We start from the raw sequence: 144,179 nt of genomic DNA, 5'->3' as shown, positions 1-144,179 counted from the left end.
TGGATGAAAAGTGTATTTGCAGCTCAGAAAAGCTTTCTCGACATCGATAACACAAACCAAAATCTTCCAGTCTCAGGCAGCTACAACTACAGTGTTTGAGTGTCAAAGTAGACATTGTTTACGGCAGCCAATGAATACCATAGCCAGGCTTTATGCAAATTTGTTACATTGTGACATAGATATGTAACAGGAAGTGAGACTAGAATTGCTGATGACTCTTTCAGCAGTTCAGAACAAATTCTTTCTTTCGGGAGACAATAATTTATTTGTCGTGCACTTTGATCTTTAAAACTTTGCAGACTTTATGCAACCAACGTAAGTCAGTTGGTCTCAACTGGTTTTGTTTCAGGTATCCAGAATTTACATTGGACATCAAGTGTTTATCATACCAAAGTAAACAAAAATGTCTTCAGAACTGAACACTGAAAAGTAATATTGGTATCACCATGAGAAATGTGTACTATTGGACTTGCCATATGATCTCAACATGGTGGACACCATAAGAGGAAGCACTTTATGTAAAATAACAAAAGCTTATCCTGAGTCATGCATACAGGGTGGATCTCTCGCATTCAATGCTGACGTTTGTGCTGGCATTTCCAGTTCATCTGGTTTCCAGAAAGCAATTTGACCAAAACACAAGATCATAAAAGACGACACCCCTGGCTGTCATTGACCAAACAAAAATGTAATTTTATAAATTAATCTTATATGAAACATTCAAAGTAACCACAGCATGATTTCAGTACAGGTGTTCACATTCAGCATCACCATTGTCTGCTCTTATTGGTTATAATGAAAAGATTAATAATAGTTGATTTGTTAGCCTGTAAACGGAAGCCAAATCTTTGGAAAAGTCAAGACATGGATAGTAAATCAATAATTAGCTTTCAGTAGAGTAATCAGTGCCTATATGGGCTCAGCATTTCACCTGAGGTTTTCCAACGTTTTCCATAAAGTGCATGACAGGATCTCTCCAAGAGAGTCAAGAACTATGTATGTGATACTCAGCAATAAGTCTTTCATAATCAGGAAAAATGGAACAATAATTCAAGATCGAATTGAAGAATCTTCCTCTCTTTTTTGTCCAAGTCTCTGCCATTAAAATTCATTGTCAGGATATCACTCCACTTTTCTCATTCTGGAAGCATCTTGAGATGGATAAAACTGTTAAAAGTTTTAAATTCCCAAGGTTTTAACTCCCATACAAGTGGTCACAATGATGGTTCAACAGTTGACTCCGGCAGTGACACATCATTCTTTCTGTTGGTCGTTTCACGGAGTCCCTTCGACTTCCAAGAGTTCATATTTTCAAATTCTCCAGTCCATATTCCTCCTCTTATCCATGTTCACTTGGGCAGCATTTCATGGTACGGTACTGTGAGGTTCCCCATGTACCAAAAGATCCAAAATACCAGACTAAGGAAGATGATGATCGGTCCAGAAAGGACAAAAAAGTCCCAATAACTGAGAGGTGCAAAAATGCCAATGAGCAAGAGAGCCAATCCAACTACGTCGAACAGAATGGCCAAGAAGAAAAATATAATGCAACGTCCCACTCTTTCCTTGCAGTCCATCTTGGAGAAGCTCAGGTAAGGAGAGCCAACAGACGTACAGCAGGCTGATAACCCTGAAGAATGAATGAATGAATGACAGGAACCCTTTCTTTGTAAGGCTTTTATGAAGCAGCTCACCCACATTCTTATGTAGTCCATTCCTTTGACGGCATGCTTTGCAACAACCCAAACAAGTCCAACCGCCTGTCAAATGCTTACCGAAGAGGTCAAGATATTTTTATGCATAATATCCTACAGACTGTTTTCCTCACAATGAAAGTGGAACAACTGTGAATTGAACTGATTCAGATCCTTCTAAAAGCCTTAGTCAAAGAACCACTGCGGACGCGGCATTAAGAGTTGTTTTCTGAGTTATGTAATACTCAAACAACTTCTATTAGTCACAGATTAGTCACATTGCACATTTCAGCAATGTCGGTAACCAGACAGTTGATGGACCCCATTGACTTCTATAGTAGGAAAAAAATAATACTATGGAAGTCAATGGGGTCCATCAACTGTTATGGTTACCAACATACCTTCTTTTGTGTTGAACAGAAGAAAGGAATACATACAGGTTTGAAACAACTTGAGGGTGAGTAAACAATGACAGAATTTTCATTTTGAAGTGAACTAATCCTTCAATACTCAAGATTATGGGTTCAATAACCCTGAGATTGTGTCAAGTGATTCTTGACTGACAAAAAACACCAATAAGCGAAAAAACAAATACAGTCATTAAGGGTGAAATGTGGTTTAATTTGATAGCATGGACGGTTTATACAAACTTGAGCTAAAGACAAATTTAACTCTACATGCATTTCATATTACATTGGTACAGTGAAAGCAGGATTTGTCAAGATTACATGTTTTATATTTACATACACTACATCATGCAATTCTTCATGTACACACAAGCATGCCTCACTTATTACTGAAAATATAATTATATTAAAATATAGTTATGTTTCACATCTTGAAATTTCATAATCTGGCATTATATAATCCTTCATATACTGTAGTTTTATGCCACAATATTTAGCAATAAAATAAAATGCACATTTGACCTATCCACTAAAGCACTAACATATTGCAATTTCAGGCTGAAGCAGCATTTGCTGTCGGACTGGTTTGGTCGCTGATGACAGCACCGACTGTTGATTGGCTAACAAGTGAAATGACTTGACTCTGTGGAGGAGTTTGCATGAACGCCCCAGCTGCCACTTTGAAAGGGAAATGGATTCCTACAATGCATGAGGCGATGCATGAATTCACAAATGAGGATGTGCAAAAACAAGGGCTGAACCTGAGCATCACTTCAAAACAACACAGAATATCAACTGAAACACGACACAAGTGGACACAACATCACGCAATAAAATAGCGATAGACTGATATATTGAACCGCATTGGTCACTTTGAAATGATCAACATTTGTTGGTGTTACTTCCACTTTTTGGAGGTAATTTGCCAACAGCTTTGCCAAAGTGTATAAAAGTGAGTAAATAATGTGCAAAGTAAGAGTTCACTGCATTTGACCAGTTTGGTGACACCACTAAATTCAATTACATAAGCCACAGATAGCAGTAAAGGTTATCAGTAAAGAGTGGTTATATGAATCTCTCCATATAAACACAACAGACAGTTGTGTTTTAGTATATTAAAGCCATAATTCTATACTTCAGACCCTGTTTGAAATGTGTGCAGTATCTAAGCGTAGTGCTGATGGCAAATAGTTGAAGACTTCTCGGCTAATTCAGTCATTGTTTCAGGACCTGGAAAATAAGAACAGTTTTCTTAAACTTCCGTGTGAAAAGATATCAGGCCTGATTCACGAGTAGAACAATTTCCCATGTAAATCATGCGTAAAACTATGCATGCTTACATAAATTCATGAACTAATTAGTGAGTTTGCTTCAATGAATGTGTCTTGATAATGGTCTAAATATATAATCAAAATACTAACAATAAACAATAATTGGTAACACTTTACAATAAGGTTCATTAGTTAACATTAGTAAATGTGTTAACTAACATGAATTAACAATGAGTGATACATTTGTTAAAGTATTTATTAATCTTTGTTAATGTTAATAAAAATACAGCTGTTCATTGCATGTTAGTTCACAGTGCATTAACTAATGTTAACAAATACAACGTTTGATTTTAATAATGTATTAGTAAATGTTGAAGTTAATATTAACTATGATTAATAAATGCTGTAGAAGTATTGTTCATTGTTAGATCATGTTAACTAATGAACCGTATAGTAAAGTGTTTCCCAATAATTGAATAAAGAAGCATGCAAGTGTGTACATATAAATAACATATCTAAATACAACATTATGATCCTATGTAAATAACTTGTAGGTTTAGATTTGCAGATTATCCTTGGTAAACAATTACACACCAACTAAAATAAGACAAGGATGTATATTTATGAAAATGTCATGGGCACAGCATGAAACTTTGTAGATTTTGTGTCACATGGGAGTTTGTTTGGTTGAACTGAACTTCACTGAAGTGCCTTTATTATGCAGGAAATTGAGGGTTCATATTTACTCGCCTCTTTTCACAGCAGATCATCGAAACTCTGTGGCTCTGTCTGATCATCTGGCTTCTCCTCCTGAGGTTTCCCGTCCGATTCTGAATCCTCATACCCTTCATTCTGGTAACAGGTGAACTGATCTTCTTTTGGCTTTTTCTCCTCATTGCATTCGCTCACATCTGATTCAGAACCCTCGACTGGGATTGCTTTGCCCGACTCCTCGTCCTCGTACCCTTGATTCTGGTAGTACATGAACTGATCATCACCTGGCTTTTCTTTGGATAGTTCATCACATTTGATAATATCAAGATCCTGGTGTCCTGGGAAATACGTGGATTTGCCCCACGTCACGTTTCGAATGGTGGAAGATTTGCTTCCTGTTTTCTCACCTGTGCAAAACAAAGACAGATGGCTAGCTTCAATATAAAGATCAATACACACACACACACAAATACATGAGGATATACAGACTGGAGTTGCACACACTCTTAAAAATAAAGGTTCAATATGAGGGATTTCACAGTGATGTCATAGAAGAACCATATGGGTTCCGGAAAGAACTTTTCAGTCAACAGTTCTTAAAAGAACCTTTTTTTTTCTTAGTGTGTAGAACATTTTATATTCTAAAGAATCTTTTTCCACTATAAAGAACCTTTTGTGGAATGGAAAGATTCCATGAATGTGTTAAAGGTTCTTCACGGAACCTTCGATGCCAATAAAGAAATATTTTTATGAATGTATCATTTAATTTTTAATTTAACCTTAAATTGATGCATTGCACTTTAAGGTATTTTCTTCAATCATTCTTTATAAGGAGATGGTAACAGAAAAAATAAATAAATGATGAGACAAGAGGAAAGAAATAGCTTAATTTCAAGTAGCTTGAATTAGTTGTATTCCCACAGCCTATTATTTTCATCTTAAGAATCATATTATGCAGCATTTAAATAGCCTATATTTTTCTTCCCATCATCATGTCCTTAGGCTCCATTACTTTAGCCTTTTTTTTATTTGATTTTTTTATGAAGATAGAACCTTTTTTGGTAACACTTTACAATAAGATTCATTAGTTAACATTAGTTAATGTATTAACTAACATGAACTAACAATGAGCAATACATTTGTTACAGTAGGCCTATTTATGAATCTTTGTTAATGTTAGTTAATAAAAATCCAGCTTATCATTGTTTGTTCATGTTAAAGTTAACAAATACAACCTTTGATTTTAATAATGTATTAGTAAATGTTGAAATTAATATGAATTCATATGCCTAAATGCTGTAGAAGTATTGTTCATTCTTATGTTAACTAAGGTAGGCTACTAATGTTTACTAATGCACCTTATTGTAAAGTGTTACCGCCATGGTTCTTAGGAGATTACAAAAGTTCTCAATGATTCACGTAAATGTTGTTTTGGTTTGTGAGTTTGTGAGCTTCTCACCGCTGTTGTGTGGTTTGGAGAGTCTCTCCGTGAGTTTCCTCGCGAGCTCTTTGACGCTGCGCGCGGCGCTCGATCTGCGCTCCACACTTTCATCCTCCACCCTGATGTTCCCCACGTACCACATGAGCCACCAGGCCAGGCTGGCGAACAGCAGCACCCCGCCGGTGTGAATGAGGAAATCCCCGTAAAACACGCCGTTCCGCCGCACGTCCCCGAACACGCCGACGAACAGCAGGATCACACCGATGATGTCGAAGACGATCGCCATGACGAATACCGGCAAACAGGTGCCGATGCACCGCAGCTCCTTCATCTTCAGGAGCAGGAGGAGGATGCTGTCGCTCCTGTGAGTATCGCGGAAGATCTGCCGAGTTCAGGTGAGACTCACCTGGCGCACGAGGGGAACGCCCTTGTAACGTCACTATGGCGGCAAGACATTGCAGTCAAATGGCCATCCTACATCGCATGTTTAATTCAGCGATATTACTACTATTTATGCAGTAGCCTATATAATAGTAGGCTACACCTCCATTTTGGCCTCTTTATTGACTATATGCTATTTAGAGTCAATGATAGCCTATTGCTAAGCAAAATTGAATAATTAAAAAAAAACCCCGAATACCTCAGTTGGCCTATGTTGGATCCTAAATATTTGCCTGTCAAATGCGGGCTCAAGTAATTCAAATGAGAGATCTGGCATTTTTTGTGTGTTTTTTTACCAAAGCCACACACATCTTTCTGGTCCAGTTATGTTTTAGTTTCTTATCTCAGACACTTTCTGATTGGATGATATGATGAGAAAAGAAAAGGTTTTATGCCAGCTTGACTTCCTAAGACTTTAACAAGATGTTGTTAAAGGAGTAGGCTAGTTGAAAATTAGCCCATGATTTACTCACCCTCAAGCCATCCTATGTGTATATGACTTTCTTCTTTCAGACAAATACAATCAGAGTTATATTAAAAAATGTCCTGGCTCTTCCAAGTTTTATAATGCCAGTGGATGCAACCAACAGATTGAAGCTCAAAAACATGCGTCCATCCATCATAAACGAACTCCAAATGTCTCCAGGGGGGTAATAAAGGCCTTCTGAAGCAAGACAATGAGTGTGTAAAAAAAAAATATATATATTTAAAACTTTATAAAGTAAAATAACTAGCTTCCGGCCAAACAAACATATTTGGCATAAGGCAGTTTATATGCAATTTAAGTTGAAATTACTTAAACATCTGAGCTGATTACTTAAAAATGTAAGGCAGCAACTTTTTTACAATAAAAACTTAAACTAAAATTACAATATTAATAATTACTATAATAGTATAAAAATGCTTTACAAATGTATAGATTTTAAAAAGACAACAAATACATCTCACACATTAAATATGAATCTGTGTCAATAATCAAACGGAATTTTAAAGGAGCCGTATGTAAGATTGTGGCCAAAACTGGTACTGCAATCACTTTCAAATTACTGTAGAGCGGTGTATCAGCGTCGAGACGTCTGAGGCTGAGACTAATGTTTCAATAACACCAGGACACTCTAAAAAAAATATCATCAAACAAACCAGGCCCGAAACCACATTGGATTAGCTAATGCACATGTACACAAAGTTTCAGGCGTGGAGGAATAAAAGGTCTTATTCACCACAGAGCGGGCATTTATTAATGCCATCTTAGGCAGAGGAATGTAATGTTTCGCAATGTATCCTCCGTGGATTCCTTGTTTCCTCCTTCGCTTTCTCCGCGAGATGTTGAGCGGCCACCTGCGGATAACGTGCGGGATGATCGTTCTGAGCGACTCGTACGATTTGTAGAAGGGGCAGTCCACGTCCAAGGTGTGAGAGTTTGTGAATGAGTCTACAACAGAGACGCCGATGAGAGCTTGATGGTCGTATACTAGAAGCGTACAGCAGGTTAAAGACACAGCAGACAACCAGTGAAGAAAACACGAGAGCAACAGACGGCAAGCCAAATCTGACAATCAAAAACAACAACAAAAAAAGACAAATTTGTAGAAAGGCTGAACACAAATGGAAATGGGACAGGCTACTTGTCTCATTTCAAATGTTCAAAGACACTCTAACATCATACCACAATTCTGCTAAGTCTGCTAAAGCTGCTTATTTTTCTAGCTTAATTGAATCCAATTACTCTAACCCAAAGGTTCTGTTTTCTGTCTGTTGTAAATCCATCTGTTAACACATTGTCTGTTGCCTCAGATGCTCTATGTGAAGACTTTCCAAAGATTTTTTATTAACAAAATCACTAACTTAAGACTTAGTGTCTGCCCTAATTTAACTGTCCCCCCAATCTTGACACCTGCTTCTGCTTTTTGATCATATCAACCTCCAGACACTGAAAGACGTGACTGTCAAGCTCAAACCTTCATTTTGTCCTAATGATATCATTCACCCGAGATATTTGAAATGAATCATTGATTCGGTTGGTCCAGGTATGGTATCTCTTATCAACAAGTGTCTCAAAACGGGCTCTGTTCCTGCCAACCTTAAAGTGGCTACGCCACTCCTCTGCTCAAGAAGCCTTCACTAGATCCTTCTGTTTTAATACATTTTCGGCCTATCTCTGTCTTCCCTTTCATTTCTAAGCTATTGGAGAAAATTGTGCTGGATCTACTCCAACACTTTGTCAAATAATTGTATCTATGAGGTTTTTCAGTCTGGTTTTAGTTCTGCTCACATCACTGAGTCCACCCTCCTGAGAGTGTTAAATGATATTGATCTCTCCACTGATTCCGGAGATACTGTGGTTCTTGTTCTCTTAGATCTTTCGGCAGCTTTTGATACCATTGACCACCCTACTCTTCTATCTAGACCTGAGTCTTGGGTGGGTCTAAAAGCTTCTGTTCTGACATGGTTTCAGTCATACCTGTCTGACAGAAAGTTTTCAGTAAAGATGGGTACTTTCTCCAGCTCTATGGCACCTCTGACCTGTGGTTTTCCACAGGGCTCTATTTTGGCTCCTTCTCTATTTTCTTTCTACATGCTACTTCTAGGCGCTATTCTTAGGAAACATGGTGTATCATTTCATTTTTACGTGGATGACACCCAAATTTATATTCCAATCAAGAGAAACAACCCTGCAGCGATGAATTCTCTTCTGCGATGCTTAGAGGAGGTTAAAGCATGGCTAGCCCAAAATTTCCTCTTTCTAAATGAAGACAAGACCGAGGTCATTGTTTTCGGCCAATTTAAAATTCTCAGTGTATGAGTCTAGAGTTAGAGAGTCTTTCGGCTTTTAAATCCCCAGGGGTGTGGAACTTAGGTGTTCTTGTTGACCAGCCTTTAAAATTTGACAAACACATTTCATCCGTAATCAGTTCCAGTTTCTACCAACTTCGTCTACTGTCTAAAATCAAAGGCTTTCTCACTCCGAAAACTCTGGAAATGGCTGTTCATGCATTTATAACGTCTCGGCTATTCCTTATATTGCGGTATATCAAGTTCTCAAATTGCTCGTCTTCAGTTAGTCCAAAATGCTGTGGCCAGACTTCTACATAAGTGTCACAAATATGACCACATCTCTCCGATTCTCAAATCCTTACACTGACTGCCAGTTCCTCAGAGAATAGATTTTAAAATTCTACTCTTTGTTTTTAAATCTCAACATAACTTAGCTCTTGCCTATCTGAACTTGTCCATCCCTACACTCCTTCCAGAAGCCTAAAATCCTACGACCAGGCTCTGCTGGTAGTCCCTCGCATTAGACTCAAGCGTAGAGGGGAGTGTGCATTTGTGGTGGCAGGGCCACGACTCTGGGACGCCCTGCCTCTAGAGATTAGAACGGCCCCTACTCTTAGGTTGGCTTGACTATTTTATATTTGAGTCTGATACTGCTTTGCCACTTCTGTTTTACTATTTTATATTTGAGTCTGATACTGTTTTGCTACTCTGATTTTAAGGTTGCTCTTAGCTTTGCTGCTTTCATTTGTGTTTTATGTGTTGTTATGCATGTATTATTTTCTTATTATTTATCTGGTTGTTCTGTAAAGCACTTTGGTCAGCCTAATGGCTGTTGTAAATGTGCTATATAAATAAAGTGAACTTCAGTATCTTTGCCAAGGAAGTGGCTCTCTTTACAGCCACAAAGCGATTTTTCCATTAAGACAAGATACTATGTGAATAGATAAAAATTAAATAGATATCACCACACTCTCTCCAATTGATTAATCACTGTACATCAAGACAATGTTTCACATTACACGTTTTCTGAAATTGTATGTTTAAAAATGCAAATGTTTAATTATATTTGCACTCATTTGCAGAACAGAACAGTTTCATTTTGACAACATATTTTCTGTAAAGCTGCTTTGAAACAATATGCATTGTGAAATGTGCTATAAACTTTTCAATTGAACATATTATAGAATATAATATTTTAGAAATTATAAAAAAAAAAAAATTTTTAGAGTTTGAATAAATCTTTTCCATAGATCCGAAAATACTGTTTTTCATCTGACATTTTATTTTATTTTAGTCCAGCTTTATTTCAATTAACAAAAAATGTTATATTTTATGCATTTGGCATATATATATATATATATATATATATATATATATATATATATATATATATATATATATATATAAAGAAAAAAAGAAGAAAGAAGAAATGTAATGGAAGCGGAATCAAACAGTGCCAAAAAACCCCCCCCACAATGGTCTTGCCCAGGGGTGTCCAATCACACTCCTGGAGGGCCACTGTCCTTCAGAGTTCAGCTTCAACCCCAATTTAACACACCTGAACCAGTTAATTAAGGTTGTCAGAATTACTTGGCTGTGTTCAAAATCGCCCCCTATACCCTTAGATAGGGCACTATTTGAGGGGATAGCCATTTGTAATGGTGTTTCAATCCCATTCAATCCCACAATGTATCGCAATAACGAGTTTACAACCAATGTACACTCAACGGCTAGAGAATACCCATAATGCACTGTGAGTCGCGCATCGAATTAATACCCATGTCTGACCAGAAGATGGCGCCTGCAGCTGAACCATCCATCCATCCGTTTTCCAGATCGCTGGTCCAATGTGGGAACAGCGTAATATCATACAGGTATAACTTCTTTTTTAATTGATTATTAAATTGTTAAATTAGAGTTTATACATGGATTACATGACAAAGTGAAATATTTTCATTACTACTGGAGCTGCCAGTTTGCTAAGTTTCAAATGATTATTAAACAGCACAAACTATACAAAAGCAGCAGCCCTTGTGGCACTCAGTGTCTGAATTCACTCACTCGTTTTCATTAATTCCCTCAAGTGAACGATATTAGCAGAGTAATGTAGGGAATAGTGAATGAGGATATAGGGGGCGATTTCGAAAACAAACTTCTAGGCTGGTGTGTTGAGGCAAATTGGAGCTAAACTCTCCAGGACAGTGGCCCTCCAGGACAGGGTTTGGACGCATTATGTTCTTCTCATAGGTTTATCTGAGGCTTGTATAAACTGCAGAGATGATTCGCTGCACTCTGATGCCTCATTTCCTGTGTGATGGGCATCAAAACCAAACCCACCACCAGCACCATCAGACCAATAGACAGAAGGGCGGGGCCTAAAATATTGGTGGCCATGGTGGAAACCCCAGTGAAGTAAAGTCCACTCAGCACCATCCCGGAGAGGAGCACGCTGCCCCCGGAGGTCATGAGGAGGATGGCCTGCCAGTAGTACTCGCAGTTGCCTGGAGGGGGCAGAGGGGTCCAGTGGATCTCTTTGCCGGTCAGGCTGAGGACCGTGGTCTCGGAGCGAGGCGTCAGCTGTTCGCGGGAACATGAGCGGGAACAGTCCCTGAGGGGCAGGTGCTCCGGGACAGACGGCATGCCTTTAGATGTCCCACAGCCGCCCGTGGACTCGGCCGAGTCTGGGGAAATAATTCAACCAATGAATTGAAGCGTTAAAAAAAAAATTATAATTTAAGAATGCATTATTATTAATGTCGCAGTGCCTACGACATTTGAAAATGTACATGCGTGCACTTGCAAATATTGCCGCTATGATGTTACGCTGCTGTCAGTGGTTTTTAGTGCATTGTTAAGCAGTTGCTAAAGTATTCTGTGTCATTGCTTTGCAGTTGCTAGGATGTTTTGTATGGTTGCTAGGGAGTTTCTATGGTGATCTTTGTCGTTGCTAGGTGGTTTCTCTTTGGAGTAAAAGGAGACCTGTACTTCACGTCTCTGTGATCTTTAGTCTGTAGATATGCTCAGGTTTCTCCTACAGTGGACTTTTTTTCACCTGTTTTCTGGTCCAGCAGGTGAAAATCGTGCATCTGATCAGTTAGTAAATTATCAGCACAAACTCTCATCAACAACACACATGATTGGAGGAATCGTTCATATCTGTAGCACCAATCTTTAGTTTAACACTTAGTGTGGACAGTAAAATAGCGATGCTTTCATTGGCAAGCATTACTAATAAGTCCAAAAAGAAGACTATGAACAATGTCATAAGCTATATGACATTAAACAGACACCATATGCACTGTTGTTGTTGTTGGTGATCTCAGTATTACTGTAGTGAAATAACCGTTTTATATGGCGTACAGGACCACACCCTGATGAGCTACTGTACATAAACACAAACAGCCCGTAATAACAGAATATTATGCTATAGTATAAGTGAAGAGTGTTGAATAAGATGTTAAATGCATCACTTCTGTCCAATACAAAGATTTGCAAATAAACTGAAGTTATAAATATCAGTTCTGATCATTAATATACTCATAATCTTTCATTGTGAATAAATATGGCCAAAAAGACACATAATTATAGGTCTTACCTGACAGAGCAATCTGTGTACTCGTGAGTATCCTCTTATCTTGAGTCTGATATCTGTCTGATCTGTCAGATGAGCATCATTCCTGTCAACGCCTCTGCTGTGAGATGATCCAAGACCTCAGAGGCATGTGTGTGTGTGTGTCTCTGTGTGTGCACGCTAAAGTGCTTTGTATGGACACTAAGTGGAATTTTCACCCCAACCCCCCCACCTCTCCTCTGATTTCCACACTCTCTCATCCTCTCTTTACCAGCACAGTCCTGATAGTTTTTTCATGGATGGATGGATGAAGAGTTAAATTGGCTGGATCCCAAAATTAGATGGAAGGCAAGGAGAGAGGGCTTTAATGGTGGGAAGCAGGTATAGCGATTGAGCTGTAATCTCATTTGCAAGAAAGAGATGACTTTTCTCCACAACAATGGAAGGACGGATAGAATGAATGAATGAATGAATGAATGAATGAACGAAAATAGTCAAGTCAAGTCACCTTTATTTATATAGCGCTTTATACAATACATATTGTTTCAACGCAGCTTTACAGTGATAACAGGAAAATTATGCATTTCAGCTTCAGTCAGTTCAGTGTTTATTCAGTTCTGTTGTAAAGATGATCAATTATTGAATTAGTTAATTTGGTGTCTATATTGTTGAATATTAAGCATCCCCAACAACGCAAGCCAGAGGTGAAAGCGGCAAGGAACCCAAACTCCATCAGGTGACAGATTGGAGGGAAAAAAACTTGGTAGAAACCAAGCTCAGTCAGGGCCAGCGAACAATCACGGTGTGATTATGATTCAGGCAGTATTACAGGTCAGATTGGATCGGAACATTAAAAATATTTAATCTAGTTCCATCTGGTTGAAGATCAGTTTCATCACACCGGTACGGAGCCGAAGCTGGCCATATGGGCCTGTGCAGAGGACCTGTCTGGTTCTTGTGGTCTCTGCTGAGGATCTGTGCTGATGGCTGTCATGTCGATAAGACCTTCATAGGGGATTGTCTAGTAGACAGGATCTCTGCTGACATTCAGGGCCGTGCTTTGGTCATGTCTAGGTGCAGGTCCACCATCTGATCTGGATATGGAACGGATCCGGCTGACTTCAGTAACCCCAGGATAAGGATGAGACAGACAGACTAATACTAGCAAAGATGCCATTCTTCTTACGATGCAACAAGTACATCGGGTGTTATAAGAAGTGTTTCCGGTTCGGGATTACCTAATTTATGCAGCCTAACAGTAATTTAACTGATTTGTGTTATGTGTATGTCAGGTTAAAGAGATGTGTTTTAAGTCTAGATTCCTTTCTGTATGCAATAACACTTTCCTTCCATGAAATGCGAAATACCTCTGGTTTTGTTTTCTTCTTGCTGTGCTCCATTTTTCTGGCTTCTTTCTTGAGTGTGTACGTTGTACCACGGCGTCAAAATGTTTTCCTTAATCTTCTTTAAGCCCAAAGGAGCAACCATGCAGTGCTGGAAAAGAGAGAGTCAATCGTTTCTGTTGCAACATCGAGTTATTCTAAGCTATCTGGGATGCCGAGGAGATGAAACTGATCAGGAAGATTATTTATAAAGCAATCTTTAGTGGTAGAAGTCACATTTATACTATATTTGTAACAGCTTTGCAGCCTTGGCTAAATGAAGTGTACATGAGACTAGATAATGATCTGAGATGTCATCGCTCTGATGCAGAATTTAAATGCCATCAACATAGATAGATAGATAGATAGATAGATAGATAGATAGATAGATAGATAGATAGATAGATAGATAGATAGATAGATAGATAGATAGATAGATAGATAGATAGATAGATGTCTACTAAACCAGGTGTTCTCCCACAATGCATTAGTGTGCACAATTTGTCAGTAATGATACTGTGGTTTTCCCAGCTGGCACAGAACCACATATTCTGGTCCATGAGGACTTGATGGTATCATGATCTCATCTTCTATCTGTCAGGAATCCATTAATCACTGTGTAATTAAGTTTGAAACATGATGGTCAGATATTCCCAATAGAGCCTTTCCATCGTATTCTGAATCTGATGTTCAGAGGAAGAGGAAATTATGCGTTCCATAAGCTGTGTTCAGATACAAGAAATGAATCACACACTAAAACCTGAGAAGACAGGCTGGTAAGAGTACTGAGCTTTAAAATTAATGTGGAGCAGCTCACATTTTCATATTAAGATCTTTGACTTTTGATTGCACATTGCAGACTAAATTGGTATCTTGGTGAATCTGAACACAGTTTGAGATATTTTTGAGATCTCTTCTAAAACTCTAGCATCTGAGAAGCAGGAGATGTCAGTAAAAGTCTCTATTTGCCCTCCATTTTATCTCATTGTTGTAAGCGAATACGTGACGTGAACTAAATAGTCAAATGCAACATTATTTAATAAAACTGGATGTAACTCACAGACAGGAGGACAGCATTCATTCTCAGTTCACTCTCAATGCCCAGTGCATTCTGGGAGAGAGGTGTCTGAAGAAAAGCAGAGAGAAAAGTGTTTGGCTCATTTGATTTCAAACAGATGTGACTCTGTGTGGGTTGCAGCGGTGTTACTCCAACAAACCTATTTATCTAAGCTGACAAGAAGTATTTAATTTAATATTTGAGTAAAAAAAGAATTTGTTAAATGACTTCTAAAACTTTAGTGATGACTCAAATGAATCAAAGCGTTTGACCGAAGCGTTCATTCAAATTAATCAGACTTACCAGATCTCAACACTAGAGGGCAGTAGAGCTTTATTATTGACCATCTGAATCCAAACAGCAGGGTGTTTCAGAGAAAGCCATAGCCTAACTAAAATCTATACTGCCCGTGTTCTTTCTGAAAGACAATATTCAGAACACACTTGCTTACACGAGGACATGGGCAGACTCACACACATACACACGCACTTCAAAACTTGTGAGCTGTTTATCGACAGCCTTAGAAATATCAACCGAACTCCTGTAGAGCAGAACCACAGCAATAAAGTGATGCAAACCAGAACTTTAATGTTCCATCTCACCCAAAAACGGATCCATCTGGTCAAAACACTGGTGAAAATATACTTAAAATGTATACTTACAATATATGATATAAATTAATATTAACCTAGATTAATAATAAATGCTGTAAAACTATTATTCATTCTTAGTTCGTGATTTACATTTATGCATTTGGCAGACACTTTATCCAAAAATGACATACTGCATTCAAGGTATACATTACCAGTTATTAATAGGCCTATTAAACCAGATCATAAAGAGTAGCAAGAAATCCGCTGCATTTTCCAAAACACATCCACCAGTTGAGGCTGGATTTTACAGCAGGGAATCCATCAGGTGAACCGACGATGAAATAATGATGTGGTGTGAAAAATATTTGTTCCCCCTTTTTTACACCAAATCATTAATTCATCGTTATAATATAACAAGTTTTCTAATATAACGGCAGAGAGGAGGTGTCTGAATGTGAAGCTGTGTTTTTACAGCTGAAGTTGGCTTTAGATTGTAGTTAGTCTTGCAGCAGTGCAGTTCTGTGATGATAAAAGCATTATGAAACCCCGAGAGCTTATGAAACCTCCAGCACTGCACTGGCGGTTCATTCAGGACCGAATTTTACCGTCATTCTTTATGGGCCAGCTCGTTTTTATGAGCCCTGTAAAATAAGCTGCGGTCACACTGATCACATCAGCACACAGCCATCGCTTATTATGATTAACGGGGTGATTTAAAGCTGCTGGGTGTCATTTTTTGTTTGGCTATGAGCATGGCACCCTGAAGAGTGATGCTTGTGTGCAGAGCTGTAGACGTTGTTAACTTAGTTAAAGGAAAACACAGAGATCCACAGATACAAACTCAAATAAATGAATTTTCAAAGAGAAAGAGTGTGAGAGAGAGAGATTTGGAAGCCCTTTCATGTTCCTCTTCACCATAACATGAAAAGCCCTGCAGCCAGACATCTAACTCGATAAACCTGCTGCAAATCAGACAAATCACCCTGTATTCCAGTGCTAGCAGTTCACGCCAGGCTTCGAACAAAAGCCACACAGGCTGCGGAGAACTCATCGGTCATGAAACACGGAAAACGGGATCTGAAGTTGGAGAATCTGGAACAGATAAACATTTATTTTGCTAGTATAGGCCTACCTTTACACTGTGTTAAAAAACACTGCAACACCTTTGGTGTTCGCCCTACAAAAATGACCGGCCTACAAAAAAAAGCTATTATTATCACCAAATGGTGAATTCAATATTCACTTTTTTTTGTCAAATTGTTTTCTTTCAATTAAAATATAGGTTTAGTATTTATTTTTGAAACGGATTGATCGTAGGCCTCATTGATCTGAGGATATGAAGTTAATCTCTGTGAAAAAGAAAGCCTATAATGCTCAAAATAGTTTGTTTGTGTACATGAATGTGTGTGTTTGTTTGTTCACGCATGCAGAGGTCCAAGGCCTTTATCTTTGCAAGAGCACATGTAAATATGTGAACATGATGAACATGCTTCTAATGTTTCTCTTATTTTAAATCTCCCCCATTTATTTTCTATGAATGGTGATTTTTGACCAATATAAGCTCAAATCAATGAGGCCTTCAATATGTCAATGTGAATCCAATATTTGGTGATAATACGTTATAGCATAACGAGAGATTTATAAGCTATTTTTGAAGGCCAGTCATTTGAACACCACAAGTGTAACAAGGTGTGTGGGGGGGAAATCCCCCAAAAAGTACAAAAATTATTCCAAAAATGTTGGGTAGTAAAACCCTGTTCGGGCAAAGTCGGTACATTTTAGTCCAATGCTTTAAGATTAACATTTTAAGGAAAAATAAAATCATCTTTGGGTCAAAATGGATCGAACACAACAAGTTTTAATGAACGTTTAATAGGGACGTCCACACCATAGGACACTGGGAAAAGACGTTGCTAAAATCTCTATCAGAATGATTTTTTTTTCTCCAGCTGATATGATAAAAACATTGCCAGCCAATCAGAATCCACCCAACTTTAATGAGCGCGAGCATTTAAACTGACAGAAGACCTAACGGCAGCACACGCTCATAATAATAAACTAATGTTATCGTGTGTTGGTGTGTGGCCCATAAGTTATCGTTATAGTCATCCTAATAGTAATCGTTTTTGGACACAGAAAAACTATATAATTGTACGGAAGAGGATTAGGGCCAAGCAATAATAAAAAAAATAAAACCATCTCGAGATTAAAGTCATTATAATGCGAGATTAAACTCGTTAAATTTCGAGAAAAAAAAGTCAAAATACAATCTTGTGAGTAAACTCATTAAATATCGAGAATAATGTCGTTGCGTTTCGTGAAAAAACTTGTTACATTTCGAGAATAAAGTCATTGTGTTTCGAGAAAAAACTCGTTAAATTTCGAGAAAAAAGTCGAAATACAATCTTGAGAATAAACTCATTAAATTTCAAGAATAAAGTCGTTGTGTTTCGAGAAAAAACTCGTTAAATTTCAGGGAAAAAAGTCGAAATACAATCTTGAGAATAAACTCATTACATTTCAAGAATAAAGTCGTGTTTCGAGAAAAAAGTCGAAATACAATCTTGAGAGTAAACTCATTAAATATCGAGAATAAAGTCATTGTGTTTCGTGAAAAAACTCGTTACATTTCGAGAATAAAGTCATTGTGTTTCGTGAAAAAACTCGTTACATTTCGAGAATAAAGTCGTTGTGTTTCGAGAAAAAACTGGTTAAATTTCGAGAAAAAAGTCGAAATACGAACTTGAGAATAAACTCATTAAATTTCGAGAATGAACGCGTTACATTTTTAGATCGATTTGAGGCCACATTCATCCTAATGTGAATCTAATGTAATCATAGCTGTCCATATGCCAGAGTGCATTTGGGCCAGCGCAAGTGTAGCCTACTGGCGTCTTCTCAAGCGTCTCCCTCGTCGAAATTCCACACCTTGAGGATCAACAAGTTTAATAATGCGTCTTATGGTATCCTGGGAAACCACGAAACCTCGATGAATCACGCGTAGGTGAAGCCAGCGATAACCTTGCATTTGTCCACTGGTTGTTATTTCATGTTGGACAAAAGCGAGTACATCGCGCAAATTGGACTGATTTGAAAAGACCTAGCCGCTTTGCAAATTCTCTTTAAAGTTCGTATGCTAATTATTATTCTGTCATAATTAGCTAAAGTTGATAGTATTTCTTTGTTACTGAAAGAAAGTCTAAAATATAGCTTGACCAACTCTGCCGTGTCCTCTATCAGTAGGCTATGCAATGATCGGATGCGTTATTCTCTACATTTCATTTAGACTTTTTTTCTCGAAACACAACAACTATATTCTCGATATTTAATGAGTTTATTCTCAAGACTGTATTTCGACTTTTTTTTCTCGAAATTTTACGAGTTTAATTTCACATTGTAATGACTTTAATTATTTTTTTATTATTGCTTGGCCCTAATCCTCTTCCGTACAATTGGAATCACCATCAGAATGATTTTTTGTTTTTCAAGCTGAAGCTGATTAACGATAAATACATTAACAGCCTACAGCCAATCAGAATCCACTCAAGTTTAAATAGCTTGTGATTTTAAAGCTGCAGAAGACATACCGTCACAAAAAAAACATTATCCCAAAATCATACTAAAATACTAGTTGGCGACTTATAGTGAGCTGCCTAGACAGTAGCTATGGCAATATTCTCCAAATTATGCTTCTTTATTTAATTTCTCCAAATTAAAGCAGCATTGTGTGCATCCTTCATGGAGAAGACAATCTCAGAATGCATTGCAATGAATTCTGTGAAAAAAGCTGCCTATGTAGATGTCACAGTGGACAGCAAGACCGCAGGAACTGACTATTTAGCATTAATGCAGCATATGAGACACACATTAATGTGGCTGTCAGGATGGGTGATCACATTAGTTAGGCTACTTATGCAAGTACTCACTGGCAGACCAGCCCATTTCTCTTGGTCTCTTTGTTTACTGGTGTTGATTTATCATGTTCCCTTCCTTTGACAGGAGCTCCTTATTTATTTAACACAGTGTGGGTAGGATAGTGTGTGTGGTAAAGATTGTTACCAAGCCCTCTCTGGTCCCAAAAGTTCTTTCTCTTGACGTATGTTTGACTGAACGGCCACCCTTTTCACACATGAGCATTTATGACAGATGCTTTCTATGAAAGCAATTACAATCAGCTCCTTTTTCTTCTTGAAGGTAGATTTATTTTTAAAGAAATCTTTACTTAGAAAAAGCACTCGAACATGTGACAGTAACATATCACAGTAAACATTAAAGAACAAGACATTAACACTCCATTGCACTGTAGTCAACAACCAAAATAAGAAACCTAATTATTTAAAGGAAATATAATCAAACTTAAAGGTACAGTGTGTAAGTTTCGCCACTAGAGGTCGCTTATTCTAAACATTAACAAAGGCATAGCTTGATGAAGCTGCGAATGAGTGTGGTGTCGAGTTGCTTAATGTCGAGTTACGTTTGATGCTTGCCGGTTTCCGCCTCCTTCCCTAAACTTCCATTTTGTCAGTTACGTTTGATCACTTAAATTCACATTATTTTATTTCATTCTAATGAAACGGCGGCAAGTTCTGAATTATTACTCATACAGGTCACTTTATTTGACCAGCTAAAATTGTGAGGTAACGCAGCCCTATTTTACTCGGTCAAAACAATCTGTGAAAGTTATAATGTTACTCTACTTGTTGCACATTGCAGTAAGCTAGATCGATATAAGCTTGTAAACAAAAGGTTTTGTTTTGATAAAGATGTTTTAGCTGGTTTGTATGGAAGCTTGTTTCCACCACAGAATAAAAAATAAAAAAGGTTATTGCAACTTTTTTATTTTGTGACTTTTTTCCTCAGAATTGCGAGTTTATACCTCACAATTCTAACTTTATAACACGCATGAGATATAAAGTCGCAATTGCGTGTTATAAAATCAGAATTGCGTGATATAAAGTTGCAATTGCGAGATATAAACTCTCAATTCTGATTTTTTTCCTCAGAATTGCTTGTATATGTTTTGCAATTCTGACTTTATATCATACAATTCTGACTTTATATCTCACAATTGCATGTTATAAAGTTAAAATTGTGAGATATAAACCCGCAATTCTGAGGAAAAATTTCTTTTTTTTTTTCCCTTTAGAATTGGACTTTATAACTCACAATTGCAAGTTTACATCTCACAATTCTGAGAAAAGATTTCAGAATTGCGAGATATAAACTTGCAATTGCGAGAAAAAAAGTCAGAATTGGTATATATGGTATGGTAGTTTATGTCTTGCAATTCAGACTTTATAACACGCAATTTTGACATTATATCTCGAAATTCTGAGAATTAAATTTGCAATTTCTTTTGAAATGTTTTATTCTGTGGTGGAAACAAGCTAGGTTTGCCTTCATCAAGACCTTAAACATGCAAAATGATTGAAAGTCAGAGAGCATCTCTGAAAAACTGCATACAACACAATTTCACCATAAACAATAAGTTAATCCATCCATTCTCTGCAGATTCATTAATATTTGAATGGTATTTCAGATGTTTTCTCCGACAGATTGCTCTCATCTCGGGTTTCAGAAACAACAGACATCAAAAACTGAATCGATGGCGCATCTTGCAGGATATTAGGATGTTTATTTCATAATTATTGTGTGCTGTGAGGATGTCGTGAGTAAACAGCTCATCATCTCTGATCAAACAGAAAACTTTTGAGTCTGTTTAGGTAATAGTTAACATGCACATTTGAAAACCTACGTTAGAGAAACACAGTGAGTCAGAGACATTTGACTTTACAGAGAGAGAGAGAGAGAGAGAGAGAGAGAGAGCAAACACTGGGTGTTCAACACACTGATTTCATTAGGGAAGATCATTTCAAAACTGACATGTTTGTACTCAATAATATTTCCAGTGAAAGCAAGTTTTCAAGAGATGAGAATGATGAACAGGGCTTGATAAACGAACACTGAATCAAAGCACAGACTGTTCCTTCTCTGTCTGTGACGTCAGAAAACATGAGCCATTACTTTTTTCCTCAGAGGTTTATTGATAATGTTTGGTCCATTTATTTGCACCAATATTGTAATAATATTACAATAAATTATTTATTTTTACGTCTTTTATGCAAACACTGTAACTGCAAATGTTTAACACCAATATTTTTTTAAATACAAATTAATAAAACCATTGCAAATGAAATATGCTGCTCAAACGGTTACTATCATAGTACAATAAACTTTTATTTCATAAGGTGAAGCAACATTTGATTTCTCATTACACAGCCCCTTTAAGTTCTACATTTCAGTGCTGTTTTCTGAAATGTAAATACATGTCCATTGATCCTTTGAGTTTTGCTGCCTTGGAGGCTCATATTTCATCAGCTATGATTCCATTCAAAGTTGTGAATTTAACTTGCGCACAAAATTTGAATATCGCATAAAACGATTTTGAATAAAGCAGTGTTTTCATCTCATGTGTTCAAAAGAACAAAATCGTCACTTACATGGGAAATTGGTGCAAAATATCTGTAATAAAAATGCAAGTTGCTGCAGTCGGGGAAGGAACTGTGGTTCTTGTTTCCTCTGTCAAAAATGACTTGTGCTTCAGAACGCACAGATGAAACGCAATAAACGTTGTCATATTTATCTTGCATTCAGACGCTGATGTTTGACTCAGATTTAGATATTTCAGACCGACCAATCTGCTGTGATGCGATTGATCCGCTGGTTAGTCCAGTTATCCAATCACATCCTCTGTTGAGGCAAAGTCACGTTAGTTTTTTCTTGCACATTGAGGGATTTATTCGGTAAATGTGTTTCCATACTAGTTTATGCGCATGTCTTCGTATTGGATAAAAAATGTATCCACATCAATTGATCACAATTATGCGAATGTATTCGTATCTTTCCATTTCCGTTTCCATCCAGCATGTTTTTATGTGATATATCAAAATGCACATAAAAATAGGCAAATGGAAACAGCTATTCAGGAATTGCATATCGAGTTTGTGTGAAGTTCTGTGCAGCATTAAACTAAACTGCACAAATATTGATGTTTTTTTATCGATATTTTGACGAAAAACATAAAAAAATATTGATGGCTATTAAACAGATAGTCCCGCCCCCAAACTCACATCATTGGTTGAGTCAGAAGTTTAATGTTCAAATGTTTAAACTTTCAATGTTCTGAAAGCATCAGGCCCTGTTTACACCTGGTATTAAGATGCATTTTGGTGGATCGGATCACAAGTGGACGACACTAAACACACCTGTAAATGGGGTTTAAAACGCTTTGAGCTTGACCACTTTCCACCACTTCCAGAGGAAGTTGAAAACACATTTGACCGGATAGCTTTCGTAGTGTAAACGCTCATGTGGTCGAATGTGTTTGAAAGACTGTCTACTCCGTCTACTGACTGAAAGCGTAAACATTATGGGAAGTGCACGAACCAGACGGGATTTAAACTGTCGGCTGAAGACCCAAGTTTGGTTTGAAGATGAAAAATGTACCAATCACAATGTTCTCTCTCCATTCCTGATTTCTAAAACACACTCACAGTGTTCGGCTGATCTTACGACGGTCAGAGCAGAAACTAAAGCTGATGTTCTCCGTATGTTTTTCCGTCGTCTCCAGTTGAATTCATATGTAAATTGTGTGAGCTTATTTTGTCCATTAGATTGAAAAATCTGAAAAAACGTTTACCCGCACATAGACCCTCCCCTCGAAGAAATCAGGACAGAAGTGGTTGAAAGTGGACAAAAGAGACGCATTAAAACACCAGGTGTAAACGGGAATGTCTCCCTCGTCTACTTGTGATCCGATCGACCAAAACACATCTAACCAGGTGTAAACAGAGCCTCAGAGTCACAGAGTTTCATTCTTCAGGAGTTAAAACTACCGGTGACTGACTCAACTCAACACAAACTATCTGAACATCCTAAAAGCTTCACCTGTAAAGACATGAAAACTGTGAAGCTCTTGAATCCTCTGCACTGCGTCTGCCCTCCGCATCCAGAATCTCAAGCCGGATCTGAACCCATTGACTCCTGTAATACACGTCGTTCCTCTAAGAGCACAAAGGCCCCTGTCAGCGCTTACCGCGGTAAAGTCAGCCAAAGCAATAAGGAAGAGTTATGAGGCCAAAGATCCTGAACAAGGCTCCCTTTCTGTGGAGGAGAGAAAATTACAGCAGCGCTGTTGACATTCAGAGCGACAGGAAAACAAGAAATCATCAACATTACACTCCTTTACATTGATTTTACCATGGTGAAAAAGAGTGTATTCTAAGGCATGACACAAGTGGAGCTTTCCTTTACTGTGGTAAAATCACTGTATTGCACAACATTTAGAGGCTAATTGTGCTGCTTGCAACAGAAGTATAATAATATATTTTAAAAAAAAGTTCCTCTGTAAAATAGCAATTGCATGCAATTGCAAATGCAAAGCGATTAAAATCGAATTAAACATGCAGGGCATTTTAAACCACAGATAACAACAAATTATGACTATGAATCTATATTACACAAACACATTAGATCAACTTTATTCCCCCAAATATCATCTCAACTAGCCTTACAGAGTCTAAATAAACAATTTCATTAGAAAAAGTTGCTTTATGTCTTAAAGCTACAATATGTAAGATTTTTGTAATAAAATATCCAAAAACCACTTGCACAGTGTGATATATTTCCTGCAGTTGTGTACTTACAATATCCCAAAAGTTCCCAAAGATTTTTAATTTCAGAGAAATTCCAGTTTTAAATAATGGCTCGTCCCTGTCCCACTTGTCTCCTGTCAATGACGTAATATCCATGTTATCCCTGGTTTCCGCTCGTACTGCCATAGTAACCATGGTGACAGATGTGGAGATGCGTCTAGCGGCACGATCACGCTGTTGTTGTTTCATTCAAACATTATGGACCATGGCAAGCAGACATTGGGACAAAAGGAGAACTAAAACGAGGATCAATAATAGCGTGGCGTTTTTGAGATGCCGAGAGCTCTGCGTCCACGGCTAACTTGGACTTGACAGAGACGCCGCTCTTGCATGTGCTTTATTAGACAGGTGAGCAAATGTACATAAAACAAATTAATGTTATGTATAGCTCAACATGATGAAATGTTAGAATTATGATCAGTTTGTTATTCTAATGTTGATCTAGCTTACTGCTAGTCTCATACAGCCAACAGACTAACACATAGAATAACATTATAACTTTCAACACACTCAAGTGCAGTTTAGTGTGATAGTGTAACGCTAGACCAAGTGAAACAGCGCTGCGTTACCTAACTAGTTTCATTTGTCTAATAAACTGACCTGTGTGAGTAGTAATTCAGCACTTGTGGGTAAGTTAGTTCGGTAGAATGAAATGTCCTCATTCCTTTATCTCCGCGGGACTCGCGTGTGGTGCTGATATCTGTCTCTCATTAGCAATCGCGCCCTGCTTCACACCACAGTCATGTTAAAAACATCAATGTATTCACTCATCCATAAACATTATTAGATCCATCGGCATGATGACAAGTTCCATCATTCCGCTTACCACTGCGTCATCAACCTACGCCTTTGTTATTGTAAGAAGTTAGCGACCCCTAGCGGCGAAAAAAATACATATTGTTGCTTTAAAGGCTTTGCAAACTCCCAGCATGTTTTCTAGCATGAATAAATAATTGCTGTTTTGAGATTATGGTCTTTATGATGTTATTTTTTTGCTGTTGTTAACTACAACACTAATATCTTTGTTTTGCAAGCTGTTTCTTTCATCAGAGGCAAAGAGTTCACATTACATACTAAACAAGAATGAAGACAAATTATATTTACATTTACGGTCAATCATTTAGCAGATGCTTTTATCCAAAGTGACTTATAGATAAGAGTTGCTAGTTGATATTTTTCAGCAAATTGATATTTTTAAGTTGCTAATTGATAATTTGCACAGAATCTACAGTTTCTTTGACAATAAAGGAGATATTTGCCTTTAGTGAATAAACAAATTCAGACTTATTTACTGCAAAAGGAAGGAGTTGGGTGAACTTATTGTGAATGCATGAAATGCACTTATAATCAAAAATGTCCTTTTATGAAAGCATGAGGTTTGGTCTCAATACAGTTCTAACAAATGTGAATTAACTCATCTTTCACCCAAAGCACTTTCTCTGTCTGATTCTGAATGTGAACGACTCACTGTTGACATTCCAGCAGGGCTTTTTACGGGACAACAATAACTTTTTATGGGAAGCCCAAATGTCTCAATATTCTCATAAGATGCAATGTTGAAAGGTGAGTTTTATTGGGAGTTTATTCTTATAGGAGCACTTTAGTTTTATTCCTACATTTCATTTTTGAAACGTAATTGTCGCAGAAGCTAAATGTTTTTTGTGTAAGCCACTTTTATATGAATGCATCTGTGGAGAAATATAAAACAACAGTGAACACCAAGCTGAAATAACCTAACACAAATGTACCATGGTAAACATAGTTTCTGTAACACAGCAATTTTGTTCCAGCAGTAAAATCATAATAAAACACTGATGTAACTATTTAAGCATTCATCATTTTTCTGTCATTTATTTAAAATTTTAAATGACAATTTTTTCCTGTTTTCTTGTGGCATTTACAAAACCAACAGTTTTTGTATAGTAACAATACAGTTTATACTGAATAACATTTTTTACCATGGTAATTGTTCTGTCTTTTCCTCACACATTTTTTTTTTTTTTTTTGTGTGGCATTAAATACAATTATCAATTACAATTAAATACAAATATCAATTCAAAAAGTAACAACAGTTGTGCTATTTTGTGCATTTTTACCATGGTAAATTTATTCAGAATAAATTATTCTTGTTTTTACGGCATTAACCAACTGAATACAGTTTTTCCAATAGTAATAGTAAGTGTGGTATTCTGCACTGAATATTTTTGTCATTTTTCATTTTTATTAAATAATTTTTTTATGGCATTAACCAAATTAATACAGTTGATCTATACTATTAATAATTGTGGTATTTTGAACCAAATATTATTTTTCAATGGTTGTCTTTTTTCTGTTTTTATTAAGCTATTTACTTATTTTTTATGGCATTAACCAAATCAATTGAAGTATTTTGTGCATTTTTACCATGGTAATGTTTGTTATTTCCCTCATTTATTTATTTATTTATTTATTTATTTATTTTTACAGAATTTTCTTCTTTTTTTATGGTATTAACCAAATTAATACAGTTTTTCCAATAGTAATAATAAGTGTGGTATTTTGTGCTAAATATTTTTTTTTACCATGTCCATTCCAATCATAAATTTTGTCTATTTTTAGCATTATTTTTATTTTTATTTTAGTGGCATTAACCAAATCAACAGCATTTCTAAAGTCACACTAGCCTAAGTGTTTTTAAAAACATTTTTACCAAGTTAAATTTGGGTAAGTTTAGGCTAGATTAAGAGCACTCAATCAACCGAATAAACATGCAAGTCTTTGTAAAATGACAGTCATGCTCCTCTTCCTCGGTTTCACAGGCTCAAACACTTCAATGACATGCAACAGGTGAAGCACAGATCATCGTTTCAATACTCTGACCTGAGATCTCCTCCAGCGGCGAAGGGTAAAGGTGAATCCCTCAGACTCTCACAGGACTGTCGATTGCATTTTCAATTCTTCTGAGGTGAAGAATCGATTCCTCCTTAAGCCCCTAAGAAGTTCCCAGCTGCACATTTCGTTTCTCATCTCGATTTCCACTCCCACAGGAGCCACAATGCCCTGGGAACCAATGGAAAATCACCTCAAATGTAAATTCTGTCATCATTTACACACCTGCATGTCGCTCCAAACACAACTTGCTTTCTTGCATGCAAAGCTAAAAAGAAAGCGGAAAATGAAAACAGTTTACAATAGACACAAAAGCACCATAAAAGCATCAACAGTCTATATGATTCATGCACTATTGCCCGGTTTCACAGACAATGCTTAAGCTAGCAGACTAAAATGCATGTTTGAGCTGTTTTAAATTAAGCGTAGCGTCAGTTCTGGCAGGTCATGCTAGTCAAGCTCGCATCAGCTGACTCTCAGCTGATCCACGTCTACCTATAGGAATACGACGCCTATCACTGTATACATATATAAGCTCCTTCAGTATTATCAGCAGCTATTGCGTTTCTCAGGAGCTAATTACCCTCCTCCCTCCTCCCTCCCCAGCTCCTCCTGTCGTCAGTCAGGGTTTGGCATTCTGATTCCCCTTGAATCAGAATAAATTCTCGAATTATGCTGTACTTTAAAATCTTGAATTAATGATATCTGCAATACATTCATGTTGGTTTGGTTCTGTTCACCCTGAGGGGGGTTATTGCTGCTCTCCCTGCTCTTATCCATGGTAGGCTGCATCGCAGGGAGTTCTTGCCCAGAACTGAACCATGCCGCCAATCCAAACTTTATGCTAATTGTCAATTGTATTTGATGATAATGGGCCTGACAGATTTGAAAGTAACTTGCACTGATATATCTTAAAGGTGACATATTATGTCCCTTTTCACAAGATGTAATATAAATCTTTGGTGTTCCCAGAATGTGTCTGTGAAATTTCAGCTCAAAATGCCCCCGGAACATTTATCATAGCTTGTCAAATCTTCCCCTTTTAGTGAGAGCAAAAACACACAGTTTTTGTGTGTGTCCCTTTAAATGCAAATGAGCTGCTGCTCCCGCATCTGTTCAGAAGAAAGCCGATCCTTTACACAAGCTTCGAATACCCCAGCAATAACATAGCAGCAAATAATCTCACTCATCCAACATCCCAGAAGTAACCACAGAGAGACTCAGGAAGAGGTTGCAACTTTTAGAAGCACCTGGATGTTTCTGAATGGTTAGCGGATACATTTATTATGTAGTTGTTGTGGAGTTACATTGATTCATTTCATAGACTTGCATGTACAGTCGTGTTTAACTTTTACACAAGTTGACTCAGTTCCCTGAGGTCTTTATAAGACAGCTGTGACATTTTTTGGTCAAATAGTGTTCAGTGCTCGTCTGTGCAGCAACGACAGAACAGTTTACATGCTTTGCTCGAACTTTTGCCATTGCGTTAGAACTGGTTACACTGTTGTTGCTTGCTTCCTACGTCAGAAGTGGAGCGTAATCTGATCAGTTTATTTTTTGACATGTTTGCAGAGAAAGGCTTACCAAAATAAAATTACTGGGTTGTCACTTTTCACATTTTCTGGGTTGATAGATGCACCGGGGACCCGATTATAGCACTTAAACACGGAAAAAGTCAGATTTTCATGATATGTCCCCTTTAAAATATGTCAGTGCCATTGTCTGGTCTCAAGATGCTCTGCTATAGGTCTTAAATCTCATTTGTGCACACACTCAAAACATAACTTTGCATTTGAGTACATTAATGTAAATTGTTAGCCTAGAAATCTAGACGCACCCTAGCGGCAGCAAAATGTATTTTGCAGCCAGGGTAGTCTAGCAACTCTCCGTTGCCTTTCGGAGCTGTAAAAACCTAAATTGGGTCAGGCCAATCACATCGTGTATAGAGTCGGTGGGTGGGCTTAACATAATGACGACAGAGTTGCAACGGTTCCCTGCAACTTGAAAACAAAGAATGGCAAAACGGCTGCTACTGGAGAACAGTCTTTCGAATCGGCTTTGGCCGCGACTCTGGAGGACTCGGAGTTAAGTTTTTCTTTGAGAAAAGAGCAAAGAACGGCACTAAAGTCATTCTTAAAAAAAGGAAGATGTGTTTGTAGTTTTGCCGGCCAGATTTAAAAGTTGAATCTATCAACTAACGTTATCTCTGCTGTTGGGAAAACGCTCTGGGCCCGGTTCCCCGATAACGCTCACTCTTAGCGCGCTAAGAAGACTCGAAAGATATATCTTACCAAAGTTGTTTATGTTCCTAAGTGTGTTCCCCGAACCGTACCTTAGGAAGCTGCTTAAGATATACCTTCTTACGTGCGACGTTACCGGGTGCTGTCCGTGGCGATGGTGCTGAATTGGCTATATATCGATGGCTCGAGAATCAATTATTCTCTCGTGCAGGGGCTGTTTATGTGAGAAAGCGGTGTTCTTTAAAAAAGAAGCACTTCAGAAATAGTTGAAATTGCATTTATTAGGACTCATGGGATATTATAAAAAATAATCCAAACTATAATAGCCTATAATAGCCTAGCCTACATATTTTTAAATTGTATCATATATTGCTGCCATAATAACCATTTCAAATTTGTACGTGCTTTCTTCTCTTTCCCATTTTTGTTCGCTGAGGTGGAGCTGCGATGAAATATTGTTCTTGGAAATACTTTCCAGCATTTCAGTAATAAAAGTGTAGGCCTACATCTCGGTGCTCGGCAGTGATCAAAAAGGGTTTAAACAGTGGATTTTGAATCTCTTCTTGTAAACTCAGAGATGTGGATTCAGACGGCAATTAAATTACCACACAACCTGTTTGTCAAAAAACAGTAGGTACTAATTTGGCCAGGGATTTTTACACGGGTTGGGTGAGAAAAAACACTGATATTATGGATTCGGACGGCACTAAAATCACCGACTCACCCCTATAAATGTTTAAAATACAATACAAGCCAATGAGAAACAATATTAGCGTCCGAATAGGACTTAACTGACAGTAGCCTATGCTTTCACTGGCCTTTAAAAGCGCTTTTTAATTAAATTAACAATATTGTATAATAATATAATTAAAAATCTAACAACAATCAGTGTAATGAAAATGTTATTCTTTGCATGAAAACACTTGAATTAGCCTAATTGAACACTGTCTGGGTGTATTAAAACTTCAGAATTATATTCGTATAGACCTGCAACAGTGATAAGGTAAAGCTAAGAGTGGTCCAGACCAACCTTACGAAAGTGTGACTTACAGAAGATATACTTAGCATACGAACGTGTCGGGAATCGTGCCATAACGTTAAGAGAGAGGTTAAGGAATAGGTTAAGAACTACTTAGCGATAAGAACGTTTTGGGGAACCGGGCCCTGGTTGGTTGAAGCGCTGTCCAAGGGAATTTGAAAGACAGCCGTTTATCCCGCCCCTCTGATTGAGCCGTGTCTATGGTGAGTTGCCAGACCTAACATCTTGATGTAGGTCTGGCTTGCCAGGCTAGCAAATTGTTGTATCCACACCAGCTTGTTTTTTCACAAACCACTGTTCAAACAAAGCGAGTACTGCATTCTCAGCATTGCCACACGAGGCGCTAGAGCAGTTAGTTCAGTTAAACTGTTGACATGTTTGCAGCAGATACCTGAATAATAACTCAAAGTTTGAAGGTACAGGCATTTACATCTAATTTCTCTAGGGATTTATTTGTATATTCATACATTAAAGGTATTAATACCGTATAATTCTCTTTCTTACAATAACAGAAAGCAAATAAGTCATTACATGCAAATTCCAGACAGCCGCTCTGATTCATTTTCCCAAACCGACAGAGAAGCTGCATTTAGATTTGTTGTTGTTGTTGTTGTTGTCGGTCTCTTGGAGGATTTGTGCAGTGCAAGCAGTCTAAGCCGGGTTAAAATAATTACCCTCAGCTCTCTCGCTGTCATATTCCTGCAGCCGCAACATTTCAGATATCACAGTTTATTATAAAGTAGCATTTACACCGAGCGACATGCTGCATTATTCATGAAGGTTTTTTTTTTTTGCTCTCCAGTTTACTTCCCTGAACTCTGATCGAGATTCACTGGAGAAAATCACTGTGCAAAGACATCTGTTTTTCAGCGCGCTCATGTTTAACACCGTTTAAATGCATTTCTACGGGGACAAAAAGAAACCATATGAATGTGAAGTATGATTCAGATTTGGGGGCTGAAAATATTAAACATTGTCAGCAGCAACTCTAAATTTTGGTATTCATTTTAAAGAAATTAATACTTATATTAATCAAGGAAGCATTAAATTGATCAATACATTTATAATGTAACTGAAGATTTCTATTTTAAATACACGGGTTTCTTGTATACAAACAATACCAGATGCACGAGGCAAACAAACGCCATCTGTTATGCCGAGTTCTGTAAAAGAACATTGTAATTAACGTAGATTTCGCATTGTTTGTAATTTCTTGTTGACTCAATAATAAACTGCAATTCCAGAGTTCAAAACCATGCTTCCCCCTAGGAATGTTGAACATCAGAAACCCAGCACTGGCTACAACTCCTTGGCATTTTGACTTAGCGACAACACCACCACTATGCTACTAGCCTAAAACCTTTACTCCGGTACGAAGACCGCGGGTCTTTTGCCTCTTGGTTGCGTGCGCAAGCAGTGATGACGTCGCCGATAAATCCATGTATAAGCACTGTTCTTTTGAACTTTATTCATTAAAGAATCCTGGGAAAAAATGTATCACAGTTTCCACAAAAATATTATTCAGCACAACTGTTTTCAGCGTCGATGATAATAATAAATGTTTCTTGAGCACACTAAAGTTAAACCCTATGCCCAAAATAATTATTTGGATTGAGTAGGATCAACTTAAATTCAACAAATTACTTCAATCAAATGAACTTTTATGAGTATTTAGAACTTAGAACAAAACTGACACATTTTAAGTAATCTGAATTGTTTCATGGTTTTGAGTTTTATGAACTTGTTTCTTCTTGTTGTTTAGACAAACTTAGCTGAAACTGGGCTGGGATTTCTATTTCCCAGCATGATTTGCCATGACACTCGAAAGGGAGAGTAAATATTAAAATTAAGTTTATATAATGTTTTTGGTGCAAGATTAATGTTAAAGGTATAGCGGAGGATTTTCTTTTTCCGGGTGGATCATCAAGACTATTGGTCCTCCTAATTGTCAATCATTCTGGTGATATGTTTACGTAAGGCCGTCGTACGTGCTCGTCCTTCTGCGCATGCGCACTTTCAGGTGTATTATGTGTGGTGAGCTGTCTATGGGTAAGCTATGGTTTCAGCCATTCATTGAAGCTCGCCGTTTTCACCGGGTTTTTTCAAAATGTCTGAGGGTCGCAAGAGAAAAAGTGTCTACAAATTGTATGACAAGAAGAGAAAGGCCTCTGAAGAAAGAAACAAGACCAGAGTGTTTTTGGGAGAATATTTCACATGCTGGCGTGCGCTAAAAGCACAGGTTGCACTCAAAAAAAAAATTGTGTCTAAAAATAAGATTTATGTATTTGAATTGCATAACAAATTTCCATGCATTTGGATTACATAGTTTTAACATAAACCAATCAATAATCTGAATGTGATTCATATTTTTAAGTCATATCTAAATGAAACAGATAAGATTTATGTAATTGTATTAATAAACTGAATGTGATTTATATTTGTCAGTCGTATGTAAATGAAACAGGTAAGATTTATGTAATAGTACACAGAAAAACGCCCATGTTAAATTAACACTGCTCAGTGTTCATATGTGTGCACACTACAGAGTTAAAGCGGTGTTGACGTTAATGAGATAATTAACTGATGATTGAGCATTAATTATGAACACCTGCTGTTAACAAGCAGAATCACTGAAGGAAAGAGAAACACAAGAACTACAACTAAAGACACAGCTAAAGGAAGACATTAAATCTGTGAAGATCTCAGCAGAGGAGGATTAAACAACTCCACAAACAGCATTACCAGCTTCACTTATTACTAACCAGACTGACTTTATTTCATTCCCGTTTGAATGAAATCAATAGTTGTATTTTAAAGTCACCATGATGGTGGTTAGCGTTTGCTTTAGTTGGGCTCTTGACCATTGACTTTTTAATATAACATTTTCTCTGGCTGCTATAATTATGTGTTTATAAAACACATTTGTTGCAGCGAAAAAGCCAAGCGAAAATGAGATCAAGTGATATTGGCTGTTTATTGATGAAGGTGTAATCATCATATTGTGGCCTGAATCACTTATCTTTTTCAGTGTCTAATGCTTTGATTATTGGGGTTATGTGATTTTGTTTTATTTATTATAGTAGCTGTGTGACCTGACAGCATTAGATCCAACAGTTAATCAAATAATATAAAGAATTTTAAAAACATTTAGTGCATTAAACTTTCTCTTATTACTTAGACATCAAGAATCAGTGTATGACTCTCAACAATGGTGACAATCAATGAAATGCTTCATACTGCAGTGCATGCTGGGTACCACCAATCAAAACTCACCCATATCTCCCAGCATGCATTGCGGCATTAATAAATTATGCATCAGGATTTTTTGTATCTTTTGTCACCATTGTTGAGATTCATATGCTGTTTCTTGATGTCTGTGTGAGTCTAAGTAATGCCATAGATGAAAGGTTTTTGTGCACTAACTATTAAAAAAAAAAGTATATTGTTTGATAAACAACACTGTTAGATTTCATGCTGTAAAATCAAATGGCTTCTGTTATGAATAAAACAATATTAAAAAGCATTAGACACTGAACAAGATCAGCGAATGAGGCAATTACATGATGATGACTTTGTCGTCATCATCATCAATAAACAGCCAACATCACTTGATCTCTTATTCTCTTGGCTTTTTTGCTGCAACAAACGTGTTTTATAAACACATAATTATAGCAGCCAGAGAAAATGTTATATTAAAGAGTCAATGGTCAAGAGCCCAACTAAAGCAAACGCTAACCACCATCATGGTGACTTTAAAATACACCTATTGATTTCATTCAAACGGAAATGAAATAAAGTCAGTCTGGTTAGTAATAAGTGAAGCTGGTAATGCTGTTTGTGGAGTTGTTTAATCCTCCTCTGCTGAGATCTTCACAGATTTAATGTCTTCCTTTAGCTGTGTCTTTAGTTGTAGTTCTTGTGTTTCTCTTTCCTTCAGTGATTCTGCTTGTTAACAGCAGGTGTTCATAATTAATGCTCAATCATCAGTTAATTATCTCATTAACGTCAACACCGCTTTAACTCTGTAGTGTGCACACATATGAACACTGAGCAGTGTTAATTTAACATGGGCGTTTTTCTGTGTACTATTACATAAATCTTACCTGTTTCATTTACATACGACTGACAAATATAAATCACATTCAGTTTATTAATACAATTACATAAATCTTATCTGTTTCATTTAGATATGACTTAAAAATATGAATCACATTCAGATTATTGATTGGTTTATGTTAAAACTATGTAATCCAAATGCATGGGAATTTGTTATGCAATTCAAATACATAAATCTTATTTTTAGACACAATTTTTTTTTTGAGTGTGGGCTTCCCACTGATGCCTCAGTCGCGAAGTTTCTACTCGACAGGTAAAGTTTGGCATGCTATTTGGAGAAATCCATTTAAAATCACTGCTAGTAAAAGTTAATGTAAGCTATGATTAGCGATCTTGCAACTTGTAAACAGAGCTTGCACGAGGAGACTGACAACTAGGCTCGTGCATGCTCTCTCGTGTCGTGCACACATTTAATAGGTGTTCCCTCTCGGGAGCAGGTAGAGTGTTGCGCATGTGTATTTTTTCAAAAAGTGGAGAGGGCGGTTCTTTTCTAAAATTCGGGAAAATCCTCCGCTATACCTTTAAGTGGGAGATGGCGTAGCGTTAAATGTTTTATATGCTAATTTAGAAGAGTTTCTGTTATGTTGGTTTTTTTGGAGAGTCATCATGGTGATGAGTGGAGCATGAACTTGGTTTGAGAACAGGTATATGTTTATTGTTCTAAATTCCTGTACTCATTCATGAATTGCTATGCTATACTAATGCTATCAAAGCATTGAGTTACCAAGTTAAATATAGCCAAGTTTCCACTACTAAAAATATTTAAGTTGAGATTACATGATCATTTTAAGTTAAATGTTTTTAAAATTTATTAGCTTACTGAAATATTTCAAGTTAAGAGCAATTATGTATAAAATGTATGAGTAAAAAAAAAAAAAAAAAAAAAAAAAAAAATCGCTTAAACTTTTAATTTCTTAACTTCTCTCAAAAACATTAAAAATGTAAATTAAAATCCTTCCGACCCCAAACTTCATCAAGAATATATATAGTTTAGGTAGTTTCTTGATTGACCATTTGACATCTGTTTGTTCCTAACCTCATTTCTTTTTTTTTCCATCTAAATGCAAATGGTTGCTCTCATAACAGCAGCCATATCTGTGGCCCATTTACAGTGCTGTCATGAAGAATTAGAGCTCGCAGGCATTGTTCTCGTGTCCGGAAAGATGTATCACCCCACGGTCCCGGAGTGTAAAGGGACGGGGGCGTTTGTGTTCTGTTGGAACGGGACCATCCGTCCTGCTGCGCTAACATCCATCTAAAACTTGTGCTCTTAAAGGGGTCAGAAAAAAACTACAGTATACTATGGAAACATACTTTAAGTTTTAGTCTTACTGTAAGAGCATGTATTGAAACCAATGATGATTACTTTAAAGGCCCCCTTTAGTCAATAATTATATCCCTTAAAACTCATCTTTAATCACCAAAATTACATATTTAAACTTTTTTCCTTAAAAAAAAAAAAACTCTTCATGCCTTAAAATAGTTTGAATGTAACTCTACACCCTTGTCTCATTTAGCATACGCGGTTCTATGAATATGCAAATGAGCCCCGCCTCCATTCACTCACAGCAGTTCAGAGATCCACTCGTTGAAGATCACACGTTGATCTGATTGGTTACAAGGTAGTTTGTGACGTCAGAAACACCAGCAATTTCAAACCGTGTTTTTGAGACTGTCTTTGGTTCACTGCAGTTTTAAGGAGAAAATACTCAGCAATGGTGTCGACTTATGAATTTACACATGTTTTGTCTTAAAGCATATTAAAAACACCACATAGACATATAAACAACATTAAAAACTTGATTTTCACCACACAGGGACTTTAAGACAAAATGCACAAAAAGATTTCCCCTAAAATCTCATCAAATACACAAAACATCGCTGTTGGTGCATTTCAGCATTCTAGCAAATTCATGTAGAAAAATATAAAGGATCATTGAAGATTTATTTCTATTTTTAAATGACATTATACAATATTTTTGTAGCATCAAATTAACAGTTTTTTGTATAGTAACACTAAATGTGGTATTTTTTACTGAATAACAATTCATTTCCATGGTAAATTGGGTATACAATGTAAACATACTGAAAGTTTTATTCTTACTTTAAGTCTTACTGTATTGAAACCAATGGCGATTGCATAAAAAAAAAAATCCTGGCTTACACTAAAATTCAATACAATTTGATATGGCAAAGTTAATGTATTTGGTCTTAGATCTGTTACGCTACTGCTGTTGCGGAGCAAGTATAGATTTGCTACTGCTAATACACACAGCGACGCTGCTGTGAGCATGTAAGATCTGCTGCTGCTGCATAAAGACATACATAAATCCTGTAGCAGATTTAGGCAGGTGGAACTGGGGAGGTGGAGGGGTTCAGAGGAACTAGCTTACAGCAAACACTGAACCAGACTATTTAAATGTTGAGCAAGCAATATCATTGGCTGCAGGATCAGCAGAGGCCAATCAGCTTGTGCCATGCGGTAATGATGTGATTGGTTGCAGAATGCATGTAAAGGACCGATCAGCCTGCGCCCTCTAGAGTTTCAGGACTGAACTAGATATTCAACATCACTGTTGTTGGATTTTAATTAAAATTAGTGCTGGGCAATGATTAATTGCATCCAAAATAAAAGTTTGTGTTTACATAATATATGTGTGTGTAGTGTGTATAATTATGTTGTATATATAAATATACACACATGCATGCATATATTTAAGAAAAATGTGTTATTTATATATTAAATATTTAGATATAAATTATGTATAAATATATATACATATACATTCAAATAGTTCTTAAATATATACATGTATATGAGTGTATTTATATATACAAAATAATTATACACAGTAAACACACATATATTATGTAAACACAAACTTTTATTTTGTATGCGATTAATCGCTGCCCAGCACTAATTAAAATACAGTAATATAGCGCCTCATTGAAGCATTGGTGATCACAGCTATCATTATGTAAACATAATTAAAAACTAAAACACTTGCACCAAACATCTGGTCCTCATCTGCCAACAGATGCATTCTTCAGTTGATGATGTTTCAGTTATGCGCGCTCTAAATAATTTGCATTATACGACCCACCTTCTCTCTGAAGACGGACCTGAAAAACAACAACAAAACAGCCTTAAAAGAAAGATCAAACTATTGCATCAAAGGGAAGTCAGTGTTTACCATTTTGTCATTTACTTATTTTTTTTACAAAGCACCTTCGGCTCCAGAGGATTTTCAAAGTCTGTTTTGATGTCCGTGTATGTTACTGCAATAATAATGTTCCCTTTCGTTCAGTCACTCCGAGTTACGTCAGTGACTGACGAATGGGGGTTTCGCTTAGAAGCCTAAAATCTTCGAGTTCTTACAAAACGAGCCAATAGCAAAACAATGCCATAGGTCTGCGGAATTTGCATAGTGCAACTCCGCCCCAACCGCGTGGATATAAAGGAAGCAGCGCGGCGATCTCACATTATGTTTTTGCTTCAGAGCCGAGTGTTCTCTTCACTCCTCTCCACTGCAAGCTGTCTACGAGTTCTAGATACGAGACGAGCGACTCTTCAGCTGTGCTGGAGTATTGGCGTGTTCCAGCGAGATCTCATTCCTGCTGCTGGTCTGTGCAGTGATCTGCTCTTCGTCACCTGGTGCTCTTCTCGCCGAGAAGACCCCAGAAAATGCCCGATCAGTGTCGTGCTTTCCTTCCTGCAAGATGGGTTGGAGCGAAGGCTGATGATACCCTCAAAGTGTATGTTGCCGCTATCGCTGCACATCACGATGCAGTTGAAGGTAAGTCCTTGAGGAAGCATGACCTGGTCATCAGGTTCCTTAGAGGAGCGAGGAGACTAAATCCTCCTCGCTCTCCTCTTGAACCCTCTTGGGACCTCGCAGTGGTCTTGTCTGCCCTGCAGAGTGCTCCCTTTGAGCCTTTGCAATCAGTTGAGCTTAAGTTCCTGTCTATGAAGACAGCGCTCCTGGTTGCATTGGCCTCCATCAAGAGGGTAGGGGACCTGCAGGCATTTTCGCTTGACGAAGCGTGCCTAGAATTCGGGCCGGCTAATTCTCAAGTGATCCTGAGACCCCGGCCTGGATACGTGCCCAAGGTTCCCACCACTCCCTTTCGAGATCAGGTGGTGAACCTGCAAGCATTGCCCTCGGAGTTGAAAGATTCCACTGGATACCCCAGTGTTCTCCATATGCAGCCCGCTCGTGTTTCATATGTGTATTCTGCAAGTCCTCCCTTCGGGCAGGCATTGTTTTGCATATTTCCACTGAGATATGCTTCCCAGTGTACCTTGGTATTCCTGTGTTAAGTTGGAGTCCTTTGTCCGTGCTAGTCTCACGACAGGGAGCTCAGGGCACTGGAAGACAGCCGCTGTGGCGTGATTGAATTGGGACCCCCATTCGTCAGGTACTGACGTAACTCGGAGTGACTGAACGAAAGGGAACGTCTCGGTTACGTCTGTAACCCTCGTTCCCTGAGGAGGGAATGGAGACGTTACGTCCCCCTGCCACAACCGCTGTACCACTGGACCAGCCGGGAGTTCAGTCTCGGCTCCTCAGCATAACACAATGCGAGATCGCCGCGCTGCTTCCTTTATACCCACGCGGTGGGGCAGAGTTGCGCTATACAAATTCCGCAGACCCATGGCATTGTTTTGCCATTGGCTCGTTTTGTAAGAACTCGAAGGTGATAGGCTTCTAAGCGAAACCCCCATTCGTCAGTCACTGACGTAACGTCTCGGTTCCCTCCTTGAGATGTTTGAGCTAACAAACTTCCCAGATATCTCCAAATATCTTGCAGATTTCTCTGTAGTAATTTTACAAAGTGAACTCCATTGTAGTTCTAGAGGCCGTTGAGAATAATGACTGATCTTGTATGCATGAGAGGAGGCGAGACTACAAAGCATCCAATCAAAGACACACAAAACATCTGTAAAACACGACACAATATCATAGAGGAGAATCATTAATGACACAGAGATGAATAATAATCTGCTAATGTGTGAACGTGTTCGGCTGAAAACCATTTAAGAGATTGATTGTATCCTGCAAGATCCGAGATTTCATTTACGATGGAGAGCTACTCTTTGAAAGGTTTTGTTTTTTGTTCTCCTCCCGACATTAAAGGCAATAATATTGTCCATCTGGTCATTACAGTGATCATTTAACAGCTCAGACTGAGGCCTTTATGATAGTGAGGTGTCTGTCTGTCTGTCTGTCTGTCTGTCTGTCTATCTATCTCACAGTAAAAAAACTAAATTAGTTAATGCAACTGTCTCAAATCTGTTTAGTTATTTGTAGTCTGAAGAGCGAAAAAATCACATTACAAACCCCATCCAAACAACATCCACATGTGTTTTAAAATGCAATTTACACTGGGTTTTTAGAAACGTGTTTCAGTCTGAAAGGCCGGATCAGATTCTGTGTGGGTTTTCAGTGTTTGGGACGTGGTGTGACTGTAACCTGTAGTACAGTTAGTGTTTACAGCCATCTGAATTCATTCATTAACACTCATGAATGATAAATGAGTGAACGAGTGAGTGGTTTTGGACAAAATATGCATTAATGTGTAAACAAAATTAATACTTGTCAAGCACCAAACGCAAGTAAAATGGCTTAGTCAAAATTAAATGTGTTGTGCAATATTACATGGTTTAAGTCAAACTTTAAGAACAACAGTAAAACCTATCTATCTATCTATCTATCTATCTATCTATCTATCTATCTATCTATCTATCTATCTATCTATCTATCTATCTATCTATCTATCTATCTATCTATCTATCTATTTATCTTACTGTCTGTCTGTCTGTCTCCATCCATCCATCCATCCATCCATCCATAGCTACAGTTCTGGTTGTTTGTGGAATAATTAAGGCCAGTAAATTTTTGGACTGTGTGTGTGTGTGTGTAATGTTTATGCTGTCAGAACGTGTCATGATGGACACATGATCACATGATACAGTAACTGGTGTTGATATCCCATATATTGATCACACTGAACAGTGTCCGATTTCATCAATGGTACACTGATAATGTGGACAGTCAGAACTAAAGATCGGACTCACAAAACAAATCACAATGATTGAACAAAACTTTTGAAAAAAAACCCCTGCAAATCTTACAAACAGTCGGACAGCACAATGTGCTCATAGTAAAGGAGTGATAAGCAAAGCCCTTCAAGTGAACAGCCAATCAAACAGGGACATTCGCAGCCGCTGGGAATCATTTGCTTCCTTCAATGTTCTGCACACTGAAAAAAAATGTCAGGTAAGAATCCTGCTGTTGAAGATTAAAAGTCAAGAAGCTGTCAGAGTGTCTCTTACTAGCATCACAGTTGCGCTGAAAACACAGCAGGCTCATCAATAAATCACAAACATAGGAAGAAAAACACCAACTACATGCACGAATATGACAGAAAATACAGATACTGTACATGAAGTGATTTCACTGACAGCTTTTGTAAAACTGCAGTGAAGATGAGGAGTATTTACCTGAAATAAAACAAAAACAGAAGACATTTATTATTAGTCTAATTCAGATTGGAATTTAAAAAATAATAATTGTGAAATAGTGTTTAGAGCAATATATTTACAATGGATGTCTATATAGGGCTATTCAATGAATGTTAAAATACACACGGTTTCAAAAGCATTCTCTACTAAACTTAAACATCGTGTTAACATGAGATCAGTGCAATTAAATCACTTACCAAAGTTTTCAGCGATGCGATAGCAATTATTTCCACTCGTCATGATCATTTAGAGTCAGTAAACAGCCACTCTTCTGCTAAAATGACCATTTAGACACTTCACGACTCAAACAATGCACATTTTAAAGGAAGAATTCATGCAAATGCATTTAACTTTCAAATATAGTTAAGAATTTTCTGTGGTTTTATGCTATTTTAACAAACAAACAATTAATTGTTCGGTTGTAATTATTTTCTGCAAATTATTATAATAGAACTGTAATTATTATGCTACAAATTCTGTCAATAGAGCTTGACTTAAGTTTAAGTTTTTTAACAAACAAAAAAGTTAAGACAATTGTCTGTGGTTGTAAGCTTTTTAAATAAATAATTAAAATAAATGTTACTTTTATTTTTGTTATTTAAAAAAAAAAAAAAAAAACTTTAATAAATAAACAAATCAATAACAATTTGAAATTATTTTCTGTGGTTTTAAGTTTTTTAATAAATAAATAAACAAATATATATATATATATATATATATATATATATTATTATTATTATTATTTTTTTTTAAATCAATTAATAATCATTTGGAATTATTTTCTATGGTAATCAATATCATTTCCACAAATGCTACTGATAAAGCTTAACTTTTATTGAACCCCAAACCTTCCTTTGACACCCTTGTAAATGGTGTCTATTTTATCATCAGCCATCTTTTGGTTATGTGCGACACAGCAAGTTTAATCTAATATTTCATAAACTAAAAAAAAAAAAAAAAAGACTTAAGATAGGGCATCTGTGTGTGAACGTCAGAAAATCATACATTTCATTAAAACCTTATTTATTGAGAACCAACACAATAAAACAACACAAATCCCCTTCAGAGTTGTGCAGACTATCATTGCCGTGGCAAAGCATCATGGGAAATCCTTGATAGACTGATGGTAAACATCATAGACAGAAGGCTGTTAATTAACATCCATCTCGAGGGTATACGCAGATTTGATTGTATATAATAGAGAATTAAAGGCATATCTTCCATTATCATTAATTTTCCGTCACTCATTTTCTCATCTTGATTGCTTTTGATTGCTTTTATCTGCTTGTTCAACATGTCAGAGATCTTGAAAGCAAAGGGAAGGATGATTCCTATTCAAAACTAGCAGACAATACGTACGAATGGCTGAATCAACCAAATTTATTCACCATTAGTCTACAAGTACAGATTAAAAAACACACACACACACGTTACTGTACACATTTGTGTCATCAAATATACTTCGAGTGGGTTGATGCTAGAAAATGTCCGAACAGAAGCAATGAAAATGCAAAAAGCAACCCATAGTAACCCACAAAGCGAACTCACTGTTTAACTGCTGCTAACCGAGTGTATATTTACAATCACCTACGCAGAAGGAAACGACACAGGTCCACTGAAAAAAATACATGAAACTGAGAAACCAAACAGAGATAATGCGACAAAGGAAAAGAAAAACAACGTCAGTTTTATTGTGCTTTTAAACCCTTTCCCCACTTCGGTATCGAAGCGGGACGTGTTTTGAGAAGAGGCACTCGCTAAAGTGCTTACACAAGTTTATATTCAAGAAGAATCGCTATCGCTATGTTTAGGACTCAAGTTAGAAATCATAAATCTATATACGCTACCGCTCAGTGTTTGGAAAAATTATAATATTTCCATGTTTTTTGAAAGAAGTCTCTTCTGCTCACCAAGGCTGCCTTTATTTGATCAAAAATACAGTAAAAATAGTAAAACTGTTAAATAGTATTACAATTTAAAACTGTTTACTATGGAACCTTGTTTCCACCACGGAATAAAACTATTTAATAGGTAATTGCGACTTTTTATCTCACAATTCTGACCTTTTTCTCTCACAATTGCAAGATATAAACTTCCAGTTGCGAGTTATAAAGTTAGAATTGCGAGATATAAAGTCGCAATTGCAAGAAATAAAGTCAGAATTGCGAGATATAAACTTGTAATTGCAAGAAAAAAGTCAGAATTGCAAGATATAAACTTGCAGCTGAGAGTTATAAAGTCAGAATTGTGAGATATAAACTTGCATTTGCAAGAAATAAAGTCAGAATTGCAAGATACAAACTTGCAACTGCAAGAAAAAAAGTCAGAATTGCGAGATATAAACTTGCAACTGCAAGAAATAGAATTGCGAGATATAAACTTGCAACTGCGAGAAATAAAGTCAGAATTGCGAGATATAAACTTGCAACTGCAAGAAATAGAATTGCGAGATATAAACTTGCAACTGCGAGAAATAAAGTCAGAATTGCAAGACAGAAACTCAGAATTGCGAGAAATGAAGTTGGAGTTGCGAGATATAAACTTGCAACTGCGAGAAATAAAGCCAGAATTGCGAGATATAAACTTGTAACTGCGAGAAATAAAGGCAGAATTTCGAGATATAAACTTGCAACTGCAAGAAAAAAAATCGGAATTACGAGATATAAACTTGCAACTGTGAGAAAAAAAAGTTGGAATTGTGAGATATAAACTTGCAACTGAGAGAAATAAAATCAGAATTGCGAGAAATAAAGTCAGAATTGCCAGATATAAACTTGCAACTGAGAGAAATGAAGTCAAAACTGCGAGATATAAACTTGCAAATGCGAGAAATAAAATCAGAATTGTGAGAAATAAAGTCAGAATTGCCAGATATAAACTTGCAACTGCGAGAAATAAAGTCGGAATTATGAGATAGAAACCCGCAACTGCAAAAAATAGAATTGCGATATAGAAACTTGCAACTGCGAGAAATAAAGGTGGAATTTCCAGATATAAACTTGCAACTGCGAGAAATAAAGTCAGAATTGCAAGATAGAAACTCAGAATTACGAGAAATTAAGTTGGAGTTGCGAGATATAAACTTGCAACTGCGAGAAATAAAGTCGGAATTACGAGATAGAAACTCAGAATTGTGAGATAGAAACTTGCAATTGAGAAAAATAGAATTGCGAGATATAAACTTGCAACTTCGAGAAAGAAAGTTGGAACTGCCAGATATAATCTTGCAACTACTATAAATAAAGTCAAAATTGAGAGATAAAAAGTTTTTTTTTCGCAATTACCTTTTAATAAGTTACAAATTAATAATTTTTTTATTCAATGGCAAGAAACAAGCTTCCAGAGTTTTCTTTGTGAATATATGTTAAAATGTAATTTATTTCTGCGATCAAAGCTGAATTTTCAGCATCATTACTCCAGTCTTCAGTGTCACATGATCCTTCAGAAATCATTCTAATATGATGATTTGGTGAGACTTGGTGAGCAGAGACTCCTTTCAAAACCATAAAAAAAATCATAATAATTCCAAGTGTTTGACCAGCAGTGTAGGTTTTTTGATACTGAATGTATATAAAGTCAGTGCAGGTTCGCAACAGTTCAGTACTGATTCTGAAAAAAATAGTTTCAGGCCTCTGTTTCTAGTCCGGCGTCCACGCGCGAAGCCCTTGCGTTTGCTCTACGTGCGAGGAGATCCGGGTCGCTCCGGAAAGTGTGGATCCTATCCCAGCTGACCCAGAACTGATGGAGTGTAAAGCTTGCGCTGGAAGCGGGAACAGGTCAAGGTTGGACGCTTAAAAAAAAGAAACCTGTCCAGGGGGACACCACACATTTCCAGAGCCGGATTGTTTGTTGACATCATTCGCTCTCCCGTCTTCTCCCGTCTCTCTCAGACAGTTACTTCGGTCTTACTCGCGGTTCTGTACTGATGATGGTGGTGTCCAGGTATGTACTGCAGGTGGTCGACTGTGTGCATCTTTCGGTTGGCGAACGCCTGCCGTTTGTTTCCCACCTGCGCGCTGTTAACAGTCAGTGTGTTGTAGGACTCGTTGTTGTGGGTTGTTGTGGGGTGCGAATGCATCTTCATCATTTTGTAGTGCCGGTCCATGACCGGCGTTGTCGGGATGAACATGTCCGTCTGGGAAAGCGCCCGTGACATGGCCTTCTCCCGGAAGTTGGAGCGCCGCAAGGAGAGCATCTTATCCGGGGAGAGCAGCGGATCCTGGGAGAGCAGTCGGTCGGCCGACAGCAGCTGCTCCTCGGAGAGGATTCGCCCGTGGTACGGAGACAGACCGCCGGCGCCACCCGTGTACGAGGACAAGCCGTAGTCCCGGTGCGGCTTGGAGCGGGCGGGCGAGAGCACGTGGTCCTGGGACATGACGCGCTGGACGCGTTTGGGCGAGAGCACGTGATCTTGAGACATGGCTCGCTGGACGCGCTTGGGCTTCTGGCGCTGCGCGGGCGGATCCACGTTCAGCTTGATCATGTGCGTCTGCAGGTTTCCACCGCGAGGCGTCAGGTCGGACAAATGGTGCTTCCGTATGTAATACTCGTTGTCATTGTCACCTGAGAACGAGAGATCAGAGCGGTGCTGTTATACTGTGAAAATAAAACTAACACTTTAGTTTAGGGTCAAATTCTCACTGTTATTTAGTTGCTTACACAGGTAAATCCCAGAGTTAAATTACCTACTCTGCTCAGAGTACATATGGTCCCACTTTAAAGAGTGTTAGGCTGTGTGTCCACCAAAGCGTTTTTTTCACGCAGCTGGCGTATTTTTTCAATTGTTTTCAATGGGAGCGCCGCGTTTTTAAAACACCATGAGGTTAATGAGGCGCTGAGTGTTTTTTTCACGCTTAAGCGCTGAATGCTCGCCATTTTATACAGCTCGCCGAGAGTTGAAGAATGTTCAACTTTGGGTAAAACGCAGCGCTCATCACTGTCACTTTTTAACCAACCGTCCAATCACAGTGGAGGAGGGGCGGGACTAATACCACACCGACCAACTGCCACATTCTGCTTGTACAACGTCAACAGATGACAACAACAAGCATAATAACGGAACAAAATCATTTAAAACAAGAGCCAGAGAATATTTTAATATAGAATCAACACAGAAACAAAATATGTGCGAAATGAGATACTAGTAACACTTTAGCGGATATTCCGTATCATAACAAGCAAAGTGTCTCAACTGAAAAAAATGCTGCGCTGCCAAAACGCTCTCAAGCGCCCATAGCTGGGCGTTTTCAGCAGAGCGCCTAACGTTTTCAGCTGGCTAAAAACGCTTTGGTGGACACACGGCCTTAAAGTAACTCTGAATCAGAGTTGAAGTTAATGAGATAATTAAGTGATTAATTAAGTGATGATTGAGTATTAGTGATGAACACCTGCTGTTAACAAGCAGAATCACGGAAGGAAAAAGAAACAATAAGAACCGGAAAAAAAGAGAAACATAAGAGCTACAATTGACTTAAGCCATAGCCCTAGATGAAAAAATCTAAAATCTAAATGAAACAAAAAAAAAGATAAAAACCACAAAAACACTACAAAATGACTAAAACTGAACTTTTGAAAAACATTTACATGAATTGAAATAAAATAAATGTTAACTGACACACACACACACACACACACACACACACACACACACACACACACACTATAAACTTATACACAATTTATTTGATTTCAGTTAGTTGTAAAGGCAACATTTCTAGATTCTAGTTCTATTTCTATTTATAATCTAGTTTATTTTACATTGAAGTCCTAAAATAACTAAAACTAAAACAAAAATTTGAAAACTCAAATATAAAAGTTAAATCTCAAAATTATAAATATAAATACATACTACAATGCTGTACTGGATCAGAGTAACATCTATGAGGCGCCACGTAGGATTTAAATCAAACTTCACTCATCAATACATACATAACACACGTGCATATACACCTATAAATTACTCGCATATACATGTATACTATTGGATGTTCAAAATACATATATGAAATACAAGTGCACACTAATATGAAATCCATACCAATACATATTATGTTAGTCATGAATGCATAAACACTTGTGAATAACTTGCATATACATATAAACTTGACGCACGCATACACCTATTAAACACTCGCACATACATATAAACTTCCATGCATATACACCTATAAACACTCGCACATACATATAAACTGCCATGCATATACACCTATAAACACTCGCACATACATATAAACTTCCATGCATATACACCTATAAACACTCGCACATACATATAAACTGCCATGCATATACACCTATAAACACTCGCACATACATATAAACTTCCATGCATATACACCTATAAACACTCGCACATACATATAACTCGATGTGCGCATACACATCCATAAAACACTCGCGCATAAATAAAACGTGGATGCATGCTTTGTGTATATATGTATATGCAAGTGATTTCATATGTGGATGTGCGTTAACTTTTCAGTGTAAAAGGAAGGCATTTCAGTGTAAAAGTCATTTGTGTCATTTTGATAGTTTGTTTTCCAATTAGAAAAAAAATAAGCATAAACAATAAAATGGCCCCTTTATTTGTTTTTTCGTTTAAAAAACAAAAAACACACGAAAAAACGAGATTTCGGCTTGATTTTTCGTTTTGTTTTAGTTCACAGGCAAAAAACGAATAAATGACTTCAAAATTCGTTTTCCACATGTGGGCGGCCTGACACGCCCCCTTCCGCCGATTGGTCAAGCAAGTCTGAGCATGTGACGTCATCAGTTGTCGCTCGGGTCTGTTCAACAAAATAATACTATGGCTACAGATTCTTAAACTGTACAGGGCAGGTCCGGGCTTTCTTCTGTGCAACTTTACGCGTTTCACAGAAATCTTTACATCAGAAATATTAATTATTAGTCTGCCACCAGCCTGTTTTATTTAGCTGTGCGGAGTTAAATCTGTGTGGTGAAGCTGCGCTTGACAGCGCCGAGCGGGAGAGGCTCACTGACCAATGTTCAGTCAGCAGTCAGAACTTTTCTTTTAGACGCTCCGTTTTGACACGGGATGGTGATTGCAAATACTGTAATGCCAATCGGCTGAGGGTGGGTACCGATGATGGTGAAATACATTTTACTGAAACTGTAATCATAGCCGCGACCCGCGAGAATGAGACAGATGATTGACAGGACGATAGCGGAGGCAATTAAAGGCGCAAGATAACTTCTTTTAACAAAAAAATCAATAAAAAAGTGTTTAATATAAGTGACTTTGTCTTTGTTTTATTGTTTTTGTTGTTTTTAATCAAATAATTGTGAACCACAAACTGAGCCTTCGTTTTAAAGGGCAATTTCCAAATATATTTTATTTATTTGTTATAATATGGGTATTTTATAATACAGCATAAATAAAAACAAACACACGTAATATGTATGCCTATAGGCTAAACACCATAGTTTTTTGGTTTTGTTTGTGTGAACTTTTATCCCCAACCATATTTCTTCATGGGCTCCACTCCAGGGGTCACATCAGCACCCCTATACTTCCCATGGTACTAACTGTAATTAACAGTATGCTGACCCAGTTTATATGTAAAATCTTTGGTATATGTAATCTATATGTAGGCTAATATCTAAAAACACTTTACAGTGTGATGGAAATAAACTTTTCTTAAAGCGTGTTGTAGGCTATATCACCACAGATTTATTGGCACCCTTCTGTGTTGTATACTGTAATAGACAATTGTCCTGCAAAATGATGAGGTTTTTTGTAAGAAAAACATTGCGAGCAAATTAATGTCAAATTCTTGTTTGAAATATAAATCAACAACGTAAGAAGCTTAGGCTTTTTTTTCTTTTTTTGTAAAAAACGAAGAAAAAAAACGAATAAAGGGGCTGTTTTCTCGTTTATGCTCATTTCATTTCAAATTGGAAAACAAACTATCAAAAAGGCAGGTTAATTCCGTGTACGCACAAATGACTTCCTTTTACACTGAAAAGTTAACGCACATCCACATATGAAATCACTCGCATATACATATATACACAAAGCATGCATCCACGTTTTATTTATGCGCGAGTGTTTTATGGATGTGTATGCGCGCATCGAGTTTATATGTATGTGCGAGTGTTTATAGGTGTATATGCATGGAAGTTTATATGTATGTGCGAGTGTTTATAGGTGTATATGCATGGAAGTTTATATGTATGTGCGAGTGTTTATAGGTGTATATGCATGGAAGTTTATATGTATGTGCGAGTGTTTATAGGTGTATGCGTGCGTCAAGTTTATATGTATATGCAAGTTATTCACAAGTGTATATGCATTCATGACTAACATAATATGTATTGGTATGGATTTCATATTAGTGTGCACGTGTATTTCATATATGTATTTTGAACATCCAATAGCCTAGTATACATGTATATGCGAGTAATTTATAGGTGTATATGCACGTGTGTTATGTATGTATTGATGAGCGAAGTTTGATTTAAATCCTACGTGGCGCCTCATAATCATCAGCAGAAATGAAACAGAACAAAATCGGACTGATAATAAAATAACTTTGTTGTGAGTTTGAAAAAAACAAAAAACATGAACCCCCCTAAAAAGTGCAGCTGATGCCAAAGCTACAGGTCCTGCAGAGACTATTCTGCTGATGTGCAATGGGGTTCTAAATTGTGTTTTTATGTCTCTGCTGCCTCGCTTTCTCTATTTGTATTGCTCTGTTAATCTTCTCTTTGTTTTTCTCAACAATGGCACAGGAAACACAATGTTTGGAATGAAACCGTTGAGACTATATGATGAGTCTCTGTGGAACAGGGAAATGTGTGTGTGTGCGCAAGTGTGTGTGTGTGTGTGTGTGCGTGTGTGTGCGAGAGTGTGTGCGCGCGCAAGTGTGTGTGTGTGCGCAAGTGTGTGTGTGTGTGTGTGTGTGTGTGCGCGCAAGTGTGTGTGCATGTGTGCGAGTGTGTGTGTGTGCGAGTGTGTGTGTGTGTGTGTGTGGCCCTTTTTGTAGTGTTTGTTGTGCAGCAGATGAACTCAAGGATAGGGCACTTCTCCTGAGATGCTGCTCTAGTCTTGTTAAAGCTTCTTTCTAGTAACTCATGAAGCAGTAGGCGTCTGTGGCAGATGTTTGGGATGGTATCCTTTAGGGGTGTAATGGTAAATGTATTCAATCCTGAACTATCACGGTTCGGACGTTACAGTTTGGTTTATACAGTCAGACGACAAATGTGGTGAGTGACAGCCGATCCACACCCCAATACAGAAGGGGGCGCGTGGTAATTCAACACTGGTTGCTAACCACCAACTTTTCTAAAAGGGTAGCTTTAAACAAATTAAAATTATAACAAGCTACAGTGTTCTAGTAGCTTCCCTAAAATCCCTGCCCGTTTCCTTTCTGAACAGCCTCGGACAGAGAGCAAAGTTACAAGAAACATGAATGTGTTTGTCAGCGTTCAGTACAAGATTAGATATCGATTCAGCACTGAACTGTTTATCTTGGAGCTAATGAAGACAGGCTTGTGTAGTTCAGAATTACCATCACTGACACGGCAGGGTTTTGGCAGACGAACGGTTTCCAAAGGCCGAATGTGCCGATGCGAGGGCGTGACATTACAGAGAAAAGGTCAGGTGAACAGGCCTAAGGCCTCGCGCTGGCTAACGGTCACTCCAGGACCCCAGAGCTCAATTATACACTCACATAAGAGCGAATCTAATGCCACATGCTTCAGCTGAGGAATATGAGCTACGGGCCGTCCCGCACTCTACAAAATAAAAGTTATTTATCGGAATCGATGGTTCCATGAAGAACCTTTAACATCCATGGAATCTTTCCATTCCACAAAAATTCCATTATGAGCCTCTTTTTGTCTTTCAATTTTTTGTCATGCTAAATATCTTTGTATTTTTATATATATATATACAAATATATATGCAAATATATATGCAACTGCTGATATTTATATGGCCAAAAAGTTTGATGAAATTCTGGAATGTAAATCACTGAGATATTTATAGCAGTCTAGCAGATACTCACATAAAATGCATATAAATGAATCAGTCGTCACTATATCTGCCAATAATGTCTTAGTAAGATAATATTTGAATGTTTAGTTTTATCTAAGCTCTGTTGTTTTAAAACATAATGTAATGCAATGATGATTGAGAGATGAACAAATAAACCTTCCTCAAAAACCTGATGATCATATGTGAAACTCATAGATTTTTCTACAAAAATGATCAAGTAACTGAAGTTGCTTCAGTCCAGTAAGAGTTCATCTTGAAATATTATTAACAATATAACAGTTATTCTATAGGTTTACTTTATAAAAATCAGTAAAGATTTCACAGCAAAAGACACATGAACCACGAGCTGAAGGAGGACATTTTTACAATTACACTAAAAAGGTCTTTTACTTGCTAAAAAACTATCAATCAGAAAAAAGTAGATAATGTGCAACAGTCTTTTCAGCAGTTTTGATAATGTTGTTGATCATTTAAGGCCTTATATATTTGTGTATCAAATACGATACAGTAGGATTTATAGGATTAAACTTACGACAAAGATCCAAACAGAAAATTGCATGCCATCTTTAAATTGAAGCCTCTCTCTCTCTCTCTCTCTCTCTCTCTCTCTCTCTCTCTCTCTCTCTCTCTCTCTCTCTCTCTCTCTCTCTCTCTCTCTCTCTCTCTCTCTCTCTCTCTCTCTCTCTCTCTCTCTGCGCCATACGAAGCGTCTCCCTATTAAACACGAGACTAATTGTTCTTCATTACTGCTCATTACTCTCAGGTCTGCCTCCCTGTTCGCCTCACAGCAGGTGAAGTCCGAAATTACTCAAACCACACTGCAAACAGGGCTTGTGATTTAAGACTCCAGAAGCACCATTATTTACTCCCCACTGGGAGCAAAACCACGTCTAAAGCACTAAAACTGGGTTTGGCTCGCCTAGTGTTCAGTAATATCATTGATTCGACTGCACTGACACCATCAGATGAGAACAAAACTTCAACCAACTCGAGCTGAATAATGACACTATTGTCTTCTGTTTATTTGTTTCAAAACTGACTAATTTTGCAACATTGACTCAGTTATTGATCTGAACTGAATCAACACTGAGCCGTCTTGAGCTGAATAACAACACTATTGTCTTTTTAGAGCTGCTTTACAGCTGAATATGGATTTTTTTCTCATATAATGAAGTTTGCATCATTGATTCTGCTATTTTCCTGTTGATCACGGTGAAGCTGCTTTGAATCAATAGTGAAATAAATAGCAATAAAGGTGACTTTCTCGTGATTTTTCTCGTCTGTCATGGCAAGTTTGCTTTTGTGATCAGTGTCGGTTTGCACTTCAGAAAGAAGCTTCATTATTAATTCTTCTTGGTTTTCAATGTTTTCATTTTCTTCATTTGGTTTTGAATGTCATTCATTTAAGAGCCGTATAGTGGCATCCATCTGATCATAATGGTTTTGGACTACGTTAACGCAGCATGTCAATACTTTAATATTTAATTTATCCTGCCCTTTATATTTAATGAAAGCCGTCTGGTTATTTGTCATTTAGCAGGTGCTTTTATCCGGAGAGATCCGCAGTGCGTTTATTATAAGCGCGGTCCCTGTGGAGCTGAGCGTCCCGCACAAGGTCACTGAAGTGAGAGGAAAACTTACTCATTTAAGAAACAACCTAATAGGGGTTTAACCCACCGAGATCCTGTGATGTGTGCTATACTGGTCAAAAGATTGGGGTTAGAAAGAGAAGTCTCTTCTGGCCACCAAGGCTTTATCTATTTGATTAAAAATACAGCAAAACATACATTCAAAATAGCTGTTTTCTATGTCAATATATTGTTAAACTATAATTTATTCATGTGGTCAAAGCTGAATTTTCAGCATCATTACTCCAGTCTTCAGTGTCACATGATCCTTCAGAAATCACTCTAATATGAGGATTTGATGCTCAAGAAACATTTATGATTATTAGCAATGTTGAAAACAGATGTACTGCTTCATATTTTTGTGGAAATTCTTTGATGATTATATATATATTTCCAACATTATAAATGTCATACTGCCACTTTTTTATCAATTGAATCCATCCTTGCTGAATAAAATTTCTTCCTTTAAAAATGTATTTCTTACCCCAAACTTTTTAACTGTATTATATATATATATATATATATATATATGTATATTACACATCAAACTGGGTTGCTAATGTGAATGTGAATTTACATTAGTGGCATAACTCAGAATAATTAATAAGATCTCCTTAAGAGCTTGACTGCTTCTCTTAAATAGAATTAATAAATAGAAAAGGCATGTGATCTCCATATGAATTCAAACATGTCTCCAAAATCATAATCTTGAGCTGCTGTGCACATGATATTTTTATAACTCTATATGCTTACTGTATGACAAAAATTGTGTCTGTTTTTATCTCCCTCTGCCCTGAAAAAAAAAAAAAAGGATCACTGCATGAAACTGCATGAATAAAAAGGTGACTAAATGTGAATAAATATATTTATTAAAGGGATACTCCACTTTAAAATGAAAATTCTGTCATCAGTTTCTGGTCTCATTGACTTCCATAGTATTTTTTTTCCTACTATGGAAGTCAATGAGACCAGAAACTGTCTGGTTACTGACATTCTTCTAAATATCTTCCTTTCTGTTCAGCAGAAGAAAGAAATTCATAAAGGATTGAAACAACATGAGGGTGAGTATATGATGACAGAATTTTCATTTTAAAGTGGAGTATCCCTTTAAGCATTTATAGCATCAATTAAAAATGCTTCATTATTTGGTAGATATTGTGCTAAAGTCACCTTTTTCATTCACGCAGTTTTAACTGCGTATCAATGATTTACAATGCATTTGTAAATGAGTCATTAGTTATTAATGAACACCTTTATAAACCCTTCACAAAGGGAACTTTAATGTAAAGTGTTATCAGAACAACAACAACTGAGGAACAAAATATTGCAGATTGCAGCCAATATGGAAAAATATTTCTGCCTGAAAATATAAGCACTGATGAATGATCATACAACATTTAAACTACATTCTTTAAACAAGTGTGCAATCAGAAATTTTGTTTGTTATTTGAAGTCTCTCTATACTTCCTCATAACCATAAAAGGAAAGCATCATTTTCCTTTACAGTACACTTTACACTTTTATATTAGTGTGATTGATTCAATGATGAGTAGACATGTATGAAACCTACAGTAACATATACGGCAAAAATCATATACAAATCCACCATCTTGTATGATTCTGGACTCATTTTTAAAGAGAATTCTGCTCATGATTGTATGAAAAGTATGACTCTCTCTCCCACTCACACTGGATGTGTTGTGTACAGTGAGGAAGGGAAGAGTATTTACCTAAGTCTGCTTTCAGGGCCATCTCGTAGGACGGCGGGAGGTGAGCGAGGTTCTGGAAGGACCGGGAGAACGACATTTCGTACGGCTCTGTCTGGGATGTCAGGATGTTGTTCATTCTCGGCTTCTCTGCGGGGTGGAAAAGAAAAAGAGGCAGAGAAAGATGAAACACATCCGATACGAGCTCTGTGTTTGTGCAGGCCACCATGGCATCTGTCTGAGTGTGTGTGTGTGTAATCTTTTTTGAAGAACGTGTTTAATGAGGGTCACTGTTGGTCCAGGCAGCTGCTCACCCAGTAAAACACTTGTTGGGAATGTCGTTCCCTCATTTTAATTGTGTGCTCATGAGACTATGGACTGCCAGGCCTGGGATCTCCAAACTATTTTCAGTGGCATGTGTTTCTAGACTCGCATACATGACATTATATAGGCACATTATATATGTCAGACCACATGCACACTGCAAAAAAAAAAAAAAAAGATATTCTTACTCGGTATTACTCAGTTTTTAGTAAAATATTTAAACATTCTTAAAGCAACAAACTTGAGAAGCAATCAAATATTAAGTCTGTTTTCTGGAAAAAATATCAAAATGAAGTGACTTTATGCTTAAAACAAAATCAAATATCTGCCAATGTTTTCTCTTTTTTATTAATTTCATTTTCTGAGCCCATTGGCAGATTTTTTCTTCTTGTTTAAAGTATAAACTCACTTAATTTTGATATCTTATTCAAAAAACAAGACTGAATACCTTAAGTAAATTTGTGCCTCACGTAAATTGTATCTTGATTTAAGAAAAACAAGTCAAAAATACTAAGAAAATTGTTTTTTTTTGTTGCAGTGTATAGACATTGTACAAGTACTGTGACAAACACAGAACGAATGAACACAAACACTGGGAGATTATACATGAGAAATGAGAAATTCTACACATGTGCAACATGTGTACTACTTACCATAGTGCTCTATTCTGTGTCCTAACAAACCCAAGTGAGAAAAACAAAATCAGTAACTTTTTTCTGCAGGATTTTAATTCACGGTGTCACATATTGTAAGGGCCATTCTGTGTCAGATCAACCAAATTTCAGAAACTTGACTGGATACAATTTTTGATTTTGTTAATATTCTTTTCTGAAGAAAGACCAACATAAATAGAGATGAAAGCCAAAATATGAAATGTCATATTTATTTTTATATTTACTGATTGATCCACTATTTGGGAGAGGGCAGTAAAAATGGCACTTTTATCATTACAAAATGATTTTTTTTCCAATTGTATGCAGTTTACCACATTTGGTTTTCAACCATTGAAAACATTTAACATGGAGCCGCATTGAGATCCCAATATCTCTGGGATTGAACCATTTTGGGCCTTCACTCTAAAAAAATGCTGGGCTGTGTCAACCCAAATTTGGGTGAAATGTGGACAAACCCAGCTGCTGGGTTACATTTTTTACTTACATTTTTAACCCAACGGTTGGGTTTGTCCATATATTTGACCCAAATTTGGGTTAAACAACCCTGCATTTTTTAGTGAGTTAAAAATTAAGCGTCCAACAGAAAAGTTAGTTGAGGGGGAAAATCTATGAGGAAAATCTTGAGTTACAGGCATGCTAACTTTGGAATAAGAATATTTGTGGTATGTTGTATGCAATTGTTTTGATAGAGGGAGACAAGATACATTTCTAGTTTCAACATTATTTGTTCTTCAGACATTCCTCTTTAAAAAGAAAAGTAGCAGCTGTGTGTAAAAGTGGCTGACATTTGGATTTGGACCACTGAAAATAGATAAAATTCAACAATTTTAACATTGAGCCGCATTAAGATCCCAATATCTCTGAAACTGAACCATCGAGGGCCTTAAAAATGAAGATTACAAAACAAAAGCGTGTTAAGAACCAAAATCCAAAAGGATATTGTGATATATTTAATATGTCTAGAGTTACAGGTGCATGTGCAAACTTTGGAAAAATACTATTTTTGGCACTCAGAGAGGGATGGTCTATTCAATTGTTTTGATAGAAGAAAACAAGATAAAAGATAGAAAGATAGAAAAAGTACCAGCTGTTTGCAAAGTGACCCACATTTGGTTTTTGACCACTGGAAATGTGTATAATTTATTCATGGAGCCCCACCGAAATCCTCATATGTCTAAAATTGAACAATATAGGGCCTTACAAATGAAGACACCAAAAGAAAAGTTTGTGAAAAACAATCATTAATATTTCTTGAGTTACAGACATGCAAACTTTGGGGGAAAAAATGCTTCTCCCCATTTTTGAACTCTCACCGTTGGCATATAATGCAACAAAGATTGCTAAAGTCAACAGATTTTACTAACAGACCTACCAATCTCTGAGTAATAATAATATAATGATGCTGCCATATTTCTAAAGTCTTTTTTACCGTCCTGTAATCTGGCTCCAAATCTCAGGTGAAAATGGTCATTTCGACACCCTCAACAGAATGGATTACTTGGTAAATATTCAGCTATGACATTTCATATTCTGTCTTTCTTCTCCATTTATGTTCTTCTTTCACCAGAAAAAAAAAAGAGAGATTAAAATCAAAATTTTGAGCTGTGGACGTCAGGTTGATTTGACACAGAATGACCCTTCATTATTATTGGAGTGAGCTGATATTAACTTCCTCCAGACCAGTTCGTTTTCAATGACAGCCTTAGCACACAAGGTTAATTTAATTGAGTACAAAAGCTAATGGTATCGCCGCTCCAAAACGAGAGATGTGTGCTTTGCAGTCTGAAAAGCTTTTTCACACAAAATCAAATTTGGGAATGCAAGATATAGTCAGAATAATTACAATTGTGGCTTTTCAATAACGTCGGCAAACTGTGCAGATCCGATTAGCATACTGTTTTGTTACAGAAACCTCCCCGCTAGCGGGGCCATTTACAGGCTAAGCTTTTAATTTCCTGTCAAGAGACCTTTTATTTTTTTTTGTCAAAGCCCTGCTTTTTTCCCCAATCAATTTTTTGGTGAAATCCGTCTCTGATCTTGAGGACTGCCGGGAAGTTAAGCATCTTGAGTAATGGAGATTATCAGTGCTCATTTGATGAGGCTAATTATGAAAATCTTTTCTGGAGATAAAATCTAGCTCCATTAATTTCTCAAAATCTACACCGCACTGATATTATCCACCATGTTTTTCACACTCCAAACCATCTGGATGTGGAAGACACTGATGTCGTCATAAATCAATTAAACTCCGAGTGTCGTTTCATAACTCCGGACGAAATGAATGAATGAATTACCTGGAAACAAAGGTGTTAAACGACTCACCGATTTTAGGTGTGTGTGACCCAGTGAGATCCAGATGGCTGGTGTAGTCGTGTGGATGGTTATCTGTTAAAAGAAAACGAGGGAAAAACTGGTGTGGTTTAATGTATTCCATATTAATTAATACGTGACGGAGCCTGTGCCATTTCTACACAGAAGACGCAGCATTCCTGACACTTTATCCATTCGGCAGATGCTTCTGGAAGACAATATGTCTTTGTTTACAGCTGAAAACATCTGTACATCACTCAGAAGAAGAGCAGAAATCCCTCAAGACTTATCAAGAACACGTATAAAAAAGTTTTAGAGAGGAAAACAGGATGACATTGAAAACTAAACTGTAAGAACTGCAGCTTTTAAGCCTCAAATAAACAAAAAATAATGAAACCAATTTTGCTCCATTTCTGCTAGACGTCAGCGTTTACTCTTGAAACTGAAATTAAACTAAATGATCTCAGGGATACGTGGTTGATGGAAGGACTGCATGAAAAGAACCAGATTTCTAAATTTTCTGAAGAAGTGAGTGATGTTTACCACATAAATGGTTTTAAAAATACATTAATGTTTATGTTTTTGAACAAAGTCTCTTCTGCTCACCAAGGCTCACTGAAAAAAATTATTCGTTAAATTTAATAAAAAAAAAAAATATATGGTAAGTGGTTGCACACAGTTGATTTTAGTTACATTTAAACAAATGCATTAAGTTGAACTAAAATTAAGTTCAACTTAATGCATTTATTTAAATGTAGCTAAAATCAATTGTGTGCAACCACTTACCATATAATTTTTTATTAAATTCAACGAAACAATTTTTTGCAGTGCTGTATTTATTTGATCAAAAATACAGGAAAATTCTGAAATATTATTACAATTCAAAATAACTGCTTTTTATTGTAATATATGTTAAAATGAAATTTATTCATGTGAACAAAGCTGAATTTTCAGCATCATTATTCCAGTCTTCAGTGTCACATGATCCTTCAGAAATCATTCTAATAATTTGATTTGATGCTCAAGAAACTTTTATGATGATTATGAATGTTGAAAACAATTGTGCTGCTACATATGTTTGTGGAAACAATTACAAACTTTTCACCGGTATAGTGTATGTGCTGCAGGAAGAGTTACAAATGTCAATACTTTGAGCAAAAGCAATTGACCTTTTGCCAGGAGTTTGATTGACAGGCGATCTGACCAATCATAACGCTGAATCCACCATTTTGCCCGACAAACAAACCAGACAGGAGAGTTAACGTCAGAGGACTTGAACTTGAAAATTGGTGTGTAATGTGTATTGATGTCTTTCTGCGGTCGAAACAACATACCTTCTGATGTTCATTCATTTTTATTTTGTACTATAACTAGTAGTAAAGAGGAAGAGATGTCAGTTCAAGTGCTGCTTAAACTGAGGAGTTACAGCGATCTGAACATTAAAGAGACACAGACAGTATGTATTGCTGCATTTCTTAAAAAAATGACAACATTTGATGGCTGAGACTTTGTTTTATACCAAAAGCAACCTGCTCTGTCTTGTCCGTTGGCGTGTTGTCAGTGTCCTCTTTGCTCTTTGTGTTTTGCGAAGGGTCAATTGACATACTTATTACCATAGCAGGTAAATCAAATGATATTCAAAATTACTGAGCGTTTTAATGTTCTGAGGTTTGGAATCACACTTGCTCATTTTAAGGGCTCATAAAATGGTTTTATGTAATGCTCAGTAGGCAGATAAAAGGTTTACACAATTTAGACAATTATGTCTCATTAGCCAACGAGATCACCGATAAAAACCCAGCTTGTTTATATGTGATTAACATCAGTGACTTTGACCGGGTTTAATTTTCCTACAATGCTGAAGCAAATCAACAATCCTCTCAGAGCAGTTCGAGTGAAAAAAGCTTGTAAACAACAACAACAACATGACATTAATGAGAAGACTCACTGAAAATCACTCTAAAACAAAGATTTACTCTTCTCTCTGGATGTCCCGGCTATGCAACTCAAAACACAGAGAGGAAAAACAGGTTGTGTTTGGTGTAATCAGTGTGCAGCTTTCAAACATCACAGAGCTTGTTCGGTCTCTACTGGTTTGTGGATTTGAGGGTGAAAGCAGAACAGACAAGCGCAGGTGATTAGGTGCATTTCCGCAGCAGAAAACACAGTCCAATTACACAATGTAGCGCTGCATGCTAAAGCGGCAGGACCGCTAGCTGCTGTCCCACTCAAACATCCCGCTTTGATCAAGGGACCAATTATCCCGTCTTCACTCCGCTGCGTAAATGAACTTGTTTGGTGCTTTCAGACGGGAAACAGCTTTCCTTTGCTTCACACGGACACGGAAGTCAGGGGAGCGTTTGAAAGAAAAAATATCTCTGGATGGAACATTGCTGAAACAAAACAAAAAAAAGCTTTCCATGACGCAGTCAGATAAAGTCGAGCTTTCCGAACGCGCGAAAGATGAGACGGGATCAATTAGCTTCAAATGGTGATCCAAAACAACTTCAGCTCAACGTTGACAGGACAAAAAACCCCACGCTGGCAGACCACAGCAGTCCCTACATGCAATCTGTGCCAATATCTGCAATGCCTTTCAGGGTTGCTGGATAATACACATCAAATGAAGCACTACAGGGATTGTCCACTGAAGTATTTTCTACCACAGATTTTTTCCACAGCGATTTCAAAAACACTAAACCAACCAGCTCCAAGAAAAAAACTTGCACTTTTTGAGGCAAAAAGAAGATTGTTAGGGGGAAAAAGCAGGTATGCATATTTAAATAGGTAATGTCTAATTTGCCTATTTAAGCTGCAGTCTGTAACTTTTGGCGCAAAACTAGAGCAACTTTCGTAACTTTTGTAACTGCATGCGTTTTGCAGAAGAACATTGATCTACTTTGATCACATTGATCACTGGATCTACTTCTCTGTGTTTATGTACAGTATATGTCGAGTCGCGCAGGTACTGGGATACTTCTCAGTGGTGCCGACCCGTACCAGTCTAAAATAGTCCCATTATAAACACTTATTATAGGTGTATCGTAGTGATTCAGGATAAGACAAAAACACGGTTTGGAAAATGGATTCATGATGTAATCGCTTATTATATAAATTTTAGTACGTTTAAAAAAAAAAAAAAAAAACGTTACGGACTGCAGCTTTAAACATACAATTTCAGAAAACCGGTTTTGATACTGTGGTAACACTTTACAATAAGGTTCATTAGTTAACATTAGTTAACTACTTTAACATGAATGAACAGTAGGCTACTTCTGCAGCATTAATTAATCTTAGTTAAAATTAATTTCAACATTTACTATCAAAATGAAAGGTTGTATTTGTTAACATTAGTTAATGCATCATGAACTAACATGCAATGATTTGTATTAACTAACATTAACAAAGATTAATAAATACTGTAACAAATGTATTTCTCATTGTTAGTTCATGTTAGTTAATACATTAACTAATGAACCTTATTGTAAAGTGTTACCGATACTGTAATTAATCAACTCGGGACTTATGGTGATCTTTATTAGTTTCTACAGACAGACAGACATATTTACTTCTAATTCACAGTATTGAATTGAAACGGAGAGAATTTTTCAGTCCAACCCTGATGTGTAGAGTAGTGTTTAATGGGGAATTTGCTAATTAAACTCAATTTTTAAGAACAAATAAGAAAAAGGATATATCATCACTTAACAACCTTGCAAATTATGGTAGGTCTGTCTATTAAACTTTTGTTAAAAAAAAAACAATAAAAAGTTCAATCTCAAATGTTGTCTCAGTTTTTTCCCAACTTTTGGTTGCTTAATAAATGTATCATGGCTCACAAATACATCAGTGAACAAATTATTTCTACAATCACGGGGATAACAACTCATTTTGTATTATGCTGTATCCTAGACCAATGCTGTAGTGCCCAACGAAACATATAAACATTAATCAATTATTGTCACAATTTTTATAAATCTGCCCTCCACCAGACATCCATTAAAGAATGGTGCTCTTCGACGAGACACGCACTGTCCCTTTAAGCTGCTTTCAAGTGGTGCATTCTCTGAATTAACATTTTTTGATGAAGATTCCCAGCCCTGATGTCAAAACCAAATGTCAAACAGCCCCTCAAGCGCTGGAAGATATTCTCCTAAAAACAGGGTCACAACCCTCGCCCTCCAAGTCAGTTATGCGACACACATGGGTGTGTGTTCTCATTATACGATCACGCCGAGAAATTAAAATGATCCGTTTCAACGCCTTGTTACCAGGTTTATTATAGTTAACAAAAAGCACCATAATAGTAGTCCACATTTGTGCACTATATTCAAGTCTTCTGAAATCATTTGATAGCTTGATGAGAAACAGACCCAAATTTAAATTGTTATTCACTGAAAGTCTCTCTTTTATGATGCTTTTTGGAGTTTGGCAGCTTTTGGAAAAGAACGGCATCTCATTTTGTGAAAGTACGAGTTTGGGAAGATATGAAGGTGAACCTATTCCTTAAATAAAACACACAATGCTGTTTTGTATATGTAGTATATTCCATTAATTGTGTGAATCATTCACTGAATTCAGTCTAGCTAAATGAATCCGCACCTAAAAAGGCAGAGTTATTCAACCGACAGTGACAAAATTCCCCAAGGCTTGAACAAAGCTCTTTCTGAAGTGTCCTGTGTGTGGCAAACACTTGTGGATGTTAATCAAACGCTGAGAGATCTCTGAGCGGACACTGAACAACACACTCCAGCTGACCTGATTAACATCAGCCTCCTTTCTGCATGGGGAATTTATTCATTTCAATAAAACACACAGCTGAAAATGTGACTAAACGGCTCTCAGACAAGATTCTGAAATAGTGATTTCTCCATCGTACTGTAATAGAACTATGGAAACTTGATATTATCTAGCTGTCATGAACAAATGATTTATTTTTGCTATAATGCCTGAATAATTATGCATCACATATTTCACTCTATTCGCTAAAAAGAAAACCAACCAACCAAATAAATAAATAAATAAATAAATAATATTTAGGACAGTAAAAAATGATAATTGTTTTTAGGACCATAAAGCTTTTTCATAGGGTTTTCACCAGAATAAAGATAAACATAAATAAATAAACAAACAAACAAATAAATAAATACAAATTTAGATAATAAAAATAAAGTTTTCACCAGAATAAAGCTAAATAACTAAATTAAATTAAATTAATAAATAAATAAAAGTCAATAAATCAGGGTTATTATACGTAACTAAAAATAAAATCATGAAAACATAAATAATAAAATATAAAAACTAACATTTTCAGCTAGTTGCCAAAGCAGCATTTCTCATTTTCATTTAGTTTAAGTTGAAAAACTAAAATAACTAAAATAAATACAAAAATAAAAACTTATTAAAAACTATGCAAATACAAATGACAAAAACACAACAAAATTAGTAAAACTCGAACTAAAATAAAAATTCAAACAGAAACTATAAAAATAAATTCTAATTTAAAATATTAAACAATAAAATATATTTTATTAAAATATATTACAATACTATGCTGCGTTCACACCATGTCGTAATTACTATAATTTCTTAATCACAACCTGTGACGTTCTACTCGGAGCTGCTCGGAATTATGCGTTTCTATGGCAAAATGAATCTGCTGTTGTCAGGTGGTACAAGTCGGAGCACTCGGAAAATTACCAGTTTACAAGTTGTAATGACGAGTTTACAGGTGTAAACGGGGTCTAAAACATTTTGAGCTTGTCCACTTTTAACCACTTCCAGAGGAAGTTGAAAACACATTCGACCGGATTGCTTTCGTAATGTAAACGCTCATGTGATCGAATGCCTTCGAAAGACCGTCTTCTCTCCGTCTACTGACCTGATGTGTAAACATTATGGGAAGAGCTCTAGCCAGACGGGATTTGAACTGTCAGATGAGGACCCAAATTTGGTTTGAGTTGAAAAACATACCAGTCACAATGTTCTCTCTCCATCCCTGATTTCTAACACACACTCATTGCGTTCAGCTGGGTTCGTGACTTTCAGAGCTGAAACTTAAACTGCTGCTCTCCATATGTTTTTCCGTCATATCCAGGCACGTTCATATGTAAATTGCGCGAGCATTTTGTCCATTAGACAAAACATCTGAAAAACGCACACATTTACCCGCCCATAGACCCTCCCCTCGAAGAAATCAGGACAGAAGTGGTTGAAAGTGGACAAAAGAGACGGATTAAAACACCAGGTGTAAACGTGTCTCCCTCGTCTACTTGTGATCCGATCGACCAAAACACATCTTAATACCAGGTGTAAACAGGGGCAATGACACTAAAATTAACCTAGTCACTATGCAAAAAACCTAATGCTCTGAGGCTTCATCTTCTTAATGCAAAACATTTTTCTATATTTATCTATATGATTCTGGGGTGAAAAATAGACATGTTTTTCATAAGCTTCACCCATATGTTTGAGCATATGTGTTCGACTTTATGCAAAAAACAAAAAAAACAAAAACAAAAAAAAGGGTAGTTTCCAGGCTGTTCCAAAGCTATTTCTAACACGGTCTTGAGTGTTTTATGTGATTGCTAGGGTGTTTTTTTGTGAAAAGCATCCTGCACCCTCAAGTCTCTATGATATTCTGCTCTCTATATACGGCTCGGGCCCTCCTTCAAAGTCAGTCATCCGTTTGCTCAATGAGTCAAATTGTTCATAAAACGAATCGCACACCTCTCCTGAACAGGTTAGATTTCATATTCATCCCAGAACTGCAGCGGGAGGCCTTTACAGCAGCTTTCAGCATCACTTTGGCACAGGAACAGCATCTGTCTGTTGCTTTAAGAGCGAGCGCTCACATCCAGGCCGCTTTCTAAATGTAAGTGCCCTACATTGACGGTCTGCAGGGGGAACCAGCCATTTCACAGCTCTCAGCTGGCAATGGGGATCAAACTGCTCTGTGTGGCTTTGCCTCTATCCCGCCAGCCGGCCGGCCAGAAGAGCTCTAGTTTCTGTCCGGAACAGATGGAGGAATCAACTTGCTTTAGTGTCAACACCAAACCAAAATTGACCCTATTTACTTACTTTCTAAACGCACATTCCTGGTCACATCATGCACAATTCATCAGCGCACAGTATTACAGAGGAAAACATTCATCATGGTACACTTTCATGAAACCAATATAACGAGCTCTGTATCTTCTGAAACAACTTTTATTTACAACATCATCTTTTTTAAAACCCACCAATCCGACCAATCGATTCCTGTATGTAACGCCCACTTCTGACAATCCATTTAATTCCTGCAGGATAAAATCTTCTTTCCTGTTTTACTTTGTCAGATTACAGAAGAAATAGTTTGCATATGCTTTTTTTGTTGTTAATTCTAGATGAATGTATATATACACACAGAGAAATACAAGATATATACAGTAGCTACCATTCAAATGTTTTGGGTCAGTAAGATTTTTGAAAGAAGTTTCTTCTGGCCGTCTGTTGGAAGGTAGTTATTTTAGTTCATAAAGTTTTAAATATGAATATTTTTCTTGTTTGAGGGTGATAAATCATGGGGTGAACTATCCCTTTAACAAAGCAAATCTCTACCGTGAACTGCCAAAATACAGGCAGTAACATGTCCCAGTATAGTTACATGTCCCACCAGAGACAGTAAAGGATGCATATCACTCTGTCCCGGGCTCTCTGACCACTGTCTGGTTCATCTTATACTGATTAGGTCAGCTAATAAGGACTGTTAAAAGATGGACTAATGAAGCAGAGCAGGATGTACAAGCCTGCTTCAATTGCACTGATTAGAGTGTTTTTAGGCAAGGCAAGGCAAGTTTATTTATATGGCAATTCAAAGTGCTTTACATTGAAAGGAATACAAATAATCATAAAATAAAAGCAAGGCAAATTAAAGCAGTTATTCAAAATGCTTTACATAGAAAGGAATTAAAACGTCACACTGTGGCAATTCAAAGTGCTTTGCACAGAAAATAAGCACAAAATAAAAGCAAGGGAAATTAAAACAGTTATAAAGGAATGAATTAGAGTAAAATGAATTAAAGTAGTAAAAAGATGATGCATAGAATAAACTTTGTGCACAAAACACTGGTGTATCATATTTTGCATCTTTCAATTTCCCCAATTAAGTGGTTTATGTTTCTCTCTTACCCAATTCTCAGTGTCATTTGAGTTCAGTTTAGACTCAAAAGGAAGATTACAGTGCAGTCAGTCGGACGTACATTGGATACTCTGAGATTCTCCCATGATGGTCAGTCTTTTCTGTGTTTTTTCCTTTGGCGCGCCTGTATAACTCTAGATGCTGCTTCCTCCGATCTGGATGAGCTCACATCACATACCATCACACACCAGTTTCTGTGAGGATATGTGCATTTCTACTAGGACATTTTTATCATTCGATAATGATAAACCATGGTTTACAGCAAAAACTCTTGTCTTGTATCTTGTAAATCTTGTAAAACCAGGCCAGAAACAGACCAGAGTCTGGAGATCAAAAAGGAGATCAGAGTGGCTGAAAGAAGCTACTCTGAGAAGCTGAAAAAGCTGTTTTCATCCAGCAATTTGGCGGCTTGAGGAACATCGCCAAGTACAAGACACCACCCCCACGATCTGTGGAGAATCAACAACTGGCCGAGGATCTGAATGTGTTTTACTGCAGGTCTGAAAAGCCCAGACTCTCACTCCACACCCGCTCTTACCTGCACTTCACACATAAACTGCATTTCCACCGAAATTACCCGGAAAATTTTGTCCGAGGAACTTTTTTTTACCCCAGACCTGTTGCTTTCTGCGTTTCAAGTACCTTAAAGATTAGGCAAATTAGTCCGGTGACGTAGGACTGCACGCACCGCAACAGATTTTTAAAAATGGTGGTTGAAATGAAATGCTGTGTTGAGTCAACCAATCAAAATGCGGCATGAACTCAACCAATCAGCAAGTTCAGTGCTCAAGTTCCACCCCCGAAAGTTCCTGAACTTTGAAAAAGTAGTGCCTTGCAAGCAGGGACTTTCTGAATGGGAAATTTTAACCCGGGACTTCATTTAGACCCTGGTTCCTGCAGTCGAAAACACACCGAGTCCCACCCCAAAGTTCCTGGGAAAAGTTCCTGTGGTGGAAACGCAGCTATACACTAACACCTCCTGCAACCCTCCCCCTCCTGCTATTCAACCTGAGCTTAAGGTCAGTGTGGAGGACGTGAGCCGGGTCTTTAAAAAAACAGAGGACTAGGAAAGCTCTAGGCCCAGACGGTGTTTCATCTGCCTGTTAAAAGCCTGCGCTGACCAACTGGCCCCAATCTTCAACAGATCACTGGATCACTACATCACTTTAAACGCTCCACCATCATCCCTGTACCCAAGAAACCAAAAATCATTGGACTAGATGACTACAGACCTGTCTCTGTCACTTCTGTCATGAAGTCATTTGAGAAACTGGTGTTGGCCTACCTGAAGAACATCACTGGAGCCTTGCTGGAGTTTGCTCTGAAACAGGTCTGTGGATGATGCAGTCTACATGGGGATGAAACAATCTACATCCTGAAACATCTCAACAGACCTGGGACTTGTGCAAGGATCTTATTTGTGGACTTTAGTTCGGCCTTCAATACCTGATCTTCTCACAGCCAAACTGACCCAGCTCTCATGCCAACCCCAATCTGTCAGTGGATCACCAGCTTTCTGGCAGACAGGCAGAAGCTAGTGAGACTGGGACAACTCTCACTATCAGCACTGGTGCTCCTCAGGGTTGCGTCCTATTCCCACTACTCTTCTCCCTGTACACAAATGAGTGCACCTTTAAAGACCCCTCAGTGAAGTTTGCAGGACACCACAGTCATCAGCCTCGTCCACGACAGTGACGAGTCTGCATACAGACGAGAGGTCGAACAACTGGCTGTCTGGTAACAACCTGGAGCTGAACATGCTCAAAACAGTGGAGATGATGGTGGACTTTAGGAGGAACATCCCAGCAATTACCTACACTCCCCATCATGGACAGCACTGAGGCTGCAATGGAGTCATTCAGGTTTCTGGGAACCATCATCTCTCAGGATCTGAAGTGGGACGATCCCATTGACTCCATTGTGAAAAAAGCCCAGCAGAGGTTGTGCTGTATTGCTAGTTCTCTCGTTAATTATATCCCATCGAGGACCTTAAGATCGTCTAATGCAGGTTTATTGGAGGTTCCCAGCTATAGACGAAAGAAAATCTGTGATGCGGCCTTTGCAAATCATGCTGCAATATGAAACGCACTACCATCAGATATTAGGGATGCCAGAACACTTAGTATTTTTAAAAGAAAGTTAAAAACATATCTTTATACTCTGGCATTTAATGAGTTACTCTGAACTGCGATTATAATTTGTCTCTTATATGTTTTATTATTTCCTATTAGAAGTACTAATTTTACTTTTATGTTTGTCCTTCATATGTTTTAGTATTTTATCCTGTGTTACATTTACATTTTTCTCGTTTGATGTATGTTTTTACTGAATGTGATGTCACTGTTGATATTTGACTATATTATTTTTATGAAAAGCACTTTGAACTGCATTTTATGCCTGAAAAGTGCTATATAAATAACATTTGTTATTATTATTATACATTTTTTTTAAAAATAGAAAGTTCTGAAACAGTATCTGTTTGACTTTTTTACATTATAAATGTCTTTACTGTCACTTTTGATCAATTTATTGCATCCTTGCTGAATAAAAGTATTAAAAAAATCGTACTAACCCCAAACTTTTGAACGGTAGGTAGCGCAAGTACATAAATACAGGCCTAAACATGCATGTTATGAACATGTAGATAATAACATAATTTATATTCCACAGTGAGGACAGAATAAAGTAATCAGACAGGAGTGTTGGGCTGTGAAGCGGGACTAAGCCCCGATCCAGCCGTGTCATCCGTCATAGGCAGGTCTTGGCGTGATGCGGCTGGGATCCGGGTCTCATTTGCTTGCTTGTAGAGATAAGCACAGATTTAATTGATGTCTTCCTGAATTTGAAAGAAGTAACATCATTCAAAACTGTCTTTATCTCTACGCAGTGATTCCTCCAACCACCGGGGTGCAGCGTGAGCTGGCGTGACGGGACGTCCTGAAGGAGCTTGAGAAGAGCTGAGATCGTGTTGTGCAAAACACAGCAAAAAAAGGAAACTCAGAAAAGTGTGATATGATTTTCATGCACTTTTTCTGTGGCCTCATACTGTAAGTTTGTACCTCAGCTAGTGTTTCACATTTCACAAGTGAACTCGAGCGATTTCTATTACTGTCTATGTCAGGTCTCTCTCATTCAAGCCGAGAGTCTCTTAAAACGCACGGCACGCAGAGCCGTAAACTCAATCTCGTCCTCCCAACCCCTGCATCTGGAAAAAATGGTCAAAAGATTGCAAAGCGAGTGAATGAAACTCTCGAGCAGCAGGGAATGATAAACTACTTTAATTCTGTGCGGCTTAATCAAAACTTTCCACACTGACACAACAAGCTTCATGTTTGACTGGAGGCGTGTAATGGCACGAAAATATATAAATGCAAAGTGGATTATTTTCCTGAATTCTCATTGGCCCTAATTTTTGTTTGATTAATTGCTTTGCATGTTTCCTCCCAATTAGGCTCGTGTTTGTGGCACGAGGCTGCGGAGAACAGGCCCGAAATATAAAACAATCTAATGAGGGAGAAATGTCAGGCTTTGTGAAGACGCCGCAAACTGGAAAATTGCACCACAGATCTGTAAATGACTTGGTAATTATGGATTGCCTTTGACTGTGTACTGACATTTCACTGAATAGACTTGAATGCATAATTTCCATGCTTACATTCGGCGGTTGTTTATCCTGCGATAATCACACAAACCTGTCAAGAACATGTCTGGGTTGTATTACACAGCTCTCAGGAATACTTCATTCTGATTGGTCAATCCTGACACTCTCGGGTCAAATATTTGCTTCTTAATTGGTTTTGAATGAAGTCTCTTTTTATCACCAAGGCTGCATTTATTTGCTCAAAAATACAGAAAAAAAATGTAAAATTGTGAAAAAGTATTACAGTGTAACATAAGTGTTTTCTATGTGAATATATATTCAAATGTAATTTATTCCTGTGATCAAAGCTGAATTTTCAGCATCATTACTCCAGCCTTCAGGGTCACATGATCATTCAGAAATCACTCTGATATGAGGATTTGATGCTCAAAAAACACTTCTGATTATTATCAGTGTTGAAATGTCTTCACATCTTTGTGTGACACATTTTTCAGAATCCTTTGATGAAAAAAAGAAAGTTCAAAAGAACAGCTTTTATTTGAAATTGAAATCTTTTGTAACATTAACATCTTTTGTTCTGCATTTATTTGATTTTACTTAAATAAAGCCTTTCAAATCAAAAGAAAATGCACTTATACAGCATTGATATATGTGCCTCTTTAAATGCCACTGTTTCTAAAAAACCTTTCAACCACAGAATAGCTATAAATCTCTCACAACACGGTCTTCAATACAGGTCACATCGCATTGGAGACTCAATAGATCCATACTAGTATAGATCACTCAAAGTATGTTCGATTACATCACTCCGACATCATTTGACGTCTTGCCTCAAGAGACGGACACACACAAGCATATCTCCTGACGAATCAACGATTATTGATTAAACAATCAATGAAACAGCCAAACCGACACATGTGAATGTTGGACAAGACAGTCACTCAGCTCTCATCAAGAGAATAGCGCTAATAAACCACAATAAATTAATGAATTAACACCAGTTACTGCAAAGTTCTACCAAAGGAGGAGAAAACAGCCGTCCAATGTCTGACGTCCTGGACAACACGTGCTGTTGGTTGATCTCATGTGAGTGTTCATTTCGTTCAAAAAAATCTATGGCGAAATGTTCTTTAACAACCTTTTTTCCATGACTTAGACGAGACGATGACAAGACGACACCAACGTCATTAAATGATAACTGTGACCATATCAACATGCAATATCGTTGATGAAAAAGAGAAAACTAGAATTTAGTTAGAATTAAAAAATAAAAAATAAATCTCCCTTTGTTTTTGTCTAAAAATCTAAAATATTTGTACAAAAATGTTGGCCTGGATGCCAGCCGAACTTAGCCCTGGCCACAAAATTTTTAGGTCGGGAAGTTCGGTCTGGACTCGATCCGTTGAGGAGCTATTATGCCCGAACAAAAATTATTCGTACCAATCAAATTGTCAGGGCGGGCTTTATACGATGATGGACAGATGAGCAACGTAACGTAATCATCCACGTCACCAACGAGTGCTTGGGTTGAATTCGTTTACAACAAAGATGACTGCCGCTGGATAATTGTTATTTCACGAGTTCACACTTACAAATAAGTCAGATAGAATAAATGCATATTTGGCGTGCTGTCCGAGGAGAGGCTCCGGGCTCGGTATTCGGCCCGAACCCAAAGTACTCCCCCAGTATTACAGGCTGTGGAAGGACAAGCCGAGAGTGAGTGGAGGGATGCTGAAAACTGTCAAGGAATGTTAGTTGAGTTGACAGAGAGAATAAATATATGCTTCCTCTCATGCTGATAGGGTAGACCGTAGACGGTCATTGTTTGATGACAAGTAGATTGGATTGATTATTTGAATGTGCTCCTCTCGAACTTTGTTTATAAAAAATCATGTGTAGATTCCGCCATTGCGTCTGTTATAGAAGATATCGACAGCGCATTAATTTTAAAAGAGGAACAGAGAACCGCGATCAAGGCATTTGTTGATCGGAAACATGAATGAAAAACATACGTTACTTACTCCATTGCTCTGATTGGTTGTAGGTCTATCCAATTGAGTGCAGAGGCATTTTCCTTCCTGGTTCGGTTAAGACACGCCCCATAATCAAAGCTCAATGGAGCAGTATCAGACTCACATTCTGACTAGAATCAAGTATGACGACGTCAGGCTACAAAAATGTGTGAAGTTGCAGCAGAATACAATCCGTAATCTACAAAACATACATTAGTAAAAGAAGAAACACTTAAAAATTTTGAAATAATAATAATAAAAAATCAACAATAATAATAATAAAAACTTATTGTGTCAAATTATTTTATCATGTCATATATATATATATATAATTTCCCAACTAATTTCCGACTAATTTCCCTAATCTTCACGATACTTTAGACCGCGATGGAAACGCAGAAAGCAACAGGTCTGTGGGGAAAAAAGTTCCTGGGACAAATTATTCCGGGTAATTTCGGTGGAAAGCGGCTATTGAGATCTCTCTGACCTTGAATGTAAAGCAGCATTACGTTTATGAACATCAGCTGTAATTGATTGCTTGTGAAATTCTTCTAAAAGCACTTCCCAATAGCTTGCCAAATGTAAAAGCTTTTTTAAAAGCCCCTCACATTCCTGCATGACCTTCCCGTTACGGGCCTTTCCAAAAACAGGTTTTTAAACAAGCAGGTTATGGGTCCGGCGATTTATTCGGCGAGACCTAATCAAGTGTCTCCACACACACGCGGAGGAATGGAGCCAATTAACTCTGGCATGGGAACGTTTGTGAAATCTGTGACTGGCAGAAGCGTCCGGCGAGCGTCTCTGGGCATTTATTACGAGGCGTTTGATTTATGCGGCACTATCAGGCTCCCCCGAGTGTGTGTGTGTGTTTCCCCAGCCTCTCAAACACACGCCGTGATGGACCGGGAGTCTTATTGATTATCTGCCTGTATCAGCACAGACGCCCATAGAGATGAGAGACTCTTAGCGCTTCCCAAACACACACACAAGCACTCCAGCACTGGTAATAGCAGGCATTAATTAAAGCCTGGTGACAGCAGACAAAGACTTTAGTCTGAGAATGTGCCACTAAAGCACCTTTATTAGCATATTGAGGGAAATAATTGGCACCTTGCAACTGTGGAGAGGCGAGGGGCGCAGCGGCTTAATGCAGTCAACAAGCAGTGTGCTTTGTTTATAATAATACATTTTTATAATATTATTATAAAAATGATAATTATTATAACTTTATTTTTTAAGGAATATCACACACAATTTTCCTTCTGTGTTTTAAATAATGTTGTGCAGCACTCTGGTTGAAAAGGAATTGTTATTTTCATTTGATTATATCATAAAAGCTTAATTCAATTGTTAATGTTATGTCTTTGTTCAATTGCCACCGTTTTTGATAATAAATATGTTCTAAATCTTAAAATAAAACATACATCACAGAATTTCAGGGCGGGGGGGGGGGGGGGGGGGCATATAGGGTCTAATAATGTAAAACAATTAATAATTAATTAAATGGCTAAAAATGTATGAATTTAATTAACTAAATATTTTAATAATCAAAAACCATGAATAATTAATTAAATGGTTAAAAATGTATGAGTTTAATTAATTATGCATGGTTTTTGATTGTTAAAATATAATTAAAATGACAGAATTTCTGAAAAGTAAAACATTTCATAGGGTGTTATTAATGTAAAAAAATAATAAAATAATAAAATATTTTTAAGGTTTTATGAATTTAATTGATTAGACATTACTAAAAGTAATCAAAGCATTAAAACGGAATGCAGGAAAAATCAAAACTGAAAAACAAGATTTCTGAAGAAATAAAATAGAAAAAATTGGAATTTGGGGAAAAAAATAAAAAGAATAAATAAATATAAAAAATAAATAAAACAGATTTCATAGGAACTTAAAATGTTTTGTTTTTTCTTTTCTAAAACTTTTATTCAATTATTGTTAAATTGTATTAGATTCAAGATTTCAATTACTTAGACATCTACATACATGTAGACTAAAATGTTACCTTTAAAACGGTATACAGGAAAAACTAGAAAAACTAAAAACTAAAAAAAAAAAAAAAAAACAGAATCCAGAAAAATTAAAAAGAGAAAATGGAATTTAGGAAAAAATAAAACAATGACATCAGTCATTCAGACAAGTGTTTGCCAAAATAAAACCAAAATCGTGATGCTCCTTAAGCAAACAATGACAGCTGCTGGGCGGTCTGTGCTAAAACAGATGTGTGTGAAACGTGTCAGTTTGTGTGCAGACGAACAGCGTTTAACTGCATAAAACCGTAATCATGCGATAAACGCTTAATTAGCCCCCAGCGGACGCTCGGATACACAAACAAACACCAGCGTTTGATTTAAGGTGCCTTACACACTCCAGCAAGGGCTTTGATGTGGGAATGAACACATTCATGATTGCATGTGGTGCTGAAAAACCAATAATTATGCATAATCATCAATAATGATAAAACAAATAATTCTAGTTCCACATGCTGATTGATCAAGCCAACGTTCCAGCTGTGCAAATATACAGGATATCAAACCAGCTGTGATGTGAAACACCTGTTAAGTCACCTCAATACAAAATGGATTTGAATAAAATGCAGCTGTATGGCAGTGGACGTATTAGAAGCGTCACAAAAACTTTTCTTTTAACTTTTGCTCCGAGATGCTTGAAACCAGCAAATTACAGTACTGTGAGAAGAAAAAAAAAGCTATAAAGTGAGATTGTTTTAAAAAAATAATGCATTTTTTATTTATTTATTAATTAAAGAGGCCATATGATGCCCTTTTACAAAGTCTCAATTTTGAATGTTCAAAAACACATTATTTTCCTCATATTCTCCATTGTTGCAGCTCCTCTCCTCCCAGTCTGTCAGTAACGCTCTGTTTAGTTCCTGTCTCTATGAAGCCCCTCCTTCTGAAAAACTCAATGTGCTCTGATTGGTCGGCTGGACCAGTGTGCTGTGATTGGTCAACTGTTTCAAACATGTTTGGGAAATGTTACACCCCTAATTACCATAAGTTTCAACACACTACTAACTAACTCAACCAGGCCCCGCTCCTTTATTCTGTGAATGAATTATTTAAATGAGGAATATTGTGACGTGTTTTTTCCAGGAAGAAAACTCAAGACTACAATGGAGGCGTTTCATGGAGTTCAGAAACAGTGACGCTGATATAGAGAATAAATCCTGTTTTGTAACTTTGCAAACATTTTTCATGCTCAAACAGCACCATTACACACTAAAGAAAGCTGAACATAAAAAAACATAGTTCTAGAAAATCAAACCAATATTTGGTTTACATTTAAAACAGCCTGTGCATTGTTTTTATGGTGGTTTGCAGGTGTTTATTCAATGCATTTATGATTTAGTCTGAATTGCTTCTGTCTCTTCATGCAATCCCAGACGGACTCGATGGCGGTGAGATCAGATCTCTGAGTGCGTCACATGACTCCGGTTCATACAAAAATATCACTCAATCTTGATCAGCACAACTTTTGCAAAGGGAATGTTTGGAAATCTAACACTCATATATTCTACAGGCAAAGTAATGCAAAAGATAAAAATGTCCTTACTGACATTGTCATAAATGAACAATAAATCCCCAAAAAGATTTTATGGATTTTTTTTCCATAAAATCACATTAAAGGACTCATATCATAAATCTTTTATTTCTTTCCCTGTGGTTTGGTTCTAATATTAGTCAATACTTTTACAATATGCTTCCATATAACAATAAACTCTTTTATTTCAAAAAATCCAAAAGAAGGTTTTGGGTTCTCATGATAAAAGTGAGGAGATTTTTGAGGGACTGACGTGAGCAGAGTGTCTGTGAGAGACGTTTAATTCAGAAAGTCAATCTCCATTTACTGATCGTCCACTCGAGCTCATGATACAGAGACGCGACAGGAGTCAAAGAGCCAGAAAATGAGAAACGCTCTGAAAGCGATGACGCGTGACACAGATACACGCAGGTTTAGGAAGCGGAGAGGAGGACGCTGCTAATGTTTGGAAAAAAAGTAATCAAAAGTGGATTTATGATGCTACCCAAAATATGACCAATCAGATCACCCTAGCAACAACTTAATAATTGAACACCCTTAGCAATGCCATTGCAACCACCCTAGCAACACCTTAGTAACCACCTATCAGAACATTCTGATGTCCATCCAGAATATCTTAAAGGTAAAGTTCACCCCGAATAAAATTTTTTGGTTAAACTACCCCTTTAAAAGTTGGAAACATCTGAATACACATCAGCCAGCACTTGGCAACAGCCTAGTAACCACACATAACACTATGACGATTACCTGACAGCCTGTCAATCGGCCAGAACACATCAGCAACATGCAGCACTCAACAACAATATCTTTTACTTACTCAGATTTATACTTAAAGTCCGTTCACTCCAAGGACGATAACTATAACAGTTTTAATAATAGTTCTAATGTTAGAAGAGGGAAGTCAACACTACAGCTATATCGACGCAGACAACTATTTTTTTTTTCAGCTGATGAACAATAAAAACATTGACAGCCAATCAGAATCCACCTGACTCTGAAGAGCTCAAGCATTTAAAGCTACAGATATACTGTAGTTATAGTTATCTATAAAGTTCTAGGTGTGAACTTGTCTTAACAATCAATATTTTGACTCGCAACATCACAAAAGAATTCTAAATATAATAACATTTTTCTTTAGCAATATATTTGACTGCCAAATATGTCTCAGAAAAAAATATTTTATATTTTTCATTAAACATGTTAAAGGAGGGAAAGCTGCAATTTTCTCAGCTTTGTGTTCAAAATTTTTTTTTAATGAAACTTACCAACATTCAAGTGCTGTTAAAAAAAAAAAAATGCATGAAGCTAGAATAAAATGTTTGTTTGTTTGTTTAAAAGCAGATGCACTGTTCTTTTTATATATATATATATATATATATATATGCATGTTGAGATTTTCATACAACAACATTTTCTGGGGTTTTATTATCAAAAACACTGGTGGTGGCAGGCAATTAAAAAAAATGCTGGCTGGCGGGGAAAGAGTTAATTAGGGTTAGGGTCAAATATTTCAAATAGTCTCAGAAAAATACATTTATAAGTTTCATTAAACATTCTTTTTTTTTAAATTACAATATATTTACAACAAATAATTTATGTTTCCAATTTACAGCAATAGTGATAATACTCCGTGACGGCTACAAATTCACATTAAAATCGACACTTTTTCCCATTCAAACTGATGCTTCCAAACTTCATGCAGATCATCATACAAACTCTTTTATTGCAAAACAGAGGAAAGAAACCCTTGTTTGCACGACACAAGCCGTCTACAGAGCGAGCGAGAACCCAGATCTGAGATGAATCGATGAACGCCTCGCTCTCTCTGTGTGATATGCAGTTCATTTGACCAGGACTCAAACACCTTCACTGGACTCAGCGTGAAGCTCAGGCCACGACTCACGACACACAGATATCAGGGCCAAAGCACACAACAGCAGCGCTCTGAAACGCGTGTCCCTGATAAAGCCCGGGATTTCAGTCTGGGCTCAGGAGGGACGTCGTGTGGTGAATGGTAATACGTTTTATCTGTGCTTTTCAGAAACAAACATCTCACAGGCAAAGCTGAACTTCTGCAATCTCCAAGACACGTTCAAACGTGGAACGATAGCAAAGGACCCGTTTAAAACACTCCACTGAAGCAGAAAAATCACAAATGAGATCTCTTTAATAATTCAACTGCTTCTCAGACACCAATGCGATTAAATGGAAGGAAAATGGAGATGTCTACTGAGAAGACGACACCAGTAATCCAATATTTCTCTCTACTAGAGTTTCAGATGAGATCTCACACTGTATTTGCCAAGATGGTGGAATCTGTAATCAAAAGTCTTTCCTCATGTCAACCAAACAAGTTCTTCTGAGATCTGAACTATGTGGCCCACATTACTGCCAAAAATGGTCTCTCTCTCTTGTTCCTTCTTTCCTTCCTTCCTTCCTTCCTTCCTTCCTTCCTTCCTTCCTTCCTTCCTTCCTTCCTTCCTTCCTTCCTTCCTTCCTTCCTTCCTTCCTTCCTTCCTTCCTTCCAATATCTTTCAATGTTTCCAAATGTATGTATATATATATATACACAGTATATATAAAAAATATATAATAAAATAATATATATATATATAAATTATATGTAAATATATCAAAATATTCTCTATCTATCTATCTATCTATATAGATAGATCTAAATATAAATAAATTCTAAATACAAATTATATTCTTTAAACATAAATATAATTCACCTTTCAATAAAAAGATGTCTGCAAGTCTTTAATAATGATTATTTTTGTTATTTAAACACAATATAACCAAGAACTCCCTCAAGTCTTCTGAGCTGTGAAAGAAAATCTCTGAGCAGTAAAAGTTGAAATACACCACACACACACACACACACACACACACACACATCTATACGGGTCAGAATAATCTGCAATGCAGAGGCTCTGAACTAGAATCCCGAAACGCCGATACTGGGACAACTTTACACACGTCTGAAGGGTTAATACACCTGCATAACTGCACAGGTTAGCATGCGCAGGTGGCATCGGATAGCAGCGCGTTCCAGTTAAACACAACCGAGTGATGATTTACTTCCAAATGAGAGCATACGACAGAATAAACTCACATTCCTGCCGGAGAGAAACATTAACGACAAGACTGACTCTTCATTCATGAGAAGTGCTTTGTGTTTTATGTTCAGCTTGACAAAGTCATAAACATCACTTCCCACAATCAAATTCCTTTGGTGAAACCCTGTCATTACCGAACGGACGATATTGTGTGATTATAATCAGCTCGCCGCATGTTAGCGCACATCCTAATGAACACACAAGTGTGATGGCACGACCTCCCGGAGCAAAGCTTTTCTCCTTCACTTAAATGCTTCAGGCTGTTAGACTGCAGCCTTTCTAACACCAGAAACACAGGCGACACGATAACAACCTCATTACTTGAGACCTTGAGCTTTCGCTGGAGAAGATGGGATGTAAATCAAGCATTTATTGCCTGTAATCTCTCTGAAAGTTGAAGAGGGTGAACGTGAGATTCAGCGTGAGCCACAGCTGCTCTATATATGATATAATACGCTCTTCTCTTCTAGATGCGGAGATTTGACGGCTATTGAAGTGCGTGTCGCTGCTTTAGGCTTCTTAGACTCTTTGAGGTTGTGTTTAGATGATGAAATCGAGAAGGACACTAACGGGGGGAAAACATGCACATCAACTCTCGTTTGTGGTCTAATAAATTGCATTGCAATTTTGATTGTCCAGTGACAGGAGCTATTTTTCATGTTTTCATGACTAACAGGGAGTGCAAGTGTCTTTTTCAAGGGCACTACATTTTATATGCACACACAGCTCCCACGAGTGTTTATGGGTACTTGAAAAGCCCATAGCAACACCCTGGCAGACTGACACCTAGTAACTTATCATTAATGTATTTTTATACGTGTCAAAAATTTATATGAAGGATATCAAAACTTGCATATACTGTATATGAAGGATATATTTGAATCATAACTAAAGACCAGAATAACACCTTAGCAACCGCATAGCAACACCTTGGAAACCTAACAACATTCTAATTTATTTTTTTGCAATCTATATTTATACGTCAAAAAATTATATATATTTGTATATATGTCAAAAGTTATATATATTTGAAGGATGACAAAAAATTTAATACTTTTGAAGGATGGATTTGATTTATAACTAAATACCATACCATAGAGACGCCTTAGCAACCACATAGCAACACATTGGCAACCTGACAACATCCTATTAACATTTTTTGCAATCTATTTTATACATGTCAAAAAATTACATATATTTGAAGGATGCCAAATTATTTTTAAATATTTGAAGGATGGATTTGAATAATAACTAAAGAATAGAATATCATAGAGACACCTTAGCAACCGCATAGCAACACCTTGGAAACCTAACAACATTCTAATAATTTTTTTTGCAATCTATATTTATACATGTCAAAAAATTGCATGTATTTGTATATATGTCAAAAATTCAATATATTTGAAGGATGGATTTGAATCATAACTAAATACCATACCATAGAGACGACTTAGCAACCACATAGCAACACACTGGCAACCTGACAATATCGTATTAACATTTTTTGCCATCTATTTTATACATGTCAAAAAATTACATATACAGTATTTGAAGGATGCCAAATTATTTTTAAATATTTGAAGGATGGATTTGAATAACAACTAAAGAGTAGAATACCACAGAGACACCTTAGCAACCGCATAGCAGCACCTTGGCAACTGGACAACATCCTATTAACTTTTTTTGCAATCTATTCTTATACATGTCAAAAAAATGATATATATTTGAATATGGAATATGTTTTAATGTCAGAAAAATACATCAAATGCTTAAAAAAATTATAGCAATAGCTTGAAATGTGAGTTTTTTACATAAAAAGCTGGTTAAAGTACGACAGTGACATTTGAAGGACAGACCAGAACCACATCCAAAGACCAGAATATCATATCACACCTTAGCAACCACATAGCAACACCTTGGCAACCTGACAACATCCTACCATCATGAATGGGCAAACATCACTCACATATTCTTCATAGAGTATCTAGTTTTCGTATGCGCGTATGACTTGTAAGTTTAATATAAGCGCACACGAGCTTTGGTGAATGGATCCGCGTTGGTTTACAGTTAAACTCCCGGTGCGATCGCAAACGGGCATCTCTAATTGCAGTCAAGCAATGCAGTAAACCTCTCCTCCCACTCTTGACCGTCACGTCACATTTAACGTCCTGCTGAGAGGGGTGCAAAAGACCCCCGCCGCCCCCAGGGGCCTGAGTCGGCACAGTTCACCCTGCTAAATTGGATTTTAAATGCAGATAATTGTTGCTCGAGTGAGAATGGAGCGATTTCCAAAGATGCATCGTCCACACAAACACTAGACAGTGATTCATGATCATCTTGTAGGGGTTTGCAATTAACCGAAGGTTGTCCTGGTGGAGACACGGCACTGTAAACCACTGTGTACTTTAGCTAATGCGCTCTACTTTCAGCATTGGTACGTTGTTGCCATTAGAAAGGCAAGCAATAAACATGGTAGATCACAAATAAGAGAATTGTGCCTCTCATCATATTAATGTGTACTATTACAGCACTACACAAGGAAAAGTGCAGCATTGCAGAGAAAACGTATTGCATTCATAAGAACAAAGTCCGAATTTCATTGTACTTTAAAACAAGGCTGCTTTTCCAGTTTTGCATTTGGAAGATATGAAAGTGAATATATTAGACATGCCATAATCTTTCCCTAACAGAACTTATTCAAATCTCTTAAACGAATCCGTTCTTATGGCTGAAAGGCAGGATTTGAGCAGGTTTTACTCCTGAAGGTGTTTAAGGTGCCAAGACTCAGAGCAGCTGAGAACGTAACCTTGATATTCGCAAAAGAGTAATCTCTGCAATATTACCGATCAATAACGTTGGCTCTCTGACTTGAGATCGACACCAGTGCGTTTCTACAGACAAGGGCTACTATAAAAGCAACTACATATTTTCCAGATTACTGGCCTTGAGAGAGAGAGAGAGAGAGAGAGAGAGAGAGAGAGAGAGAGAGAAATCTGCACTTGCTTTGATGGAATTTATTGGCTGAATAAGGCATTTTGCATTTAGTGAACAAACAAATTAAAATGGACAAACCAAAGTAGTGTTATTTAGTCTCAACAACTCCTTTCTTACAGTGTACAGCTTTCTGACAAGGGAGTGGAGAGGAAATTTACTGCTAGAGCTGTTTATTTAACACTCGACCTCATTTATTTGGCCTGAACGGTGAGTTCAGCGTTGCTGTATTGCTCTCTTTCTGAAAGACCAACCTGTATGTTTATGGGATATTTTACAGCACTGTTTGTTAATCTGCTAACAGAGATCTACCAGTGTTATGCTATTTAAAGACACTGTCAACTGTTTTCTTTCACTTGGGTCATCTTTTTAAGTATCTGGGTAGATTTTGTGTTACCCAGCTCCTGGGTCAGACGTAACAACCCAGTGTTTGGGTAGTTTTCTTGTGTTACCCAGATCCTGTGTACGAGATAACAACCCAATGTTTGGGTAGTTTTTGTGTAACCAAGATCCTGGGTAAGACGTAACAACCCAGTGTTTTGGTAGTATTCTTGTGTTACCCATATCCTGAGTCAGACATAACCCAGGGATTGATTTATTGAGGTCTGAAGTCTGATTAGGTCTGAAGAAGAGATCCAGCAATGTTAGGGGGAACGGGACAACAGAGACTGGTCGATTACACTTGAATTACTTATAAATGTAATTTTTTTATTTCTAATATTTGTTAAACGAGCTTAAATGTTGGCAATATGTTTTAGAAATTATATAAAATATACTATACTGTAAAATATGATTGAAAATAAAGGAATTATCATGCAAGCCAGTGGTTGTATCGGTTAATTTTAAAAAGTTTAGAGGATGCAAGTTAATCCGCAGACATTAATTCATGTATGAAGTAAAAAAAAAAAAGGGAAAAAAAAGCTAATATTACAGTAAAAATGAATGCTGGGTTAAATAAACAACTCAACATGTGTTCTGTCCTATATTCACTCAGCCCTTCGATTGAAAACATCCCAAATTGGGTTGAACAGTGAGTGTTCATTGAGTGTGTCTTTCAGCTGGGGTTTCATTGAGATGGGTGATGCAGGTTTATATCTGTTCCCGTTTGACGAACGACACAATATAAAGCATGAGCTGTGATAAAAGATCAGGAAGATATTGGACCTTGTGAGATTAATGTCAAACTTATTTTGGAGCTCCCGAGCGCTCAGAGAAGTTCGGATGAAACGGCTCTCGGTAGGGCCATTACCACATCCCGCCAGGATGAAGTATTTCTGGATTTGGGTTATTCCACTCCAACTTTAATTTAATGTTGCTTTCCTTCTATTCTGTTAACACTGACACAGTATTTCATTTCTATCAGCTTTCTGTCAGAGATAAATTCAATCAATGGAGGAAATATTGTCACAAAGCAGATTCTTGTCCATAAAATATTGCCATTTTCTGAGATGTCTTTCTTTACGAGAAATAAAAACAGAAACACATGAGGGCACATTGTTGACATAAAGAGCGAGTATAGAGCGATATCATGATTATGTGTCATTGAGAACTAAATAGAGAATTCTTTCTAAAATCGAATTGAATTCCGTAATTCGAATCGAATTAGAATTTAGGGTAGCAAACTGGATTTATGAAATTCTTAAGAATAAAATTCCTCTTAACTGCATTTTTCTTTTCATTAACAATTTATTTTGATGGTAGACATTCTACTAACTATAAGTAACTTTGCAACTACATGTCAACTAACTCTCTTTAGAGTATTAGTAAACTTTATTTGGTGTTATTTTGTTCTATTAGGATATTATACAGTCTGACAACATCACAGACTGTCATTTTATTCCTTACTAAGCTAAAAAAAAAAATTGGAGATATTATAAAAAATAACATAATATAATAATATTTGAATTAAGAAGTGCACTTAATGAACTTAGAATGTCTTAATTATTCTTTTCTCAGAATATTTTTGTCAATCTGGCCCCAGGATGCAGAATTGCAATTTGAATGTGAATGTAAGGAAGTAGAACTGAAATTTAATGAAGTTCTAAGAAGTTACAGTTATTTTTAACTTAATAAAAAGTTTGTCAAGGTAAAGTTATTACTGGTTTTACTGTATTTACACACACATTGGCAATATAATCACTTTTTTTGTAATTAATCATAGTAATTTCTGTAGTTTACTCACCAGACTGACCACACACGCACTCACACACACACACACATTCTTGTACATCTATCTTTATGAGGACATTCATTGACACAATGCAATCTCTAGCCGCTTACCCTAACCTTACCCATCACAACTAAGTGCCTAACCCGAACCCTTACCCTAAACCTACCCTTAACCTCATTATAACCTTATCCCTAAAACCAGGTCTTGACCCTCAAACAGGCCTTTAAAGGGCTCTCAGAAAGAGAGGACCGGCCAAAATGTCCACACTTTACTCTCTTTGTCCTCACTCCAATGGTCTGAAACTCAAACTGGTCCTCACAAAGATAGTTGTACAAGTACACACACACACACACACACACACACTCAACTAACCTCTGCCACACACACACACACACACACACACACACACACACACACAGTCTCTCACATAGTGAGTTTCATATAAACTTCACTCAGTAAACAGTGCTTTATTACACGGTGGGCTGGAAAAGACGGGATTCATATCTGCACTATATGAAACAGCAGAATTCTGGCAGCAGAGATACCAAATAACAAATAAATGCTACAGTGGGAAGGAAACGGGACGTCCAGTGGATTTTTTTCGCAGTGGCAAAGTTGTCTGCACCTCCTATAGGGTGTAACAGCTCAGATTTCTCACAGTTTGCTAAATTGATAGATTTACATAAATAGCTCCAAATTTGAAATGCCCCAAATAAAACGCACAGTTCTTATCGTAATTGCTGATTATAGAGGACGAGTGTTCACTGTGAGTTTTATGAATTTCCACAAGCGATGGGAGGTGTTTCCCTACGGCCAGTTTATGATTACACTCCTTCACCACCTGCTTTCTACACTTCAGTCTGTGACTAACTGATAAACTCTCCCGAAAACACGCTCATCCCGCCCGGAAGCACCCCTGTTTGAAGTCCTGCTGTCGTACTTCATCATTTCAGCCCGTAAGCGAATGTCTCCGCTTCCTTATTTCCCAGCGCTCTGGGTCCTGAGACACACACATCTCGTTTAAAGCATGCGTCCCAGGTGAAGGTGAAGCATTATGAATACCAGTTTAATTTGCTGGGAGCTTCCCTGCGGGATCCGCCTGGGAAGTACATGTCGGACAAGCAGTGCATCATGGGTAATGAAGGGTTTTACCTCCTGCCTGCCGGGGAGAGTTTCATAATAGAGCTTTTGATTTGAATAAATGTCTCTCGCTCGCTCTCTCTCTCTCTCCTCGACTCAAAGAGCAGCATTCGTCTTGTTGCGGTCGTGAGATATTTGGTAATGGTGACGAATGTGGTTTGACTCGTACAGCGTGACCACGCAGTTCTGCTTTCTTAAATACACACTCCAACGCACCTGCTCGTTTATCTGAAATATTGCACACTTGTGGATGTTGGAAGAGCTAGTTTCTGTCAATGGGGTCCAAAATCGATATAAATCTCTGTAAGAAAGCAGAGTGAGCGCAAGTTTAAAAGTAGGTCTGCATGACTCTAACAAAAATCAATGATTAGTTATTTTCTGAGATACTGTAATTATTATTTATATAAATAATTATTCATATAAATGATATATTATTTATATAATGGTTCTGGTTATTTATTTATAATAAAAACATAAAATTTTTACTTGAACTTTAAAAATAATTGACTGAGATATTGTAATTAGTATTTATATAAATTACATATAATTATTATGTGATTATTCATTTTGATTTTAATTAATAACATTACATTCCTGAGATATTATTATGATTTCTTATATAAATTATTCTTACGTTGTTATTAATTCTGATTAATAATATTACATTTTAACCTGAACTTTAAAACTTTAAAAATAGGTCTGCACGTTTGTAATAATTATTTAATATAATATATAAAACTTTGTGTGATTATTAATTTTGATTAATAACATTTGGTTTTTACTTACATAACTTTAAAAATAGGTCTGTACAATTGTAGCAAAAATTATAATTTTCAGTTATTTATTGAGATATTGTAATTATTATTTATATAAATGATATACTAATTTTGATTAATAACATACATCTTTTACTTGCATACAGAACTTTAAAAATAGGTCTGCATGATTGTAACAAAAATAATTTTCAGTTATTTCCTGAGATATTGTAAATAGTATTTATATAAATTAAATATAGTTTATATGATAATTATGTGATTATTAATTTTGATTAATAACATTACATTTTTACTTTTTTGTGGGATTTTGATGAACAATTTACACTTTACAATAAGGTTTCATTAGCTGACTACTTTAGTTAATATGAATTAAGAATTAAGAATATTTCTACAGCATTTATGAATCTAAATTAATGTTAATTTCAACGTATACGTTAAAAAAGTTATTGTGTGCACATCCCACCTTCTGGCAGGTGCTGGACAAAAAAGGTACTAATAAAGTGAAAAGATTGTAATGTCCGCAACACTGCAACTTACTCCCATATTTTAATAAAAAGGCAACATTTCGACCCTACTGGGTCTTCCTCACGCCATCATTAAAAACAGACGTTGTAATTGTTAACATTAGTTAATGCATTGTAAACTAACATGAACAAGCAATGCACAGCTGTATTTTTACACATAATAAAACAGTTAAAATAGTTAATACATTAACTAATGTTAACAAATGAAACCTTATTGTAAAGTGTACCAACAATTCTGATCTGAAAAAAATAAATAATAGTGTGATTATTAGTTTGATCAATAACATTACATTTGAACTTTTTTTGTGAGTGGAATTTTGATTGGCCCAATCCATTATAATCAATAAAGATCTATTATATTATGATTATAATCAAAGCATAGAGTATGCATTAGATAGTCATAGTGTTAACTAAGCAATATGCAAAGAATAAACTCGACTGAAATCAATTTTGAGTCAAGTCTTACATGAGGAGCAATATTTTTGTGGATGTGTTGCCTATCGGGACCGTCAGCACACTAGGTTTAGAGTTGAAATCTCTGTTTGTCCTGAAGAAGCATATTTACGCTTCTGCTGCTCTGTGTTTAAAGCGGGGCGCAGGGTGTTAAACCCAATCTCAAACTGTTGTTGTATCTTTGGCCAAGCATCACACCTTTCAGATGTGACACACATCATGATGGCCCATAGGGACGAGGGGAAATGTATGTGTCTCAGTCCTCACACACATACACTGCCCTCAATCTACAACAACAACAACAGTAATAAACGATAAAATAAGCAGAGATGCACAGCTGATACCGATATAGCCGATTATTCAGAATGATATCTGCCGATGCATCAACAACTAGTGCTGTAAACCACACAGGGAACCCTCTCATTTGGTGCATTACTGTAATATTAGAGGTTCAAATTAACAATGAAGTCCAAACATTCAACTGCTGTTTATTTTCCGGGTACAGCGGGGCTTAAAGGCGCACCGGGGCAAAAGGCGCATTTGACTTTATTCTCTTTTGAACTAAAATTTGGCACCAGATTTCAGCTCAGCACTTTTCTTAACAACTGCTCTTCAAGACGCACGTGGAAATTTGGACAGCAACACAAAGTTGATTCTGTGCTAATTTGATCTAATATTTGATGTTTCAAAAAAAGAATTTAAGTAGCAAATGAGAATCAATAAAATGATTGTCTATATTTTGAGACTATAAGGTCTTGTTAATAATTTTCACTTTTGTTCAAGGGAATTAAAGCAACAGTTTTTCATTATGAAAGAATATGAAAAAGTATGGTATTTGGGGGTAAAAGGCACAATAATTAACATGATAATAAATTGCTGGCTGATTTTTCCATTTGTTGACGTGACACGGTTGGATTCAGATATCATATATTAAGTTGGGTGCCCAGCTAAGAGATCATCACCATATTTATAATGAAACCATCATATTTATCTATTAATCATTTCAGATATTAAAATATAATTTACTGTTACTACTGTAAATCTGTATTAAATTATTATGGGATCTCATTCAATGCTTTCAGAATCTTTACTTTTTTAAATAATTTTGTTTCTGTAATTTTAAAATAAACATATTTTAATGACAGTATATGTATTGAACAACAATGAAGTCTTTTTTTATTTTTTTATTTTTTTCAAAATAAACCCAAAATAGTGCAAACTTCCCAGATAGCAACATAGTGTCGGCCCAGATCCGGCCCACATCTGGTACATGTGGATTAAAGTGATTGTTTTGAACAAGTATTAACTTAAACATTATTAGCTAAAGTATTAGTATCAATACTGTGTGTCTTTTGCCCCGTGCTGGTTTCAGTGCATGTTACGTCCTTGTCTAGAGACAGCTCAGTAAATGTGTACTCTAAAAAACACTGCGTTAAAAACAACCCAATTTGGGATGTTTTCAATCCAAGGGCTGGGTGAATATAGGACAGAACACATGTTGAGTTAATTTTACCCAGCATAATGGGTTGATTATTTTTTTCTATAGTACTAGCTGCTTCCTTTTTTTTAATAACTCAACCCCTGGGTTGTTATATCTGACCCAGGAGCTGGGTAACACAAAAACTACCTAAACACTGGGTTGTTATATCTGACCCAGGATCTGGGTAACACAAAGACTACCCAAACACTGGGTTATTACGTCTGACCCAGGATCTGGGTAACACAAAGACTACCCAAACACTGGGTTATTACGTCTGACCCAGGATCTGGGTAACACAAAGACTACCCAAACACTGGGTTATTACGTCTGACCCAGGATCTGGGTAACACAAAAACTACCCAAACACTGAAAAAATAACCCCAAAAAATTGACCCAAAAGGCTCAACCCAGGATTTGGGTAGAAAAAATAACCCAAGATTTTTTAGAGTGTGTGAGCGCATATGAAATCTCAGTCCTACAGAACCAAGAACCCACGCAAACCTTCTCAAACTGTCCTAGTTAAGAGAATATTTTAAGACCTCCCAGACGGGTTGGTTTACTCGCCACCAGTCTCTCTCTCAAGACGTCAAGCACACGAGAGAAGGAAGACTTACAGAAGACTGAGTGAGCTTCAGTCTAGTAAACATCAGCTGAATGAGAGATGATGATATATATATCCATTAATAACGGCTGGAGCAGAAACAGAACAAACTGCAAAATGACACCGGAGAGGAAAAATTAAGTGATGAAGTCGTAACAGAAAGGGCTGTCAGGATGTCATTGAAGATCTTTGCTAATGCTCTAATAACTCACGCAACACATTTAGCTGATGGCGGCTCAATGATGCATCACAACGATCCGGATGTGAAAACAACATATGCTCAAATAACTCTAACCATGATTCTACGCTCAGCCTATTTCGTGCAAACCATTTCAATAGAAATCTGCATAATAACCCCAAACAAAACAAACAAACAAACAAACAAACAAACAAACAGTGTTGATTATTCCAGCAGGAGGCAGCGGCGCTCGTCTCCCACATCCAATTACTTATAAACAATCTTTGAAATGCCACCAACAGAAATTTGTATTTAATTTATTTATATTTCATTATATTAAACTTGCAATTTAAGGAGCGTAATGGAAGAACACTTAGGCCTGGTTTCACAGACATTTGTTGAGCCAGGATTAGGCTTGCCTTATATGTATATATATATATATATATATATATATATATATATATATATATATATATATATATATATATATATATATAAAAAACATTACTGGTGTGCATCTTGAGACAAAACAATGACACTGACATATTTACACATTAAAAACATGCATTGTAGTCTGGGATTAGACTTAGGCCTTGAAACTAGGGGTGTATTTCTCATAATTCTCTAATTTGCTCAAAAGGTGCGCCTTATTTCACGTATTTACGCAATATTTTATGTTCTCTCTGAAAATTGCAGCAAGCAGTAGTGCTTATTTTACTGAAAAAAATTATAATAAAATAAAAATGTCTATTTATAAATAAATAATACAAGATATATAACATATTTTTATTTACTCACCCCTAAAATTATTAAAAATATTAAAAATAAAATAAAATATGCATTCATTTATAATTAATAAAAGATGCATACATTATTTTTGTTTGTATGAATGTATTTATTTATAAATAACTAAATAAATAACTAATTGACTTCTACATCTAAATGAGTGGTTTGTTACCACAATAACCATGTGGACTAAACGTTACATTTTCTCAATGCATGTAGTTTTGCACGACTACTGTCAAAAGTGTGTGAGCAGAGTCTTGATTTGGTTTGGCAGTGTGCCACAGTATGCAGCTCCTGACACTCTTGCATGAATCAATGTATCATCTTTTCCTAATGACAGACCTGTCTCAGAAAGACAGCATTGTTCAACAGCGTTCATGAAAGCAGCCATTCGTTTCATCGTGCATATACACAATGCGAGTTGCTATAGTGATGTTTATTACTTACACTACAGACGTCATTCTGGCACCATGAATAGAGATATTCTTCAAACAGACTAATAAAGACAGCTCTGCTAATGAGGCGCATGTTTTTCCTGCAGTGCTTTCTGAGCATTAGGGCTTTGCTTTGGACTGTAATCTGCCTTCAGGAACGCCGGAGAGCCAATTCAAACCCCGCAGGCCCTTTTACGGAGGTAATTTAGTTGTGTTTTCTACACGGCTTGTGCTTTCATCATGTGTCTGCTCATTGTGGATATGACTTCAAGAGGGACCTGGTCATTTCACGAGGTGTTGCGCTTTTAACCCTCCACATGCTGAATTATATACATGCATCATAGTGCTTTGCATGTGCAGAGCTGAGATCTGAAAACATAACACTGTTGATTTCAAAAGGATGGCTCACCATAGTTCGTCATTTAATCGCCCTCATTTTGTTCCGAACTCAAATGTTACTTTCTCTGTGAGACACAAAAGAAGAGCATTTACTGTGTTGATGTGGCACTTTTGCATTTCGAACATGTAAATTTGTCTTTGAACTAGGAAAATGGTCCATTGTAAGAAGTAGGGATGCGTCAAGAATTTGGGAAAGGAGATAACGGATTCTACTGAGCCCCTAAAGCAGAGAAATATGAGATGGGAGGAAAAAATATATGCCAATGCTTTTGCATTCTCGCATAATTATATATTTGGGTGATTATATTGTATATAACTTGCAGGCATCAGGAAGCCGCCATCAGTATACGGAGTATTGAAAACGTTTTTGAATGCACGTTTGCTTTTTACTTTCACTTTCCAATTCGCGATTCTCTCTGTGTATAGGGAACGGCGGTGCTGACCGTATACATTTTAAAATCAAATCCAAATCCACTAAAATCCACCAGTCACTGTGGCTGGTGGTTTTCCAAAGTTACAAGCCACTCAGCATTTTCACTGGCCACAATTTTGACATCGATACCATGGGGAAAAACTGCCATATAGATATTTTTAATATTATCTCATAATTTGGCAGCAGGAATATTAGGCTGCTGTCACTTTAAGAGCTGACGCACTGATCCCTTATACTGTTACACATGCGTTTTCTTTCTCAACTGTTTACGTTCACTTAAAACAACTGACTGTGTTTACGTGAATACTCACCAAGACTGGCATTTTGACATTATTTTGTGTGTATTTGACTGTTTAAGTGCAATAAGCAGCGAAAAAGAGCTCAATTTAGTGCTGAGAGGTGACTTTATGTGCTGCACTTTGAGTGTGAGCACAACATCTGCGGGAATGAATCAAATTATGCGCAATACATAGCCTGGGTTTCCCCATGCTGCCTTGAGCGCAGCGCGATTTTATCCACGCTGCTAGGCAGCCTGGATACCATGGACCAGATTTTCCCCTCAAAAAGGAACCAATCACAGAACGGGGAGGGAGCAGCAAGACGATGACGACGTCTATGCGACACACCGAAGCAGTTTGTTTATATCTATGGATCCAACATGGCATCAGACGTGAAGTTACCTTTCGATGCAGCCTTAGATAGTGTTCTAAGTAGTTTAGAACGCAAGTTTATTTCGTCTTCTTCCTCGTCGGATTTCTTTCGCTCTACATACGTCATCTGGTATAATTGAAACGATTGGCTATGAGCTACGTACAGGCGCATTTGATAGACATTCGTAGAGCCCAGTAAACGGCTCTGGGCATTCGTAAACCACGCCTCAAATACGAGAAAATTAACATGTGGTTCCCAGACCACGTCTCAAAGAGAAAGAGGTCTGACGTTAGCCAGGCTACGCAATACATGCAATCACACACACAATTCAAGCCCTGTAACAGCAGCAATATTTAATCTCACTGCTGTCTAAATAAAACACTGGAGATTTTAAAATGCTTTTTCTTTCCCTACCATTGAAAAGTTTGGGGTCGGTAAGAAACTAATACTTCTATTCAGCAAGGATTCATTCAATTGATAAAAAGTGACAGTAAAGACACTAATAATGTTATAAAAGATTTATATTTCAAATAAATGTTTACACATCCAATTCATCAGAGAATTATATGAAGCAGCACAATTTTTTCAACATTGATAATGTTTCTTGAGCATCAAATCATCTTATTAGAATGATTTCTGAAGGATCATGTGACACTGAAGACTGGAGTAATGATGCTGTAAAGTCAGCTTTGATCACAGGATTATATTAGTTAGTAGTTTAAAATATATTCACATAGAAAACACTTATTTCATATAATAATAATATTTCACAATATTACAGTTTTTACTGCATTTTTGATCAAATAAATGCAGCCCTGTTGAGCAGAAGAGTCTAAAACATGAAAAACTCTTAGCGACCTCACCCCTCAGAACGGTGGTTTATGTATTCTTTTGCTGAAAGCTCAGTGTTTGTTCAGTATTTGGGTCGGCACAGATTGTGTCTGTGGGGTTTCGATTTGTGCTCAAGTTCTCCGAGCGCTGAAGCACATCCTCCTCTCCGCATGACTATCCTCTTTCCTAACCTTTCTACTCTTTTTCTTTTTTCATCAGAGTTATTAATAAGCGTGTGGGAATCAGTGTTGAGGAGTTACTAGCTTACAAGTGATGCATCACTCAACATATTTTAAAACAATGGAAAAATAATAATAATAATAAAAACTGCTCTATAGTCTAAAGATATTGTTCCATTAAATAGCTCTAATGTACTTCCATTAGTATATATATATATATATGTATATAACCTTTTTTACATTTGAGCCCCTGCCTCTGCCCCTGAGGAACTCTCTGCACGTCCCTGTTGTAGTGTATGTCTACAAGGACTGACTCTGGTTTTAAATTACGTTTTGAAGTAGCTTCTTCAACTTTGTCTCTCTCTATCCGCTCAATCTCATTTCTTTAGCAGGTCAGCAGAAATGTGCTGGGTTATTTGCAGCTCTTTCTCAGTTTCAAAGGAATAAGGTTGAAGGCGTTCTGTGATTGATCTGTAGCATAAGCACGAGAGAATGAAGGTAAGTTATGAAACGGAAATTATGTTTCTGAGGACAAGAGGCCTTGGTCGAACACACCACGCTGTATGAATCCAACACAAAACATATTAATTTTTGCCACAAATGAAGTCTGGTATAGACTCAAAAAAAAAAAAAAATAAAAATAAATAATAATAATAATAATAATAATAATAATAATAATAATAATAAAAATAATAAAAAAATAAAAAAAATGTAAAAATAAAAAATAATAATAATAAAAAAAATGGATACATACACTTGCTATTGCTGCCAATGACACAAGCCTCCCTCATCTTAGACGGCTGACCTCTGAGATAGAGGAACAGTTTCTAAACACTCTTCCAAGCAAGCTGCGCATGTCTTGAGGAGTTTTCCAACAGTGAGGACAGGACGTTTCAGGGCCAGAATGACCTGGTTTGGATGGCCAGCACATGCAGGCAGTCTCAGGGCTGTTTGAGTGGACACTGACGCCTGCTCCTCAGACCATGAGCTCAATTCATTTCACAGCGGGACGCGCTCAGGCCTGTGGGCGGAAATCAGCTTCCTACCGGGCCAGATCTGTTAACACCTCCTCACCACATACATGCGTAACAGCACAACACAAATCACTCTCATAAATAACCGTGCACAGCGATTCCAGAATAACCTTTTTTGGTTCCCCAAAGTTCAGTTAAAACTAAAAAATGTTCTTTGTGTGAAGAACATTTTAAAAATCTATAAAGAACCTTTTGTGCAATAGAAAAGTTCCATGGATGTTAAAGGTTCTTCATGGAACCATAGATGCAAATGAAATGAAATAAAAACAATCTAAAAAAAACTAAACAATTTTATTTTTATTTTTTGGAAACAGACCAAAAAACAAAACAAAACAAAACAAAACAAAACAAAACAAAACAAAACAACATTTTGCACAGATGCCATAGAAGAACCGTTTTTAGTTCCCAAGAGAAGGTTCTTCATGGAACAAAGTCTAAACAGAAATAAACTAAAAGGTGTGTATTTTTTGAAGAAACTAAAACTAAACTAAACTAAACTAAACTAAACTAAACTAAACTAAACTAAACTAAACTAAACTAAACTAAACTAAACTAAACATTTGGCAACAATGTCATAAAATAATTGTTTTTGGTTCCCAAGAAAACCTTTCAGTAAAAAGTTTTAAAAGAGAACCGTTTTTTTGTTGTTTTTTTTGTTTTTTTAAGAACATTTAAAAAAACTAAATAACCTTTTTCAACTATGAAGGACCTTTTGTGGAAAGGAAAGACTCCATATATATAAAAGGTTCTTAACCAACGATGCCAATAAAGAACCTGGATTTTTAAGAGTTTACAAGAGAAACTAGATCAATGGAAACAGCAGATGTGATCTACAGAGCTGATGGATGTGCTGGAACAGTCCACAAACTGTGTCGGAGATCATTATCACTGACGTCACCTCACCACAGTGCATTACAGGCTCAAGGACACTTCTAACAGAAAATCCAGGATTATCATCATCAAGAGAAACACATCTATAACTATAGCCATTGATTAGCTTGTGTTGTGAACTGTGGGGAAATATGTGTGAGAATGTCATTCTAATTGGTTGTCTTTGACCTACAGGAATGCAACAACTTTAAAAAGGCTCTACTTTCCTTTCCTGGTCCCACACACAATTACTAAAGCAGAGCAGATTTTAATTCCATACTTAAATCCTCCCAACATCCTATGAGAGCTGTTTTGTCAGGCCATTTTGGGTTTGTTTTCCTATTTTTTTAGGCGCAGAAGTCTGTATTTCGTGGTGAACACGGGAAACTCAAAAGTTTTTAACAACGAGAAATCATTCATGTCACAAACGCTCCAAGACGAGTTTGCATGACTTACATGAGCAATAGCTTCTTGCCTTAACAAATACTACTAATTGCATAGAAATTGTAGTTGTTATTTACATAATACAATGTTTTATGTTAAACATTGATTACATAGTTTGCTTCTTTTCATTTTAAAATATACTAATTTCAGCTTTATCATGAAATGTTACTGATGAGTGAAACTCAAGAAAGGCAGGCTTTCAAAACGCCTTTTAGATTGCCAACTTTCTCTTTTAAAAAGTTAATTTTAGTGCTCTTCATCAGAAAGCTGTCTTCATGAATAATTCATGGATTTATTAATGAGCTTATGGAGCATAGTAAAGTAATGCAGCCCTTGAATGATGCTCTGCTCTTCTAAAGCACACGAAATAAGCAGCCCTAAATGAATGCGTGTATGCCTGCACTCTGAATTAATAATTAAACCACTGACCTGTGCATGACTTTGAAACTAAACATCCCGTATATACAACCAGACCTTATTCAGAGTACATTATGCCAAAACTTTCCAAAAACTAAACAAACAAAAACAAAAAAACCCTGTGATATCATAAAGACACTCAAAAGAACCAGTAGAATGTCATGCACCATTATGACTGTGATGTCATACAAAAACATTCCACCTTACGAATCTTAGAACGCACTTCCTGCAATGTTCCTTTATAGAGCATCTGGTGATGATGTCACAGAGACACACTGTCCTTGACCTGGACTCCTCAGTGATGTCACCTCTCAGCAGTCCATTTAAACGGGTCATGACAGGGATTTTTTTAGTTCCTTGAGGTTCACTTATAATGTTAATCGATTTTTTTTGCACACACACACACACACACACACACACACACACACACACACACACACACACACACACACACACACACACACACACACACACGTTTCTTTATGAACTTTTCTTTAACCTGTACCTCGTTTACAAATCAAAATGTTCAGAACAAACATAAAATCCTCAGACGCAATCCAGGATGCTATTAAAATAAAGCATCCACTTGTTTTTGATGCTAAAATCCTTCTGCAGTCTGTCCAGAGATGCAAACGAGCTGTTTAAACTGAACATTTTTAAAGCAAGCGTTCTTTCACTTCCATTTGTCCTGTTGTTGAAAGACTCTGAACTGAAAACACATCTGTATACTGTATCCAGTGTAGACAGCATCAGTGATTATAATGGCTTTATTACTCACATCCAGTGTAGGCAAATATCAGCCGTAAATCGACCTATGATGCGATGATATAACTATTCATCGATGTCTTGCTCTTTAGGCAGTCATATGCAAATGTGTTTGCCCGTGTGACCCGCAATATACAAACAAGCTGTTTTTGGACTTTGATTAAATAAATGCTTTTTTTAAATGAAACATAAAAAGAAAAAAATGGCCTCAGAGCAAAAACCGCTTTGAATTATGTAACACAAATAATATAATGCACTGTAAATTAAAAAAGATTACTGGAGTATGTTTTACAAGAAAATACTATTTCATTCTTTCTATTTCAAAATGTCTGGCAGTTCAATGTACTTGCTGTTTCTTAGCAATTACTTGAGAAATTTACCAGCAATTTCTTAGTAAATTCAACGCTATCTCAGGACCAATTCGTACGAATTTGTACGAGTGATTAAAAGGTGGCTAATTCGTATGAATTCGTACGACCTCACTCGTACGAATTCGTATGATTTGTCTAAACCCACGTGATGGTTAGGTTTAGGGGTGGGGTCAGAGGTAGGTCATTCGTACGAATTCATATGAATTGGGCAACTCGTAAAATATGTACGTTTTAGCAAAAATCGTACTAATTCGTACAAGTGAGGTCGTATGAATTCGTACAAATTATCCACCTTGTAAAATTCGAATGAATTGCCGTGAGATCGGGTTGGTAAATCCCACACCAAATGTTGTTTGAGTGTAGTAAACAGCATCTGCACTCAGCAGAGAATCACGCCGCAGTGATTTATATGAAGGGTGCTGCACCTGAGAAGACTTTTCTGAATTCTGATCGCATGCTGCATTGGTTTATGCTTCTCCTTTCGGTCCATAACGCAGCATGCTATCAGAATTCAGACAGCATCAGAGGCCAAGCGTACACTCATACACACGTATGCATACAAACACAGTCTGATCAATGGTGTGATATAATAACAGTGCGCTTTCACTGAGTAAAACGCTCATCTCACTGCTGAATAATGCAGGGACTCCACTAATAAAACCTACAGTGCAAACTTAAGATTAATTATTCTAAATAGATTCTCAAATTAAACAAAAACTAAAGGCCCGTTCGCACAAAGGACGATAACTAACTATAACAATAAAGAAATTGTTCTAAAAATAATTTTAAATGTAAAAGAATAACAGTGTCCATACAACAACTAGAACAATAAAAACAAAAACAATAGCTGTGTTTACATGGACACTAATAATCCGATTGTAATCAGAGTACTAGAATAAAAAAGTCACGTCAATCGGAATGAATTGGTCAAATCCGATTAAAATGAATTTGGATTGTAAGAGGTGATTAATAATACTTTTCTAATCCGATCGAGAGGACATTTGACAACTTGATCGGATTGAAACACTTGATCGGATTGAAACCCGAAATGGGAAACTTCTGCACATGTGCAATGATGTAGAAATAGTGTAATGACGTATGGATCGAGCCGTTGTTGTTGAATGCAGTGTTATAAATGACTGATGTGCTATTGTAAAACTCTCCTTCCACTCATTGTCTTTGAAGTGGAACAGGACAACGTCCCACCAGTCCTTGTTTCGGACTCTCATCCACAGACGCCGTGTTTTGGGCGAGGGAAGGGGCGTTTTTACTGTGTGATAAATATAAGCAGCACGGCACAATGGTTCATGTACTTGTTGTCTCCAAATTATTGCCTTGAAATAGATATATATTAAAGGGATAGTTCACTTTAAAATGAAAATTCTGTCATCATATACTCACCCTCATGTTGTTTCAATCCTTTATGAATTTCTTTCTTCTGCTGAACAGAAAGGAAGATATTTAGGTTTCTGGTCCCATTGACTTCCATAGTAGATTTTTTTTCCTACTATGGAAGTCATTGGGATCAGAAACTGTCTGATTACTGATATTCTTCTAAATATCTTCCTTTCTGTTCAGCAGAAGAAAGAAATTCATACAGGTTTGAAACAACATGAGGGTGAGTAAGTATATGATGACAGAATTTTCATTTTAAAGTGAACTATCCCTTTAAGGGCCAGATTTTCTAACAGCTTGCGCCAGTGAAAACCATCTTTCGCGTTAAAACCAAGCGGCAACCTCCCCTTCTCTCTCTTGAAACCAACACGGAAGTGAGTTAAACTGCAATTCATTAACTGGCCGCTTGGGCTGGCTGCAGAAGTGAGTCAAATCTGTATCTCCCCCATGTTAAAATTACCAACTTTACAGCAGAAAAAAACATGTTTACAGCCTGGATCTCTATGTGGCTTTGGTCTATACAGCTAATTTTGCCCTTCATAAAAACTGTGAGGGGGGTGAATTTTTTTATAACTCATCCGTTTAGTTGATTAATATTTAAATTTCTGCATTTAAGGGTGTGGCCACTTGAGTGACAGGTGGGTTGTCGCTGATGTCAATGCTAGCCGTTTGTCTGCTGTTACTAGCCGTCACTTCACCTCAGCAAATGTTGCTGCTGAACTTGCTTTCTCTGCAGTGTTTGTGCTTTTTTTTCGGGATTATTTCATACAATTTAATACACCCATTACTTGGGTACAAAGCCCACGGCTTTGGATTCCGTCGTTGTCGTCGAGTATCGTTCGAGAGAACAACCAGCGCTGTATTTCAGTTGTTTTCCTCTGTGAACATGCACTAATGGATGTCTGACAATTTCGTTGCTTTTTGGAGTTTTCAAATTTAAAAACGTCAATAAAGGCTCGTTCGTTCTGCTCTCACGGAACAGATGGATTATAATATGCTTATGTAAGTTACCGTCAGATGAAATCATGCAGGCGTCGGCGCTTTCTCCGTCCATGCAATAAATGCACATCCATGAATGAGCGCGGATTTTCTAGCGCATTTACTTGAACTTCATAGGCAATATATCTATGGTTTAACCCATTTGAGAGGCGGCCAAAATCAGAATTTAAAATGGACTGAAAAGCTCTCTACGAACTTGACGAGCGATGCCGCGCTGACGGACCATAGACTATAAAAAAGTGACTGACATGTAACGTTATGCACATAAATCACTGTCACACACACTCTCAGAGTAATATTAAGTTACTGCATAATACATTTTCAACTAGCAGAATAGTACAGAATCACAATACACAGTCTCACTTGTAGCCATGTCTTTTAACTATTATAATATTTCGAAGGGCAAAAACAGGAACTTTTAATTGGCTTTACATCATCAAGTGTCACTTTAGCGCGAGGCCCTGTGCAGTCGCAGACTTGGTACTGTCAGTAGCATAACCTTATAGCATTACCCAGAGCCGTTAACAGCCTGAGCTAACTCGATCACGTCGAGCTGTTTGGGCGTGATTTCTCAGCCTCTTTGCCCATTTTCTGTTATCCGGGAGTGACGCAAGGCCAAGATGGCGACGGCCGGCTCCGCCCACTTTAGGCTTCAAAAATGCTCTTCAGAAACCTACGGGTGACGTCACGGACACTACGTCCATATTTTTTTACAGTCTATGGTTAAAACCATCTTTTCACACAGTGAAAACTTAGCGCTGAAAAGGCGTGGACAGGGTTATTGTTGCGGCCGATCTTTTTGCATATGCATTTGTAGGAGTTTCCCTTTCAGACGCTAAACGTGCTAACAATGCACCTGAACACACCTCGTTTTCAGACCAGCAGCCCATGAGCGCACAAATTTTCACAAATCCATTTGCTATTTAACAAAGTGGCGCAGGACGTGAAAATGATAACTGCGTTGGGCTGATACTAGCAAAGAACACTTACGTCGCGCCTGGCGCTGCATTGCATATGGGTCCCCCATATGACAGCCAATCAGAGTCTATCCTGCTTTAAGAGCTGGAACGTTTAAAGCGGCAGACGACATAACCACAGCGCTCACTTAAAATAAACAGAACAATATGATATGATGTTGGTGGTTGGTTCGCTAATATAGTAATCTTATAGTTATCATAATTGGTGTGAATGGGCAGTAAGTATACAGATGAGATCAGGGAGAAAAAAGAAAGAGCAAAGGACAAGAAAAGGAAGACAGTAAAGAGACATACTGCTGAAATAATTTGCACACCATAAGAAAACCCTTTGCATTTGAACTAGGTCCTGCAGGGGTGCTTTATCTGCGCTCTGCACGATCCCAAAGGCACGGAGCAGTAATGAGGACACAGGGCAGAGAAACCTGCTCTCCTTTGGACATATTTTCAGACTGAGCTCCCTCTGCTGTCATTAAACAGGTCATCTACCATGAGGAGACACTTCAAGTGTCCAGAGCAAGTTTTCCAATATGACCATTTCAATCTCAACCTTCTGACCTGATACTAACAAAGCAAACCGTTAAAGCAGCTGACCGAGAAAATTCCATATTATGCCAATTATACAATGGTCAAAGGAATTCCTAGGTGATTTTCACACTGCAATCTGCCTCTCAGAAAAAAAGGGAAAAAAAAGATGAAAAAAATTAAATGTATTTTGTGTCCCACAGCAGAAAGTAAGTTTTGGTTTGGAACGATGTGAGGGTGAGTAAATGATGACCGAATGTTCATTTTTGGCCGAACAATACCTTTAAGACCCAGTTTGGCACATGCGTCAATTCTTATTCTAAAGTCAAATATAAACAATGCAGAATCACTTGAATAATTCTATGATGTTTATTATTCAGCATGTCACTGTTTCACAAATGAGCTGGATATTAGAAATCGGTCTTGCGTGAATGTCAACACAAAGCTCATAGTTTGTTTCAGTCTCTCCTCCTTTTCAAGGACAATATTTCTCACATTGTTTTGAAGTATTTCTCTATTCCACCAATATGCAATGTGCATATATAATATACACTACCATTACTACGTTTGGGGTCAGTAAACTAGTGAAACTAGCATAAATATTTTGCCACTAAATGCACTGGCCTCTGCATTGCAGAGATACAGACTCATTTTTGGCATCATGCCTCAAATTTGTTGATGCGGTAAACGAAAACAGTTTAGTCTGTCAACACGAAATCTATAACTTTTTGTCAGCACAGTCTGATGATCTGACTCAAATTTGGTGAAAATTGGACAAACAGTCTAAGAGAGTGTCAAAATCGATATCTATGTTCTCGACATGACCCAAGGAATATAAAGGCCAGTTACATTACAGTAGGTTAGTGTAATCAAGAGTTATTAGCATTTTTTGAAATTTCATTATACCTTCTGACCACAAGGTGGTCCCTGGTGGCCCTGAATCTTTTTGAGTACTTTCAGGGCATGGTGCTGAAGACACATACCAAGTTTCGAAACGACACGCCAATGCATTCGTAAAATATAGCATTTAACAACGAAATAAACGATTTTGGCCAATATGGGAAAATTTGGTATCGCTCAGCTCTGCATGCTGCACCGAATCAAATTTGTGATAACAAACATAACACACACCAGGTTTGGTCAGAATACGCTAACGAATTGCAATGATATAGCCTCACATTCATTTTGGCGGTCACTTCGTTGAATTCGTTGAAAAAAAGACTTTTGTCGGCACAGTCTGAAGATGATCTGGTTCAATTTACGGGAAAATCGGAGCAATGGCCTATCGAAAAAGTAGGTTTAGTGGGAAATAAAAAATTGCGGAAAAAAATTTCATTACAGAAAATTACGTCACATAGGGAAATCGAATCGAAGGGAAAAAGATCCCTTACAGTTCAAAAGTTATTAGCATAAACATGAGTGCAAATTTGGACAGTTGGTGGCGCTAGAGGATTGAGACTCCAAATTTGCTATAGTGACATTTCAGACTGTCCTCTATCTGTGTGCCAAATTTTATAACAAATAACATAACATGTTAGATAACAAGTAAACTTGATTTATGAATGTTTAGATATTTGTACTTGTTTTTCTGCACCCAAAGAGGGAAATTCTTGACATTTTTGAGCTGTTTAAAAACATCCAAACTAATCAATAAACCTAATCAATCACTCAGGAAGCCGGACCGCCGTTGGCCCTGGTGACATATTTCCTGTTAAAATTTTTGATGTGGCGAACAACCGCAACCGTCAGAAAGACCACACAAAAGCTCTCGGGCTGCGGGCGAGTAAATCAGCAGACATGATAAACAGACGCTCTGTCTGACAGAGAGCTTCTTGATCTCTCCGCCGTGTCATTTAGACGGATGGCTTGGATTGGCCCAGGTCATTACCGCCCGACGTCTCCTCGGCAATGCTGTCAAATAAATCTCCAGAAGCCCGCCGTCTGCCCCACCCGGCCCGTAAATCACCCCGATGATGAAGTGACAGACAGGTGGAGGTGTCTCTCTGGTCAAGGGCTTACCTGGAGTCTCACACTCTATACAGCATCTACTGCAAGTCTGATGTATCAAAATTCAGTTCACGTTTATTTGAATTCACCTTACTGTTAACGAAAGATCCCAGACAGCAACATAGTATCGGCCCAGATCCGGCCCACATCTGGTACATGTGGATTTAACATGTACCAGATGTGGGCCGGATCTGGGCCGACACTATGTTGCTTGTAAACAGACATGCACTACTCTGCACTGATTGGCCAGATGGCTCAGTCTGTTGTGATTGGTCTCTGCACTGATTGGCCAGATGGCTCAGTCTGTTGTGACTGGTCTACTCTGCTCTGATTGGTCAGATGGCTCAGTCTGTTGTGATTGGTCTACTCTACATTGATTGGCCTACTCTACACTGATTGGCCAGATGGCTCAGTCTTTTGTGATTGGTCTACTCTGCTCTGATTGGTCAAACGGCCCAGTCTTTTGTGATTGGTCTACTTTACATTGATTGGCCTACTCTGCTCTGATTGGTCAGATGGCTCAGTCTTTTGTGATTGGTCTACTCTGCTCTGATTGGTCAGATGGCCCAGTCTGTTGTGATTGGTTAGTTAACGTCAAGTATTCAGTTAAACAGACAAAATGAATATGTCAGGCAGCAACTACATCATAATGCTCATAACGATTACAATATAAGGATAATATTTGACAGTTTCATATTTGATCCAAAGTTGGCGTCATCTGAGGTCTTCGCAAGTGTGGCGTCGGCTGAAATCAATCAATATTAGTCAATAACAGTAGCGCCAGCTCTTGTGGTCTAATATTATTTTGGGATAAAGGCAAATTTGACACCTTAAAGAGCTTGATGTACTCAGTGCAACAAGACACTGTTTTGAAACCAAGCTGCAAAAGCTACAAATTTAGTAGAAGTCTTTAGTGTTCATGCATCACATCATGTAGGCAAGGAAGACCATAAATTAAATCTCTTAAACAGGGCTCTGGGAAAAGCTTTCTGTTATGTTTTTGGAAGTGTTTAGGGTTAAGAGTTTAAGGGTGTTCGTGGAGATTAACGGCATGCGTTTGATGTGTAAATTGTTAAGACGTGTTGCCTTCACAACAGATGATTGATGTGAGCGGTATTACACGGTTAGGCAAGGTTATACTACTTTACACAAACCCTGTCAGTCACATTGGCGGATCTGTCTGCTGTTCATCATGACTGGCAGCTGTTTCTGTCTAAGTGGATCTGACCGATCCTTGGCACTGGTCTCCAAAACGACAGACTCTGTTTGGATGTCTAAACAGGTGTGAGACTTCAGTTGCTGATGGCATCAGAGCTGAAACACTGCCAGAGATATTACCTTTCTGCTCACAGCGCGGCTGGAAATCTGCTGCGATTACACACCGGGTCCTTGCGGACGGGCATAAAGCTTCTACCAGAGAAATTAAAACACAAAACAGCAGCTGTAACACAGTCTATTAGCTCTGATAGGACCAATGGGATTTCTTTGACCTGCACATGAACACATGCATGCCAGGGCTACTATAGTTAACTACAACCAAAACCAGTCACTTGAAATAAAATACATTTGATCTGAAACAAATTAAAATGAATTATGATAATAATAACTTTTGAAATTTATTTAGGTCTCCTACAATAAGTTTACATGCATCCAAGGTAAAAAAACACTTTTAATTTTCTCATAATATACATTGCAGCATCAGCTCTTTTCTTACAGTGTCGGAAACAGTTCGATAAAGAATTCAGTCTCTCTAAAACCCCACTTACTCTGCTCTGATTGGTCAAACGGCCCAGTCTGTTGTGATTGGTCTACTCTGCTCTGATTGGTCAAACGGCCCAGTCTGCTGTGATTGGTCTACTCTGCTCTGATTGGTCAAACGGCCCAGTCTGTTGTGATTGGTCTACTCTGCTCTGATTGGTCAAACAGCCCAGTCTGCTGTGATTGGTCTACTCTGCTCTATTTGGTCAGATGACCCAGTCTGTTGTGATTGGTCTACTCTGCTCTGATTGGTCAAACGGCCCAGTCTGCTGTGATTGGTCTACTCTGCTCTATTTGGTCAGATGACCCAGTCTGTTGTGATTGGTCTACTCTGCTCTGATTGGTCAAACGGCCCAGTCTGCTGTGATTGGTCTACTCTGCTCTGATTGGTCAGATGTCCCAGTCTGTTGTGATTGGTCTACTCTGCTCTGATTGGTCAGATGGCTCAGTCTGTTGTGATTGGTCTACTCTGCTCTGATTGGTCAGATGGCTCAGTCTGTTGTGATTGGTCTACTCTGCTCTGATTGGTCAAACAGCCCAGTCTGCTGTGATTGGTCTACTCTGCTCTGATTGGTCAGATGACCCAGTCTGTTGTAATTGGTCTACTCTGCTCTGATTGGTCAAACGGCCCAGTCTGTTGTGATTGGTCTACTCTGCTCTGATTGGTCACACGGCCTAGTCTGTTGTGATTGGTCTACTCTGCTCTGATTGGTCAAACGGCCCAGTCTGTTGTGATTGGTCTACTCTGCTCTGATTGGTCAAACGGCCCAGTCTGCTGTGATTGGTCTACTCTGCTCTGATTGGTCAGATGGCTCAGTCTGCTGTGATTGGTCTACTCTGCTCTGATTGGTCAGATGACCCAGTCTGTTGTAATTGGTCTACTCTGCTCTGATTGGTCAGATGGTCCAGTCTGCTGTGATTGATCTACTCTGCTCTGATTGGTTAAACGGCCCAGTCTGCTGTGATTGGTCTACTCTGCTCTGATTGGTCAGATGACCCAGTCTGTTGTGATTGGTCTACTCTGCTCTGATTGGTCAGATGGTCCAGTCTGTTGTGATTGGTCTACTCTGCTCTGATTGGTCAGATGGTCCAGTCTGCTGTGATTGGTCTACTCTGCTCTGATTGGTCAGATGGTTCACTCTGTTGTGATTGGTCTACTCTGCTCTGATTGGTCAGAAAAAAAAGATAAAAAATAATAATAATTATAATGGCAAAAACTAAACAAAACAAAATTGAAAACAGAAAATGTAAAAATAAAAACAAACCCAAAACATTGATAAAAAAATAATAATTATACTACATGAACAGGGGTGCATGAATGCATGTATGCATAAACTACATGAGAGGATTGTGTAAAATCAAAATTGCATTCAGTTCCCCCAACAACAGTTTGCAGCACAAACGATACTTCTGGGTTTGTTCCAATCACTAACTCAGAATATGAGCAATAGTAACAGCAATGCTTGCTAGTGCAAACAGCACTAATTATGTTTGTTGAGAGTTCACAGTATAATTAAAGCTGTAATTATTGCAGGTCAGCTGAATAATCCCAGGGTTTAAACAAAGAGGGATTTAAGCTGGTTTAGAGCCAAACGTTTTTGTTGAATTATATGGCACAGTGGTTAAAAGGATCACCATGGTAACAGCGAGGAGAAACCCGCAACAACAGTCATTAATAACCTAGAGATACTGTACTGGGAAAAAGGCTAGAAATGAACCAACACTAAACTTGCTCCTGCTGGTACGGGAGGTGAAATTAATCAAAAAGTTAATTTACGTGAAGCACAAGGGAGCAAATTAAAGCAGAACCGCTGCACATAAATGCAGTTTACCCAACAAACACCTACATTAAACTATGAAACTATAAATCACTACATATATGTCACATTGTGTATATGTCAAAACACCCTCACATACGGACACAAAATCGCACAACCCAACATTCAGTTGAGCAAGATTCAGATCTTTCCTCAAACTGACATTCGACAGAACATCTCAGTCCGTCTTCTAGATTGACCACTGCAAAAAAATCTTAAATATAGCAAAACAATTTTGTTAGTGCATGGTAAAAAATTACTAAACCTAGCATAAATATTTAGCCACTAAAAATATTAATGGTCTAAAAACTAGCGGGAAAACGCTTACAATTCTAATACCCTTCAAAAGATTGTGGTCAGAAAGATTTTTTTAAAATATTTTCATAAAGGATGCATTAAATTGATCAAAAGTGACAGTATTTATAATGTCACAAAATATTTCTAATTTAAATAAATGCTGCTCTTTTGAACTTGAATCCCGAAAAAAAAGAATACAGCATAAGACATTCTACGCTTGAATTTGTAAAGATACACTAAAAAAGCTTAATATTCAATGTTTCTAATACAATTATCTTGCATAATGTTGCATGATATTAGGACATATTTGCTCTTGTTTTCCTCTTCTCAAGAGGGGCGTTTAGCGCACAGTTGTTTCATAAGCGTGGCTTCCGACAGATTGCAGATCATCCCAACATCAGTCAGGACTCGGGACACAAAGCTCATCCGTGAGGAATGCGTGTGTTGTGTTTTAAGTGCATGAATGAAGCACGATACATACTGTAGGACAGAGGAACGTCCAGCTCGCCCTGCCACGACTGCCCGAGATCGTCTACAGAGTGCTGCGCTGCAGAAACACAAACACACACACACATCAACATATTTCATGCACAAACACTGAGGACTTCACGCTCTGTAAACATGAACTACTCCTTACAATATAAACACTTTCAAGCATCGAAAAATGTGCTTAACTGACATCGACCAGTGTTGTTATTGTAAACACTAAAACTAAAAACAACAACATTGTTGTTACTTGAAATAAAGCTTTAATATCAATAATTAAAAAAATATCTAAACCTTGAAACTAAAACTTAGAAATGTTCCTATGGCAACTAACTGAAATAAGTTTAAGTTGATGTAAAATGTTGTAAAACTAAGGGTCCGTTTACACTAGAAAACTTTTTGAAAACCGTTATCGTCTCCGTGTTAACTACAAAAATGCGATTTTGTGATAACGGTGATGTCATGCGCATGCATGTTACATGTTCAGTCTATAGGCGCGGAGTGTTTCGTTACAAAGTGGCATCGCCATCTACTGGCCTGACAGCAAAATGCAGCGTTTTTAATCGTTTCGCAGATCCATGTGAACGAGGATCGTTTTGACAACATTATTTTCCATAGTACATAGTTGTGGTGTAAATGTACTGTACCCTCAAACTGAAATAAACACTAAATAACACTTTATATTGAGGTTTCGTTTAATTGTAATTTGTTTTGTGTACATTTGTTATCTACATTAGTTAACATGAACTAACAATGAAAAATATTTCTGAAGTATTTATTAATCATTGTTAATGTTAATGTCGACATTTGCTACTATATTGTTAATATCAAAAGTTGTATCTCTTAAAATCATTTAATGAACTAACATGAACAAACAAAGAATGACTGTATTTTTATTAACTAACATTTACAAAGATTAATAAAAACTGTAACAAATGTTTTGCTCATTGTTAGTTATGCTATAACTAATGCAAGCCAATGGAACCTTATTGTAAAGTGTTAGTCAAAAAAAAACAAAAAACTAAAACCTATAACCTAAATTTAACCGAAAATGAGAAATATTTATTGGCAGCTAACTTAAATTAGTTTAAGCCAGTACAAAAATTATTAAAACTAAAATAAAAATTAAAGTTAAATATAAATATAAATATTAGCTAGAAAACTAATAAAAGTGACAACTAAACAAAGAATATTAGTGACAAATGCACATGAAAATATTAAAAATAAAAATGTAAAAAATAAAAGCTAATTCTAAATATTAATAATATAATCATGTAAAAATCATACTAAAATAATACTTTCATCAACAAGATGTAGTGATAAAGATATTTATATACCCATTTACTTTTGTAATGCAAAATGAACAATCTAAATAGATATTTGGTGACCAGTTAACATAAATTAAAAAAAATATCCATCTAAAAAGTAAAGCTGTTTTAAGTACCTATAAAATAAATTACTAAAACTTAAATAAAAAATAAAGCTAAACAGTTTTTTTTTAAATAAAAAAAACAATAAAGTAATGCAATTACTGAAACTATAATTAAAATGCAAACCAAAAGTATCAAAATAAAAGCAAATTCAACATATTATGAATTACTACAAAGCATACAAATAAAATAACACTGCTAAAAGATTCTTCAAAGTTTTTTAATGAATATATTCATAGATTTTAATGCAATATGTGACCCTGGACCACAAAACCAACAAAACATGGGTCACAATTTTGAAATTGAGATTTATACATCAACTGAATGCTGAATAAATAAGCTTTCCATTGCTGTATGGTTTGTTAGGATAGGACAATTTGGCCGAGATACAACTATTTGAAAATCTGTAATCTAAGGGTGCAAAAAAATCGAAACATTGAGAAAATCGCCTTTAAGGTCCATATATGTTCGCGATTGTGCTGCATTCACTCACAAAAATAAACGTTTTATATATTTACGGTTGGATATTTACAAAATATCTTCATGGAACATGATCTTTACTTAATATCCTAATGATTTTTGGCATAAAAGAAAAATCAATAATTATGTACATACAATGTATTGTTGGCTATTGCCACAAATTTACCCGTGCGCCGTGTGACTGGTTTTGTGGTCCAGGGTCACATATTTTAATGAAAGCCAAACGTGTGCACAATTAACGTCCACAGATGAATCCTTCACAATGCTGTGAACACTGTGCACAATCAACACCAGATTTGATGTTGCCTCTATCAGGCCGAGCTGAAACGAGTCGTGAGTTTGAGGAGCAGAACGAGCGGGCAGCTTCACTCCGTCGTCTCCGGAGAGAATCTAGAAACAAATTCAATCAGGTGGAATTAAACAGGGTGAAGATTAAGGCCAATTTGCATGAACCGCAGGGGCTTCTGATAGAAGTTGAATAAGCAAAAAAAAAAAATACTTAAGCAACTTATTAAACTCTTTCACCTTGAGGAAGTGAAGGGGTATTAACTTGATCCTCTTTTACAGTCACGTCTGAATCACACGCCGAAAAATCTGCCTATAGTGACGCACAATCAGCTCAATCAAAAGATGATTCAACCAACTGACATTCTTCATTCGCCAAGGAAACCAAGGTGCTAATTTTTGTGTCAAAATAATAACGGCAATCATTCCGTGTGATGTGTGATGTCATAGGTGAGAACGATGATGTCACGGATGTTCCTCAGACGGCTATGAATGTAAATGTTACTGGTTGTGTGTGTGTAAGCCGGTCGATTGTGTTGTTTAACAATCGCGTGATTATGTGGGCCGCGGTGATTCACTCAGGAGAGACAATGAGGAGCGCAGACGCTTGGCAGATCTTTTCTTTCCCACAAGCTTCCTCGTCTGTTCATTAGCTTCAGGAAACGTCATTATTGCACTGTCAACAGCTCAATCTTCCCATGGGACACGCATGAACACAAATGAAAAACAACTAGACGTTTGGGGGCTTTTATTCGGTCGTCTACTTTTTTTTATTTCTTTCTTTTGTCAATTGAGTTGAGTAATTGAAAAGGGAAGATCTGTAATATGTATTTAAGCATTAACAATTGTTTTTAAATGACATTGAAAGTGTTGTTAGTGTAAACAGAATCTAAAACTTAATCTAAAAAAAAATATATATATATTTGATACTTGAAATAAAGCTGAAATAAAATAGTCTAAATATTAGGTTGAAATAAAATAAACCTTAAAACCAAAAATTATTTTTTTTTTTTTTTTTTTTTACAAAATTAAATGATCCTTGGCAACTAGATACGTTTATACAATAAACATTAACTGAAATAAATCTAATATAAAAACTAAACTTCTTTTATTTCAGCTTATCCTTTTAATTAGTTTAATAGTGATGTACTAAAATAACTAAAACTAAACATTTAATACAAATTCATGAAAACCATATAGACATAAAAAATGGGGAAAAATAGTTAAAATGTCAAAAATACACCACAAAATTACAAAAAATGTAAAATTGAAATGAAAATGTAAAATATGAAAATAAAAACTATGATGGTATCTCAACGATACTAAAATACCACTGCTTGAAGTACTAAAATTACTTAAACTGAAATAAAATAAAATAAAATAATAAATAAAATAAAATAAAATAAAATAAAATAAAATAAAGCTAAATATGAATGCTGTAAAAAATAGAACCAACAAAACACACACAAAAAAAAAAACAGACTAAAACTGAAACTACACTGATAAAAATGATTTTGTGGTGAAGATAATATTATAGAAAAAAACAATGTAATTTACATGAAAAAGTTATCTCAGGCAAGAAAAAAAACTAAGTAAATTCTATATTAGTACTCAATTCAAGCGTGTAGAGATGAAAGCGTAAATATCAACGTTATAAAATTAAGTAAAATTACTCAACTTTACTGATACTGGTGTTCCCAACATACACTGGGCCTTGAATAATTAATGAGGTTGATTTTTCACTGTTTCATCATTGCTTTTGTTGTTAGGATTAGTAACTTGCCATTTTGTGACATTTGAAGTTCATTTTCCACTCAAAATGACACATTGAAACAAAAACAATCCATCAAATGTTCCCGTCATTGTTTATTGTCTACCAAGTATTGAGGTCTCTGCGTTCACATAATGCTTAATAAAGTAGATATGGTGTCTCACACAATATGTATTGTATTTATTACTTAGATGTTTCTAGGTAAACTTTAAAAGTGTGGTTTAATTCAATGTTGTATTGTTTGAGTGTATTGCAAAGGAAATGTATTGATGTATTGCAAAGGAAACTTCAATTAAATAGATATTACTCAACCTTTTACTAGCCAAGTTAAAATTACTTATTTTATTTGTTACTTTCACTTAACTTAGTTAAGCAGAGTTTACTTAATTCCATATGTGAAGTTTACTTAAAAAATATTAGTGAAAAAAACTTGCCAAAGAAAAATTAAGTCAATTTTACTTATTGTTTTTTTCAGTGTATAAAAAAATAAAAGCTAATTCTATATAAATATTCTAGTAGTGTATAAATAATATTAAAATAACACTGTTATCAGGAGGATGCAGTACAGATACAGCGGCATTTAAAAAGTGTCGGAATTTCACTGCATTTGCAAATGCAAACCTGAGCTCAGATGATGCTCAAGCTTAACTTATTCTGTTAACAAGGTGTCGCTCATCAAATCACGATCTGTGCGGTTACCTTTCATATGACTCCTGCCGATTGTCACGAAGCCAGAGGAGATGAAGTTGTGCATGTCTTGACCACTGCGGAAGTTTTCTTTCCCATAATGCCCTGCAAAGACAGACATGCAGCAAGTGTTATAAAATAAAGCACAGTAGTTAAAAACAATCATGGCATGTCCCTGAAAAAGCTTCACGCAGAAGTTATCCGACTTCCATTTGAATGAATCATCCGGCCCGAGTCCGACTGCGACAGACATTATGCTGACGTCTGTTCGACTGAAGAATACCTTTATTCAGGGTTTAGACAAGACAACATGGTGAAAAGGGTCAAATCAACTAACTAAAAAATGATTTACTAATAGATATCACCATAAATTCTCAAGTCGGTTAAGCACAGGACATTAAGACTATTGCTTTGTATCATGTTCATGTTTTCTGAAATGCTGCTGAAGTGGAGAAAAAAACTTTAAAGATATGTATTGTGTTTGAAATCTACAGATGCAATATATTAAACATTTAAATGTGTATTTTTGATTAATCTAAAAGAAGACATGTTATACAAGCAAAATAGATCAAAATTGACCAGTGCATGAAAAAATTATTTTCTCTGTATTCTCAAAGAGGGAAAAAAAACACCTCACTTTTATTCAGAGACCCAAACTGAGCAAAAATGTGAAATATAGTGCAGATGCTGATATTATACGGCCAAAAATAAGAAGAAATCCTGATGCTTTTAATGTAAATCAAAGAGATCTTTGGCAAATACTTACATAAAATGTATATAAATATCAGTCGTCACTCTGTATCTGCCAATAGCATATATTAGTAAGATGATATTTAAAGTTTTATGATCAAAGCTCTGTAGTTTTAAAACGTATAACGCAATGCAATACAATGATTATTGAAAGAAGAAAGCATGATCATATTTAATACATCTGAACATCAAGGTCAAGACAAGGTGCTTCATTAAGCATTAATGGTATGTGTGTGTGTGTGTAGTGGGGCAGAGGTTCTGCACAGGGACTTGACACTAATACACACACACACTCTCAGCTCGTCTTCAGCCCCGCAGGGTTAGAGGACACTGCCTGTGATGGGAATCTTCACCGTCTTGCACTGGCAGGTGAATCCTCCATCTAATTATTGACATCTCTGACCAGGACACTGATCCGAGGGTCACGAGATGGGAGAGTTGAGAGCTTTATCTGTGTCATTGCTCAGCTCTACAGAAAGCCAAGGCAAGACAAGTCATCTAATACAGATCATTTTTCAAATTTTTTACAGCTGAAGTGTTTAGAACTATAAAACCTACTGTATCATATTTGATACGAACATTTCTTAGGCTTCTATTTGATCAACATGATCAAAGCTTTGCTGAAAAACCTGTTGAACACAATCTACACACCTTCCGTCTGATTGATAGTTTTTTTTTAGCAAGTAAAACACCTTTTAGTATAATGGAAAAAACGTCCACCTTCTGCTCGTGGTTCACGTGTTTTTTTGCTGTGAAATCTTTACCGATTTTTAGAAAGTAAATGTAAGAATAACTTTTATATTGTTAATAATATTTCAAGATGAATACTTACTGGACTGAAGTTTACTTAAATATCCAATCAATCATTTTTTCGAAAAATCATGTTCAGATATGAGTATCAAATATGATCGTCAGGCTTTTGAGGAAGGTTGATTTTGTTCATCTCGTAATCATATCATTGTATTACAGTATATGTTTTGAAACTACAGAGCTTTGATCATAAACTAAACATTAAAATGCTATTTTACTAAGACATATTACAGCCAGATATACAGTGACACTGACATTTATATGCATTTTATGTACAGTAAGTATTCTATTATGTTATAAAGATCTCATTGATTTACATTACAAGCTATCATAATTTCATCGTATACTTTTTGTTCATATAAATATCGCAAAAATATGCAATTTGATGCAGATGTTGATATTCTTCCTTCAAGTATGAGCTCCATATTCTCACTATATCACACTTAATGAGCCATAAAAGAATGATACTCAACAACAAAAAAACAGGTATGCAAATATTTTGTCTAAAGGTTCAATAAACTGTTCTATCTTTAAAAAAAAAAAAACAATATGTCAGGGATGACAGGGTTAATATTTATCAGACTTCTCAATGCTTGTGAAAAGCACTTTTCAAGTCACTCATTATGTTTTCAAGTTCTCAATTCAAGGGAAAACCTGAAGAGAGATGCACACTTTATTGCTCCATAAATCAATTGTGTGCTGTGTAATTGTGTTGAGATATTTCTCTGTGAAGTTTATAGCGCTGAAGTTCAGGGTTCTGAGGCGGAACAGAGATTACGGTCAATACTAACAGCAACCGATAGACAGAAAACATTTTCCGGCAGTCTCTCATTTTGAGCCCTATCTTCCTATTTTGTGTTATTTCTGGCACACAAAAAAAACATGGAAAGCTTTGTAAAAAAGATAGCCACCATATGCTTCACGAAACATCAGCTCCTTTGTTTCAGTATTTCAATAATGCCCATTTTTTAATCTCCAAAATATATCCCTACCAGAAGTAAAAAAAAATATACATTTACAATCAGACAAGCATATTGAAAACTCATTTGTCTCATTTGTTAATATTAGTTAATGCATCGACTAATATGAAGTAACAATGAGCAATTTATCACAGCATTTATTAACCTTTGTTAATGTTACTTAATAAAAATGTGTTCATGTTAGTTCAGAGTGCATTAACTAATGGTAACAGATACAACTTTAGATTTTAAAGTGCCCCCAATTATGCTTTTTCGAATATACTTTTAGTAGACCAATCACAACAGACTGAGCCATCTGACCAATCAGAGCAGAGTAGACCAATCACAACAGACTGGGTCATCTGACCAATCAGAGCAGAGTAGACCAATCACAACAAACTGAGCCATCTGACCAATCAGAGCAGAGTAGACCAATCACAACAGACTGGGCCATCTGACCAATCAGAGCAGAGTAGACCAATCACAACAGACTGGGACATCTGACCAATCAGAGCAGAGTAGACCAATCACAACAGACTGGACCATCTGACCAATCAGAGCAGAGTAGACCAATCACAACAGACTGGGCCATCTGACCAATCAGAGCAGAGTAGACCAATCACAACAGACTGGGCCATCTGACCAATCAGAGCAGAGTAGACCAATCACAACAGACTGGGCCATCTGACCAATCAGAGCAGAGTAGCTCTTGGGACAGAGGGGTTTAGAGAGACTGAATCTTCAAACAAACAAAAAATTGTGCATGTGCAATGCAAGTTATATTATGAGGAAATTAATGTGACGTTTGATGTATATAAACCTATTGTAGGAGACCTCCAGAACAAAACTGTGAACCTTAAAAATAGCATAATAGGGGCACTTAAAAAATGTATTGGTAAATTAAATTATCATTAAGATTAATTGATACTGTAGAAGCATTGTTCATGTTAACTAATGTAGTTAACTAATGTTAGCAAATGAAACCTTATTGTAAAGTTGTGTAAATCTCAGAACTTTTGACTTTTGTTCAAGCATACTAGATTTTTCAATCAGATATAAGGAATCACAAGCCAATGCCTCAAGTAACCAGTGCACAATTAAAATTCCCAGTGTCCTTTTCTACACGAAATCAAAGACACGGGAGTCGAGATGACCCGGGAACAGACAGAGATCAGATCGCATTAAGGAAACCATAATGAGAATGGCAGATGAGACCATTTGCCATCTTCATTAGGCTCTCTCTCTTCATGTTTTCCTCACAGAGGCCGATCTGTCCATCATTGTGATTTTGGTACATTGCTGCATGATGAAAGTTAATATTTAATGTTTGTCTTTTATTAAAACAAGACCTCATTGAACCATTTTTTCTCATCAAACCGAGTAAAACTGAGGCAACACGCATGCTAATGTGTTTCATCTGATAGATCTGCTTCATTTTGGCTTCTGATGTGCATCAAATCCTCATATCCTGGTTACAATAGCCTGAAGCAAGGCAAAATTTTGCTATTTAATTTTCTAATCTGGTGTCCATTTATAATCCCAGCACTAAAAACATCATAATTTAGTATGTCATGACTATTTTCCACCCCAAATTAAAAAGGCAATTTTTGCTACTGTACCTTTAAGACTTCTAGGCTAATTTGGAAATGACCTCTATTGTGATTGGCTAACCTCTGCATACTGATTTCTAAATTTTGAGTTGTGACAGCAACAAAACATCAAACTCAAAAAGAGAAACACACTATTTTCCATGATAAGAGCCATGAACATGTCCAAATATCTACAAGTGAAAATGGAGTGCGACTATAATAATCCTGTCAGCTAATTTAACATTGGTTGCAACAACTGCAACCATAAATTAAATTTCATTCAGTGATTCCTGGAATCAAGTCAGTCCCAAAATACCATTTTAAATAAGCATGTAATGCGCTCACAACAGGCATAATTACACGCTATAAATCACTGAATACAAGGTCTCAGACTGTGTCAGGCGACGCTCAAAAAAGAGAAAAGACATCTAATATCGCACGTCTTGCCACCAGTTAAAAGCTATTTAAACTCAGCTAGGTTCAGAAAATGCAAAAACTTGCCGTTGCTAATGCTATTTTCTCCTAGTTGCACAACATTAACACATGCAGTATAATTGCAATTGCTTTTGGTGTAAATACGTGATTTAATATTGGAACGAATGTCAGTGCAATTCATTCATGAATCCATTAAAGTGTCTGATTAAATTGAATGCATCAATTACATTTATATACATTATAATGGCAAAACGCTAATGGACAGAGCAGAGTGACGGGAGGAATGGAGGTCACGGAGGTCGAGCACACGGAGAGATGGACGACCAGAGAATTGAAAGAAAATCTCAGCGTGGGGAATCAATGAGGGAGGGAATGAGATTGAATTTCTTTCAGCCAATTAATCAGGTGAACAAACATTCAAATTTCTTTGGGTTTGAAGGCTTTTTATGAACTTTGTGCCCAATTTAAAGGCATTTAATCAATCACATTGGACATTTTATAGATCACAAGAGCACTTTGTCACCAGCTCTCAGGGGACGAGAGAAGATCAAACGCAGCAGTGTTCCTCTCATGCAGTCACAAGCTTGTATGTTGTACAGATTGTATACGCCAGAGAAACAACCGCGTTGCCATCTTTAGAATCTTGTCTTTGAACTTCTGTTTTTACGATAGCTCTGTATATTTCTATGGCATCGCTGTCGAAGAGTAATTAGCTGGTGAAGTGGATTTACTTATTGTAGCGTTAACAACAGTTATCATGAGAATTGTAATGTTTGAAGTGAGTGTCATAACAAATGTCAGTAGACTGGGAAGATTTAGAAACGAGTAAGATCTTACCTTTAAAAATGTAGTGTATGTATCGATCGGGCCAGTGATGCATGAGATAAGATGCATGTGTAACAGTGTAATGGATCAGTGCGTCAGCTCTTAAAGTGACAGCAGCCTAATATTTCTGCTGTTGTCTATTCTTATACTGTGCGTTAATGAAACAAAAGACGAAAAAAAAAAAAAATGCTCACTGCTCCTGTAATAAGAGTTAATAGTTCTACAGCGAATACATTTTTTTCTTTTTTTTTACAGTGAAGACATATTTTACATTTGATCACTATTTCTGTATCTGAAAATCTAGTTTAGACCTACATGAAAACCTGAAAAGAAGTATTTATTTCATTTGTATGTTTGTTCTGTTGTATAAATTTGTGCTATTGCTCATAAATAGATTTTTTGTTTACCTGTAATAATATTTAAAATGTATATATATATATAATCCTAGTTATATGTGTGTGTATCAAGCGGCAATATTCTGATCTGAAAAATGAAGCCTACCCGGAAGTGCGAAAAACTGCAATACATCGAAAATCCACTAGGGGCAGGTCCCAAAAGGGAGCAAATGTCCATAGACCCCCATGTTAAAATGTCCGTTTTCACAGCATAAATTCATGTTTTTACAGGTTGGTCCCATGGACTTTTATTGCATTTTTCGATAGGTTCCGAGTGCCTGACAACTGTGAGGGGGGTGAATTTTTTTCTAACGAGTTAGTTTAGATCGTATTTAGATATAAAATGTATGACAAATAAGGGCGTGGTTAACTTTGATTGACAGCTTGATTGACAGCTGATAACGAGCATAGGCTGCGCCAAGGAGAATGACAACATAAGAAGCGCCATTTTTTAATATACAGTTGAAATATAATACTACTGTTTCTGTATCATGAAATGTAGTTTTAAGAGTTTTTCAGGCGAGAATGTAGTTGTTTAAAGCTCAAATCTGTGGTTTATTTATAAAGATTTATGAAAATTTTATCCAGGTTGTGAGATCCAGACGATCACCGGGCGCTCGGCGTTCAAGTACCCCGCCTGGAACAGCCTTTCCTCGGCTAGTCGTTCTGACGTTTGCCGCTGACTCTGGCGTCTCTGTAGTGGTTAAATATGAGTAATAATTTGTCTTGTGTATATCTAACGGGTGATTTTTGGTCTCGTGAATCTATAATTTGTTCCCTGGCCAATCGTTTTGGCTGAGGGCTAAGTGAAGTTTCATAACTTTATAAGCTATTTAACTTTACTGTTGTGTGGTTAGACTAGATTGAGTGCTGACTTTGTATGTTTGACTGAATTGTTTGCTTTATTTGTATAGCTTCTTGTACCTTTTACTTATACTTTTATAATGGCTAATATTGATAAAACTGAAACTGAACAAAAAGAGACTGGGTTGAGTTTTGTCATTTTAAATTTTAATACAACAAAGATAATGTGTGTCAGAAATCTGTAATGTTGTTTACTGCAACATCTGTTGTTTAGTACAAATGCACATATTGCCTGGACCATATTAAAATGTTTAATATTTTTATATTATATTTAAACGAAAAGAGGCAGGTTTGTGTTTTATATTTTGTTTTGTTATAAATAGGCAAACGTTATATGCAGTGAATATAATCAATACGCGTTGCCTGAACCGCATTTGTGTGGCTATAATGTTTAAGATTTCTTTAAATGAAAACGAAAAGAGGCAGTGTGGAGTTTTATAACATATTTCGTTTTATTGTTGCCTAAAATATACATAGCCTACAGAGATAACCGGAGTAGCAGAGCGAGCTGAGTGACGCGCGCTGTTCCATTTGCAGAATAACCGGACTCGCGTCCTCAGAAGTCATTCTCCTGAGTCGGACTTGGCAATTAAGTCCGAACTTTGCTTACTTGCTATCGATAAACGCCTAATGTCGGCGCTTGGCTTCTTGTGACAAACACGCCGAGAAGCAAGATCTGCTGTATGTCATCCATTGTTGTTTATGTTGCTTTCTTCGCGCGAAAATGACGTTGTTCCAGTCTCACACAAAGCCCGCCCTTTTACCCTTATATAATAGATTGGCCAGAAGGTGGGCGGGGTTAGGATTTCACAAGATTTTCCAAGATGGCGCCGCCCATACCCCCCATAAACGGCCTCAAAACCGTTCTTCAGAAAGTTTATGGGTGACGTCACAGATGCTTTGTCCATATTTTTTACAGTCTATGGTGTGTATGTTTATATGTTTTAATACATGTTTGGGAATACATATAAAAGATATACAGATACTGTGCTTGCAGACATTTTACTAATTCAGTATCCATTGTACATATTCTAACATAACATAAAACATGACTGGGACATGAAAATATGCCTCAACATAGGAATGACCCACATTCAGTCTGAAGCAGCACAGCATCTGCTATTAAATTCATCAAATGGTTTGATTATCAGTCATTTATTACTGCCTTTTTACTGTACTTTATATGAAATGAAATTTGATATGTTTGTATCCCCCTGAATTAAGCAGTGAGTGAGTACACTGTAAACTATCATCTCACTCAGACAAACAGTAATATTCAGAGCTAAGCCCAACCGCTGACCTCATTCAAACACAGCTGCATTTAGTTTATTCAGTAGCGCTTTGAATATTGATGTACAACAAGGCAAAGCACTGATTAGCTCAAACACAAACGAGACAGTACATCTGCATTAATGCTAACACTGAACTGGAGTCAGTAAAAGAGCATCAGGAGCGTGTTTCGATGGCTGCTTGACTGCTGCGCTCTGTGTGAATGGGGAATTCATTCAGATTTGATTTCTGATATTAGCTTGGACGGCGTGCCGGCAAACAGCGTGATGCTGAGCTTTTAAATATGAATCAGAAAACACGCTCAAGAAGTGCTGTGGGAGAGAGATCGAGCGAGAAGTTTGGGCCACAGCTGATGTTTCCTCAAACATATCGCCGCAAATAAACTCCTGAGCATATGTACAACACCCACACACAGATGCACACATATAGATTTTATCCAAAGCGACTTACACTGCATTGAAGTTATACGTTTTATCAGATCATGCATTCCCTGCGAATCGAACCCATGACCTTGGTGTCGCAAGAGACAAAGACTCCCAAACTTTTTTTTTAGCCCTTTGACATAAAATATTTTACACTGGGATTTTAAATTCATATTCAATAATTTAACAACACATTTTCATGTTCATGGTTCTCAGATGTCGGTTATTGGTCCACTGACATGCAGAAAAACAAGTGTTTTATTTGAGTTTTTATTTTTTATTTTAAATAATTTATTTACAATATAAGGCTGCACATTTTAGTGAAATAAAAAGTGATTATTTGGTCATAAATTGCTATTTGAAATGCAATATGATCTCATCTCATAAGAAAACGTCTCATGCTGCTGCTGAAACATCCAGGCCAAAGTTATATTTATATTTTAGAATATTTTTATAATATATCATTTTATTTTACACAGCAAGATACTATTCATTCAATCTGTTCATCATATAAAGCAATCAGACTTGGACTAAACCACTCAATCTCTTTATGAACAGACTTTCAATGGAGGGACAGAAATCTCTCAGATTTTATTAAAAAGATCTTCATTTGTGTTCCAAAGATGAACGAAAGTCTGTTGAGTTTGGAAAGACATGATGGTGAAATCCCTTTAAGATTTAGGGCCCTATCATATCTGTCTGCTAGAAAAGCGTTCAGTTTTTCCGCATGCTAATTCCGCCAAGTAAATAGCGAATCCGTCATGGCGTGAACGCAACTGGCTATTAAAGGGAATGGGAGATGAGACTCTGATTGGTTAATTGCACGTTACGCCCAAAACACACCCATTACTCATTAAAAGAATAGGGACAACCCTTTTAGACCATGCGCCGGGCACACCGACCATTTTTCCCGACGTTAAACTGGCAAAAGTGGATTCGGACACACCCTAAATGCACTTGCGCCCTACGCTTTAGACCATGTGCTTAGATCTTTAAAATAGGGCCCTTAAGCGTTAAATTTTACCACATTACCATTGCAACTTATTTCAAACTTTTGGAATGTTCCAAAAAGAATTCCATGTCAAAAAAGAACTCATCCTTTTAAGTACTACATTCATGTGCCATGGCATTTACACGGCAGAAAACGCCACTTTAATGGTAACCACCAAAATAGCATGGTAATACCATAGTACAGTTTTGTTAGTGAGTAAAAAGAAGGCAGAACTGCCAGCACCTACCATGGTTGATTTTGTTGTGTACAGGTGTGTAGTGGTTCTTGGACGTCCGTACAGGCGTGTTCTCTTTGGATGAGGTGTCTATAGCAACAACGTTTTCATGCTCGTATACCGGAACGGACCCCTGCTGTCTCAATATGTCTGCCAGCGCTCTGTGAAAAACACACAAGTCAAAGATCATTTCAGTACTCTCCAGAAACAAAACCTGTCCAAATGTGGTTCAGCTTTGAAATAAAAGCTTGTTTAGCATTTCATCCAGTTTAAAGATTCAAACACACACCGGCCCCCAAGAGGTTTAGTCAATTGGCCCTGTTTATGCTTTTGTTTCTGCCGTTTTCCCATTCGCGAAGGTTCTTGCCTCTTGGAACTCGCACACACACAACTTTAATTGCGCTTTGTGTTATAATGAACAGTCGAGGTTTAGTCTCCCAGGTTTTCTAGACCTCAGGCCTGTGAGCTCTACAGCAATAAACACAAGCCATTAATCAATGTTTCTCCGCAATATAGCGTTGGAGCAACACACCCCACCTACACCAGCCTAATGGGATTCAAATTCTATTCATGTTTTTGCTCTTTGGCCCTAAGGACACGGTTTCTGACTCGAGACCCAACCGCCTCATGGATTTTCGAAGCAGTTGCAATCCGAGATTCTGGTCGCTGAAGTTAATGCTATTTTCTCACTAATGCAGTTTGCGGAGCGCGTGCAGTTATATGGGCCTTAACTTTTTCACTGCAGACGTAATTTGTAAGTTTGGGATAGTGTTGCCTAGTGGGTAAACATCAAAGTTGGTGATTAAAAGGTTGCAGGCTCCTTATTAAATTTTGCACATATTCAGTAGCACTTTATTTTACAGTCCTGTTCCCCATGTACATACTGTAGTATGTCCTTATAGTAATTGTAATAACTGGGTACTAACCCTGAACCTACCCATAACCCATTACCCAGCACTTTCTTAGGTAAGAACATGTACTGTAAGTGCACGTACATGTATTGTAAAATAAAGTGCACCCCATATTCAATCTTGATGTGTGAAGATGCACCAGGTTTGACGTAGATTATGGTTTTAACTGGTTGCAATGTGCAAAGCGTGAATAAGCACAGGTGTGAATGACAAAAATTATAGCAATTTTTATGGTAAAATACTGTAAAAATGTGAAAAACTAATAGATCTACTTGGACATTCCATGTAATTTTACAGATTAAAAGTTTTTGGGAGTGAAAAGGAACAAGTCATTTTATAATTTACACCGAAAACCCATGAATTGACATTCCCAGAATTCTATGTGTGACATTCAGGTTTCTCAGTTGATGGTTGTTCATTGAAATAACTTTCTTCTTAGTTTTTAATTATCGGTTGTGCATTATGGTTTTATGCTACATCTTATGTCATTAAATGAATCTAAATAAATAAATGACCAAATACTTAATAAATAGTTAGATAGTATATAATAAAGGTATAGTAACATTATTAAGGTTAATGAAATAAATCTGCAGTAAAAATGTACAAGTTTGTAAATAAATGTACGTTTGTAAAAAAAAAAAAACCCTGATTTTAGTAATTCTGTAATTAACATTATTTCAGTTAATGAAATACACATTTTTGGTGTAAATTTAAGTTCATAAATAAAAAATAATAATAAAAAAACAGGTTACACTTTATTTTAAGATGTTTTGTTACACTGTAATTATACACTGTAATTATACACTTTATTATATACTATAATAAAGTGTAACCTGTTTTTTAGTTGCATGTAATTATGCATAATTTATAGTTATTACCATAGTAACTGCATGCAACTATGTAACAATGAAAAATTGTAAAATTAAGTGTTACCAAAAAGTGTTTGTCATCTTTTGTCAGACAAGTTTTTTACTGTAAATTAAAGTTCAATATGTAAAATGTAAGGTTCCTAATGCATTTTTTTTTTTTTTTTACTGTAAAAGTTCTGGCATCCACAGCTGCCATTTTGTAAACGTAAACTTTACTGTTTTTATTTGACAGTGTATGGCATAGGGAAAATTTATGTCTATACTCACATACAGCTATCATATGGCTTCAGAAGACTTGGAATATTGTACAACAGTCATTTCCACTACTTATATGTTTATTAGAACCACAGAGAAAGTGCCAAAAAAAAAAATATATATATATATATATATATATATATAAAATAAATGCTCATTCAGAACCAGTAAAAAAGTTTGGATTCGGTCGGACCATCAGTTCTCATGGCCAGCTATCTCAAAAGCGGCTATAGATCCAGCAGGCCCGGAGGCCATCTTTCCTCACATGAGAAGCCTGAAATGGCGTCTTAACTGTGTCAATGTCAGCGTATTCGCTCTGCCTCACGGTCCACATCTCTGAGCGCGCGAGAGACAGAGAGAGAGAGAGAGAGAGAGAGAGAGAGTGAAAGTGTGACTTTGGAAGGATGTATAATTAGTCTTTCCCTTCCAGGAGAAGGCCTTTTTTAACAGAAGTTGTTCTCACGTGGGGGCGACCTGGTTTCAGTGGCCCAGTTGGCTGTAAGGCTCTGAGCTCAACTCCACCGTTCCACCTTTTTCAGCTCAAACACTGCAGGATTGGTGACTCTTTCAGGCCCGCCCGGCCTGACTACATTAATGCACTTCAGTGGGCTCTTTTACTGTAGTTTTTGCATGTCACTTCCTTTTTAGGTTATTGCTGTACAATCTTAGGAGGGAAAAAGGTTCATTGGGGTTCTATATAGAACTCTTGGGCCAAAAAGGTTCTACTGGAGAAATGTGATAAATGATTGCATAACACTTTCATGCTTGTTATTATTAATTTTTATTATTAATGATACAGAATGTTTACGAGCTGCTTAATTCATAAAATGTAATTACAATAAATACAATTTTAATTCATTAAAACTAAATCCAAAAAAATGATCCCATGATGGAAATGTTCTATATATGATGCACCTGACAGAACCCTTTAAGGTTCGATAGAACCTTTTCTTCTAAGAGTGTAAGTTTAAGAGATTTAGAACAGTTTAACATAATCCATGTTTCCATCCACCTTTTATATCGGATACATTTTTATCTGATAAGAAGACATGCGCATAAACCATGATTGAAACATGTTTGCCGAAAAAATCCCTCGATGTGCAGCAGAAAACTAACAAGACTTTGCCTCAACAAGAGGATGTGATTGGATAACTGGACAAACCAACAGACCAATCACATCATACAGGATCTCAAATGTTAGTTTGGTTGTTCTTAAAATCCTGAACCAAAGAATCATCAGAATGATTTTGATTAATTCCCTCGCAGAAGTCTCTCACGCGATTGCATTCCCAAACACTGACATCCGAACGAGAGAGAACCTTTTATTGAGTTCTGAGACACATTTATGATGTATAGCCAAATTTATGATGTACTGTACAAAAAAAGAGCCACAGTGGCTTCCTTGATGGCAGCAACTTCCATTTTTATAGCATATATTTTGTGGCAATTTCCCAGAAAGTGATTATTTTGTTCTCTTAAACACACAAGATGGAAACGCTGCTTTATTCGAAAATGTTTTATGCAATATATTCCAATTTTGCAACTTTGGATGGAAACATACACCCCTCATCCCTATAGCAAAATATAAAAATTAAAAATTACTGTGGTTACAGTAACACGCTCACAATGAAAGTGGGCAAAGCAATGAACGCAGAAGTATACAGCTACTAGACTAGTGTGATAGAACCATTCAACAATCTTCTTAAGTGTGTGTTAAGTGTGTTCAGTTTTTCAGCTTCATATCATGACCCATGAAAAGCTGGTAAACAGCAGTAAGTTTCACATCTCATGCACAACCTAAAAAAGGATGATTTTGACGACTTTACAGATCAAAAAATAGATTTTTATCACTAAATAATGAACATGAGCTGCACATTTCTGCCTTTAAACCCTTTAAAGTGTATGGCTTTGTTTACATTTTAAGTGCCTTATTGAAACTGTCATTTTTGCCTAAATAAATAAATGACCAAATACAAATAAATACTAAATACTAAATCAATCAATCAAATTATCTTCTATGGTAAATCAACATTTTCCAAAACTGTATTCTCAATCTTTTAAGAGGCCGTTTAGGGTCAAGTGTGATACACACACACACACACACACACACACACACACACACACACACACACACACACACAGGATAAATGCATTGCGAGACATGCAGGTGATGCATTGCCAAACAAACAACCTTCCATGTTTCGGCAGATCCTCATCAAAAGCCATTAACTTGTCTGGAGTTAATATATGCAAGACGCTGCTAAGGGTAATTTGGGCCCGAGTGCTACCCTGTTTGCTCTAAAGACACATCCAAACACCAGCGTGAGTTAATTACATCCTCACAAAACACCCTGGTGCAGCCTCCGGGGACACACAAGCACCATTTCTGAACAAATCAAGGCCAATTTCCCTCATTCCATCACCTGAATTGGGTTGAATGGTGAAACATATGGGGGCTTTAGAGACTCGATGTTGCTAGAGCGGGAATTAGACACTTTAACTACACACTCAATCAAACACACTCTCTTACTCATTCAAACCCTGGTTGCATGTTTAAAATGCAAGTAAAAGCAGTGATTGAAACTGTGATGCATTAGAGGTCCAAAATGATGTACTTTGGCCACACTTGCCAATGGAGAGTTAATTGACACAATTACATTTACCTGCATTAATACATTTTGCGGATGCTTTTATTATTTATCTAAAGTTTTAAATGTAAATTCATGTTCCAGCTGCACTTAATGTTGACACATTTTTCAGGTTAAACAACAGTAGCCATTACTTATACTATCAAGAAAACAACAACAACAACCAAAATAGTTATATTACAATACAACAACGTAATTAATGTTGTTTAGTCAAACGAAAGAAAGTTTTTTGAGCATCTAATCAAGAAAAACAAAACAATAAGAACACAGTAACAAATGTCATATTTCATGTTCATTTTATTTGTTAACTGATGTTCAGCTGTTTTATTAGTCGCCTTATTTTCACAGTACGTGTGTCATGATGGTCACAGATATGGAGATGGACTGTATCTTTTATTTCACCAATCCGATTGCTTATTAAAATATCCCTCACAGATCATGTTTTCAAGTCATTTGATGTTTGAATGTGACGTGGCAAAGCAGTGATATCAAGTGAGCGAGTTATTTACTTTTTAATTCGTTTTCACAGTAACACCATTATTTATTAATGCAGACCGATTTGTTGATGCGGAACGCGCCGGAAAACGAGAGGCGGGATTTATCGTGAAATTTTAATAAGCCAATCACAGCGCATGTGACTTTTCCCCATTCATTCTTAAAGAGGCCATGTTATATTTGTTTTTGGACTCTACTAGAATAGGATTTCACGCTTCAATGTTCAAAAAACAAGTTATTTTCTACATTTTCTCCATTGTTGCAGCTCCTCTCTTCCCAGTCTGTCAGTAACGCTCTGTTTAGTTCCTGTTACTATGAAGCTCCTCCTTCTGAAAGAGCAATGTGCTCTGATTGGTCGGCTGGAGCAGTGTGCTGTGATTGGTCAACCGCTTCAAGTGCGTGTTTTGGAAATGTCGTTCCCCTTACCATAACCTTACTAACTACTAACTAACTCTACTAACTATTAACTAACTCAACCAGGCCTCGTCACCTTTTTTCTGTGAATGCCTTGAATGATTTAAATGAGGAATATTGTGATGCGTTTGTTCCCGGAAGAAAACTCAAGACAGAAACAGTGAAACTGATATAGAGAATAACTCCCGCTGGAGGGACTTTGTTACTTGGCAGAACTTGAGAGAGACTCTGCTTCACTGCAAAAAATGCTTTTATAGATTTATAAAAAATTATATTCTAGTAAATGCTTCTTGGTATTTGAATTTTTAAAACAAGACAAAAATACTAAGTAAGAAAAGCATTTTTTGTTCTTTTTGCTTCATTCTTTAACCATTGGCATCACCGCTGGACAGTGTCACTTTAGAAAAATGAATGAATGAATTATATGCTTTCTAATGTCGTGTTTTGCAATATTTGCGTTGTCTTATTTTTGTACTGTTTATTATTTTTCTCATCCAATTTTTTTGGAGGAAACAAGCCCTGGCCAAATGGGTCAATCAAAAGACAAGTTTATTTCCACAGCATCCTTTTTAAAGCACTGAAATCGAGAACAACTGTGACAAAGTGGTCTGTCTGGGTAAAAAAGTCCTTCTCTTACGTCAGAGCGAGCTTGGATTGCATCGGAGCATGTTCCCGAGGAGACTGATCAATAAAAGCACTCGGATCACCCGCGGAGGCTTTCAAAACACGGCCTCTCTGTCTCGCTGAAGGTCACCGGTGAATCTGCATGTGCTGAACACAGCTGCCACCTCTTTTAACCTCTTTTAACCTCTTCCACCTCTCAGCTTCAGCTCACAGAGACCTCGGATGCCATGGGGAGCTGGAAAATTATCCAAAACTCAGCTTGTTTTTGCCACTGAGATGCGTGGTTAATCGTGTGTTCCACTCAAACTGCTAATGTACGGCTGTCAGGTTATAGAGCATAAAGCTTTATGCCATCAACGTCACTGGTAAACCAGCTCCAGGCAATCTGATTGGCTGGAATAAACACTCCCAGAGTGCTTTTTACCGGATACAATAGGCATGTTTGAGTTTTTCCTGTGGTCCGCACCGGCCGAGCCATGACAGTGATGAGGGTTTAAAACACTCTAAGGTCAGAACTGAATCATTATATGCTTACAGAGCTCCAGAAGTCACTTTGTGCTGAGTGCAGAGTGTGAAAACCATCTAAAGTCTTTTCAACAACTGCTAAAGCAGATGGAAAGGATTCACTTTGGCATTAGCTGTCATGTTTCCACAGAGTTCTTTAAAAAAATGACGGTTTGGTCGTCGTTTACTCACCTTTCAAAAGCCTTAAAGGATTAGTTCACTTCAGAATTAAAATTTCCTGATAATGGGGAGTCACGTGGGACCGCCGAGGAAGATGGCAGCACAGTTGTGTAGCTCCGTAGGCCCACCAATATTTTCTATTTATTCAAGCATATTCACTCCACATTTTTATCAAAACTAGTGTCCTTGGTAAGATCAAATACTTGGAGAACAAAAAAGTGCTTTAGATTGCAAATGTTGACCTCCACATCTAAGTATTTTAAGGAGATAACAACGAGCCGCATGACGACCAGACAGACATCGCCAGCATACGAACCACCATCAACCAGGCCCACAGACCAAGGTTCAAAGATGGAAAACTTATCCGAAATAAGTAAAATGAACTCTACCTTACAAGTAGTAGCGACGGATGTGTCAATACAAGAGGTTGTTACTGACCTTAAAAATTCAGTGAATGCAATCCAAGAAAGGCTGGACGAAGCGAAGGGCCTCATCTCCAATATGGAAGACTCAGTGCGAGCCACATGATAAACACCTGGAAGTTATGTGGAACCGAATCGAGGATATAGAAAACAGGAGCCGCCGCAACAACGTAAAGATGATCAGTCTGAAAGAAGGGCTGGAGGCAGGTGGATTGATCAAGTGCGTGTGTAAAATCTTATCGGAGCGACTGGGTATTGATCCGAATGGAGAGGTTCGAGATTGAGAGGGTGCATCGCGCTCTCGCTCCCAGGCCCAGTGCTGATCAACCACCAAGAATAGTTCTTATTAAGTTTCTGCATTCGTCAGCGAGGGAGAAAGTATTACAAGCGGCCAAAGAAAAAGGAATGGACGAATGGGATGGAGGTATGATTTCCTTCTTCCCCAACATGTCAAGAGAGTTGGCCAGAAAACGGAGGGATTTCACCTCTTCGCAGAGGATGCTGAGAAGCGTCAACATGAAATATATGCTGGCATATCCAGCCTCACTTCGTTTCACATGGCAAAGGAAGAATAAGGTGTTTACATCGAGTGCGGATGCAGAGCAGTTCATCAAAGAACATTGCGGGGCAAAAGAGTGACGGGACCAAATATTCTTTGCAAGATCGCCAAAGTGGAGCATATGGGTCAGGTGCGGCGGGTGGGCAGATGAGTAGGATAACTGTGCTGTCTCAGAACAGTTTTGACAGACAAGGCAAGGCTGGATAGCTGATTCGGCACTCCGCAATCTCGAGGTGTTTGAACAAAGACGGTCCTCAATGTTTGGTATGACCGTTCTTTTTTTGTCGTTTCTTGTTCTGATTTTTTTCTGATGTTAAGTTTGGGGTAAGGTTTTTTACAATTTGTTACTTTTTGTTAAGCAACAGAATTTTGCAGAAAGTATTTTTGGTGTTTGAAATGTTCAACTGCAGTTTGTTAAATTTGAATAAATGTGCATTGCGGTTTAATATGCCATTCCCCAATAGGGGGCAGTCACTCAACGCATTTGATTACGCACACGATAATGTGCTTATTAATTTGTTTTATACATAGGTAGTCAAATCAGGTTTATAACATGGAATATTAACAGATGTGGAAGTCCGATTAAAAGAAAAAAGGTCCTGTCATATCTCAAACATAAACAAGTGGATGTTGCTTTTGTACAGGAAAGTCATGTAACAGATAATGAAGCGCTCAAATTCAAAAGAGACTGGTTGGGACATGCATTTTATTCATAATTTACAAGCAAACAAAATGGGATTATAATCCTAATAAATAAGAGGCTGAATTTTGAAATGTTAACGGAAACTAAAGGCGATGTTGGGAAGATTATATGTATAGAAACCCTCATTATTGGAGTTAAAGTGATATTATGCAATGCATATGCCCCCAATAAGACAGATCTGGGTTTTATTAACAAAATAAACAAGATTCTTGGTGACAAAGAGGTGCAAATCATTTTGGCTGGGGACTTTAATCAGGTTATGGATGGGGTTCTGGGTAAGAGTAAATATCAGGAACCTTCAATACCAAGGGATAGGGCTGCACTTCATTTGATAACAGAGGATTTGGATTGACTGACATGTGGCGCTTGGTAAATCCAACAGAAAGAGAATATACTTTTTTTTCTCATTGCCATAAATCTCACTCTAGGATAGATTTTTTTCTTGCTTTCGAACTGTATCACTGATCAGGTTGTAGATTGTAAAATTGGAGCAATAGTATTATCAGACCATGCGACTCTGGAATTGGGTATAGCTCTAAATACAGAAGCTGGAAGAAAGGGAATATGGCGTTTAAATACTGCATTATTACAAGATGAGGAGTTTAGCACATTATTGGCTGATGATCTGACCTCCTTCTTTGAATTTAATGTAGGAAGCACTGATACGTTGGCGTATGTATGGGAGGCCTCAAAAGCATACATTAGAAGGAAATTGATGTATGCAGCTAGAAAGAAAAGGGAAGGAAGGAAGAGACTTGGTTAAGAACTCGGAAGCAACAATTTGTACACTGGAGAAGGAGTTGGCTAGACATTACTCTAATGATTTATATCAGGATATTTGTAAATACAAATTTCAATTACATGAGATATATAATAAAAAAGCATAATATGCTCTATTTAGACTCCGGACAAGGTGAAAAAGTGGGCAAGCTTCTAGATGGAGAAAAACTGAAACATTTTTCTTCTAACATGGAGTTACCCAAATTAGATGTATTGCAATCCGAGTCTCTAGATCTTCCCATTACACAAGAGGAGGTTAAAGCTGCAATAACCTCTATGAAATCTGGCAAATCACCAGGAGTGGATGGGTTTCCAGCTGAATATTATAGAAAGTATGTTGACATAGTGGCCCCAATTCTAACAGAAGTCTATATAGAGGCATTTGAAGCTGAAGCATTGCCTAGTACTTTCATGGAAGTACTGATAACACTGATACCTAAAACAGATAGGGATTTAACAGATCCGGCTAATTTTAGGCCAGTAAGTCTAATTAATGCGGACTGTAAGGTGTTTTAGCTTCACGGTTAGAGCAAAATTCTAGCTTCCCAAGTATAATTTATAAGGACCAAGTGGGCTTCATTAAAGGAAGGTCATCAGCCGATAATATGAGAAGGCTAATTCATCTGATGTGGCTAAATTCTTCAGAAAACACCCTAATCGCGGCTATATCCTTAGCCGCGAAAAGGCTTTCGACAGGGTGGAGTGGGGCTTTTTGGCCGCAGCCCTGTCGAATTTTGGATTCGTCATACTTTTTAGGTCCTGGGTTAGTTTATTATATAAAAATCCTAGAGCGGCTGTGATGACAAATGGCATGAATTCCTCATTTTCTTACAGTTTCAAGAGGTACTCATCAAGGATGCCAATTGTCCCCGTTATTATTCACAACAGTTTTAGCCATTATGATCAGGGCAGACTATAACATTATGGGAGTAAGGGGGGTAGAGGAGGGGATAGAGCATAAGTTAATGCTGTATGTGGATGATATTTTGTTGTTATCTCGTGATCCTCTCAAATCTTTACATTAAAGAGCATTATCCAATTATATTCAAGTGTGTCAGGATACAAAATAAACTGGGAGAAGTCAGAAGCTATGCCAATATCTAGAACATGTCATTCCCAATTTCCCATACAGTGACCCAATTTGGCTTTAAATGGATTCCAAAAGGTATGAAGTACCTTGGAGTTAAATTAACGTATGTGTGGAGGATATAATGTTGTTGAATTATGAACCACTGCTGTCAAAGATAAAAACAAATAATGTGGACAATTGGGAACAGCTGAAACTCTCTCTGTGGGGTAAAGTAAATATTATTAAAATGGTTATTGCTCCGCAGTTCAATTATATATCCATGATGATACCTGTGAACATTCCAGACCCTATCTTTAAAAGATATGACAAAATTATCAAGGACATTTTATGGGAAGGAAAAAGACAGAGGATCAAAATGGGTAAGTTGACCTCCCCAAGAGACAAACCTGGGACTACCTGATGTGAGGATGTATAATATCTCTTTTGAAATGGCCAAACTGGCTAAACAATGGGACGAGACTGGCTAATCTGAGTTGGACTGGATCAAGATAGAACAGAAACTGGCCTCACCATTGCATCCCATTAGCATTCTTTCACAATGCTCTGGAGCTAAATGGGACTCAAATCCAGTGACAATACATTCAAGACATGTTTGGAGCAAAATTCATAAAGTGTGCAGGACATCACATTATAAACAGTCATATGCATCATTGTGGAAACAATGGCAGCTTAAAGGGGTAACTGTAATTGGTGATCTGAATGAGAACAGAATTTTGATGTCATACTCTGAATTGGTGAAAAAAATATAATATTGGGGGCCAATGAAACCTTTGGAAGTATCTGCAGATTAGACATTGTGTCAAGAACAAATTTAATGCAAGTGATAACCCTGTTTATGCAACCCTGTTTATCTTCAGTTGCCATGTGAAGCTCATACTTCTTCTATGTGTTACAAATCAATGCTTGGTGTAACTGCAGATACCGGTAATAACCTGAAAACAATATGGCAGAAGGATTTATTTATTTGGGAATTAATATCACTGATAATGACTGGCGGTAAATTCTATCTAATGTGGGTAAGAACATACGAGAAGCTAGGGGGAAATTCATTCAGTACAAAATAGTACATAGATATTATTATACACCATCAAGGCTTTACAGGATGTGGATAGCTGGAAATAATCTATGCTGGAAATGTAATGAAGAAGAGGGTACTTATTAACATAAGATTTGGGAATGTTCTTTAGTTCACCCAATCTGGTGTAAATTTATGGCAGTACTTGAAGATTGGATGGGGTCTAATTTACCTGTGGAACCACGACTATGCCTTCTTGGAGATAAATCAGTGAAACCTAGCATAGCAACACATATATTTACCCTTATTAAGAGTGGTTGTATTACTGCTTCCAGGATCATTTTACAAAATTGGAAATGCCCCAAAACCCCAGACCTGAAAGACTGAGTTGATGGGATGACTGAAATTGCTTCATATTAGAGCATTCTGGGGAGTGGAAAAAAACATGGGATCATTTTTGGCAGCATTAAAAAATGGTGTAAATTAATAGGACTGCTTAACAATTGTTTAATTCTAATGTGCTTTTGTTTTGGTTGTATTCCACTGATGGTGACTGTGGCTGAATGTGTAATTGCAAAGGTGATTACTGAATAATGTGGTGATGTACTCTGAAGTTTTGACTGTTGAACAATGAAAAAAGTTGAATTATAAAAAATAAAATAAAAATCTTCATAATGTACTCACCCCCAAGTCTTTCTTTCTTCAGTCAAAAATTTTTTTTTTTTTGAGGAAAACATTCCAGGATTTTTCTACATATAGTGGACTTCAATGGGGTCCAATGGGTTGAAGGTCCAAATTTCAGTTTCAATGCAGCTTCAAAGGCTCTACATGATCCCAGCCGAGGAAAAAGGGTCATATCTAGCGAAATGATCAGTCATTTTCAAAAAATAAATAAACATTTATATACTTTTTAACCACAAATGCTCGTCTTGCACTGGCTGTGATGCGACACACATTACGTAATCACGTTGAAAGGTCAAGTGTGACGTAGGCGGAAGTACCGACCAAGTGTTTACAAAGCGAACGTGCAAAGACTAAGTCAAACGCCCTTTACATAAAAAATAAAATAAATAAAAAACATAAATAAATAAACGGTAAAACAACGATGTCGGACAATTTTGAAGTTGGAGGAGAAAATGAGAGGGAGTTTTTCGCCCTACCCTTTCAATGCGATTACGTAATGCGTGAAGTCGAGGACGTGCAAGAAGAGCATTTGTGGTTAAAAAGTATACTGTATAAAAGTAAAAAAAAAATTTGAAAATGAGCGATGGTTTGGCTAGGTAAGACTCTTATTCCTCGGCTGGGATTGTGTAGACTAGAGCCTTTGAAGCTGCACTGAAACTGCAATTTGGACCTTCAACCCGTTGGACCCCATTGAAGTCCACTATAAAAAAATAAAAATTAAAAAATTAAAAAAAAATGTAAATTCCAAGATTATGATCATATATTCATGGCACTGAACTCTCATTCATTACTTTTTAGGCAAGTCATGTTCTTATTTCTTTACTGGTGAATCTCTCAAGGACTTTTCTTTATTCTGCTGTTTTCTCCCAGAGGCTGTTCATTCCCTGGCCATTTCAGCAGGTGTCTAAAGCAGCACAGCGCCATCAATATTTAAACAAAGATAGACAACACGCTGAGACACAGCAGGGGGTTCTGGGTAGCTGAGAGATGGAGAGTCATCACACGGGGATGAAGACATCGGACAGGACTGCAGCTGCTCACCCAATCACATTCCTTATTATGTCATCAACACGAGACAATTAGATGGCATTATTATGATCAAAGCAACTTCTCAATATGTCACTCACTGTAATAAGAATATGAGAAGACAGTTGAAAAAGATGCAGGCTCTTTGATGACTCAACAAATATGTCTGTGTTTAAGGCGAAGAGAAAAACTAGCAAGCAAAATGCAAGTTGGTGAATCTTATGAAGAAATTTTCAGGTCATATTTCACTCAAGAGTTATATTGTGCGTCAACAAATTTAAGTTTGTTTCTGTGTTATACGTCACACATAGGCTCATTATTGGCCGAAGCTGGTCATGTGTGTGATGCGTGTGACGTGCAACACAGACGCGCTGCGCTAAAACACTACGTGAAAAAACTCGAGGCCCAGAGAGAAGGAAATGAATAGTGGAATAAAGTCGTTATTTTTGCTTTGTTTTTTGCGCACAAAAAGTATTCTCGTCGCTTTATAAACTTAAGATTGAGCCACTGTAGTCACTTGGACTATATTAATGATGTCTTTAATACATTTTCTGGGCCAGCAAGTTATAATGTCTTAGAAGCCTATGGAGGAGTGATCCAGCTCTCAGATTTAATCAAAAATATCTTAATTTGTGTTCCGAAGATGAACGAAGGTCTTACGTGGTTGGAACAACATGAGGGTGAGTAATTACTGACAGAATTTTCATTTTGGGTGAACTAACCCTTTAAGGTCCTTTCACACTGGACGCGATTTTGACGCACGAATAATTCGCGCGAGGGTTTTATTTTTTTATTAGCTGTTTGTGTAATGAGCGCTTCCACACCGAACGCGAATGTGCTGCGGTGGAAAAACAACTTTTTTTTTTTTTTGCTTCAATGTCGATTTTTTTTTACATTTGCGGCGACAGAAAAGGCTTCAGCCAATCACATACTACAAGAACAACGATTTGAAAGACAGTGTGTGGCGTAGCATTGCCAACCAACTCGGTTATCACGGCTGTGAGTATGTTGTGTGATAGTTTTAATCGTTGTATAGTCCTGTGCTGTGTAGGCTAGCAGGCTAAACTACATTTGGGATAGAAAGCTAACACTATTATCGTCAAAGATAGAGACAGAGACTGTGTTTACTTTGAAAATGTAACAAGATGTAGTGACTATTTAGGGCTGCTTTTAGTACACTATACATATATACATGTATATATTTAATATTTGCATGTATACTGTATATATATTTATACATAATTTATATTATATATAAATATAAACATTTTATATATAAATAACACTTTTTTTTACATGCATGTGTGTGTATTTATATATAGAAAATAATTATACACAGTACACACACATATAATATGTAAACACAAACTTTTATTTTGGATGCAATTAATCATTGCCCACTCATATTTGATTAAAATTACCATTAGTTTCTAGCAAAATCTATGATGTAAACCATTTACATTATACACTAGTTTGCAATTAAAATAATATCTTGCGCTCATGTTCAAATTTAAATATAAAAGAGTTGAGAATTGCATTTGTGATATTCACCCAAGTAAAGCTTGGGAAAAATATAATTATGCAACACAAGTAGTCTGCCTCTTTCTCAGCACAAATTAGTCAAAGTTAGCTCAAATTAAAACCCATTATCCATTTGAGCTAATCCATCTTTTACCCAGAATGAGGTCATTAGAATACTTTTGTCATCACTATATCATCAGTCTCCAGTATAACAATAAATTATGAGGTCAAACCACAACCTGCCCTTTATAGCTACATGAACTCCATAGTCCTTGTGATCAATTCATTAATGAATCAGCCAGAGATGAGAGAGACAGATCTTTTCCCTTATTGACCGAGTCCTTCTCCTCAGAGAACCCGCATTTCGTGTGCCTATGCTCTTCAAACACACAAAAACACACACAGTACATCAAGAGCTTTCCAGCCCTGAGCTGTTTTACTACACATCCGAGCTGCTGGGTAAACACACTCATCATATATTTAACTGTATTTTCCTGCAAATCACAAGCCTCCACACACACAGTCTAAATGAAGCAGAGCGGTTTCAAATGGTGCTGGTTAAAACAAATGTCCTGGAACATTCTGTAATACTAGAACGAAACGTGTTGTCTCCATGAGATGCTGTGAGCAGCAGGGACGGTTTGTCAAGTAATGACGGAGAACAAGACTGATCTAAGATGGGACACATCTGAGTTTAGCTACAAAACCTTCTGAGAAATGTTTAGGTTTGTGTTTAGGACACATTTCATACTCTTTGTATCTTGTAACAGTAGAGCTTGTTCTGAATATAAAAATGCTCAAGGTGTCTTAATGTTAAATTTCAATTTAATAATCACAATCGAATAAGTGATTGACTGATTGATTTAGTGACCATGTGAATTGTGGTCTATTTCAAGACTTCTACAGCCATATGAGAGTTTTGGGTGAGAAACAGACTGAAATTTCTATTTAGTTATTCACTAAATACCTAAACTGACGTCTTGAAATATAACGCAAAAGTCCTATGTTTATTTTATGTTTTTATTTTTATTTTTATTTTAGGGGAATCATCATAAGAAAAAGTTTAAAAAAGAGTTTAAAGTCCCCCTGTGGTAAAAATCAAGCTTTTAATGTTGTTTATGTGTCTGTGTGGTGTTTTTAATATAATTTAAGACAAACCATGTGTAAATTCATAAGTCAACACCATAGGAGTATTTTCTCCTTAAAACTGCAGTGAATCAAAGACAGTCTCAAACTACCTTGTAACCAATCAGATCAACGTGTGATCGTCAACAAGTGGCGATCGTCAACTGAGCTGCTGTGAGTGAGTGGAGGCGGGGCTCATTTGCATATTCATTGAACCAAGTATACTGAATGAGGCAAGGGTGTAGAGTTACATTCAAGCTTTTTTAAGGCATGAAGAAACATTTTTCAAGGAAAATATGTCATTTTGGTGATCAAAGATGAGTTTTAAAGGATAAAATGATTGACTTTAAAGAAAAACTAGAGCAAGTAGTATGAAAGTAAAATGAAAGTAAGCTAATTTAAGTTGTGAATCTCATTAAGAAATTATCAGGTCATATTTCACCCCAGAATTAAATTAAGTTATATTTTGAGTAAAAAAAAAAGAAAAAAGTTTGTTTCTAGGAGCTTCACAATTTTAAGATTCTTGATTATTTTAAAGACAATTAAGCACATAACTTGGCAGACTAGATATGTTGCGCTACTGCTGTTGCAGAGCAAATGAAGAGTTCAGATGCAAAAGCCTCTAAGTGCCATCTGAAATTTTCTTCTAGAATGATCTTTATGATTTTTATCAAGCTTGTATATTTAAGTTCAATAATTTCACTTAAATTGCAATGCAAATAACCTATTAATTGTCATTTAAGTGAAATTACTTAAATATACAAGCTTTATAAAAATGATCATTCTAGAAGAACATTTCAGATGGCACTTAGAGGCTTTTGCATCTGAACTCTTTAAATATAGGCTTCTACTGCTAAAAGACACACAGAGACGCTGCTGTGAGCATGTAGACTAAGGTCTGCTGCTGCATAAAGACACATACATAAATCCTGTAGCAGATCTAGGCAGGTGGAGCTGGGGAGGTGGAGGGGTTCAGAGGAACTAGCTTATAGCAAACACTGATATATATATATATACACAGCGTGGGCCAAAAGTGCTCACTGGACCATTCAGAAGCTTAGAATGGCGCCTATAACCAATGCCATCATTATGTTTTGCAACAATTAGGTTGCGAAGGTCTTGAGACAGCTCTTCGCTTTTACCCATCATGAGATGTGTCTTGTGTGACACCTTGGCAATGAGACCTTTTTGTAGGCCATCATTTGGGACTGAACCAGCTGTTATTAATTTCCACTGACAGGGGGCTGGATTGCTTTTTAATTACTGTAAGTTTTCAGCAGTTGTCTTGGCTTTCAATGCCTTTTTGTGCCTCCCTTTCTTCATGTGTTCAATACTTTTTCCCTGTGTCATTTCACATTATTACACATAACTTCATTTCTGAACTTATTTTTGTTTGTTTCTTTGTATGTATGACTTACTTGGGTTGTTACCAACATCTGGTGAAAATTTCATGTCAATAGCACCTTTGGAAATATATTTACTGAGAAAAATGATGACGTGTTCAATACTTATTTCCCCCGCTGTATATATATATATATATATTCATATTTTTTATAATAATGTTTTCAAATTATTTATTTTTAATAATATCAAAATATTTGTATATATTTTGAAAATATCATACGGGTTTGGAAAGACATGAGTAAATAACAACAGACTGCACATTTTAAGTATGCTGCTCACAAGTGTCAAGCAGCTGTGGTGAATGCCAGTCCGTCTTCACAAATCCAATAAGCCTCATTGTGAGCACCAGCCAAACTCTTATCAGACTGTCTGAGCTTGACTCATATTTGGTACATGTATCAGTTCAATAAGAAGAGAGCAATGTGCCATCTTCAATACTCTCAACAGCTCTGCACAGGAGCGACTTCTTGCAGAGTGACTTATTAAAACGGCTATGATGTCAGTGTTACATCATTATTAATATGAGAGTTCATTGTTCTCAGTTAACATTGTCTGACATAAATCTAATAAATAAAGAATTCAGATAAAACCTAGAACATTATTTGACCTTGGTCTCTGAAATTTCTCCTTTTCGACAATGACGAACCACAGGACTATAAATCTGTCTTATTGACAAACTGCACCATGAAGACCTAGTTCTCCTAGTACTACGACGGTTTCCAGTTGACCTCCATCTCAGCACAAGACTAATGAAATCCAGAATCAATCCCTCCTAGACACAGATGAGTCCTAGATTTAATACAGTATGCAATTAACTATTAATATTCCATCTTAGCCCAGAACCCAGTGCTTAATTTGAGACCGTAAAGCTTTCACTCACGGTCTAGTTTATGTACTGTATGTTCCAACTGAGATGTGTTACAAGGTTTCATTCAGTTCTCACTTCCTCATTCAATCTCATGCACTAACAATGACAAATCACTCTTTTTCGATATGTAGTCAGTGCTCTTTAAACTGTTTTGGTGTATAACACTCCTTAAGGAGTTTCTCTAAAACATATTGCGTGAATATGGTTCTATGAAAATGCAAATTAGCCCCGCCTCCACTCACTCACACCAGCTCAGAGATCCACTCGTTGACGATCACACGTTGATCTGATTGGTTACAAGGTGTGTTTTTGAGACTGTCTTTGGTTCACTGCAGTTTTAAGCAGAAAATACTCAGCAATGGTGTCGACTTATGAATTTACACATGGTTTGTCTTAAAGGTCCCGTATTATGCCCCTTTTCACAAGATGTAAAATAAGTCTCTGATGTCCCCAGAGTGTGTATGTGAAGTTTCAGCACAAAATACCCAACAGATCATTTTTTACAGGATGTTTAAATTGTCATTTTTTGGGGCTCAGAAAAACGCGCTGTTTTAGTGTGTGTCCTTTAAATGCAAATAAGCTGCTGCTGGACGACCCAGGGGGCGGAGCTTCATGAGCTCGCGCTCAGTCTCTCAGGACAATTTCATCTCACGGAATGATGATAATATCAGAAACTCTCAGTAACGGTGTTCATTTCGAGTCGGACAATAATGCCTACAGAGTCAGAGTGCTGTATAGAGATGAAACAGGTATAGTTTAGTAGTTTAATTACGGTTATTATAACGGTAATGTTTGTATGTATCCATTATTTATTAATAGCCTACAAGTCTGCTGTCTGAATGATGATCAAACATATAAGTTACTGATGAGTTTAATAAAGTTTATTGTACATCACACAAAAGATGAAGCGTCAGTTTTACTTCAGAAAATCACCGTAAGAGCTGAGTAAACACAGTAAGTTATAAGAAGTGCGCAAGTACATAAACGAATTTCGGTAGAGTTGAGGGAGCATTCCTGTGGGCAGAGGTTAGTCAAAAAACTGTTCTAGTGACGTCATTAAAGAAGGAAGTAGAGGGATGTAGTCCAAACGGGCCGTTCGATGTAGGCGACTTCTGTTAAATAAAATATCTCACTTGGCATTGAACTTTGAGCTTTATAATTTTACAGATATTATTTATACTCTAACAGCAACATCACACACTAACTAAAGTTTGAAACATGGGATCACGAAGAACGGGACCTTTAAAGCATATTAAAAACACCACATAGACATTTAAACAACATTAAAAGCTGGATTTTCACCACAGGGGACTTTAAGAATATTTTGTAGTGTGTGATGCACCACGATTTTCAAATATTGTAGTATGTGCAGGTATGAGATTTGAAAGAAAAAAATCGTTGAAGATTCTTCTTATGTGCGTGATGCAACCAGATTTCACAATCGAGCCCGGGTTTAGTGTGAAGAACATATAAAAAACCTTAAGACCCTTTTTTTTTACTATAAAGTAAAAATTTTGTGGAATTGAAAGGTTCCATTGATGTTTAAGATTCATGGAACCTTTATTTATTAGAGTGTTAACCAGGCTACGCCTCCCCTTAACCTTCAATACTTCTTTCTTGTGATGCTTTAACCCAAAGTTTGCAGAGTAAGTACATTTCCAAAGAGTTTTCTGAGACTTACCTGTGGACGTTCATCTCTTGAGGTGGTCTGGTGGCTTTATCATAGGCCACTTTGGCAGAAATCCCCAGGATAATAATGAGGGTGATGACCCCGCAGGTGATGTAGACGGTGGTGTTGGTCTGGTCCAGCGCGGGGTCATAAGTGTCCCCTGTGGGGGCCGGTGAGGGCGGCTGTGTTTTGATCCAGTCGGGCGTGTTGTAGTTGGTACAGACTCTCTGATCCACTCGTTTGGCTTTCACGGGGCAGCAGAAGCGAAGGAAGCAGCTCCCGCAACAGTACCTGTGGTCAGTGTTGTTGCAGGCGAACTCTTTGTCGAGCGCACCGCTTACGTCGTAGTACCCTAGACAGATGTCGTGATCACCGATGATGGGCGCCTGGACTTGTGTGATCCGTCGGGGAGCCACGGTTGGAGCAACAGTGCTGTTGACCTCCTTCAATTTTTGGGGTCTCTTTGAAGGGGGTTTGCTCCTCTTGGTCGTGGATGCGCTCAGCACGCACAACGGGTCTAGATAGACCAACAGAAGCAGGAGATGTCGTATCCCCATGGCTTCAGGTGGTGATATGTGCTTCGCCTCGTTTTAGGATTTCTTCAAACCAACCCTGACCTGCTTGTCACGCACTTTTGCGGGTCCTCCATTCTCCATCTCCGCATAGCGTCATTTCAACAGTCCTCCTCCCTAAGACTCTCATTCATTAAGGCATAAGCACTTACAGAGTCAAGACAACAACTGCGCAATGCCCATTTCACCTTGAGTGAATGAAGAGAATAGGTTCTCAAACTTACTCAAACATTATGTTCGTCTGAAAAAGAAATGTGACACGGAAATCAATTAACAAACACAATTTTGGACAGATTCTCTTCTCAGTTAATGTCTGAAACACTACAGCAGTGGTTTTCAATACTGGCTCTGCACATTTCTCTCTTAACCGACATACTTAGTTCAGTTGGAGATCAGACCAAATGAGTTAATTATCTGAATCAGGTGTGATAAATACGGGAGACATACAACATGTGCAAAGCAGAGGGTCTCCAGGACCTTTGTTGAAAACCACTGCACTACAGTCTACAAACATGATTTCAGCACCATGGACAGCGCACATATCATAGTTCAGTTATGTTCTTGACAGAAAAAAAATCATATTTTAACACATGAAGACTGTAAACGGTTAAAAAACTATGAATAGTGAATCTATTGTATAATGCCATCATATGCTGCATAAAATATATAGCCTAATTATTTTTTTTAAAAATCAAAATTACACACATTAATATACAAGAATAAATACATTTAAAGATTAATTCATTAATTATTAAACACATGACGATATTAACATACAATAAAAGGAATAATTTACTGTGTAAAAGGAAACAAACTTCCCGATCCCATTTACACTGATTTCCGTTAAGTAAACCTGAACATGTGCTACATGTGGTAACATCCAAATTAACAGGTTTTGAAAAACATTATCTAACATTACCGAATCAACCTGACTGCACTGGGTGTCTCCAACAAAAGTATTTTTTAAAAGCCAGATCGTTTAGACATTGCTCCTTAAGCAAATCTAAAAAAATTCACTTTTACAGTAAATTAAATCGAATAAATATTCTCATTTTAAATCACAATCTCCTGACGTTCCTCATACAGCCATGAAGAAGCTAAAAAGTGGATTTAACTCAGCAAAAATGAGCAGAACTTACGCGTTTAGTGCGCTCGACTCCGGGATGTCCGTCACTGCGTCTCCGAACCGAACACAGCTGAGAGAGAGAGAGAGAGAGAGAGAGAGAGAGAGAGAGAAAGAAAGAGAGAGAGAGAGAGAGAGAGATTCCCCTCCGCTCTAACCCGCCCTCTCTCTCTCTCTCTCTCTCTCTCTCTCTCTCTCTCTCTCGGTGTGGCTACTTGTAAACGTCAACAGCGAGTCAGGTAATTACAAACCCGTCTCGGGTAAACGCACGCCTGCTCATTCCTGCAGGCGTTATAACAGCCTACACCTCTCAACAACTGCATTAGTGTCACGGACAGCCTTTAAACACACACAAGACATGTTGGTGGATCAACATGCCTGTGAGGAAAACATACGTTTCTTAGAACTGTACTTTGCTTACATTACTTCGTTCTCCATACAATAGTGCAATGTTTTTGAAAAGCAAGAAATGATTACCAGGCATATTAAGCGGGGTTTTTCTGCGTCTCTATTTTTCAATTACGAACAAGAGAATGCGTTGGGTCTAAATAATAATTTATTCGTCAAGAAATAGATCATTAAACTAAGATGGCCGATATGACCGTTAACTTTTGCATTTTGCAAGCGCGCGGATATCAGAAGCATATGGACTAGCCTAATCAATAACGCACGGCTTTTGTACATTGATCTAACATTATCAGCTCTGAAATGTAAGAATTAACATTCTTCTAATATTACAATGTTTTGACACTATCAATCCCAGATGCCAGTAAAATATGTAAACTGAGTAGGAGATAGGCTTATCAAAATACTCCAGTAGGTAAACAATATCTGTTATGGCGTAAGGTCTGCATCTTATTTTGGTCAAGATCCAGCCACTGACTGACATGTAGCCTACACTTTAAGTCATGAAATGTGTCATTTATGAGGAATCTGAAATATGTTTTGCCCTTGACAACCTCTTCAGACTGAGTGACACTGGTCTGGATGTTCAATTTTAGAAAAATCTAAGGAAGGAATTCATTTTATTGTGAAAAGTGCACATTGCCAGAATTGGCCACGCTTTCATTATATAAAAATATATATAACTATTTTTATTTTTTATTTTTATCCTGTGGTGGAGTATGAATGGGGCATTTTCTGGCAGTTTTTAAGAGATTCACTGAACCAATTAACAACCCATAACATCAAAATGATAGATTGTTAAAAGTGTTGTGAAACCCCTAACCCTCAGCCTTTTCCAATTCCTAAAATCTGAAAAGTTGAACGTAATGTTGTTCCTGTGCGCAGGAACAGTACGCAATTTGACACATCATGAAATCTGATTCTCAACACGTTCAATATGCTGTACATAGAAGTTCAGCTGAGATTGGATACTATGCGATAACAGAAAAATTTAAGACTTAAGAAATCAGAAAGTTCAAGAAAAGATTACGAAACCCTAACTCATCGTTATTGGGATGAGTCTTGAACATAGATGTTTTGGACAGCAAAATGATATAAATATCAATAAAGAATGTTATGACAAGAACCTTAAGATGAATTTCAGATTTTGCATTTTTGATGTCTAAAGAACAGATTAATAACCTACCATTCTGTTAGCAATAATAATAGTTCACGTGATGTTAGTTGCAGATTGTAAAAGGAAGAATCTAAGGAATCTATCTATCTATCTATCTATCTATCTATCTATCTATCTATCTATCTATATATTAATTGCTCACTAAAACTTAGAAATACTAAAACATGTGATGGCGTATCATCCATATAGCCAGTAATAGAAAGTCTTCAAAATAATAGTAGAGCTTTCATGTCTCTCAAAAGTAAAGTGAGGAAGTAATTTGCAGACACTGTTAAAACAGGAAAAGAGTTTGAGGAACCCGTCTGGATTTAAGAGCTCTTTGGTTCGGAGGTTTGCAGACGAGTGCTGTATTCTGTCAATCAGCATGTACAAGTATGACAGATGCACTGTGGAAGGACAGATTGTCCATTAGATTTTAACTGCTCCCACCTCAGAACTGCGACCTCAGCAAAGAAAGAAAGAAAAAAATGTCCCTGACAGGTAACGTCAGCGCTGACATTGGCGTAGGAATTATGAGGCAGAGATTTCAGCCCTCAGAAAAGACGTAATTAATCACAGAGGAATATTCAGCTGTGAAGACGGGACGTCCACACAAGCTGTTCCAACACGGGACCTCCTATGGATCTGCATACACCACTGGACTGTAAACATTTCAGCATGGATAACTTATTATCGCTTGATAAACTGAGAACTGCTGATTTCAAACTTCAGTCTTGTTGGCGACATAACTTCTAATT

General features: G+C 37.0%; 3 protein-coding genes across 3 annotated transcripts; all 3 read right to left on the bottom strand.

Moving 5' to 3' along the window:
• Window positions 1-2,296: 2,296 nt before the first annotated feature.
• Window positions 2,297-6,144, bottom strand: tmem238l (transmembrane protein 238 like). The gene is made up of 3 exons (XM_084087312.1): window positions 5,546-6,144; window positions 4,123-4,493; window positions 2,297-3,331 (listed from the first exon to the last, which is right to left on the bottom strand). Exons 1-2 carry the CDS (start codon window positions 5,856-5,858, stop codon window positions 4,129-4,131), a joined length of 678 nt encoding a protein of 225 aa, XP_083943438.1. The 5' UTR covers window positions 5,859-6,144; the 3' UTR covers window positions 2,297-3,331; window positions 4,123-4,128.
• Window positions 6,145-10,984: 4,840 nt separating this feature from the next.
• On the bottom strand, window positions 10,985-12,381 carry pirt (phosphoinositide interacting regulator of transient receptor potential channels; the record flags this gene model as incomplete). Its single annotated transcript, XM_084111877.1, has 2 exons — window positions 12,339-12,381; window positions 10,985-11,424 (listed from the first exon to the last, which is right to left on the bottom strand). Exon 2 carries the CDS (start codon window positions 11,381-11,383, stop codon window positions 10,985-10,987), a length of 399 nt encoding a protein of 132 aa, XP_083968003.1. The 5' UTR covers window positions 11,384-11,424; window positions 12,339-12,381.
• Window positions 12,382-42,215: 29,834 nt separating this feature from the next.
• Window positions 42,216-141,907, bottom strand: LOC311090838 (shisa family member 6). The gene is made up of 9 exons (XM_084126406.1): window positions 141,877-141,907; window positions 140,178-140,978; window positions 120,412-120,560; window positions 110,847-110,939; window positions 106,177-106,242; window positions 57,525-57,587; window positions 55,182-55,202; window positions 54,229-54,354; window positions 42,216-45,412 (listed from the first exon to the last, which is right to left on the bottom strand). The coding sequence occupies exons 2-9, from the start codon at window positions 140,720-140,722 to the stop codon at window positions 44,736-44,738; spliced, it is 1,740 nt and encodes a 579-aa protein (XP_083982532.1). The 5' UTR covers window positions 140,723-140,978; window positions 141,877-141,907; the 3' UTR covers window positions 42,216-44,735.
• Between the last annotated feature and the right edge of the window lie 2,272 nt (window positions 141,908-144,179).

The sequence above is a fragment of the Abramis brama genome (assembly GCF_963993115.1).
Source record: "Abramis brama genome assembly, chromosome: 1".
Lineage (NCBI taxonomy): Eukaryota > Metazoa > Chordata > Actinopteri > Cypriniformes > Leuciscidae > Abramis > Abramis brama.
The sequence above is the reverse complement of the archived record's forward strand: the minus strand, read 5'-3'. Positions and strand labels throughout refer to the sequence as shown.

Coding starts and splice junctions, on each gene's coding strand:
- LOC311090838 (XM_084126406.1), bottom strand. CDS start 140,722: ATGGGGATACGACATCTCCTGCTTCTGTTGGTCTATCTAGACCCGTTG. Junction 120,561..140,177: donor CAAGAGATGAACGTCCACAG/GTAAGTCTCAGA, acceptor TGTTTTTCACAG/AGCGCTGGCAGACATATTGA. Junction 45,413..54,228: donor GGCCCTGAAAGCAGACTTAG/GTAAATACTCTT, acceptor TCTCGTTCTCAG/GTGACAATGACAACGAGTAT.
- tmem238l (XM_084087312.1), bottom strand. CDS start 5,858: ATGAAGGAGCTGCGGTGCATCGGCACCTGTTTGCCGGTATTCGTCATG. Junction 4,494..5,545: donor CTCCAAACCACACAACAGCG/GTGAGAAGCTCA, acceptor TGTTTTGCACAG/GTGAGAAAACAGGAAGCAAA.